At 44.4% G+C, this 144179-nt stretch overlaps 1 protein-coding gene across 1 annotated transcript; it reads right to left on the bottom strand.

Moving 5' to 3' along the window:
* Positions 1 to 43266: 43266 nt before the first annotated feature.
* EFCC1 (EF-hand and coiled-coil domain containing 1) lies at positions 43267 to 143309 on the bottom strand. Its single transcript, XM_040407493.1, is given in 11 exon segments — positions 43267 to 43982; positions 49604 to 49673; positions 51926 to 52084; positions 53421 to 53586; positions 57877 to 58003; positions 59483 to 59610; positions 126618 to 127021; positions 142327 to 142377; positions 142379 to 142425; positions 142428 to 142711; positions 142713 to 143309. Coding segments are annotated over 11 exon segments (1743 nt in total). The 5' UTR covers positions 142889 to 143309; the 3' UTR covers positions 43267 to 43851.
* Positions 143310 to 144179: the final 870 nt, after the last annotated feature.

Genomic DNA, 144179 nt, shown 5'->3' with positions numbered 1-144179 from the left:
AGCGTAAAATCTTTTTTACTGTAAGAACTGTGAATCACAGCAGTAACAGTGGATGGTTTTCAAAAAGGGTTTAGATGAATTCTTTAAATTAAATAATATTAATGCTTATGTAAATGTGTAGAAGTCTGGGTCTCACTCCCTTTTTCTAAAATTCCCATCCCCACCAATCCCTTGGTTCAATTTGATGGACTTATGTCTTTTTTCAACCGTATTAATTATGTGACTAATATCCCTGACTATGTAACAGATATCCCTCTAACATACAATGCATTCTTATAAGAACCTGTCAGAAGTATATTCTTGAAATGTGAGATAATTCAGGTCTATTTCTATTCTTTACAAGTGGATATTGATGCTGTATGACTTTTTGCAGTATTAATGTTAATCATTATGAATAGATCGTTACTGGAGGCTCGTTAGAATACCGTTCACTGCTATCGACTGCAGGTATAACAATGCAAAGTGCAGAATAACATTATAACATTTCTGGTTTCAAAATCTGTGTCATTGTAGCAGCTGAGACGTCTTCAGAATGTCTTGTGGGTGATAGTCTTAGCTTTGCTCAAACATTCTCTATTGAGCGCTCGTAAGGAACCGCTTTGTATTCTCCATGATTTGATGAGATAAGTGCTGCGCATTGTGACTTCCTCTGCTCTCTAGATGTATTTTGCCTTGATTTCTCGATTCTAAGTTTCTCTTCACCGGTGACAGTTTTGATAATAGATTCTGCATATGAATATGTAGATTGTCAGAAAATTTTCACATTTAAGAGGTCCCTCTAAAATCCACATATGTCGGAAGAATAGCTTTTGTTTTTTTTTACATTTTTAGTGCCATTATTTAAGATTGTTTTTAAGTTAAAAAATATAGCAGTCACCGGGAGAATAAATTATCTAGAGATAGGGTCATATTTACTAGATCTGCACAGCAGAAGGATTATTAGTAATAAATTATTGACTTTTTAACTTTTATCTTTCGTCTCACTCGTGTTGGTGTTTTAGACATAACCCCTGCGCTGGCGGTGGAAGTTATGTAGAGCCACCGCTGGTCTAAATCTATGTCAGCTTCCTTGAACATTTTTTATGCTGGCACAGAAAATGATAAATGAGACTGGCCTGGTGACCCGCTCCCCTTCCCCACCAATGCCACGCCCCCCTTTTTTAGACCTGTCATGTCGCAGATTGTGGTTACAAATAACCTTTGAGCCGCAATCTGCGACATATATACGCCAGAAACCTGGAGTATATCTGATAATAAATAACCCCCAATGTGTTTGACTTTAAGACAGGGCTGGGACAAGGCCATTTGGTGCCCAGGGCGAAGATGGCAAACTGCGCCCCCCCCCCCCCCCCCCCCCCCCCCGTTTTTAAGAAAGAATCAATGTTGTTTCAAAACAAGAATATACTTAAAGCAATAGAACAAAGGACTGTGGGACTTTGAAAGTCACAGACACTATAAAGTTCCCCCCCATCATCATGTGCCAGTATAAAGTCCCCCCCATCATCATGTGCCAGTTTTGTAATAAGCCCCCCCAATGTGCCAGTAACACTATTGTAAAAAAAAACAAAAAAAAAACACTTATACTTACCTAAGTGTCAGCGATGCGATGCAGCCTCTTCCTGTGTCCCACGCTGTAATGTAAGGCTCAGGCGGCACGATGACGTCATTGCGCCGGCCTCTGATAGGCTGCCGGCCTAGTGCCTGCAGCCAGGGGCGTACATAAAAATCACTGGGCCCCATAGCAGGAATCTAAATTGGGCCCCCATTCCCCTTTTATAGCCCCTCCCTTTGTTCCATGAACTATTCTTGCTGCTGCGTTTTATAATTTATGCCATCAGGGCCGGAATGGGATTACAAAACAGCCCTGGCACACAAAAGAGGTATAATAGATGCAGATGTATATTATATACAGCAGTGTACAGTTATGTGAGGTACGCGGTATAATAGATGCAGTGTGTACAGGTATATAGTATATTCCCTAGTGTTCTGATATGTGAGGTACAGGGTATAATAGATGCAGTGTGTACAGGTATATAGTATATACAGCAGTGTACTGATATGTGAGGTACGGGGTATAATATATGCAGTGTATACAGTATATACAGTAGTGTAATATGTGAGGTACGAGGTATAATAGATGCAGTGTGTACAGGTATATAGTAAATACAGCAGTGTATTGACACCTCGTACCTCACATATCAGTACACTGCTGTATATACTATATATCTGTACACACTGCATCTATTATACCTCGTACCTCACATATATAGTATATACAGAAGTGTACTGATATCTGTACACACAGCATCTATTATACCTCATACCTCCCATATCAGTGCACTGCGGTATATACTATATATCTGTACACACTGCATCTATTATACCTCGTACCTCACATATATAGTATATACAGAAGTGTACTGATATCTGTACACACAGCATCTATTATACCTCATACCTCACATATCAGTGCACTGCGGTATATACTATATATCTGTACATATTGCGTGTATAATACTGTGTAATATATGCAGTGTGTGTGCATGTATGTGTGTGTATATATATATCTATATATATATACAGAGCAGTGTATTGATGTGACACATAGAAGGTATAATACTGTAGATGCAGTGTTTATAGAAATATGTGGTCAGTTATGCATTATAGTCACTGTGAGGTACATGAGGTAGTGGTAACTGTCTGAAGTAGTATACATGAGTGAGCAATGAGTAAAAACAGGGCATGGAGGGGGGGGGGGTAAATGATGAAAAGTGGAGGACCTCCTCTTACCTCTCCATTCCAGTCTGTATGGATCAATACAGAGCTGCTTGTGAACTTTTAATACTTGCTGTTAGGGGTTGAAGGACCTGTGATGATGTCATCACAGGTCCTGGCAGATGTACCTTTGAAACCTAGGAACTACACCATTTTTGGTGCAGTTCCTTTGCTAGATTCTGCAGGACCTGTGATGTTGAAGATGATGTCATCACAGGTCCTGGCAGATGCACTGTTCTAACCTGGGAACTACACTTTACACTGTGCAGTTCCCTTACAGGACCTGTGATGACATCATCAAAGGTCCTTTAGCTTTAGAAAGGTAAACAGGAGTAATTAGGGGGCGGGGCCTCTCCTCCACTTCGGTGCCTGCCTGCAGCCTATCAGAGGAAAGGGAAGGGACACGCCTCTCCCTCCCCTGCACCTCCGCTGGCACAGACAGTTTACAATGGAGATGAGCGCAATGGAAGCGCTCATCTCCCTGTGCCCGGCGGCGGGTGCTCACTTGGGGGGGGGGGGGTCATTTTAGTTGGGGGGGCACATGGGGGGGCACAGCATGATGTAGGGGGGGCTGTGGCTGGCACTTCACCTGCGCACCCCTCCTGTCCGCAAATGGTAGCGCCCAGGGCACCCGCTCCTTCGGCCCCTGCCTTGTACCGGCCCTGCTTTAAGAAGCTCCAGGAGTTTGCTGGATCGCTACGTGGTCAGGTCTGGGAAAACATCATCACGCCTGTCCCAGCCAATCAAAGTGCAGAAGATGCAGCAGTTGCAGAGAGAGCAGAGCCTCTAAGTTTAATGGCAACGCCCCCATTGCTCCTAGAGGCTCATTTGCATATATTAAAACACAATTTTTCTCAGCAATGCGGGCACATATGAACATGGGACCAACACAGATGTCTTCAGCTGCCAAGCGCACATGTAACAAGTCAGCCAGTTTCATAGGGACAAATCTGCTGACAGATGTCCTTTAACATAAAATTACTTATATGAACATCGTCTGTGGGATTAACTGCTAAAGAATGCAATACATGTACATCACTCTGATCACCACGGGAGCCTGGCTAGAGCTGACAGCTGCAGCATCTGGGATCGGACATAACTGCTGGGCTGTGTTACAATGTAAAGAGGGTAAACAGTATATAATTTCCCCCTTAACCACCTCAGCCCCCATAGCTTAAACACCCTGAAAGACCAGGCCACTTTTTACACTTCTGACCTACACTACTTTCACCGTTTATTGCTCGGTCATGCAACTTACCACCCAAATGAATTTTACCTCCTTTTCTTCTCACTAATAGAGCTTTCATTTGGTGGTATTTCATTGCTGCTGACATTTTTACTTTTTTTGTTATTAATCGAAACTTAACGATTTTTTTGCAAAAAAATGACATTTTTCACTTTCAGTTGTAAAATTTTGCAAAAAAAAACCACATCCATATATAAATTTTTCTCTAAATTTATTGTTCTACATGTCTTTGATAAAAAAAAAATGTTTGGGTAAAAAAAAAATGGTTTGAGTAAAAGTTATAGCGTTTACAAACTATGGTACAAAAATGTAAATTTCCGCTTTTTGAAGCAGCTCTGACTTTCTGAGCACCTGTCATGTTTCCTGAGGTTCTACAATGCCCAGACAGTACAAACACCCCACAAATGACCCCATTTCGGAAAGTAGACACCCTAAGGTATTCGCTGATGGGCATAGTGAGTTCATAGAACTTTTTATTTTTTGTCACAAGTTAGTGGAAAATTATGATTTTTTTTTAAATTTCTTTTTTTCCTACAAAGTCTCATATTCCACTAACTTGTGACAAAAAATAAAAACTTCTATGAACTCACTATGCCCATCAGCGAATACCTTGGGGTGTCTTCTTTCCAAAATGGGGTCACTTGTGGGGTAGTTATACTGCCCTGGCATTCTAGGGGCCCAAATGTGTGGTAAGTAGTTTGAAATCAAAATGTGTAAAAAATGACCGGTGAAATCCGAAAGGTGCTCTTTGGAATGTGGCCCCCTTTGCCCACCTAGGCTGCAAAAAAGTGCCACACATGTGGTATTGCCGTACTCAGGAGAAGTTGGGGAATGTGTTTTGGGGTGTCATTTTACATATACCCATGCTGGGTGAGATAAATATCTTGGTCAAATGCCAACTTTGTATAAAAAATGGGAAAAGTTGTCTTTTGCCAAGATATTTCTCTCACCCAGCATGGGTATATGTAAAATGACACCCCAAAACACATTCCCCAACTTCTCCTGAGTACGAAGATACCACATGTGTGACACTTTTTTGCAGCCTAGGTGGGCAAAGGGGCCCATATTCCAAAGAGCACCTTTCGGATTTCACCGGTCATTTTTTACACATTTTGATTTCAAACTTCTTACCACACATTTGGGCCCCTAGAATGCCAGGGCAGTATAACTACCCCACAAGTGACCCCATTTTGGAAATAAGACACCCCAAGGTATTTCGTGATGGGCATAGTGAGTTCATGGAAGTTTTTATTTTTTTGTCACAAGTTAGTGGAATATGAGACTTTGTAAGGAAAAAAAAAAAAAAAAAAAAAAAAAATCAGCATTTTCCGCTAACTTGTGACAAAAAATATAAAATTCTAGGAACTCGCCATGCCCCTCACGGAATACCTTTGGGTGTCTTCTTTCCAAAATGGGGTCACTTGTGGGGTAGTTATACTGCCCTGGCATTTTCCAGGGGCCCTAATGTGTGGTAAGTAGGTAAATGACCTGTGAAATCCGAAAGGTGCTCTTTGGAATGTGGGCCCCTTTGCCCACCTAGGCTGCAAAAAAGTGTCACACATGTGGTATCTCTGTACTCAGGAGAAGTTGGGCAATGTGTTTTGGGGTGTCATTTTACATATACCCATGCTGGGTGAGATAAATATCTTGGTCAAATGCCAACTTTGTATAAAAAAAATGGGAAAAGTTGTCTTTTGCCAAGATATTTCTCTCACCCAGCATGGGTATATGTAAAATGACACCCCAAAACACATTGCCCAACTTCTCCTGAGTACAGCAATACCACATGTGTGACACTTTTTTGCAGCCTAGGTGGGCAAAGGGGCCCACATTCCAAAGAGCACCTTTCGGATTTCACCGGCCATTTTTTACAGATTTTGATTTCAAACCACTTCTCACGCATTCGGCCCCTAAAATGCCAGGGCAGTATAACTACCCCACAAGTGACCCCATTTTGGAAAGAAGACACCCCACGGTATTTCGTGATGGGCATAGTAAGTTCATGGAAGTTTTTATTTTTTGTCACAAGTTAGTGGAATATGAGACTTTGTAAGGAAAAAAAAAAAAATCATCATTTTCCGCTAACTTGTGACAAAAAATATAAAATTCTAGGAACTCGCCATGCCCCTCACGGAATACCTTGGGGTGTCTTCTTTCCAAAATGGGGTCACTTGTGGGGTAGTTATACTGCCCTGGCATTTTCCAGGGGCCCTAATGTGTGGTAAGTAGGTAAATGACCTGTGAAATCCTAAAGGTGCTCTTTGGAATGTGGGCCCCTTTGCCCACCTAGGCTGCAAAAAAGTGTCACACATGTGGTATCGCCGTATTCAGGAGAAGTTGGGCAATGTGTTTTGGGGTGTCTTTTTACATATACCCATGCTGGGTGAGAGAAATATCTCGGCAAAAGACAACTTTTCCCATTTTTTATACAAAGTTGGCATTTGACCAAGATATTTATCTCACCCAGCATGGGTATATGTAAAATGACACCCCAAAACACATTGCCCAACTTCTCCTGAGTACGGCGATACCACATGTGAGACACTTTTTTGCAGCCTAGATGCGCAAAGGGGCCCACATTCATTTTATGAGGGCATTTTTAGACCTTTGGATCCCAGACTTCTTCTCACGCTTTAGGGCCCCTAGAATGCCAGGGCAGTATAAATACCCCACATGTGACCCCATTTTGGAAAGAAGACACCCCAAGGTATTCAATGAGGGGCATGGCGAGTTCATATAAAAAAAAAAATTTTGCCACAAGTTAGCGGAAATTAATTATTATTTTTTTTTTTTCACAAAGTCTCCCTTTCCGCTAACTTGGGACAATCTTTCATGGACTCAATATGCCCCTCACGGAATACCTTGGGGTGTCTTCTTTCCAAAATGGGGTCACATGTGGGGTATTTATGCTGCCCTGGCATTCTAGGGGCCCTAAAGCGTGAGAAGAAGTCTGGAATATAAATGTCTAAAAAATTTTACGCATTTGGATTCCGTGAGGGGTATGGTGTAAGAAAAATAAATAAATTTCCGCTAACTTGAGCCAAAAAAAAATTCTGAATGGAGCCTTACAGGGGGGTGATCAATGACAGGGGGGTGATCAGAGAGTCTATATGGGGTGATCACCCCCCTGTCATTGATCACCCCCCTATAAGGCTCCATTCAGATGTCCGTATGTGTTTTGCGGATCCGATCCATCTATCAGTGGATCCGTAAAAATCATGCGGACGTCTAAATGGAGCTTTACAGGGGGGTGATCAATGACAGGGGGGTAATCAATGACAGGGGGGTGATCAGGGAGTCTATATGGGGTGATCACCACAGTCATTGATCACGCCCCTGTAAGGCTCCATTCAGACGTCCGTATGCGTTTTGCGGATCCGATCCATCTATCAGTGGATCCGTAAAAATCATGCGGACGTCTGAATGGAGCTTTACAGGGGGGTGGTCAATGACAGGGGGGTAATCAATGACAGGGGGGTGATCAGGGAGTCTATATGGGGTGATCACCACAGTCATTGATCACCCCCCTGTAAGGCTCCATTCAGACGTCCGTATGCGTTTTGCGGATCCGATCCATCTATCAGTGGATCCGTAAAAATCATGCAGACGTCTGAATGGAGCTTTACAGGGGGGTGGTCAATGACAGGGGGGTAATCAATGACAGGGGGGTGATCAGGGAGTCTATATGGGGTGATCACCACAGTCATTGATCACCCCCCTGTAAGGCTCCATTCAGACGTCCGTATGCGTTTTGCGGATCCGATCAATCTATCAGTGGATCCGTAAAAATCAAGCGGACGTCTAAATGGAGCTTTACAGGGGGGTGATCAATGACAGGGGGTAATCAATGACAGGGGGGTGATCAGGGAGTCTATATGGGGTGATCACCACAGTCATTGATCACCCCCCTGTAAGGCTCCATTCAGACGTCCGTATGCGTTTTGCGGATCCGATCAATCTATCAGTGGATCCGTAAAAATCATGCGGACGTCTAAATGGAGCTTTACAGGGGGGTGATCAATGACAGGGGGGTAATCAATGACAGGGGGGTGATCAGGGAGTCTATATGGGGTGATCAGGGGTGATCAGGGGCTAATAAGGGGTTAATAAGTGACGGGGGGGGGGGGGTGTAGTGTAGTGTAGTGGTGTTTGGTGCTACTTTACTGAGCTGCCTGTGTCCTCTGGTGGTCGATCCAAACAAAAGGGACCACCAGAGGACCAGGTAGCAGGTATATTAGACGCTGTTATCAAAACAGCGTCTAATATACCTGTTAGGGGTTAAAAAAATCACATCTCCAGCCTGCCAGCGCACGATCGCCGCTGGCAGGCTGGAGATCCACTCGCTTACCTTCCGATCCTGTGAACGCGCGCGCCTGTGTGCGCGCGTTCACAGGAAATCTCGCGTCTCGCGTGACTCTGCGCAGGGCTGCCGCCTCCGGATCGCGATCCTGCGTTAGGCGGTCCAGAGGCGGTTAAAGAGGACCTGTCCCCTATCTTGACATGACTCCTTTAGCAAGTACTTGCATTCCATCATTCCATTGTGATAACAATTGGAGCATCTATTCTTACGACTTTATGTTGTGCCATTCCTTTATTATTCCTTCTAGAAGGTATAAATGAATTGCTAACAGTTTGCAATGAAAGTCCATCTGGGTGTTACTGCAGTGTACTCAAGTTGTGCGTAGTAGGTGTTTCTGAGTGTAGTAGTGCAATGTACACTAACCTGGTACAGCTGACTCTCTGCAAGGGCAGGTATAGGTAGGAATAGTTCGTGACGCCAGTGCCAAGTAAACGGTGGCACGCCGTTTGCGGATGCAGGAATAATTTGAGGAAACGTGGTGTTAAAACAGAACTTCAACTTTAGTAGTTTGCAGGCAGAGACAATATTGGAAACGCAGTTCCTCAGCATACAGTCGATTTTGCAATTCGGTCGATGCAGGCAATTCAGTACAGCAGGGTAATTACAGAGTGTTGAACACAGGATTCGCAGCACAGGAGCTAGCACTCTAATTCTGTCTGATCCTGGAATATAGCAATTCTTCACCAAGGCCCATTAACCTAAGTCTGGCTTTATATCCTTGATTATGGCTTTCATAAGTACCTCCTCTGTTTCCTCAATACCTCTGGCTCCTCTGATATTTGCCTCAGTCTCTCCTAGCTTCTGAATGGTTCCTCAGGCTAAGGTATTCCTGCTTCTGCATGTAGGGATTCAGGAGGGAATCTTCTCCTGAACAGCAGGCTTCAGGCCTGGACTGGTCTCAGACATTATCTAATCTCCATCTGTAGGTTACAGACACTAGACTCCGTCTTCCTTGCACTTCCTGGTCTAGCCTTATATAAACTAGGGCTCCCTAGCTCCCTCTATGGACTAGAAGTAGGAATGACACCCCTAGCAGGCCTGTAAGTGCAAGTTTCAGTGACAGGAAAATACACACATTACATTACATTTTATAAAACTGACATAAAGCAACTTCCCATAATTAGGAGGGACGACAGCACACCAAGTGACACTTTGGTAGTGACGGGTATTACAGTTCCCGTACACTACATACCCCACTGCTTTAAGCTGAGTACGACCTCGTACTCCCTCATGGGTCGCCCAACTGGAATCTCTACCTGAAATAGAAAATAGAGACATGCAGGCATACATATATGTAATTCATCTGCATTTACATTTACATCAGGTCCAATTGGCAAAAGTGAAGTGTGGTGACAAGGGGCGTCGTTCTCTTCTCTCAGGATAGTGAATGGAACGGGGGCGCTGACCTGGCACAGCGTAACATTAGAACCAGGATAGTCCATGACAATGAATAAGTCCATGATAAAACAGTAGAAAACGGTATAAAAGTTCTTGGAGGCTCAAATAACAAACATGAGTCCGTACCCAGGCTATTTCTTATTAAATCACAGAGGCTCTCATGCGGTGGAGTCCATCTCTGGGCACAATACTTTTAAAAGAATAAGAATCTCAGAGGCTCAGGTACTTTTGAGTCTGTCTCCGGGCACGGTTCCTTGGTAACTGGTTGCACAATAAAATGGACAGCAAAGACAAGTGCTGTAACACCCCTGATCAACCTGAAAAGGGGGTGAAGGGTAAAAGGTGCAACAAAGGAACAGGCACAACTTGGTGTGGGGTAACAAAAGCAGGCAGGAGGTCCTGGAAACAAACGTGGCCTTGCTGACTTTCTGATTTCAGTGGTCAACACCTACCACTGGGCCGTGGACAAACTGGCAGCTGCAACAAAGGGCCAGCAACATAGGACTCCTGTCCTGGAAGGGTTAACATCACCTTCTGAAGAAATAAATCAAGGGCCTAGCAGGCTGATCACAGTGGCATATTGTAGCTACTTGGCTCTGCAGGGAGATATCTTCTGTAGTATTCCTCTACAGGAGGATGGGCCCACATGACTGTATCAGGGGGTAGCTGCAGGGTAAAGGGGCCCCTAATAGGTATTGGCCCCATAGGCCTAGGGGTGAACCCTCTGGTGGGCCGTGCCGGCCCTGGCATAATCACTGCAGGGTGTGACATACTTGGTACCGCCGCAGCAAGCGGTCCGGTGCTCTGGGTGCAGCAATTCACAGCAATCGCGGGTCCGGTCTGGGGCACTGACGGAGCGGTGGCAACAGAAGGCGGTCGGCGGGTGGTGACAGGCACCCTTACCTCATCCTTCCTCGGCGGCGTCTGGATCCTGGCGGTGTAGGTCTTACGCAACTCCCGCAACTTCTCCTCCAGCCGGACGATCTGCTCACCGATACTCTCGGTGTCGGAGTCGCTGTTCTCTGCTGGCTCCGCCGGCGCAGGTACAGTCACCGCTGATGCAGACTCGGCCTCTTCAGGTTCTGGACTTGCCTCTGGTCTCCGTCCCATCCGGATGTTCTGGAAGGTAGCACTCAATCCTCTTTGCTGCTCCAGCTCAGATAGTGTCTTCTCCCGACGTGGCAGCTCGGGGGAAGGGTAGGGGCTCACCCATTTCTCCAACACGGTTGGCTGCCAGAAGACGTTCGGCCCGATGAAGGAGCTCCGCTCCTGAAAGGCGTGATGGGCCGGCTCTGGAGAGCGTTCCGGTTCTCGCTCGCAGCCAGAGTAGTCTTCTCCTTCTTCTGCCTCCCAATCCTCAGGTCCTCGCTTCGGACGGGTCACAGCAGTCGCATAGGGGCCTCGTAGGCTCTCGGCAGGGGTGTACTCCACTTCCTCTCCCTCGCGGAGGCTGTGCTGGTACGAAGGGAGGTAGTCTCTCTTGACAGACCTTCGATTGACATAGAGGTCTCTGCCAGTAAGATAGTCCTGAATAAACCCGTAGCCACGGGATTTGTCAAACGACAGCACCACTCCCTTTCTCCTCTCCAGGCGGGGTTGGGTGTGCGTATGTCTTTCATGTATGGTCTTAGTTAGCTCCTCATACACGATCTTTGTCTGGGTATTTCGCTTGATAGCGGCCTCCCGAATCTCCGCCATCAGGGAAGACCATTGGAACGTTGGCTGAAAAAAGTCCCTCCATGAGCCATAGTAGGGCTCGGGTTCTTTCTCCCTGGTGCGGCAGGCAGGTTGCTCCGGTCCCGGAGCGTAGGCCGGTGGAGCCTCCTCTGGCTCTACACCGGTGTCGGTCATTTTTCCAATCATAGGTGCGGACGCTGCAGCAACACTCTGCTCACAATCCAACATGCTCGATCCTACTGAGGAGAGCGATAGGGTCGCGTCAATTAGAGTAGCCAGCTCCTCCCATTGCACTGGGGAGCCGCCCCCCAGGTATTCCAGTATATGGAGGGCGGTGTCCATGCTGGCAGACATGCAAATGTCCAGATAAGCCGTGGCGCCTGCCCTTGACCTTCTTCCCGCTTTTTCTTCAGAAAGGCGCCAACTTTTCCCGCCTTTTCGGGATGAAGGTGACGCAGCAGTAAATTCAGCAAGCCCAGCGGCCATCTTTAGGTACAAACGCTGTCTATTCACTGACGGCAAGCAAGAATGTTTAAAGTCCACAAAACCACACTCCAATGCGGCGATTTTCTTCCTCTGTGCAGCGCAATACTGTACAGCGCGTTTTAGAAGTTTTTGACACACTTTGGGTATGATTTTTAATCCACAAAGTCCACTTGAATAAAACAGGAAAATGTCACTTTGGTCACAGGGCAACGGTATAAGGCACAAAGTTCACGCTTCTTGCACTAGAAAGCGTGCGTATCCTGTTCGTGACGCCAAAAGAGAGGTGCAGCGTACTCAAGTTGTGCGTAGTAGGTGTTTCTGAGTGTAGTAGTGCAATGTACACTAACCTGGTACAGCTGACTCTCTGCAAGGGCAGGTATAGGTAGGAATAGTTCGTGACGCCAGTGCCAAGTAAACGGTGGCACGCCGTTTGCGGATGCAGGAATAATTTGAGGAAACGTGGTGTTAAAACAGAACTTCAACTTTAGTAGTTTGCAGGCAGAGACAATATTGGAAACGCAGTTCCTCAGCATACAGTCGATTTTGCAATTCGGTCGATGCAGGCAATTCAGTACAGCAGGGTAATTACAGAGTGTTGAACACAGGATTCGCAGCACAGGAGCTAGCACTCTAATTCTGTCTGATCCTGGAATATAGCAATTCTTCACCAAGGCCCATTAACCTAAGTCTGGCTTTATATCCTTGATTATGGCTTTCATAAGTACCTCCTCTGTTTCCTCAATACCTCTGGCTCCTCTGATATTTGCCTCAGTCTCTCCTAGCTTCTGAATGGTTCCTCAGGCTAAGGTATTCCTGCTTCTGCATGTAGGGATTCAGGAGGGAATCTTCTCCTGAACAGCAGGCTTCAGGCCTGGACTGGTCTCAGACATTATCTAATCTCCATCTGTAGGTTACAGACACTAGACTCCGTCTTCCTTGCACTTCCTGGTCTAGCCTTATATAAACTAGGGCTCCCTAGCTCCCTCTATGGACTAGAAGTAGGAATGACACCCCTAGCAGGCCTGTAAGTGCAAGTTTCAGTGACAGGAAAATACACACATTACATTACATTTTATAAAACTGACATAAAGCAACTTCCCATAATTAGGAGGGACGACAGCACACCAAGTGACACTTTGGTAGTGACGGGTATTACAGTTCCCGTACACTACATTACCAGTTGGGGGTTGTGCCCCTGCACAGTCTGACACTATCCAATCAGTGCTGCCAGTGTAAGACTATACAGTACTGTCCAACCCCAACTGGTAAGACTCATTTGGCCCTACATTGCAAACTATCAAGTCATTCATAACTTCTAGCATAATAATAGAATAATAAAGGAATGTCATAACATAGAGCCATAAGAATAGATTACGGTATCTAGAATTGTTATTACATGAAGAATGCAAATAGTTACTAAAACAGACATGTCAGGATAGGTGACAGCTCCTCTTTGAAAGGAATCCTTTACCAACGACCTCCCTATCTCACTGTTTCGATAGACACATAGCCATGGTTCACCTGATTAAAGCGCTGTTTTAGTTTTGTTGATCCGAGGCTCCGTTTCCAAGTTATGATACTTTTTCTTAAAGGGGCTGTCCCACGAAAAATATTCTGCAGTTTTCAAACCAGCACAGGATCTGAATACTTTTGTAATTGTATGTAAATAAAAATGTTGCATAGCCACTGAATTATTCAATAAAAAATATCTGTATAGCGCCACCTGCTGTTTTTTTTCTTATTTTTTTTACCTGCTCACTGAGATGGCCGCACATGCTCAGTTTCATCCTTCAACTGCCTCCTGACATTTGATAGGGAGAGCTGAGACACGCCCCCTTACCTCCAGCAGAGAAGACCATCCCCTTGAGCTTTCAGCTTGATATAAATCTAGCAGAGCAATGAATGTGGAGATCTCTGGATCCATGTGAGGTACAGGGTTGGTTTTAGCTTTGTTAGAAAGAAACTGTCATAGAAACATAGAATGTGTCGGCAGATAAGAACCATTTGGCCCATCTAGTCTGCCCAATATACTGAATACTATAAATAGCCCTTGGCCCTATCTTATATGAAGGATGGCCTTATGCCTATCCCATGCATGCTTAAACTCCTTCACTGTATTTGCAGCTACCACTTCTGCAGGAAGGCTATTCCATGCATCCACTACTCTCTCAGTAAAGTAATACTTCCTGATATTACTTTTAAACCTTTGCCCCTCTAATTTAAAACTATGTCCTCTTGTAGCAGTTTTTCTTCTTTTAAATATTCTCTCCTCTTTTACCTTGTTGATTCCCTTTATGTATTTAAAAGTTTCGATCATATCCCCTCTGTCTCGTCTTTCTTCCAAGCTATACATGTTAGGCTCCATTCACACATCCGCAATTCCATTCCGCATTTTGCGGAACGGAATTGCGGACCCATACATTTTTATGGGGCCGCACGACGTGCGGCCCCGTTCCGGAATTGCGGACCCGCACTTCCGGGTCCGCAATTCCGATCCTGAAAAAATTAGAACATGTCCTATTCTTGTCCGCAATAGCGGACAAGAATAGGCATATTCTCTTAGTGCCGGCAATGTGCGGTCCGCAAAATGCGGAACGCACATTGCCGCTTTCCGTGTTTTGCGGATCCTTCGATCTTTCCTGGTAAGTTTTATCCTGCAATCCATGTACTAGTTTAGTAGCTCTTCTCTGAACTCTCTCGAAAAGTATCAATATCCTTCTGGAGATATGGTCTCCAGTACTGCGCACAATACTCCAAATGAGGTCTCACTAGTGCTCCGTAGAGCGGCATGAGCACCTCCCTCTTTCTACTGGTAATGCCTCTCCCTATACACCCAAGCATTCTGCTAGCATTTCCTGCTGCTCTATGACATTGTCTGCCTACCTTTAAGTCTTCTGAAATAATGACCTCTAAATCCCTTTCCTCAGATACTGAGGTTAGGACTGTATCACTGATTTTATATTCTGCTCTTGGGTTTTTACGCCCCAGGTGAATTATCTTGCACTTAACATTAAATTTTATTTACCAGATTTTTGACCATTCCTCTAGTTTTACTAAATCCTTTTCCATTTGGTGTATCCCTCCAGGAACATCAACCCTGTTACAAATCTTTGTGTCATCAGCAAAAAGACACACCTTACCATCGAGGCCTTCTGCAATTTCGCTGATAAAGATATTAAACAGTATGGGTCCCAGAACAGATCCCTGAGGTACCCCACTTGTAACAAGACCATGGTCTGAATATACTCCATTGACTACAACCCTCTGTTGTCTGTCCCTCAGCCACTAACTAATCCATTCAACAATATGGGAGTCCAAGCCCAAAGACTGCAATTTATTGATAAGCCTTCTATGTGGGACAGTATCAAAAGCCTTACTAAAGTCTAGATAAGCGATGTCTACTGCACCTCCGCCATCTATTATTTTAGTCACCCAATCAAAAAAATCAATAAGATTAGTTTGACATGATCTCCCTGAAGTAAACCCATGCTGTTTTTCATCTTTCAATCCATGGGATTTTAGATGTTCCACAATCCTCTCCTTAAGTATGGTTTCCATTAATTTCCCCACTATTGATGTCAGGCTTACTGGCCTATAGTTGCCCGATTCCTCCCTACTACCTTTCTTGTGAATGGGCACAACATTTGCTAATTTCCAATCTTCAGGGACAACTCCTGTTACCAGTGATTGGTTAAATAAATCTGTTAATGGTTTTGCTAGTTAACCGCTGAGCTCTTTTAATAGCTTTGGGTGTATCCCATCAGGCCCCTGTGACTTATTTGTATTAATTTTAGTCAGCTGACTTAGAACCTCTTCCTCTGTAAAGACACATGCATCAAAAGATTCATTAGTCTTCTTTCCTAACTGAGGTCCTTTTCCTTCATTTTCCTTTGTAAAAACTGAACAGAAGTATTCATTGAGGCAGTCGGCTAGTTCTTTATCTTCTTCCATATACCTTCCTTCTTTTGTCATGTACTATATGATGTCTGATTTTCATTTTTATAATAGTCATGGGATAACCCCTTTGATATGCAAATTAGGTCACCATTGCTCTTTTTGCATCCAAGCTCCACTCCATTCTGTGGCCAACCCCTCTCTCACTGCGTTGCTACTGCCTGGCGAACTGGCCTCGGAAATGAGTAGAGCTAATTTTTTCATTGCCACGTTCCAAAAGTTGTAACTTTTCTATTTTTCCATCGATGTAGGAGGGCCTGCTTTTTGCAAGACAAGTTGTAGTTTTTAATGGCACCATTTTGGGGTACACATCACTAGCTGATTAACCTTTATTAACTTTTTCTGGAGGCGGATGGGAAAAATAGCAATACTGCCACTGAGTTTTTAGGTTATAAATTTTTTAGCTTTCATTTTTTACTGTAACCTTATTCTCTGGGTCAGTAAAATTGAATGATGTCAAATACATATAATTTGTTATGGTTTACTACTTTTGCACAATAAAGAAAACCTACTTTTTTTTTTTTTTTGCATTGCCACATTCATAAGCTTATAAGTTTTCTTTTTCTTTTTATGGAGCTGTGTGAGGGCTTGATTTTTGTGGGACGATGTGTAGTTTTCATTGGTACCATTTTGGGGCTCATAACACTTTTTGATCCCTTTTATTTCGTTTTTCTGTGGCAAATAAGCAAAAACTGCAATTTTTTTTTACAGTGTTCACCTTGCGGAATATATTTCATGATAATTGTGCATTGCTGGTCGTTACAGACACATTGATACCAAATATGTAAAGAGGATTATGATTTTTTCATTTTTTTCATTGAAAAGCATGTTTTTAAAGGTGCAGTTTTTTAAATTTAAGAAAACTTTTATTCAGTACAGTGTATTATACTGTCAGAGCTTATACTGACAGGTAGTCTTGAGCAAATCGAGCTTAGGATCATAGATCCGAAGTTGATTAGTTCAAAAACTTCAGTTTTAATGTTGTTTCCGTACAGCATTAAAATGTATTGACTCCGAAAACGGCTTTGGTACCGGCTGGTACCTTGGTACCAAAGCCAACTTCAGATTCCTATTTTAAAATGTTTTTCAATACGTACTGTGAGACAGTGACAGGTCTCACACAGGGTAGAGGCAAGGAAGGGGTGGATAGTGTGGGCTACACCCATATTCCACCACAGGTGAGACCAGCTGGAAGTAACCAGGCTGGCACAAAGCACCTCCCAGGGTGTCAGCAAGGGGAGAGTGTGTTGCCTGTGGACAGAGGCCTGGAGGCTCTGTCTGTGTGGTCTCAGCTGGGCAAGGCTGAGGGACCACAAGGCTGGGAGATAGCCTGGAGTTGGGTGACAAAGCGACGGCTGGGAGGGTCGCAGGGCCATAGTCAGGCGGACTATTGAGCCCCAATCCCCCACAAGAGACACTGGACTGGAGACAGTGGGCGTACTGTGCTCTGTACAGCCCGGAGGCTGTGGGACATTGGCTGAAAGAGTCGCATGTGATCACAGGGTGTGAACGGTGACTTAGGCGAGTCAGGAATTTTGTGTTTAGTTAGAGCCTGGACGGGCGAGTGTTTATTGTTTTGTTTTTGCTGGTGTGGCACAATAAATGCACTGTTTGGACCTGAAACCTGGTGTCCTGAAGCCGTATCTGTGAGAATGACCCCTGGAGAAGAGCTAACCCCCCACAGTACATAGGAATTCTCTGAAGTCTCGCGCCACTTCGGCCGAGACAAAGTTTGGCTCAATGGAGCCAATACATTTTAATGCTTATGGATCCGATCCGAAGCTCAATTCACTCAAGACTACTGACAGGCACCATCAGGCTGCGCCAGAGAGGCATAGTCTGCGATATACTCCAGGCAGGCCTTTGGTCCATCAGCTTGGAGGAATTTTAGCCCATTTCTCCACATAAAACAGCTTCAACACTGTTATGTTGGTGGTTTCCTCCCATTTACCCCTTCACTTCAGGTCCTACCACAGCATTTCTATTGGATTAAGGCCAGAACTTTAACTTGGCCATTCCAAAAGTTTAACTTTATTCTTCTTGTGTGCTTAGGGTCGTTGTCTTGTTACATCACCCACATTCTCTTGAGATTCAGCTAATGGACAGATGATCTGACAGTTTAGAATGTTCTTAAATAATTCAGAATTTATTGTTTTATCAATGATGGCAAGACATCCTGGCCCAGATGCAGAAAAATGGGCCCAAACTCTGTCCACTACACAGTGTATTTCTGGTGCTAGCTTTCGATGCAGGTTTAGTATGCCAAACCTGGGGGTACTACAACTGTATATAGTTATGTTAATGTTATGTATTTTATCATATGTATTTAGCGATATCTTTCAGGTCTAACCACCCTATTCCTCATCTCTTGGTAGAAGTGGACCGGTCCTGCTTCCTGCCAGGAGGGGGAGCTCCTGCTGAGACAGGGTAAGGAGAGGAAGCACAATCCTGAGCTCCAGCTCCCAAGTAGAATTTTCCAAAGAGAACAATTTACTCCAAGCCTCAAGCAAAGTCGTGAGATGCTAGAGAGCAGAATGAACTGCTACAACCAGCATTAAAGACACTGCTTCAAACTGAGGGACTACAGCAAAAACACCCATCCCTATACTACCACTCGGCCAGTACCACCTAAATGTTAAATTGTCACCATCTGACCTGGCTGAAAATCCTTACTGGTGCAAGAGAAGATTTGCACTTAACATCTGCTGCTACTGAATGTATTTGAAGTTCTATATTGCACTTAGAAAAAAAATTGTTACGTTAAATTCTGGCATTATTCTTCAATACTACATTTCCACTCCCCCGATCCCTAGGTAGCAACGGCCTGAGGAAGCACGTGACACAACAGTTCAACAAGGCCACTACCACTCCCATCCACTGCACCGGCTCCTCTGAGGCTCGCTGCACTGGAACTAATGCAGAACAGCTGATCGGCAGGAGTTCGGGGTGTCACACCCCAGCCGATCAGAAATGAATGGTCTATTCTGAAGGTAGACCATCAATATTAAAATGTTGTACATCCCCTTTAAGAAATCAATGATGAATAGACTTAGAACTCTTCGCATAAGCACATTTAGGGGGGGATTGAGCAGAGGCTTCAGAAGTACAGTGCATGTGTTCTTCACAGTGCACTTTAACACAGAAATTTATTCTGTTGTACGGGCAGCAAGTTGGATTGTTCAATATTCTAAGACAGAAGAGAATAGTAGAGACAATTTAGAAGGTACAGGATTGCATTTAGTTACCTGGAGACCAGAGCTGCCTAGTGTCAGCTATCAAAGTTTTATGTTCAGCCAGCTCCAAAAATGAAGAGAATTTACTGTTTGCAGGTTTAAAGAAACAGAGCGCTCCATCATGCATTGGGGCCACAACTTGTAAAACTAAAACAAGCAAATATTCACCAATCAAATTTAGCTCAAATTTTACTCGTTTATGTTTATTCTTTTTTGGCCCACCCACCCTGAGCACAATTAAAGGGAGTCTTTCCATGTTTAACCCTTTGCATCACAGTGTAGCTCTCCTAGTGTGATTTCCAAATATATCTTTGTCCTGCTCCCTCTTCTCTTGACCCTTTAAAGAAGGTTTTTATAATTATGCTAATGAGGAATGAAAGAATCCAATTGGCTGTACTTATCCCTAAAGGAGCCCAGCCGTGTCCATTAGAGTGGAGGCCCGCTCCTTCTCTCTTCTTCATCCCTATATGGAGCATACTGATGGCCGGCCTAAAGGGTGTGCGACCTGTGTGACCTGTGCGACTGTACATGGTGCACTACCCTGGAATCCTAAACGGGACACCATATGGTCCCCTTTTTACCGGCACCCAGTCATCCAGATAATTCACCCAGTCTGGGTCTACAGCATGATGGTGGGTGGTAATGGTATGTTTTGTGAAACTACCACTCCCAGCATATCTTTACACCTGTTCAGGCCATACTGGTACCTGTAGTTTCACCCTTTACATACTTATATGTGAAGGGCTAACCGGACCATGCAAATTATATTTGTATTGTGTTGTTTTTGAGCTGGTTCTGTATGTATGTACCATATTGGTTATAGTACTGTATTTACAGTGCTGCCCATAATTATTCATACCCCTGGCAAATTTTGACTTAAAGTTACTTTTATTCAACCAGCAAGTAATTTTTTGACGGGAAATGATATAGGTGTCTCTCAAAAGATAATAAGACGATGTACAAGAGGCATTATTGTGGAAAAAAAAACATTTCTCAGCTTTTATTTACATTTGAGCAAAAAGTGTCCAGTCCAAAATTGTTCATACCCTTCTCAATAATCAATAGAAAAGCCTTTATTGGCTATTACAGCAATCAAACGCTTCCTATAATTGCAGACCAGCTTTTTGCAGGACTCCACAGGTATTTTTGCCCATTCATCTTTAGCAATGAGCTCCAAATCTTTCAGGTTGGATGGTCTTCTTGCCATCACCTTGATCTTTAGCTCCCTCCACAGATTCTCAATTGGATTCAAGTCTGGACTCTGGCTGGGCCACTCCAAAACGTTAATGTTGTTGTCTGCTAACAATTTCTTCACCACTTTTGCTGTGTGTTTTGGGTCATTGTCATGCTGAAATGTCCACTGGTGCCCAAGGCCAAGTTTCTCTGCAGACTGCCTGATGTTGTCATTGAGAATCCTCATGTATTGCTCTTTTTTCATGGTGCCGTTTACTGTGATTAGGTTCCCTGGTCCATTGGCTGAAAAACACCCCCAAAGCATTAGATTCCCACCACCATATTTGACAGTGGGGATGGTGTTCTTTGGGTTGAAGGCTTCTCCTTTTTTATGCCAAATGAAGGAAACATCATTGTGACCAAACAATTCAATTTTAGTTTCATCTGACCATAACACAGAAGACTGCCGGTATTCAGGGAAACATGGGAAGGGGCAAGACCTTTATTAACCCCTGGCCCCTTTACCCAACCTTGACCCATAACAAACTACACCGACAACTGTGTCACTTTTATTGCTGGGTGGTGATCGGCCACAGCTTATTTATTAAAGCGGCAAACCTTAATAAACCATAATATCGGAGCAGTATGCCAAATGCTGGACTCCCAGCGGGCAAGTTAAACCGTAATCATCCGAGCGTTATTCCCACCGCTGGACTCCCAGCGGGCAAGTTAAACCGTAATTATCAGAGCAGTATGCCCACAGCTGGACTCCCAGCGGGCAAGTACGCCATCTGCTCCCACAATATCTCCGCTGTACTCAAATGCCGCCAGCTGTGACTTCATAAACTCAACCAGAACTTGCAGCTCTCCAAAGCCAAAATCCTCGGAGCGATATCCAAACTGCTAGACTCCCAGCGGAGGCTCTGAAGAATAGAAAAACAAAACAGAATAACCAAATATCCATAACTGATTATAACCGTGCACCTCGACCCGCCTCTCAATGATAACTGCAAAGGGTGGGAGGGCCAATTTTGCTTCCACTTGCAAGAGGAAGTGACCGGAACAGGGGAGGGGTATATGTAACCTTCAGGATTCCTGCACCGCCCCCATCCTGTCTAAGGAGGATCCCCAGAGAATTAACCCTTAACGGCCCCCTGATCTACCACCTATTTTACCATTAACATGCGGGGCCAGCTCCCTGAATGCCCTGAGGGGAAAAGGGGGAATGGGGGGGGGACCATCAGTCCCTAAGCACCCTCCCTATACAGTCGGGCGCTTGCAAGACCAGAAATCTTCTTCTTTGTCCAAATGAGCTTTTGCAAAGGCCAAGCGAGCTTTTGGGTGCCTTATCTGGAGAAGTGGCATCCTTCTTGGTCTGCATTGTGCAGTGTCCGTTGGGTTGTCTGCCTTGAGACATTGCCACCAGCAGAGCCCAGATTCACCAGGATGGCTTTGGTGGTGATCCTTGGATTCTTTTTCACCTCTCTAACTATCCTCCTGCCCAGCACAGGAGTCACTTCTGGCTTCCGACCACGTCCTCTGAGATTTTCCACAGTGCGGAACATCTTGTATTTTTTGCTCAAATGTAAATAAAAGCTGAGAAATGTTTTTTTCCCACAATAATGCCTCTTGTACATCGTCTTATTATCTTTTGGGAGACACCTATGTCATTTCCCGTCAAAAAATTACTTGTTGGTTGAAAAAAAAGTAACTTTAAGTCAAAATTTGCCAGGGGTATGAATAATTATGGACAGCACTGTATGTAATAGCGTGGTTCTGGTGCTGTATTCATGTGCTGTGTTTGGTTCTGGTGCTGAATTATGTAATCAGCTCAGTTCTGTGCTTTATTTATGTTCTTTGCCTAGTTCTAGTGTTGTATTTATGTACCGTGCTTGGTCCTGGAACTGCATTTATGTGATGAGCTTGGTTCTGGTGCTGTATTTATGTACCATGCTTGGTTCTGGTGCTGTATGTATGTAGCATGCTTGGTTCTGGTGCTGTGTGTATGTAGCATGCTTGGTTCTTGTGCTGTATTTATATAATGAGCTTCTTATGGCACCACTACTACTGTGCATGCATGGCATCCTATCCATTCACTGCTATGGAACTTCTGAAAATTGCTATGGGGGTGATTGCATATGGTTGCTGAGGTTTGTGTGTTGGGGGGGGGGGCACACAAAAAGACATCTTGCACAGGGTGCTATGTAACTAAAGACCAGCTCTGAGCATACTGGGCCAGAAGTCAATGGGCAGCCAGATTGGAATATCAAAAATCATAACACATGCAATTGTGCAGTGTGTTTTTCAACACGCTGTTTGTTAACAATGTCAACCATGCATTTACCCAAAACTATATATGTCAGCGTCACATTGAAATTATTTGCTACTACTGTCATTGCATTAAAAGAGCTTAAAGAGGGGAGGGGATGGGGAGTGGGAGAGAGAGCGAGAGAGAGAAATGTAAAAAAAATATGAAAAGATATAAAAATCTGATTCCTAGGAGACCTCACAGTGCCTTATACAATTGGAGCATATTTGATTCATGTAGATTCGGACACAAAACGAATTTCAAGACATTTGCTCATCTCTATGTTGAATATATTCTTACTCTCCTGGATCCTCTTCGGTCCCGATGTTGGACAGCCTTGCTGTACTGCATCCTGATTCTGTCCAGACCCAGGACATTGAGTGTGCGATTGTATAGCAGCACCATTTGAACTGGAGCAAAAAAATGAGCCATCAAGCTAAGGACATACAGGCACCTACAATATACAATTCTATTTTGTGGGCACAGTATCTACCTGTTGACTATCTGCTCGCTTTATCAGATGAACTGTGCTGAATCATAGGCCCCAGTCAGCAACAGCCCCCTCCCCGCCGCGCCTCGCGCCTGCACTTCATTTTTATTGAGATTGAGGCTGTCATGTGGCAAAACACGTAATTGCAAAACCGTGACAATGTGTGGTCAATTGTCTGGGCGTGATATAAATAAATATATTGTATATATATGTATATATTGTGAGGATTTGCTCTGGTAGGCAGGATAAGTGGACGCAGTACAGAGGCAAAACAAGTTCGTAAATCAAAATGTCAGTGTTTATTCACACAAAAGGAAAAAGAAAAACCACTCATAACAGTCTTGGTGTTAATTCACACAACGAAAAGTCCATAAAACCGACACGTCACCTTGCTAGCCGTTTTATCCCCGGCAGTCCACAGCAGGCTTTAGGGGCCTGTTTCCCAGCATACAGCGGCTCTGAACCTTCCAGCACAGCACCATGCTTCAGATCCCAAGACAGAGACTCAGATTCTGAGCACAGCTGCATATTTAAAGGACTGCCAAAATTCGGACCGCCACTTAAACTCCGGTCCGGTATTTGATCTCACCTGGCTGGAAATCAGTCCAGCCGCCCATGTTGGGAGAAAAATACCTGCCTTCCCAAACAAAACCCCTTGCTATGTCACAATATATACAGTGAGGAACAGAAGTATTTGAACACCCTGTGATTTTGCAAGTTCTCCCACTTAGAAATCATGGAGGGGTCTGAAATTCACATTGTATGACAAAATCTGGAGATCACATTGTATGATTTTTAAAGAATGTATTTGTCTTGCACTGCTGAACATAAGTATTTGAACACCTGAGAAAATCAGTGTTAATATTTGGTACAGAAGCCTTTGTTTGCAATTACAGAGGTCAAAGGTTTCCTGTAGTTCTTGACCAGGTTTGCACACACTGCAACAGGGATTTTGGCCCACTCCTCCACACAGATCTCCTCTAGATCTGTCAGGTTTCGGGGCTGTCGCTGAGCAACAAGGAGTTTCAGCTCCCTCCAAATATGTTCTATTGGATTTAGGTCTGGAGACTGGCTAGGCCACTCCAGAACCTTGATATGCTTCTTACGGAGCCACTCCTTGGTTATCCTGGCTGTGTGCTTCGGGTCTTTGTCATGTTGGAAGACCCAGCCACGACCCATCTTCAATGCTCTGATTCAGGGAAGGAGGTTGTTGCTCAAAATCTCACAATAAATAGCCCCATTCATCCTCTCCTTAATACAGTGCAGTCGTCCTGTCCCCTTCACAGAAAAGCACCCCCAAAGCATGATGTTACCACCCCCATGCCTCACAGTAGGGATGGTGCTCTTGAGATGCAACTCATCCATCTTTTTCCTCCAAACACCACGAGTGAAGTTTAGACCAAAAAGACCAAAAAAAAACTTTGGTCTCATCTGACCACATGACTTTCTCCCATGCCTCCTCTGGATCATCCAGATGGTCATTGGCAAACTTCAGATGGGCCTGGACATGTGATGACTTGAGCAGGGGAACGTTCCGTGCAATGCATGATTTGAAAGCATGACGGCGTAGTGTTCTACCAACAGTGGCCTTTAAAAACTGTGGTCCCAGCTCTCTTCATGTCATTGACCAGCTCCTCCGTTGTAGTTCTGGGGTGATTCCTCACCTTTCTTATCATCAGTGATACCACACGAGGTGAGATCTCGCATGGAGCCCCAGTCGGAGGGAGACTGACAGTCGTCTTTAGCCTCTTCCATTTTCTAACAATTGCTCCAACAGTTGATCTATTTTCACACAGCTGCTTGGCAATTGCTCCGTAGCCCTTTCCAGCCTTGTGGAGGTCCACAATTTTGTCTCTGGTGTCTTTTGACAGCTCTTTGGTCTTGCCCATGGTAGTAGTTGGCGTCTGACTGACTGTGGGGTGTACAGGGGTCTTTAAAGAGCTCAGACAGGTGCTACTAAGTTAGATTAATGAGTGGAGTAGAGGTGGACTTTTTAAAGGCACAGTAACAGGTCTTTGAGAGACAGAATTATTGCTGTTTCTCAGGTGTTCAAATACTTATGTTCAGCAGTGCAAGACAAATAAATTCTTAAAAAATCATACAATGTGATTTCGTAATTATTTTTTTTTTTCATTCTGTCTCTCAAAGTGGGAATGCACCTGTGAATTTCAGACCCCTCCATGATTTCTAAGTGGGAGAACTTGCAAAATCGCAGGGTGTTCAAATACTTCTGTTCCTCAATGTATATATATATATATATATATATATATATATATATATATATAGTAATTAATGTATTGTATGCACCCTTTTATATTTTGCATTGCTTTATACTCAGTGCCTTCATATTAATAAAGCCTTACTAATAGTCCTTGGAGTATTCTCTAAGTAGATGAATAGGGAATTATTTAATTTCATCCATACAGAAAATTAAATGCACAAAGCACAGAACATTTCCAATCATATATGAACAAATTACAGCTCAATGACACCGCTTTTGAATGACTGAGGAGCCGAGCTGAATGTAAATACAAATGTGTTAAACAGCTATTTTTAACTATATTGAAAAATATATTGAATAATCTACATGGCTGTCTGTACGTGACATCTCATGACTGGGGCTTTGCTACCTTTGGAGCTCCCCACAAAACCATGTAGAGAACTAAGTGGCCTTTTAGGTAGACATGCAGTTGGTCTGAAGTGAGGTCCCAAGCCTAAGGGATCCTTCCATATTTCACCAGGGTTCCTGGGAAAGATGTTTGGACTTAAAGGGGCATTCCCTCTTGAACACTGGGAGCATGTCGCTAGGTTAGGTGCAGGTACAACCTCTGTGACCCACATCTATACTAGAGATCGGAGCCAGCAAAGTGCCAAAGGGTGCACCATGCTGTCACGACCGCCCTCCATTCATTTCTATGGGACTGTTGAAAAAGGCAAGCGCGGCCACCGCTCCATTTACTTCTATGGGGCTTACGGAAATAGCTGAGCCACCACTCAGATATTTTAAGCTGTCCCATAGAATTGAATGGAAGGAGGCTGCGCATGTGGTGGTGCACCCTCTAGCACTTTAGGTGCAGTTCCCAGAGGTGGAACCCACACCAATCAGACATTGGGGGGCATATCGCTAAGTTCAAGATGAGAATACCTCTTTAACCAGTAGACTACCCAGGTCACAATCCTCAAAGTAGTCATTGATTAGCAGGGGGACAAGCATCGCAATTCTTTTGTGAAGCATTTTATACTCTGTACCTTTTTTTTATTCCTACTTTGGAAATCAATGAGCTGGTACAAGCAGGAATTACCCCTTTTTTCTGAGGGCTTCATACCAATTTTTTGGCTGTATATTATCGCCCTGTGGGCATTCAGTTCTCTAAATGTGTTGCAAAGTACCTTATCTGTGCTGTGAATTTAAAATCATACATACCCCTTCTCCACACCACTACTGACCCTCCTGTTGTGCAGCTTCTTTAAGGCGTTGGCCCTGCATGGTTTTTGTTGAAATGTTGGTCATTGTTCACCTGTTGTTACGTCATTATTAGTGTTGACCGAAGCAAAGCATTCAAAGAAGAATTCGGAATTTAGGAAAACTTTGATTCAAAACAATCCGAATTTCCTCACGCTTCATGGTAACAAATTAGTTTTTCCTAAAATGGCGGCTGCATGTGTTACAAAGTGAAAGTAAGAAGCCCAGGAATGCGAGATCACCCATAATGCTGTCCAGCCAGCCAATCCAGAGAGCCATCCCCTGTGATGTCACAGCCCTATAAAACCCTCATCCCGCGGAGTCTCCGCCATTGTTCTGTGAGCTGAGCATAGGGAGAGAAGTGGCCAGTGCTCATGCGCTAGGGACAGTGTTGCTGAATACGATTAATAGAAGAAATCAATACCAAGAAGATGGAAGCCTTTATTATTCCAGTGCCTATCGTGCCAACCAATACCATCCAGTCTGCACTCTTTAGGGGGGGTCAGGTCTTAATAATGATGACCATCCTTATATTTTGCTGGATTTACTTCCTACAAAATTCAGCAAGATGCAGAGAGAGGAGGATCTGGATGTTCCTGATGACATATTCTCATTGATATTAGATGATGTGGAAAAGGAGGAAAAGCAGATGGCAGAAGAAGAGCTCCCATATGTAGGGCAGGGGTGGGTATGCCAGCATATTGTGCCCCCACCTAACCATCCAAACCCCATAGAGTCAATTAGCAAGGTATTTTACTTGTTTTTGGTTGAGAGAGGCTTTGCAGCTGTAAAAGGGAAAATTGCTGACAAACCCTACCACACATTGAGACAGTTTGGCCAGCCGTATCTTAATTCTGTACCTGGGAATTACAGAAATATATATACAAAAAAAAACTAAATTGCATGCCTAAGGTTCTTCAGAGAGACTTTAGAAAGACAGAGAGGAGTACCAAAACTCCCATAATTGCTGCTATCCACCTATATATTGCTATTGGGGAAGAATTGCACTGTGAACTGCTGTTGGAATTGTTATATGATACTGTTGGATGTTCTACTATTCCTATTCTGTACTTTAATAAAGAGAGACCTTTTTATTTGTAGCAACTGGCCTGGTCACTGACTCCATCACCATTCGCCGGCTATTGCACCTGCAACCACACTCCTGCCTTGCACCCTGCCAAAACACTTAACACCAAGGGCACTCCCAACTAACACCAGGCAGGAGCCCCAACTTCAGGGTGTGCCAGAGGGAAGAAATGATGTGCCCTCCTGTTACTGCACAGCCCAAGGGAGCATCGGTGTGAGGATTGCCACTGTGTGCACAGCTATCATTACCAGAGCCATTACCACCCATCCTCTACTCGCTTCTCCTGATCTTGTTGCAACTGCAGCCAGAGCTCCCTCTTCTTTACAAGCTGCAGCTACATAGGTGATGGAGGTCTCAGTGAAGGAGGGAAGGGGGCCTATCTCATGTAATTATCAAGCCTGTCTAAACACCCCTGTCTAGTGCAGTGCTGGACGGAGGAGTCAGGCTTTAGTATGCCCCCTGCTGCCGTGGGTGGTGGGCTCTGTATGTAAAAAATACATAGTTATCCTTTGCTTCCTAGGCCCCTGCTGGTGCGGACCCTGTAGCAACCATTACAACTGCTATAGTGGTAGCTACACCTCTGATGTAATGGATGTAAACCCCATTTCCAAATTCCATATATCTATATGGCATTGATAAAAGCCTTTTTTTTTTTTTTATAATATTTTTTATTAGAATATTCGAGGAATGCAAGAATACATAAAGCATTAAAAGGCTTACCGTACATATACTTCTTGAGTATCCTTTATTTTAATTTTTATCTCAATTCAAACCTAACCTTCCCCCCCCCCACACACCTTAACCCAACTCAAACCCCCCCCCCCCCCCCCCCAAAAAAAAAAACCTTGCTCCATGCTGGTTATCTAAAAACAAAAACTAATCTCTTCTCATCAGGGAAGTTTACTTTTATTTAGACTCCTAGTTTTCCAAGTCTACAAATACCATTTGGTTTGTTCGAAATGGGAAAAGAGCTCTCGAATCTCCACGTCAGATAAAGTAAATTTAATGAACTTCCTCCATTTTGTAATGAATTTACTTATTGCCTGTTCTTTACTCTTTTCCACATCTAACCTTTCCAAGTATAAAACCTGTTTCATGGACCCTAGCACTTCTTCCCATGTCGGAACCGTTGCTATCAGCCAATGTCTTAGTATACACTTTTTTACTGCCATGAGCAACACATGTATCCCTCCTTCCGCAACGCCATCTCCAGGGCTGCCATCAGAAATTTTGGGGCCCCTTACACAGCTCAAGACCTGGGACCCCCTCCCTCCGTGGCCCCCTCCTACTCCGCCCCTTTAGAATCCGTCCTGACTCCGCCTCCCAGCCCCAATCCAAACCAGTTCAGATGAGCTCAGGTCAATCCAAGTGAGAGTTCAGTTGAAAGCAGTTCTCTCATGAGCCTTCAAGAAAGAAACAGCCATGTAGCTGAATATCTGGAGGGAGGCATATTCCTAGCCTCTCTACTCTGTCCCTGTCGGCTCCACAGCCCAGGGCTAAGGCCTGCAATCATTCTACCTAGAGGTGAGCAATCCACTACTATAGATCGCTCTTCCAGGGTGACCAATGTCTAAACTGTATGCAGCCGAGTATATAAGGAATTATCGCGTTTATGCAAGACAAAGGATTAGCAAGATAGTCGTTACCTGAGGACTTATTAGGCACCTTTGTAGTAGGTGTAGGAGACAGCATGAAGCATCCACACCTCCAGTTCAATTCCTGAGGACAGTTAGGCCAACTGTCAGAACAACATTGGAATAGAAGTTTCAGGATTCAGAAAAGCACCTTTTTAATCAAAGATTAGGATCAGTCCGGAGCTGTTACCAGTGTAAGACTTTCATTATTACCAGCCTAGTCTGAGCAGTAGTCTTCTTATGTATTACAAGAGCCTGTACTTCATTGAGGATTTGCATTTCCCTTTCCTCATATGCAGGGGAGATTGTGCTTAATGCCGGATTATATCAAGAGACTGTTTAATGTCTATGGATGTATTGTAATCAAGAGTCATCTTCAGTAAAGTGCCATTTGGAGTTTCACCCTGCTTGCCTGAACTGGAAACTGTTTTGTTTTCAACAATGAAAATGGGACTGAAGTGGATGTCTATCATGTACTGGTTTGTTAACTTCAAGGGTTTGTCCATTTTGGATATATTGCTCCACAGGATAGGTGAGAAGTATACTATTTCTTGTAATCCAACATCTGCCACCAACAATCATCTTTGTTGTGCCCGAAGAGCTGCATGTAAAAACACAGTGGATGCAGGTGGAAGGAATAGATCCATCAACTGGATTTTGTCATGATGCAAACAGTTGCTGAAAAACACACGCTGGGTGTCAGACCACCAACAATGTGATGTTCTTTGACTATCATAAGTGGAGTTCTTGCATAGATATAAACCTTCAAAGCCCACAAAAAATGCTGATCCCAAAATAAAAGCTAACAAACTTTGTCCTCCACAAGGATATATACATCTGAATCAGAACTATAAGAATCACAATGTGAATCAATAATTTCCTTTGAAAACATGACAAAGTGAGCTCAAAATACGTTTATCCGTACCAGTCGAACCTAATCAATTGTGTTTATGCATGTGTTTACATCAAAACAACACAAGAAACCAACAAAAGAGATTGAGGTGATTGCACTTTGGCCAAAGTAAACAAAACAAAATAATGACTTGCGTATTTAGGACTAAATACATACTGTAAGGCTACAACCCACGTCAAAGGTCATCATCATCTTGCAAGTTCCTATCAAAAGGGAGACACTAAACTAAATGGCCACACCAGAAAAAAAACAAATCCAGTGACAAAATACAGGCCAAAAATGTATCTGCAAACAGGAATACAGGCCTACTGCCGTCAGAGAGCTCCCTCAGGTGAGATAAAGTAGTCAGCAAATTGGTCGCCGACACCGAGTCCAGATAGCCCAGGTCTTCCTATTGGGATTTCTTCAGTAGGGTCTGTGGAAGCCGCATGTTGGAGATCCTCAACAGGAACTATTGTGGCATCATAGATCCAGATAAAATTATGCAGAACCATACATACTTTGATGACTATTTAGAAGTTATCTGGAGAGTGCTCAGGAACACTCTCCAGTTGGACATGGGAATGGCAACCATGCATTTAACATATCAACAAGCTCTTGACAGCCGAGATTTAAAAATGCACCTACGCTTGTCCAACCTATGGCGTGCAGCAGGGCGCATCACATGACTAGTGAGTCCAAAACTCACCTGCCAATATTACAAAAGTGGCTGGGGGGAGGGGGCTGAAAATCTGGTAAGTTGGCGTGGTTCAAGTCCTCCAGCAGTCTGTCGAAGGTTGTTATCAACGGACGGCAGAAGACTATAAACTTGCGAAAATCTGCAAACAGGGTATGGAAGTACTGTTTGCTGGACCACCGCTGAGAGACTAAACGGTGAACTCCTAGCCTCTTGCACCTCCACATTTCTTCCTCCAGCATCAGATGTCACTTTCCAAAATGCCTACAGAGGAGCCACACAAGTGCCAGATGGTCTCATGTTGGACATGTTTGGCAGAAAATCAAACCATCAACAGCCAAAATGCTTGGATAAGGGAACAATGTAAGTAGATGTAAATTTAGATGGTCATAGATCTTGTGTTAGGCCTGGGCCTTCTGCCATACCTCCTTCTGTCTCACCTGTCATATCCCCAGCATCTCCTGCCTCGCCGCCCGCTGATGTCTCCGCCAGATTTGGCAGGTGCATGCCTGCCAGAAGCGTCCTCCGGCCACGCTGCCTCCGTGCTCCATTCTCTGCTTGCGTACCCTAGGCTTCTTGTCATTTATGCTTCTAGCGGCGCGTGCTTCCTGGCTCCCAGCACGGCCCTGGGCGGGGTTACAAGGTTAAATAGCAGCTTCCTCTTCCAGGAAGTTGCCTGAGCGCTGAGTTACTATTAGTAATAGCAAAGGTGTTCTCTTCTGATCTTCTGTGTTTGACCCAGCCTGTTTGACCATTCTGCTTGCCTGCATCGACTACTGGACCTGTCTGACCCTGAGCCTTTGTGACCCTCTGTACCACGCTACTATCTGATACCAGCTCCTGACCTCTGGCTTGTCTCTGACTACGCTTAAGCTTCTACCCCTGCAATCATCATCATCAGCTGCTGCCTTTACTCCAGTCTTCTCTGCAATATGACTTCTCACCACCGTGTCTGCTATTAGACTCAGTTCACACTAACTTTGGTTCTTACTGCAACTTGAGCTATAGAAGCGTTACCTGTTGTGTGACTCTCTGAGTCAGCTGTCAGCCATATTAGCTATTCCTGTAGGTAGTGGTTCAGTTTCTCTCTTGCTGCATTCTGTCCTGTCTCCTGTGAGAGTGCTCAATAACACCCTAGGGCAGGCATGCTCAACCTGCGGCCCTCCAGCTGTTGTAAAACTACAACTCCCACAATGCCCTGCTGTAGGTTGATAGCTGTAGGCTGTTCGGGCATGCTGGGAGTTGTAGTTTTGCAACAGCTGGAGGGCTGCAGGTTGAGTATGCCTGCCCTAGGGTGTTAGTGGCTGCCATCCCTTGGTTGACACAGAGAATCCATACTCTCTGGTTTGACCAGTGGGTCCCACGCACTGGTTGTAACACGTTGGTAGTGATGGGTGAAGGGAATTGTTCCATTTTAGGCTTGCTGATGGTGTGGTGGATGAAATGTCAGGTGCAGATATTCCTGAAATGTGAAGAAAAGAGTCACTTGTAATAAATATGACATAAAAAACAGGTCATGCTGAAATGAGACTTTGTAGGGTGATATGAGAAAATTAGTAAAATACAAGAGTTTGATAGAAGTGATGTTGATGGAAGCAGCTAATAAAGTTGCTGATGTAAAGAAGAAACAAGTTCTGAAGGAGGATGCAGTACGCCAGTCCTTCAGGGTGAGCGAGTGTGAGGTCACAGGGGTCAATTAACAGACCTAGGGTTACTCTTAGTACTCACAGTTTGTAGTATACCCTGGGCAGGCGTACAGTCAGTGATGAAGAGGCTGGCACGTAGATCCTCTGGGGCACTCTCTGGATATAGGGACCAGGCCGGGTGATAGGTGAGGTGCCCTGGGTGTAGAAGGTTTAGCGTGCCTGTGGCAAGATCCCTTACAGTCCATGACGCCAGTGCCGGTAACGGTGGCACACCGATTGTTAGGAGGAATAGTGGAGGTACACACGGTTGCAGTGAACTAGAATTCTTCTTTACTGAACAGTTCAAACTATGTACAAACTCCAAACAGTTCCATATAAAGAATATATAGTAGCAGGCAGGCTTTACCCAGGTGGCAGGTAGAATCCTAGCAAGATAACTCAGGCCTAATAGCTGGCTTTATCCTTGGGTAGGGAAACCTCCTCTGGTATCAATTCTCTTGCTGACAATAAACTTCTGCCCCTCAGCTTTCCACTTGGCTGTATAGGATTAGCACTGCTCTGTACTCTGCAGGGTGCAGGATAACTTAGGAGGATCTTCTTCTCCTGGACTCAGGTGGAGGACCTGGACTATCTAGCTGCATGTTCTTGGCTAACCCTCAGCTACTCCATGACGAGAGTCAACACTGGCCTCAAACACACCCCCCCCCCCAGCTGGACTGGGCCTGTCTATATATACTAGGGGGTTCCCTAGCTCCCTCTGCAGCGTACTCAAGTTAGGTGTAAAAATGTTCCTGGATGTTGTAGTGCAATTGTGACACTAACCTGAGACAGCTGACTCTCTGCAAGGGCAGGTGATGATGAGAAATGTTCGTGACGCCAGTGCCAATTAAACGGTGGCACGCCGTTTGCTGATAGCAGGAATAACTGAGGAACCACGTGATGTTAAAACAGAACTCAAACTTTAGTAGTCATCATACATGGACATAGATGGAAGCGCAGTTCCTTTGCAGACAGTTGGTTGCATTACATTTGATGCAGGCAATATATATATATATAGCAAGGTGACTTCAGAGTGTTAAACACAGGATTTGTAGTACAGGCGGCTTGCACTCTATTCCTGACTGATCCTGGAACATAGAAAATCTTCTCCAAGGCCCGATGCCCTAACTCTGGCGTATATCCTTGGTTTTATCTCTATCAAGTACCTCCTCCGTTGTCTTGAGTACCTCTTGCTTCTCTGAGCTTGCCTCTGTCTCTCTTTCTCTCTTGCTTCCTCAGGCTCTAGAAACTTCTGAACTCAGGTGTTCCTGCTTCTGCATATGGGAACTCAGGAGGGGAACCTTCTCCTTGAATCTGGAACCCGGTTACAGGGACTGCAATACCCTCTCCTGGTCTGCAGGCTTCAGGCCTGGACTTGACTCTGACATTGTCTAGTCTCCGACTTGGTTCTCACTCTGGTTAGACCAGACTACAGACTCTAACTCCCCTTCCTTTTCCTGACTGGGCCTTATATAGTCTAGGGCTCCCTAGCTCCCTCTAGTGACTAAGAGCTGGAATGACACCCCTAGCAGGCCTGTACATGCACATTTTACAGTAAAAGGGAAGTACATAGCATTACATTACATTTTATAAAGATGACTCATACCAATCTCCCCATAAATAAGAGGGAACGACAACACACCAAGTGACCTTTCTGTAGTGACGGGCATTATAGCCCCCGTACACTACACCTCTACAGCTCCGGAGGAGAAACTACACCCCTAGCAGGCCTGGTACACAGGAAATGACAGGGAAATATGCATTACAATGCAATACAAAATACCATGACCATGCTCCACAGGAGGTGGGGAACAACATGACCCAATTGACCCTTAAGTAGTGCCCACCTTTAGGTAGTGGGACACTACAAGGAGAGATGGTAATTGCTTTAATGGATATAAATTTAGCCGCTCATAGATGTTAGATGGGTGGACTTGTCCGTGTAAGCCTTGCTGTTGTTATTGTAGCTTAAGAATGCACTTCCACCAGTCGATGACATAGGAGAAGTCGCAGAACAGCTTCTGATCCTCTGGTGTTATAGGTTGTTTTTGAGCTTCTAGCATAACATAATTTTTTGGTGGTATCCATGACTGGGGTCTATGAAAGGGAAAAATCAAGTTAATTAATTAGCTAATTAATTTTACCAACCTCTTCCAAAGGGTGCTATTACATGTGTAGCTTCAACCATGAGTTCCACACAATGGTCACCACTAATTGTCGAGCTGTATCTGGACTGGCAAGTCCAGAAGCAGCCCAGAAATGAGTAATAACTACATTGTGGTACCCACTGCTCAAGTAACACATGTAATAGCACCCTTGTGAATCCAAGTTCATTCATTACACAGCTTGCTGATGAAATAAAGGCACTTAACTGAACTTTCCATAAATATGTGAGCGTCTCTCCATTCTGCCCCGTTTCCTCATGTTCACACCAGCAGTGGAGAAAAAACATATCAGACTATATATAATAGTTGCCCATTACTTGAATAGTACTTACACATATTACAGCACTGCATGAAGGATCATGTCACAGCATAATAAACTGTGTACTTACAAATGCCATTGTAAATGGCGGACGTGATGTTCCCGCCTCTAATTCCACCCAGTTAATGGGCTAGAAGAACAGATGTTCTTTTAAATTGCCACAAACAATCTGTCTCTTCTTTGGTGACTTACACAAGAGCTATGAATACATAATATCCATGATATTTTATATACTAATATAAATCATGGCAGAAAAGCAGCGGTTACAAAATCTTATCTTGATTTACCTATAGAAGAATTATTGTAAGAATTATTCTCAGGTATGTGTATGTAACATCCATAGCTTAGAAGCCAACACTCTTAATATACAGTATTTACAGCTCACTCATTTTTTACATATCTATACTTTCCCTTGTCTCCAGCCATAAGTGTCTATATAAAGTATAGTATAGTCCGAGCACTCACATACGGGCATATGGAACGAAAATCATTAATAAAAACATTTAATAAACATCAAAATGCAATACAATAAAGACTGAAAACAAAAATAAAAATAAAAACCCGGATAATGAGACTCCAGTTAGGGATTTACTCTATATAAAGTGCTTGTGCTTGTGCGCGTATTTCCTAAGAGAATAAACGCCCTGGGAACGATGAATAAAGTTGATACAACTTCAAACAGGGTGATACATATGAAACACCATGAATGTGCACAGATAGTTACTGAAAAAAAACTGCCAGTCAAAGGGACCCACACCAATAGTTAAATCCAAACCAAGTTCGGTAAATGTGGTGCGGTACTGATAACCCACACGCCGAGGCGTCCCACGGCTGTGCGAGACCAACACCACTTGTTACCTGTCTCGAGGTCTTCAGATGGAAATACCGTCCTCACATCAAGTAAGTAGTACGTCCTGCTGTGACGGGCCCAAACAAAAGCCACACCAAACGAAGGTAGAGAATGCTGGCTTGTCACGTGATGTGTCGGCAGGAAGTGCTGGCTGGTCACGTGATGTATCACGTGGTCATGGTGATCCTGATATCCTCGAGTATCGAGTATGAAGAAAGTGGATCCAATAAAATAACCATCCAATGGTGTAAAAATAGCACAAAGTTCTGATTCATTCAGGGAATCTTCAAACTGACATGTCAAGATGGGTCTCTTAGACCAAACGCGTTTCGGGGTATACAACTGCCCCCTTCCCTGACCACTGAGGAAGGGGGCAGTTGTATACCCCGAAACGCATTTGGTTCTAATGCCTCATTTCCACTGAGCGGATCGGTTCGGGGCGGTACGGTACGGTTCGCTATTTTGGGTGTTTCCACTATGAAAGCGATCCATACAAGCGAACCGTACCGCACCATTCAGGGTCCTGCTTCAGATGTAGGGCCATAGAAAAATGGAACGGTTCGGTTAGGGCGGAGCTACTTGCGTCACACAATACATTCTCCTGATTGGCGGCCTGAATAACGTCAAACGAAGACCTCCATCTTTGTTGTTTGTAGCGTCGCGTTTGTTGTCGCACTAGTGTGACGTCATACTACGCATTTTTTTCTAAACCGCGTATGGACCCGGCGGCCCGAGTTGCAGTGGAAACGCTCACCTAAATACACCGGACCATTAAAAATCTTCCAAACTGTGCCGACCCGAACCGATCCTCTCAGTGGAAACGAGGCATAAGAGACCCATCCTGACATGTAATACCGTATTACACCAGCATAGCTGGTATTTTGCGCAGACTTTTTTACAGGCCCATTGACTCTCTGTAATGCTTGAGAGTCTCTGCTCAGATTCCAAATATGTCTGTACATAAATGAAGTGAGGGACACCCCTTTGTATTTAACTTTCATTCAGTCTTTATGTTTAAATATTTATCTCTGCCAGGAATCAAACCAACAGCCATCTGTTTTGACGGACTCTAACCACTGAGCTATAGGGCTCAATTCTAGTAAATGGAAAATTTTCTATGGCTAAAAACCTCAGTAGTGTTTTCCCCATGTATTATATATTCAGATGTCCAATGTACTGGAACCTACAGATATATCTCTGTATATACTAGGACATTGTATGGGAGTTTTTTCTGTACATATCTACAGGACACTTCATATTTTTTAGCAATTGCAAAAGAAAATTGTAGCACAAAGTAAATTACAATAATCACAAACCTGTCCATTATAGAAGAAGAACAATTAAAATAAAGGAAACGCCCTCTCTATCAAATGACAGAAATGAACGTCACCTGATGGACTATAAGGCCGCATGCACACAACTATATTTGTTTTGCAGCAGATCCATAGCTGAAAGATACAATCACCTTCTTTTGAACAAGCAAGAGAAAGGAGGTGTCTAATGTTGGTACACCAGAAGAGAAGCCTGTGTGAGGATCCAGGGAGACACCTTCACTGAGTGATTTACAGCTACCAGAAAATCAACTTTGCTAAGAATCAACCTTTGAGGGAAAGAAACATTACATTTCTATAGAGGGTTGAGGACTATAAGGGACAGTGGATGGGCAGAGACAGTAAAGGTAATGCACACTTATGGCTTTGGACTTTACTGCACATGGCTAGAGTTAGTTGCTTCTGGCGCCTGCCACACTGCTAAGGGGTCTTTCACACGGGCGTTGCGGGAAAATGTGCGGGTGCGTTGCGGGAACACCCGCGATTTTTCCGCACGAGTGCAAAACATTGTAATGCGTTTTGCACTCGCGTGAGAAAAATCGCACGTGTTTGGTACCCAAACCCGAACTTCTTCACAGAAGTTCGGGTTTGGGATCGGTGTTCTGTAGATTGAATTATTTTCCCTTATAACATGGTTATAAGGGAAAATAATAGCATTCTGAATACAGAATGCATAGTAAACTAGCGCTGGAGGGGTTAAAAAAATAATTTTTTTTTTTTAACTCACCTTAATCCACTTGCTGGCGCTGCCAGCATCTCGTCTGTCTCCTTCTGTGCTGAACAGGACCTGTGGTGAGCATTCATTCCAGGGCCTTTGATGACGTCACTCCGGTCATCACATGATCCATCACCATGGTAAAAGATCATGTGACGTACCATGTGATGACCGGAGTGACGTCATCAAAGGTCCTGTAACTGTACTTAATGCTCACCACAGGTCCTATTCAACAAAGGAGACAGAAGCAGATGCCGGGCTCCGCGATCAAGTGGATTAAAGGGAGTTAAATTTTTTTTTTTTTAACCCCTCCAGCGCTATTTTACTATGCATTCTGTATTCAGAATGCTATTATTTTCCCTTATAACCATGTTATAAGGGAAAATAATAATGATCGGGTCTCCATCCCGATCGTCTCCTAGCAAGCGTGCGTGAAAATCGCACCGCATCCGCACTTGCTTGCGGATGCTTGCGATTTTAACGCAACTCCATTCACTTCTATGGGGCCTGCGTTGCGTGAAAAACGCACAAAAAGGAGCATGCTGCGTGAAAATCACGTGATGCGTGAAAATCACCGCTCATGTGAACTGCCCCATAGAAATGAATGGGTCAGTATTCAGTGCGGGTGCAATGCGTTCACCTCCCGCATCGCATCCGCGCGGAATACTCGCTCGTGTGAAATGGGCCTAAGACAGACTGGCTATTCAATCCAGGACTGCACCCCACAGTCGAGAACCACAGAAATATACAGCAAGGGTTTAAACGCCTTTGTTAATTTGGGAAGATAGCATGGTATACCTAGAGACAGACTTAGAGGGGACCATCAAATTGCCCATCCTGTATACAAAACCTTTTGGAAATGTGAAATACTTGAGAATTGTGCTTACTACTTGTATTTGCACCGATCATCTATTAACAGAGAGACTTTATTTTACCAAAATCAAGATGGCCTGGTCATTGGTCTCTGTTCATCTAACATTAAGGGCACCCCACCAGGCAAGAGGCCCTAAGCCTAGGGTGTGCCCCGAGGGGAAGAAGTAGAAACGCCACAAGGAGGTTTGCATTGCTGGATCCCAGGTTATAGGACTATGGCAGTAAAGATTTGTGTATTCTGCCGAGACCTCCTGTTTAATGTTTAATCAAATATTGCCTGTTGATTAACTCTGCTATCAGTAAGGGTGTAGTCCACCTGAAACGCGCAAGAAGTGTAGGCCATTTTAATATGAAGAAATAAAGATGGATATTTTATCCTCGATGCTGGGATTTTACATTTAAGAAACTATTGCCTGTTGATTCCCGTTGCTATTAACTTGTAGAAAAACAGGATATTAATAGATCCTGTATTTGATAGCACAGAAAAATGTCAAACCGGACACTTCATGCGGATAGGCCATCAATAGTAAAATCCTCGCATACCCTTTAATTTATTACAACTACTTGAATGGTCCAAAAACAAGATAATTTATTGAATGCAATAGACATTATTAATTCAGCTGAAAAATATGCATATTTTATTTAGTCACACAGTCGGAAGCCTCTGTAAAAATAGATCTGTATAGAATGAAAACAATATAATAAGTGCCAAGCTTCAAGCTCATCAAATATTTTTAAGACATATCTCATAAAAAGAAAGCTAAGAAGCAGTTATTGAAATACCTTCAGGGGTAGAAGAGATTGGAAAAAAAAAACATTCTTTATTAACCTTTTTATATTAAAATATCAAGTTCTATGGAATCTAATCTACATATATTACCTTTATTACCTTTAATCTAATCATCTGCCAGATGTAAATACATTTCCACATGTCATCACTATGCTCAGGTAATCTATTGTACCTTGGGAATTTTGGGGTGTTTGGCTAAAGCTTTACTTAATTGGAATCTCTCTGAAATGGGTCTTGGAGGTTAAAGCAAAAACTGTTGCTTCCTGTTTCATAAGTAGTCATGCAGTCCTGGTATCACAAGTCAGCTCCAGGGTCATCCAGCGCATGTGCAGGGCAAAGATGTAGCCGGGGCCGGCACACCTCGCTTTACTGTGCATGCGTAGATGCTACTGAAGCTGGCTTGTGATGCCAGCTCGACATGACTGCTCCTAAGATTATTCCCTCTTAGCACATCCTCATTTCTAACTCTTTATTTTCATTTATGCTCCAAGGCCCATTTCTATATAAAGGTATTATCATCCGGTATAGCACTAAAGGGGTAGCTAAGGGATGGGATATGTGATGACAGGTTCCTTTTAAAGGAGAAGAACATCACCAACTACGTCAATGTTCACATACATGATTCGTGGCAGGTGTTCACGCAATGTTTTAGATCCACACTATATGTTGAAGTGTCAGGCCACATAACAAGAAATGTTTTCATGAGGACCTAGATGTAGAGAAGCTGCAGGGCACTATTAGAACAGTGATGGCGAACCTTTTAGAGACCCAAACTGCAACCCAAAACCCACTTATTTATCGCAAAGTGCCAATTTAACCTGAATACTGAAAAATACCATCCAAGTTAGGGTCCATTCACACGTCCGTTGTTTCTTTCCTGATCTGTTCCGTTTTTTGCGGAACAGATCTGGACCCATTCATTTTCAATGGGTCCTGAAAAAAATCGGACAGCTCAATGTCTGATTTTTTTTCAGGACCCATTGAAAATGAATGGGTCCAGATCTGTTCCGCAAAAAACGGAACAGATCAGGAAAGAAACAACGGACGTGTGAATAGACCCTTAAGCTGTGGGTGCATGGCTTATTAAAAATGTCCCATTAGTGGACCCCAGTATTAATAATGCCCCAGTAGTGCCCCCCAGTATTAATAAGGCCCCCATCAGTGCCCCCCAGTATTAATAAGGCCTCAATTAGTGGCCCCCAGAATTAATAAGGCCCCCATTAATGGCCCTCAGTATTAATGAGGCCCCCCACTAATGGCACCCAGTAAAATTAATTCCACCATTAGTGCCCATCTGAACGCTGGCTTTGACTGCCTTTAATTTTGGATGCCTTCTGGATAATTTGAGCAGCGCGGTCCTCATTATGATTCCCCATAAGTGCCCCCCTAGTATTATTTTTCCTCCATTAGTGACTCCCAGTATTAATAATGCCCCATTAGAGGCCACAGTATTATTAATGCCCCCTTTTCCCACTGTTCTTGTGCAAAAAAAAAAATAAAACTTGCCTCATCCATCTGAACCCTGCGTGGTGAACACTTGCTGCTCACTGGATGTGCAGGACAAGACCTGCGCTCCAGCAGGTCCTGCTGCTTCCAGTCAATGCTGCGACCAGTCAATCACTCTGAAGCGCAGGTCCTGTCCTGCATCCAGTGAGCAATGAGTGTTCCCCGCGGCGCGATCAAATGGATGAGGTGAGCTTTTGTTTTTTTTAACACAAGCAGAAGCGGGGAGCAAAGGCTTTACTAACGAGTCCTCCAGAATGGACAGGAGGCAACCCTACACATGGCCCACGCAGAGCCGCATGCCCACAGAGATGGCTCTGAGTGCCCACTCTGACTCATGTGCCATAGGTTAGTCACCACTGAATTAGAACAACCTCTTTCACATCATTTCCTCTCGCACAAGAAGATGATACCAGGCTCTTCCGCTGCTGGAACCACAAGATAAATTAAAAGGGTTTTTTGGTAATTTTATATTAATGGACTATCCTCAGCATAGCCTATATTCTTATTGGTGAGGGTCTGAAACCCCACACCCCTGCCGATCAGCTGTCTTGCAGTAGTTCTGGAAGCCTGAGCCATACCTACACAGCTCCCTCCTTTGTGTAGTGGATGGAACTGGTTACTGCAGCGCTTCTCTTGGCGCTGACTTACTGCACCCGAACTACTGCAGAATGTCTTGAACGAAGGTGGTGGTAGCTATCGGACGCCCCAGATCACATATTGATGGCCTAGCCTGAAAATAGGCCACTAATATAAAACTATCAAAAAGCCCTTTAACTGAAATTGTATTATTGCCACACAGGGTGCATAGGTTAAAAAAAGGCCTGTCACCGCTGCTCCGGTCCAAGCTCCCCTGTCCTCCGTTTCTGGTCCCCATTTGACCGGAAGTGTAGCATGCCATCTACAGTATGTGCGTGTCATCGCTGTTGCCTGATTGGCTTCAGTGGCTGCTGCGCTCATGTCACCTCTGAGGCCACTGATTTGGCAGCAGAGGCGACATGTATGTAGATGGTACACATCACACTTCCTGTCCAGTGGGAAGGAGGAGAAGGGAGTTCAGCACTGGAAAAAGACCTCAGGTAATAGGTGTTTTTTTTTTTATCCCCTCTCAGGGAACCCCTTTAAAGGGCATCTGTCAGCAGATTTGTACCTATGACACTGGCTGACCTGTTACATGTGCACTTGGCAGCTGAAGGCATCTGTGCTGGTTCCATGTTCATATGTGCCCACATTACTGAAAAAAATGATGTTTTAATATATGCAAATGAGCCTCTAGGAGCAACGGGGGCGTTACCATTGCACCTAGAGGCTCTGCTCTCTCTGCAACTGCCCCACCCTCTCCACTGTGATTGACAGGACCAGGTCTGAAGAAGTTTTCACTGCCTGGTCCTGTCAATCAAAGTGGAGAGGGTGCGGCAGTTGCAGAGAGAGCAGAGCCTCTAGGTGTAATGGTAACGCCCCCGTTGCTCCTAGAGGCTCATTTGCATATATTTCTCAGTAATGTGGGCACATATGAACATGGGACCAACACAGATGTCTTCAGCGGCCAAGCGCACATGTAACAGGTCAGCCAGTGTCATAGGGACAAAGCTGCTGACAGATGCCCTTTAAGTATTACACTGAAATCAATGTTCTGCATGGATGTGCCAGGTCCTCCAGATTGACAGGTGATTTAAGCTGTTTTCTGTACAGGCCTGGACCGAAGAATTATCTAAAAAAATGAAAATTTACCGATATTTACAATTTCATACAATACGTTTTTATGCATTAATAAGTATATTGAGGAGTAATTCTTAAAGGAGAAACAAATGCATTTGGGAAGTATATTGTGATATATAATGTTATCTTTTCACTGCTTCATTAGCTTTGTCCCTTACAGAGCGATTTGTGAAATTAAAAGATTTTTTTGTCACACACCATCGCCAGTATTAGTTCTGGACAGGGCCGTAGCTATGGGGGAAGCAGGGGAAGTGGCTGCTTTGGGGCCCTGACCCAGAAGGGGCCCATCCAGGAGGAGGAGGACTAAAGGATTTGGTCAGGGCCCCCTCAACAGTATTACACAATGAAATTATATACAGTGACAGTATAGACAGTGTAGAAAACGGATGGAACAGCTGCCGGGCCTGGTAGGAGAGAGCGATCTTTACTAGCCACAGGAATGGGGGCGGCATGAAAGGAAGGGGTTGCGAAAAAATTACTGGAGGAGGGGGGGCCCCATTCAAAAATTTGCTGTGGGGCCCAGTCATTTCTAGCTACGCCACTGGTTCTGGATGAGTACACTGTTGAACCATAAATGGCTATGCTGTCCTCTCTGCAATATCACAGTCAGGGGCCCCTAGTCTGGGGAAATCTGGCATTTCATTGCCATATTTTCATTTTAATTGTTCCCATTTTAACTTGTTCCCATATGGCAGTCATTGGCAGTGCTAACTGATGAATTCCTTTCAGGCACATGGGCCATCTGCAGGTAAAAAATTAATAAAATATTTTTTTTGTCTGTATCAACCAATGAAAATGTTTTATGTGCTCATTGTCTGGGCTCTTCTTGGGTTGCTTTGCCCGGAAACAGTCAAGCAAATGCTCCGGCGCTGTGGGATCCAGATCGTGGAGTACAGCTTGGGGGAGATGGATTAGTGCTGCTTTGTCATCCAATCCAGTTCACTCACAGTCTGTCTCAGGGCATCCAGATAGTTGTCATGCTCCTCTGAGATGCACTGTCATGGATGACCCATAGATGGCGCTGTTGTTCAACAAGATACGACTAGGGAACCCGCCAAGGACTGCCCGCTATCTCCTTCATTGTGCTGGTGATGAAGTAATTCACAGACAGATAATTCATGGTATAAAGTGTCCAAAACACCAAAGATATGTTCCTTTCCTAAAAAAACAAAAGGACAAAAGTTAGATAGCACTGACATTAGTGATTAACGGCTGCTTTTCCATACATTTGTGTCAAGTATTTGCTTATTCCGAGATCAAAATCTATAACCGGTGAAAATAATTCAGCCATTCATGCAATAAAGAAGACGGTGGCAGGAGCACAGCATGCCTCACGTTACCGCTTCTAATTGGCATTGTTTAGAGGCCGTGTTGGACTGGGATGCCTAAGGCCCACCAGTAAAATCTATTCTGGGGCCCACTGCACAGGTGCAGATATGACCTGCAGCAGCAAGACGCTACAAGATGATTGATTGTGGGGGTCCCGTCAAGAAGATGGGTCCCTAGGAAATGAGAATAGTGGCTCCCCTGCCTCCAAACCTAGAAGTCATCTCAGCAACCTGATGCATCTATAATAATAAACTGGGTGGTTTGTTATAAGAACATAGGCTGGTTGAGGTGCTGTAGGCTGCCTATCTGTATGTAGTGCAGACGCTCTACTGTGCCACGTGGCACTTGTGCAGGTGGTGGTGGAATAGGGGCCCATCCTGCTCATGGGCCCACCGGGGGATTCACCTGTACCTCTGTGGACCACTCTGAGCCTGCTTAGAGATGTTATTACGTCTGGGTACCAAGATTGAATATTGTTTTAGACTATGTCCAGTTTTGGAAGGGATGCAAGGTAATCAGGGGTGAGACTTCCATCAATAAAAAATTGCTAACTTGTGTGCCAACTTTCTGAAGGGGAGGGCATTTTACTTTCCAGCTCAGGCAGCTGAAGAAGACTGGCAGCCGCCACTGCGTTTACAGGTTGACCTATCATAATAAGTTACTGTGCCAGAAACATATGTACCATGAAAGGGGCATTCCCATCTCAGACAATGGGGGCATATCTCTAGGATCTCGTAAAAGCAGCCGGCAAAATCCCGGAGGGCACACTGTGCATGAGCAGTCCTGTGTGTGAGATGAGTCAGGGACAGGACTCATCTCAGGTTAAGGCCTCTTTCACACGGCCGTTTTTTTTTTCCGTTTTGCAGGCCGTTTTTTGCGGTCCGTATACGGTCCGTATACGGAACCATTCATTTCAATGGTTCCGCAAAAAAAACGGAATGTGTTCCGTATGCATTCCGTTTCCGTATTTCCGTTTTGTTTAAAGATAGAACATGTCCTATATTTGGCCGCAAATCACGTTCCGTTGCTCCATTAAAGTCTATGGGTCGGCAAAAAAACGGAATGCATACGGAAATGCATCCGTATGTCTTCCGTATCCGTTCCGTTTTTTTGCGGAACCATCTATTGAAAATGTTATGCCCAGCCCAATTTTTTCTATGAAATTACTGTACACTGTATATGCCATACGGAAAAACGGAACGGAAACACAACGGAAACAAAAAACGGAACAACGGATCCGTTTAAAACGGACCGCAAAAGACTGAAAAAGACATACTGTCGTGTGGAAGAGGCCTAATTTGCATATGTATCAAATCGTTTTTTTTTACACAATAAAAGCACACAGAGCTATGGGGACTGGGTATTGTGGATGTGCTAGCGGCCATCTAGCAACCCATGTCCTCAGCTCTATACCCAAAATCCAGGTGACAGGTTCCCTTTAAAGACTATACAGGCATCAGACGGGATTTGTTTGTAGTCTGTAACCATGGAGACATGATTCTGCTTAGGCACTATTTTTATTTTCATTTGAGATGAATTAAAGCAATGAAAAACATGGCTGTAAAGGTTGTTAGGGAATTTATCACGCCCTGTACTCTAATTCTTGCTTCAAACAGTCGCATAATAGGCCTTTGCGACTTTTTGTGATCATTTACATAAATAACTTGCAACATTTTGCATTACTTTACTTAATTTTTTTTTAAAGTAAGTGGGAATGTGGGCATAGTTAGATTCTTGAGCTGATTTATCTACTGCAGCTTTTTTTAAAAATCAGAAAATCACACGTCCTAGAATATATTCTTCCAAGCTGCTGTCATTGCTAGAATCTACACAGAATAACTGCCATGTTAACTAATGGTATTATTATTAAAGGGGTTATCCAACCCCAAAAATGTCCCCCCCCCCAAATACCCGGGCCTCTCGCACAGATTCTACTTACCTCACTCCTCGGCACCCTCGTCACCCCTGATGTCCGCACGGCTGCCGCTGCATCTCCCTGTCCTGATGCTAGTTCCCGTCGCGGCCTGCTATTGGCTGACCCCCATTCCTTCCCGCATGGGGCGGCCGTGCGGACATCGGGAGCGACGCGGGTGCCGGGGAGCAAGGTAAGTACAATCTGTGGGGGGAATCTGTGGGGCATTATTGGGGTTGGATAACCCCTTTAAACATAACAATAGCAGTACTGTAACTACACTGCGTGCAGAATTATTAGGCAAATGAGTATTTTGACCACATCATCCTCTTTATGCATGTTGTCTTACTCCAAGCTGTATAGGCTCGAAAGCCTACTACCAATTAAGCATATTAGGTGATGTGCATCTCTGTAATGAGAAGGGGTGTGGTCTAATGACATCAACACCCTATATTAGGTGTGCATAATTATTAGGCAACTTCCTTTCCTTTGGCAAAATGGGTCAAAAGAAGGACTTGACAGGCTCAGAAAAGTCAAAAATAATGAGATATCTTGCAGAGGGATGCAGCACTCTTAAAATTGCAAAGCTTCTGAAGCGTGATCATCGAACAATCAAGCGTTTCATTCAAAATAGTCAACAGGGTCGCAAGAAGCGTGTGGAAAAACCAAGGCGCAAAATAACTGCCCATGAACTGAGAAAAGTCAAGCGTGCAGCTGCCAAGATGCCACTTGCCACCAGTTTGGCCATATTTCAGAGCTGCAACATCACTGGAGTGCCCAAAAGCACAAGGTGTGCAATACTCAGAGACATGGCCAAGGTAAGAAAGGCTGAAAGACGACCACCACTGAACAAGACACACAAGCTGAAACATCAAGACTGGGCCAAGAAATATCTCAAGACTGATTTTTCTAAGGTTTTATGGACTGATGAAATGAGAGTGAGTCTTGATGGGCCAGATGGATGGGCCCGTGGCTGGATTGGTAAAGGGCAGAGAGCTCCAGTCCGACTCAGACGCCAGCAAGGTGGAGGTGGAGTACTGGTTTGGGCTGGTATCATCAAAGATGAGCTTGTGGGGCCTTTTCGGGTTGAGGATGGAGTCAAGCTCAACTCCCAGTCCTACTGCCAGTTTCTGGAAGACACCTTCTTCAAGCAGTAGTACGGGAAGAAGTCTGCATCCTTCAAGAAAAACATGATTTTCATGCAGGACAATGCTCCATCACACGCGTCCAAGTACTCCACAGTGTGGCTGGCAAGAAAGGGTATAAAAGAAGAAAATCTAATGACATGGCCTCCTTGTTCACCTGATCTGAACCCCATTGAGAACCTGTGGTCCATCATCAAATGTGAGATTTACAAGGAGGGAAAACAGTACACCTCTCTGAACAGTGTCTGGGAGGCTGTGGTTGCTGCTGCACGCAATGTTGATGGTGAACAGATCAAAACACTGACAGAATCCATGGATGGCAGGCTTTTGAGTGCCCTTGCAAAGAAAGGTGGCTATATTGGTCACTGATTTGTTTTTGTTTTGTTTTTGAATGTCAGAAATGTATATTTGTGAATGTTGAGATGTTATATTGGTTTCACTGGTAAAAATAAATAATTGAAATGGGTATATACAGTTGCAAGAAAAAGTATGTGAACCCTTTGGAATGATATGGATTTCTGCACAAATTGGTCATAAAATGTGATCTGATCTTCATCGAAGTCACAACAATAGACAATCACAGTCTGCTTAAACTAATAACACACAAAGAATTAAATGTTACCATGTTTTTATTGAACACACCATGTAAACATTCACAGTGCAGGTGGAAAAAGTATGTGAACCCTTGGATTTAATAACGGGTTGAACGTCCTTTGGCAGCAATAACTTCAACCAAAGTTTCCTGTAGTTGCAGATCAGACGTGCACAATCGTCAGGAGTAATTATTGACCATTCCTCTTCACAGAACTGTTTCAGTTCAGCAATATTCTTGGGATGTCTGGTGTGAATCGCTTTCTTGAGGTCATGCCACAGCATCTCAATCGGGTTGAGGTCAGGACTCTGACTGGGCCACTCCAGAAGGCGTATTTTCTTCTGTTTAAGCCATTCTGTTGTTGATTTACTTCTATGCTTTGGGTTGTTGTCCTGTTGCAACACCCATCTTCTGTTGAGCTTCAGTTGGTGGACAGATGGCCTTAATTTCTCCTGCAAAATGTTGTGATAAACTTGGGAATTAATTTTTCCTTCGATGATAGCAGTCCATCCAGGCCCTGACGCAGCAAAGCAGCCCCAAACCATGATGCCCCCACCACCATACTTCACAGTTGGGATGAGGTTTTGATGTTGGTGTGCTGTGCCTCTTTTTCTCCACACATAGTGTTGTGTGTTTCTTCCAAACAACTCAACTTTGGTTTCATCTGTCCACAGAATATTTTGCCAGTACTGCTGTGGAACATCCAGGTGCTTTTGTGCAAACTGTAAATGTGCGGCAATGTTTTTTTTGGACAGCAGTGACTTCCTCTGTGGTATCCTCCCATGAAATCCATTCTTGTTTAGTGTTTTACATATCGTAGATTCGCTAACAGGGATGTTGGCATATGCCAGAGACTTTTGTAAGTCTTTAGCTGACACTCTAGGATTCTTCTTCACCTCATTGAGCAGTCTGCGCTGTGCTCTTGCTGTCATCTTTACAGGACGGCCACTCCTAGGGAGAGTAGCAGCAGTGTTGAACTTTCTCCATTTATAGACAATTTGTCTTACCGTGGACTGATGAACAGCAAGGCTTTTTGAGATACTTTTATAACCCTTTCCAGCTTTATGCAAGTCAACAATTCTTAATCAGAGGTCTTCTGAGAGCTCTTTTGTGCGAGGCATCATTCACATCAGGCAATGCTTCTTGTGAAAAGCAAACCCAGAACTGGTGTGTGTTTTTTTTATAGGGCAGGGCAGCTGTAACCAACACCTCCAATCTCATCTCATTGATTGGACTCCAGTTGGCTGACACCTCACTCCAATTAGCTCTTGGAGAGCTCATTAGTCTAGGGGTTCACATACTTTTTCCACCTGCACTGTGAATATTTACATGGTGTGTTCAATAAAAACATGGTAACATTTAATTCTTTGTGTGTTATTAGTTTAAGCAGACTGTGATTGTCTATTGTTGTGACTTAGATGAAGATCAGATCACATTTTATGATCAATTTGTGCAGAAATCCATATCATTCCAAAGGGTTCACATACTTTTTCTTGCAACTGTATTTGTTTTTTGTTAAGTTGCCTAATAATTATGCACAGTAATAGTCACCTGCACACACAGATATCCCCCTAAAATAGCTAAAACTAAAAACAAACTAAAAACTACTTCCAAAAATATTCAGCTTTGATATTAATGAGTTTTTTGGGTTCATTGAGAACATGGTTGTTGTTCAATAATAAAATTAATCCTCAAAAATACAACTTGCCTAATAATTCTGCACTCCCTGTATATCAGTCCAACTCAATAGTGTTATTTTCAGTATGGAAAAAACATCTCTAGAAATATATCCATTTTCATACCATTCTGCGGCTCTCTACATCTTTCCAGGGTGTTTAATAGGACTCTTCCCAATTCCTGATGCGGTATTTGCTAAAATAAACGTGTACAAGTGAAATGAGTGACCTGTGACAATCAATCACGGAGAAGCACAGGATACAGGCAGCATGCAGAATGCAAATAGCAGCGTTCTGATTTATGGGGGCATTACACAATGGCATATGCACAATATAACGAGCGCTGCATACATTATACTATACTGCAAGATTCATCGGGAATTGCTTGTCTGGGCTTGTTATTCTATTACAGAACCTTTTGCTGATTTGCTAAACTTCACACACGTATTTAATACAATAAAGCAGAACTAGAAAGCAGGCAATGTAAATCTCTGTTCACATTTATTTTCCATTGGTCGCAAGTAGCGCCCAAACAGATGATCGGCGGGAGTGCCGGACCCCAACCATTCAGATATTGATGACCTATCCAGGGGTGCACCACCAATGAGGCCAGGTGAGGCGATCGCCTCAGGCAGCACCAGGTAGGGGCAAGAGGGGGGAAGCAGAAGGGCAATGAGCGCTTTTATTGTGCTAAAGGGGTTAAGTTAAGAAATTGGCATTGGGGGTGGGGGCGCCGTTTCAGTTTTTGCCTCAGGGAGCAGAAACGCTAGGTGCACCCCTGGAGCTATTCTGAGGATAGGTCAATATAAAACCCCTTTGACTTTGTCTACGTGCTAAATGCCATTTGCTGAAGAGACAACCCCTTTAATGCCGTTACTATTCTACCTTTTGAGCAATAACTTCTATGTATTAGAACAATAAAACAACTCGCGGTAGCTTTGATCTTATCTGATATAAACAGGCAGCTATAGCAATAAAAACATAAAATGTTATCTCATTGACGCTGGTTATAGTGATGACTGATGAAATATTTCTTTCCGATGAAAGGTGGGTAGTGCCTACCCGCCACATAAAACCGCCAGACTGGCAGTAAACTTGTTCTTTGGTTTAATATACACAGTTACAAGCATGAAATGCCCTTTATATATTACCTAAAGGTGTTTTTCAGTGAAGTGAATGGATTACTAAATGCTTGTGAATGCTAACAAGTCTGCTGCATAGATAGGGAGGTATTAAAATGTGCTATTTGTAGTTCCCATTAGGTAACGTCTCATTTCCATGAAACGTCCTGGAGAAAAGATATGCCACTGTATTTACAGCGTGTCCCCGCGGTAAATGGTCTGCCATTGTCTTCGGATCCTTCAGCTTCGCTCCATGTCATTACTTATATTTAAAAGGAAAATATTTATTTCCAACTTAGCGCTTCTAGAGAATCACAGGCATACATATTCATAAAGAATGAGTGAGAAAGTCACAGCGAAGGGAGGTGGAGGATTGCCAGAATATTTGAATTATTCTTGACGACAGACTATGAAAATATATAAAATGATAATGAACGACAACCTGGGGTCAACAGAGTCTGGGAGTTTAAAATGGATGAAGTCCAAATCCTAGTGGAGAAGTGTTTCATATTTTGATATTTCTCGCTCTTCTTCAGAATTTCCATAGCATTCATTCTTCAATCTGTGCTCCTATGTTAAATCTACAAGTTTGTGACGGCTTCTGATTGGTCCTGTAGACCTGCCATTCTCCATTGACAGCTGCTTCGAAGGAAAGCATCTAGGAATTGGGCTTTCTCATTCGGATGTCCTACCAAAGGCTATTCGGAAGTCTTGAAGTCTCCGGAAGTCTTGCCAGACTTGTTAAGTGAGTAAATCAAAGGCAGTAAATATTAGTGTGGACCAAGAATAGACTTGGCGTTTTGACACATCACAACATAAGAAAAACATCTGTTCATTTTTCTTTGTGTGGAGAAGAGAAACTTAAAAAAAAAAAAAAACAGCACAAATAAGGAAAAACAGGATAAATAAAATCGGGGCTACAGCTAAAGCCTATAGGAGGGCTGGTAAAAAAGTATCGGTAAAAATCCCAAAATTGCAGGTATTTTGGTCATTAATTTTGTAATAAAATGTATATATTAAAAAAGCTTCTCGATGTATCCTATAGGTAATGCTTCCCACCTGAGGCAAAGTTGACCCTGCTTTGGTCTCTTTTTTTTATAGCAATGTACCAGATATACTATTTCAAAAAATTTCCATATCTCCAACCTCTACTGTGCATTTATTTGAATGGTTGCCTTCTGTGATTCCTGTGGTGATATCAACTTATCGCTGAAGCTTTCTGAAGCTGGACCCACAGTGATTATCTCATCCCTGGCTTTAATCTGAATATGGGTTGCTGTGATGAGACAAATTGAATTGCTGTGTACTAAAATGACCAATCTCTTACCAGATCCCCTAGCTGTTGAAGAATCTGTAGAACATCAAGAAGTTTTTCCTCTACTAGGGATAGGCGAACCCTCTCTGTCTCCAACATCTGAAGGTCTAACCTTAATAGCTCAATCTCTTCATCTTTTCTTTCAAGTTCATCAATCAATGGATCCTTAGTCTAGCAAAATGGAATGAATAGCTTAGTGTAAGGTTAACACAGCAATAAGAGAGATCAAACACAGTTCGTGATGAACAGTGGAACCTTAATACAGACATGACTAGAAACAGGGAGCTAACACCACGTAAACATGCACAGTGGGCATACTTTTGGGCATACACACAGTAGATCAGATTGTCAACAGATACCAGCAAAACTTGCAGAACCACAAACATTTATCTAACGTCTCTAGAAATATACGAGCAGATAGGCCAATAAAGGCCATTACATGAACCAGCTGAGCAGGCAATTATTGGGAACAAACCATTCATTCCCAATAATTGCCTGCTTTTCAGAGGACGTTAAAGCTACATGCAGCAATCACATCTGCTGTATGAGGATTAGGCTAGTTTCACACTAGCAGCAGGGGACTCCGGCAGGCTGTTCCAGCGGGTGAACAGCCTGTTGGATCTGTCCTGCCGCTAGTTCACCTGTGCCCCCGGACTTCCGCTCCGTCCCCATTGACTATAATGGGGGCGGGGGTGGAGTTCCGGCGGCAGCACGCAGTACTTTTAGTCTGGATGCCTCCCGGCATGCGCTGCCGTTCTGCCGCCGGAACTCCGCCCCTATAGTCAGTGGAGATGGAGCGGCAGTACGGAGGCATACGTGAACTTGCGGCAGGACGGATCCGACAGGCTGTCCCCTGCCACTAGTGTGAAAGAACCCTTAGTAATTGCTATTGCAATCGCTTGGGCCCATACTGATTCCATGTTTCTGGGCAGCAGATCCAGGGCAATCTGCTGCCCAGAATCAATAATTTTGGTGTCCATATCAGCTATGCTTTTCACCCGATGAAAGAGCATTTGCTCATTCATTGGGTGAACCATGGTATCTTTACATGGGCCAGTTGTCCAGATAATTGCCCATGAAGAGGGGTCAGTCTTACATTTTTAAACAATTCTCTGCATGGTGAAGTCTTATACAGCAGCAGGCTGGAGGAATGGAGGCAGCATGGGAGAAACAGAAGGAACTAAATATGTTGATTATACATGTGTCATGCATAGTCAAATTTTAGGTTTCGGCTGGAAGGTTATTCTAAGTCAATGTAAAAATCTAAATTATAGACAAATATTATTGCATGCACAGTGTTATGAAGAGCCTTATGTAAATACCACAGAACAACTGGGTAAATGTTTCTCCTTTTAAAAGTATGACTTTCTTCATAGAACTAAATTGCCTCTTGCTAATGACTACCCATCTATCTTGGTCCCAGCTGGCTCTAGTTAGATGCAGATATTGGTGACATCTTCTGTCATCACCTGTGAATGGATCACCAGTTACCACGACTTTTAATTACCTCTTCCATCAGCAGTTCTAGATCCCTCATTTCCTGCTCTTTTACCGTCAGCTCTTCAGTCAATTTGGAGATCCTTTCCACCAATAATGCAGGTAAATCCCTGGGATCAATAATATCAGTTCCAACAATATCAGTCAGGAGCTTCCATATCCTTCTGTCCTCGCACCTGAGATTGGAAAACCCCACATGAATGTAACACGCTCCACACTTTTATTACTGAATTTAAAGAGATATCAGGTAGAAAGATAAAACCTTGCATAATACAACCATCACACTAACACATTAACAGAAGCTCTGGTGGATATATGGTACATCTTCATATTCCAGGGAGACGACGCGATTTATGTATAGCAGCAGATTCTGATACAGAATAGATAATGAATGGGAATGTAAAGTTTTCTGAAATACAGACAAAGGGGCACATTTATTAAGACCAGCGTTTTAGACGCGGTCTTAATATACCCCTAAGCTGGCTGTGGTTACGCCGAAGTTATGAACAGGCGCCGGCCTCTTCATAACTTAGTCGGATCCTCCGCCAGTTCTAAATGTAAGACATCTTCCGAGCTATCTTACATTTAGACCTCTTTCTAAGCCTGTAACAGACATAGAAAATAGTAAATGAGACGGGCCTCCCGGTCTGTCCCCTTCCCACCCACGCCCACAATTTTAGACCTGGCGTGAGCGGGGTGAAGTATCTTAGCCTAGTAATCGACCCCCAAAATGCTTTCAAATGCTCTAGTAGTGTTATACCACATTTTATGTCAAATAAAAGGTCCTCATCACTTCCTAGAGTAGAGCCACATATTTCCAGCAGCAGATCTGGCTAAAAACCGCCCCCACAAAAACCACGCAAAATGGGATGGTTTTTGTGGTGTCATTGATGCTGGGACATCTCAAGAGGTCGCAAACTGACATGCTGCAGTTTTTTTCCACAGTGTTTGGGTGGAATTTCTGAAATATCATCCACTTTGCTTGTACTGTAACTGCTGCAGATTTTCTGCACAAAATTCAGCTGGAGAGAATGCACAGCATTTACGCCATGTGTGGCCGGACCCTGAGGGTACCAGTATAATTTGGTGTTTTGATTAGGTTTTGTTCATGTTTTTTTATGCCATTTTGAAGCCAAGACCAGGTGAGGATCAGAAAAGGAAGGACAGTGTATTAGAAAGATTCTAGATCCACTTTTTTTAAAATCCACAAAACCTGCTAAGAACCTGAATGTGTACAGGCACTCTTAGGCTGGGTTCACTTCTGCGGAGGAGGTTCTTTTAGGCACCCTTGTTACAGGTTCCAAGCCCCAACACAGTCTATAGGGTATTGGTGTCCAGCATAAGCCAGATCTAACGCTTCGTTTTTGGAAAAGTGCTGCAGAAGTGAACCTAGCCCACGGATGGTATTTCTTTTTTAAATCAGATCATTTTTATTGAACATTTTACAGTGTAAATACACGTTTTATCACAATACATACAAGGATGACATAGAGACATACTGTCCATAGGACTAATAACAAAAAGGGCACCAAACTATGTGTATTAATCCAGTTCCAATCCAACCCCCCCCCCCCCATCCCACCCCACCCTAACCTACAAAATACAAAGGCACATTTTTAAACATTTCTATTCAGACGTCGAAACGACAGCCATGGATCCCACAATTTTTCAAATTTCGCTGGACATCCACGCTTCTGGTACACCATCCGTTCATAACTCAGCATTGTGTCAACCGCACTTAGGAATTCGCCTAGGATTGGCGGCGCTGTCTGTATCCAATGTAGGGCGATTAACTTCCTAGCGACATATAACATTCTCCCTATAGCTATTTTATGCACCTGCCCGGTGGCCAATTCAGAGACATATCCTAACACACACACTTTCGGGTCAGAGGGTATTTGTACTTTGTAAACTTCCTGTGTTGTCTGACGTACCAACTCCCAGTATCTCCCTAACCTCTCGCACGTCCACATCATATGCAACAGATCTGCAGACACCACAGAGCATCTTGGACACTCATCCGTAGGTCTGAACCCTATACGGAACAAAAAAAACGGTGTTTTGTAGACCCTATGGACAATAAACAGCTGCGAGAGTTTACGTCCTTCACTCAAGGAAGAGAGAGGTATCGCCTCCAGTATGTCAGACCATTGGTCATCAGTTAATTCGCCAACATCTTTCTCCCATTTACTTTTAGCTGTAAGCGGATGTGACATTAGAAACTTATCAAGCAGCAGCTTGTATATACAGGAAATCATACCTCTCCTCGCCCCCCTGGACAGAATCTGGTGCAATGCAGCATCTCTCCCAGCCACCATAGTCGTACCTTTAAATGTGGAGTTGTATGCATGTCTCACCTGAAGGTACTTATAAAAGTGAGTTCTAGGCAGATCATACTTCTCTTGAAATCTGGCAAATGACATGAACTTCTTTTCCTCCAAAAGATGGCCCAACCTCAGAATACCCTTCCTTTTCCATGCCCCAAACTCAGATAGGGAGAGGAATTCTGGCAGCACAGGATTGTCCCACAGTGGAGTGTATTCCGTATTGCCGAAAACCCCCCTCAGGAGCTTGACCTTATTCCATACGGACTGCATCAAGTGTCCCAAATCGCCCATCGGACCACTCTTTCCAGCCCGTCTAGTCTCAAGGATCAGCATTAGGTCATTAGAGGACAAGCAATGTTTAAACAACTGACACGACATCTCACTCGACTCCAGTTCCATCCACCCCTTAAAATGTTGGCATTGTGCAGCCAGGAAGTACACCCAGGGGTTTGGCACTGCAAGGCCCCCTTCTGTTTTAGGATATTGCAACGTTTCAAGCCTAATTCTCGGTTGCCCCTTCCGCTATATGAGCTCCCTGAAAGTAGCATTGATAGGAACAAATTTGGATTTTGACAGCCAGACCGGGGAGTTATGCAGAACATAGAGTAGCTGGGGCATCAACACCATTTTAATGAGATTAGCTCTTCCCGCCACCGACAGATATAATTTACACCATGCCTTAGTCTTATTACGAAATTTAATAACCAAAGGGTCAAAGTTAAGGCGCCCAAAGTCTCGGATTCTCTGAGATATATGGATACCCAAATACTTAAAGGTCGCTACACATGGAATACTTCTGTCTCGCACTGTCTGTGATTGACGGATGGTATTTCTAATGAAACCAGTACAGTGGGGAACATAGTAGACAGACAATGATACAGTTCAGGAGAGGCTTCTGGAGACATATAGTCCCCTAAACAATCAGACCACTCATTTTCCTATCAGAATTTCTAATCATCAATTTTAAACTTCTGTCGACGAAATGCCAGAATCATCATTAGGGCTCATGCACACGAACATATTTTTATTCCGTTTCTGTGCTGTTTTTGTGCAGCCCATTCACTTCAATGGGGCTGCATGAAAAACTGAATTTACTCCATGTGCATTCCATTTCCATATATCGCATTACGGACAAGGGTAGGACAGTTTTATTATGGGCCAGACGTTTCATTCCGCAAAATGCGAAACTCACACGACCAGTATCCGTGTTTTGCAGATCTGCAAGTTGCGGGCCGCAAAACAGCCAACGGTCTTGTGCATGAGGCCTTACAGATATCCTTTAAGCCAGTGTGAGAACATAGTAAACAGACCCTATTCATCTATTTTCCACATTTAGTAGGTCAGACCTTCAGGACTGGAAGGGTATGGCCACACTTGCAGGTTCTTTGATGCAGTTTTTCAAGGCCAAAATCAGAAGTGGATCATAAAAATAGAAAACAAATTAAGGCTATATACTACTTCTGTTATTTGAATCAATGAATCAAAAGAGCCGCACACATTGTCGCACCCAAAGACTTTTTGGTTACTTACACAATGACATATAAGCAAATGACATTAATATGGGCAACACGGTGGCTCAGCAGCTAGTATTGTTGCCCTGCAACCGCTGGGACCTGCACCTATATCGAGAATGGAGCGGGCAATGTGGTGGCAAGAGGACCCATAGAAGTGAATGGGAGCGCACTGCACTTGCATGGCCACCGCTCCCATTAATTTCTATGGTGCCGACTAGCACTAGCTTGGCTATTTTCGGCGGCCCCATAGAAATGAATGGAGGGCAGTCGCGCGGTGTGCCCCCCTGGGACTTTGCAGGCTGCCTTTACGAGGTAGGTGCAGGTCCTAGCGGTGGGACCCACACTTATCAGACAATGGGGGCATATACTAGCGATATACCCCCATTGCCTGAGATGGGAATAACCCCATAAGTTCAAATCCAACAAAGTTTGGGTTTCTACACTCAAAAAAATATACGGGCAGGCTTTTGTCTTATTTGGGTTGGTCCTAGAAGCTTATCAACTATTTACGTCATAGGAGATAAGTTTGTAATCAATGATGGTCCAACTGGTGGAACCCCATGAAGAATATAACACAAAGATAGTAGCGTGTGTCATCTGATATTTAGCACTGTAGTTGACATACCCGCTTGTGCAGCATGAGATGCTGGATAAAAGCCCTTGCATTGCATCTGTTGGGTTCCCGGCCCACTTGTCCTCCTCTTCATCAGATGCTGCTTGTCCTTCCACAGAGCGAAATATCTGATCTTCTGCTACAATAACACATAGTTAAATGTTGAAGTCACCGTGCATGATTCAGTACTGGGGTAAATGTCATGTTGTTACTATATATTTCAGTATGGGAGATTATGTAATATTCACTATTATCACCTCAAACATAAAAAAACGGCCAATGAGAAACATTCATTGCATGTATTAGTCGAAAGTGAAATAGGCTGCAATGTAGTTAATGGCAAGTAATAAAGTAACCCATGAGCTAAATCTGTAACCAAATTAAATATGGGCTTAGGGTGGTGAGACTGTGTTGCCATCCATTCCATAAAAGTTCTAGGTGCCTAGTAACTGGCATGTGATTGGGAGCCTCAGGTCAGGGGCGGATTGGCCATAGACCCTGCAGGGAAATTTCCTGACTAGGAGGGACACCCAAGCCCTCATGGTTGCCAGCCGGGTTCATAACGAGCTGATTCTCTCTTTTGCACCTGACCAACAGCCACAGGTGCCCTCCAGTTGAATACTGTGGCACAGGTGGCAGTATTTTGTGCTGCACTGTGGTATTTGGTTCTGCTGGGGCGGTATAATCCTCTGAGCTAGGTTATTGCTGGCCCTGCCTACTTATGTTGCCCTGTCTCCTGTCAATATGGACCCACCCGCAACATAAGGCCACTTTTATTTATTTTTTCAGGGCCACTTTTAGCTTTTTTTCCAGGGCCACTTTTAGTTCCCAGTCCGCCCCTGCCTCAGGTGATCATAGGTTCTGGCTTAAAAATAGGGAAAATGGCATGATCTCTGTCTGAGGAAAGTACTGCCATCTCCCTCGACTGCAGATTATGTAGATGCATCCACTGCCAACAGCTGATCGGCGGGGTACCCCACTGATCCAACACTGGTAACCGATCCTAAGGACAGGTCATCAGTACTTGAAGGGGTTATCTCACAAATTAAATTTCACCTTATCTGTGGGTGGGTAGGGACTAACATGAGACAAACGAGCACCTGCATCTCCCAGGATTCACTGCAATTAGCTCTTGTTAACCCCTTCCTCCCCTGCAAATAGTCGCTTGCATATAGTCCCGGTGATACATATGGTATGTAATGTCGACACAGTTTCCTCCTCCACTGTCTAGGAAGAGATATAGCTGTATATTTCGATGAATTTAGAAGTGGTGATGAATGAATGAAAGATGTCCGGACCGCTCCACCGGCTTCACTATGAGATCACTATGCTGGCACTGAGGAGAAGGAAGCATGGAAGCCACTGAGCATGTCCGTCCACCTCTGAATGCAGGAAAAGGTGGACCAAAAAAATAAACAGCAGGGGGCGCTACCAGAGAGGAAAATTTAATATAGATAAAGAACTAAACAATATTTGTATTGCATGTATATTGCAATAATACTTCATTTGAAATCCCCTGTTCGTTGCGTAGTAAAAATTTTAGTTGGATAACCCTATTAAGTCCTAGAAAACTATTTGTTTAAGTTACATACAATGTATAATATGAAGTGCCACATACCACTGTGATCAGCATGTATATCTTCAGTGGGCGATCTGTGTTTTGTCTTGACAAGTAAATGATGAGGCTTCAGGGTCGGGAGTTTTTCCTCCGATTTTGTTGTATTAATCATGGTTGCTTCTGACCTGGAATAAAATATAAGACACCAATGACAATACGATATGGCATGTAGATAAGGTACCTACTCTATTATCTGTGCTGTATCCCTCCTTCTACCATTGTATGGTGATTCATGCACTTGTTGATAAAGGTATTCTCATATGGGTGGCCTGGACTGTAGCATAGTGGCCCAGTAGCAATAAAAACCTCTATAACTCCTAGAATTGCTACTTCATTGGCAATGGTGAAAAATAGCTTAAAGTAATGAATGCAATAGATCAATGGGGTGGATCAGGCCCCATCACTGTGACTTATCACAGTAGCGCTATTACAGTAGTGCTAAGGCCCAGGAAAAGTAGGTTTGCCTTCTGTTTCAATCTGATTTTTCTGTATGGAAATTGACTATATAGGCCATCTATGAGGCTGCCTGAAAAAAGCCGAGCGAGGCTATCGGGAGATGATGTGGCATGACGCTTTCCTAATCCTACTGCCACTTCTTTTTAGCGATCCCCGAGAGACAGCATGGGTCGACCATTTAAAAAACATGGGCTACAATCTGTATTTTTAGCAACCAATCATTAGTCCAAATTTACTAATCCCATAGAATGTTTAAACTTAAAGGGGTTGTGTCACTTCAGCAGATAGCATTTATCATGTAGAGGAAGTTAATACAAGACACTTACTCATGTATTGTGAGTGTCCATATTGCTTCCTTTGCTGGCTGGATTCATTTTCCATCACATTACACACCGCTCGTTTTGATGGTTATGACCATCCTGCAATCCATCGCTGGTGGTCGTGCTTGCACAGTATAGGAAAAAGCGATGGCCTCTTTGGTAGCTGGGAACGTGGTGGCGCACATAGGCTGGTGCTTTTTCCTACAGTGTGCAAGCACGTCCACCAGTGATGAATTGCAGGATGGTCGTAACCATGGAAACGAGCAGTGTGTAATGTGATAGAAAAATGAATCCAGCCAGCAAAGGAGGCAATATGGACAATAACAATACATTAGTAAGTGGCTTGTATTAACCTTCTCTACATGATAAATGCTCTTTGCTGAAGTGACACAACCCCTTTAAGTTGGCCACATTAGGCTTTTGCCGGCCGAACCCGCCGTTCTCAGCTCTAATGTGTGTGGGGAGCTCCCGAATCTCCCCCAACATATGATGTCGCCCAATCCTTTTCTTGTCCTGGGAGATAAGCCGCCATCAGAGGCGTCTGGCAGAGGCTTTCTTTTCTCTCCCCATAGAACAAACAGTCATGATCAGCCAAGCCAAATAGGGCGTATGTGTATGGGGAAGACGGGAAGGAGATGGGAGAGATAGCTTTCGGTCAAATGATTGTTCGACGGACAGCTTTTGAATGTGTATGGACAACCTTAGACAGGCTGGATGATAAATCTGGTGCAGGACTGGATACTTTTGTCAGTTTTTTGCCTTTTGGTGCTAAACGGTGCATGTTAGGCCACAACCTCTTTACCCTCAAAGCTTCGCCCTTCTTGCTAAGTCATGCCCCTTTTCGAGCAAGATTGAAAAAATCTTAGAGACCCTAGTTGAGCTAAAGGTTCACCATTTTTAGACAGATTCTAGGCACAGACACATTAGTAAACTTAAGCCATTATTTTAGCCATCATTCTAAGCCATCATTGGCAACACTCCCCATAGCAGCCGACAGAAAGTCTCCATCTCTCAATGACATAAAAAGACAATACTGATTTTGCATCGCTACGACGGTCTCGTGCACATATAATGGGAGGAACATCTCAGAGAGAAAATGCCTTTTATCTAACAGCTGCTATCGGTTTGTAAAGGATCGACCAGAAACTGACATAAATCCGCGCATCTGGAGAGGCCTTCCGGGATCAATGAGAGAAATGCGGAAAGTTCTGCAGAAAACAGATGACTAATTTCATTTATCAATTTCATTAACTGGACATCTGTTCAACAATTTTATGGCAAGTAACAAAGGTGTGAGGACCGCCAAATGTGATCATCAAAAAAGTGACAGAAACCTCAGTAATTACAGGTGACCTATCACCTAGACACAGTGGGGGCAGTTCTGTACCCTAAAGCAAGATCCAGTAGGGTGAGAACCATGGGGGAGATTTATCAAAAGTAGCATAAATAAAAAGATGGAAACCAATCAGAACCCATTCATTTTTCAGAACTGGTGGAATTTGAATGGCAACTAAGCCAGTTTTCCTTTACACCAGTTTTGATAAATCTCCCGCTATGAGCGGCACAAAGGACTAACCTCAATCTCTTAGGAGCTGTGTGCCGGCCAAAGGAATTATGTAATCATTGTATGTTCTAGACTGGGATTCGGATGACTTAGGAGGCAGAGTTGTCAGATCATGGCAGACAGTGAAGGAACTGCCTAACAACCGGAGAACAAATCCCGTCTGGTAGGGATGGGGGATTGCAGGACGGGGATAGGTTTCTATGGAGATCTTAAAACAGAACCCATTCATCCCGCTTCCCTTGTGTTCAGAAAAATGGTGGTTGAATCTGTAGTTGAAATCAATGGGTGCGAAAATTCAGCGTGATAATAGAGCTGTAATTGGATTTAATGCAGAAACAATAGCTTTGGTTATTCCATTTCAGAATACCAATAAATAATGTGATCGAGTGTAACTCATCGTTGGCCCCACATTATGCTCCTCTTCTGAGTTCCACATTTTGAATATACATGGGGGGTTATTTATCAAGCAGCATTTTAGACGCCGGTCTTAATAACCCTTATAGCTGGCGGTAGATCCCCCGAAAGTTATGAAGAGATGCCAGCGCCACTAAAAATGCAAGTCAGCTTCCTTGCTGTCCTACATTTAGAAAATGTTCTATGCCAAAAACAGATGTAGAAAATGATGAATGAGACGGGCCTGCCGTCCCCTTCCCGCCCACGCCACGCACACTTTTTTAGACTTGGCGTGAGCAGGAAATGTCGCAGAAGGTTATTTGCACCACATTCTGCACCAGAAATACTCCTTATATAGGCGCAGGGGTGCAACTATAGGGGAAGCAGGGGAAGCGGCTGCTTTGGGGCCCAAACTCACAAGGGGCCCACCCAGGATGAGAACTAAAAGATGTTATTGCCCCTCAACAGTATTACACAATAAAATTATATACAGTGACAGTTTATACAGCGAAGGAAATGGATGGAGCAGCTGCCGGGGCTGGTCTTAGAGAGCGATCTTTACCAGCCACAGGAATGGGGGCTGACATGAAAGGAAAGGGTTGCGAAGAAATTACTGGGGAAAGGGGGCCCCATTCAAAAAATTGCTGTGGGGCCCAGTCATTTCTAGCTACGCCACTGGTTCTGGATGAGTACACTGTTGAACCACTGTATATGCCACTGTATAGGTAAAATTTCTGGATAGTAAATGACCCCCATGGTGTTTCACTGTTGTCTCTGGCACATGCCAAACGAGCAGACACTGCCACGATTCGGTCAGTAGTCTATGTAGGAAAATCTCAGCATAAATATAAGGGGCACAGAGATTGCAGGTGCCACCCGAACCTTGGCCCCAGAAATTACTGATGTGTTTTTTTTAACCACTTTATTTATGTTGCACGGTGAATAGTCCAGCTCCACACCTCCGTGTATCACTATGTATGCTTGCAGAATGTGTGTGGGCTCATTAAAGCACAGCCACGGGGAAGTCGTATAGAATACATTATGACGTTGACATTTCTGACCTCACAACCCTATTTGTATTAGCCCTGAAAAGGATTTTAGGCAACAGTAGGTTTTCAATGGTTGCGTTTCCCATCCTCCATACCCTCTACCTCACTAGGTTTCTTTGACAGAACAATTCGGGTTTTTTTTTCTACTCTACACAAGTCATAAAATCTCTTCAGCTCTAAATCTGAAAAAAATAAATCCAGTCTTTGATAACGTATATGTTACAAGCAATGTACAAAATGCAGGCATTGTATAAAATGACTAGGCATTCTATAGAATGGCTTAAGTATTTAGGCAAAGTATAAAATGTCTTTGTTATTTCAGTCTTTTACATACTTGACCTAGGCATTGTATATAATTTGATCCCCGGAAGAAGCCTGTGTGGCGAAACGGCGTTGGGAGGAGGTGACTGCAGAGTCGGCGTGCTACAGATGGTACTGGTTTGCATTGTTTTCCTATCCTGCCCATGTCTAAGTTCTGTCAGTAACCCATATGTGGCCCTTGTGCCCTGGGCACTAGTAATGCTTTCCGTGGGCATATTGTGATAGTGGTTTTACTGCTGGATTATATTCTGTGGGGGACGTACTGTGCGGCTCCCTCTTTGCCCTCTCTTGGGGTTTCACCTTCTGCTATTTTACTTACATGTTTTTATGAATACTACATGAATTAAATAAAGGATATATTTTTTTTTTCAATCTTTGTGGAAGAAATTTTTATTTGGTGGGTTTGTTGTATGGATTTTATTTCTTCCTGCCTATATACTCATTGGTGCGCTGGTTCATAGTTTGGCGCGCTCAAAATGAGTGACAATGCAGGTTGCCCAAAGCACCCACCAGAAAAGAGAAGAAAGGGCATGGAGGCAGAGGTAGGGGTAAAATGGTGTTCAATCTTGCGCTATTCATCTTTACAAGAAGCTGAGAACTCAGAAGGACACCGAAAACGGTATCAGAATTTTAAGAGCCAGGGCTTAGTGACAACGCGCTCCGTGAAAATGATGTCTCACATTATCCCAGTAGCTACATTTGCAATATCCAATAAAACCTCTAAATGTTTAGGATAATTATGTGTAACCTGAAGCCTTTGGTACACTGCATGGTAGAAACGTCATTTCACTGACCAAATTAGTAACTCCATTACTGCGTGCAATAGGTTGCTGTGATAAAGCCAGATGAAATTATATTTGCCTTTGATGGAATATTAGATCAGAAATGAAAAAGAAATCTACTGCAGAGAACAAGAAAAGATCTCATTCTGGATATCCTGCTACTGCGTGTAAACAGCCATACTGTTCTGGTGTCATTGAAGTAGAGGGCTCAGTATGAACCGCATTACAGCTCACAGTAAGCTCCTGAATCATAACTTATCCTTCCATAAATCAACCTGAATTACACATTTCACTGCAAAGCAGAAACAATTACTGCAAATGCAATTCTGTAATTTCCTTTATGGAAATAACTTTTTTAAAAATTGGGAACTAATATATGTTAGAAATTTTAAAGGGGGCGACTGGCAAAAATTATTTCCCAGTGTTCCAGTTTGTCTACGAAGGTTCTTATTTATCCAGGTCATGGTATATCAGTGTAACACCCAGGAATGGTGTTACCACTCTGGCACCCTGCTACCATCTCTAATGGGCTAACACTATCTCATCTTGTGTATTTTTGTCCAGGTCCTCCACAATGTGCATCTATAATCTCTTTATGCAACTGTTATGTTCATGTAATTTACCTGGTTCACCAGCAGGTGGCAGCAAACATGGCAGAGCTATATGTAGGTAGAATGGACCGTCCCATTCCATTCTCCCCCCTTTGCGCAGAGGTGGGCTAGTCCTACTTACTGCAAGAAGGGTGGGGACCAGTTAGAGTTAGTCTAGTTGACCCCCAGCTAGGGGAAGGGTATGCAGAGGCATGTCTCTGCTGGACGTGCCCATGTCAGCCAGAGCACCTTAAGCTCTGCTGGCCATGGAGGCCAAAGCTTGAAGCCTCAAGAGCCAGTAGGAAAGTTCCCTGGAATAACCTAGAGCCAGAATACAGAGAGAAAGTGCAGCATCAAGAAGAAAGCAAAGATACTATTTAAGTTTGTCAGTACAGCAGAGTGAGACAAGGATAGAGCAGAGTTGAGTTTGCAAGTTCTTTTTAATTCATCAATTATTCCCCCTTTTCATTGCTTCGGAGCCAAAGCCTGGGGTCCAGCAGTATCCAGGTAGGAGCACCGTGATACATAAAGAGACATTTAGGTGCACTACACCACTCGGCAGGCTCAGACTGGCCCACCAGGGAGGTGGGGGATTCCTAGGTAGGCCCCCAGTCTTCTGTGCCTGGATATAAGATGAAGGAGTAATTATTTCTCTTGTTTCTCAGGAGAGATAATTATTGTAGCCACTAGGTGGCAGTTTCGCACAGTGATGCAGTCTCCTACAGGTGTAAATTGTACAGAAGGCCCGCAGTATCTTCTAAGCTTCCCGGGCTGCTGGCAGTGAAAGAGGAGAGAACATGTCTGGCCATCATCCTTCCCTCCCTGCTGTCAGAAAACTGTGGTTGCTGGAGAGAAAGGCATCGTCCCACTCGTGTACGTGGGCACTGCAAAATCTTGTTATATTGTATGTTACACCATGTAATATAGCACCTTTGTATAAAGATCCCTATTAACAGGCTGTTAGGTACACTTCACACATTCCATCACTAGATGGGGATAGCACCACAGTATATATACCACAGTTCAGGCCTAGCTAGCCAGGTTAGAGTGTGGGAGATGTAGTAGAAGGAGTAGTGAGGAGCAGGGGGAAGGAAAGGACCCCCTCCTCTCAGCTCTCTGGAGCTCCATGGCCCAGAGTAGCCCAGACCTATCTCAGTTATCAAAGCCAAGGAATAGGCAAAAGGTGGGACCTTGCTTCTACAGTACACCCTTCCGGGGTGCCCAGTGAAAGATTATTTTCTATATAAAGACAAAGGAGGACAATAGCCAATATTCTGGGCTTTCAGGCACCTTTGTATACAGATGAAGGACGTATAGCTTCTGGCAGTACAAAAAGGCCATCTGTAGCAACACTGAAGTAGAAGATTAGGATCTTAAAACCACCATCACTGAGACCAGGATTAGATTCAGGACTAAATACCTTTGAGTACACAACCTCCTACCGTAGCCTGAGATATAACGACATATACAGCCTGTTACCTGGACTTACAACATCCAACCTCTATATTTATAAGAGACTGTTTATATCTGGATGTAAATTGCTGTCAAGACCCTGTTTACAGTAAAGTTCTGAGCTGGATTCGAACCCTGTCTCCCTACTACAACCACTCTCATAATTTTGAACCACCAAGGTGCTGGCGTCACAACATTACCTAATTCAGGGGCCCAGCCGCACAAGCACCCAGAAAAGCCAATCACCATCAAGGGCACCTCGATCACCACCTGGCCGGTGTCCCCTGTAATAGAGTGTGCCCCGGAGAATTTTGGTGCTGTTCTCCCCTTCACTGCACTGCTGGCCCAGGGAGGCATCTGCTAACCGTGAGTACACAAACTATTGCACCCATCAGCCCACCGTGAGCCTCACGTGTTCTCCCCTGCGGTCCGGCACGCTGCAGAAGGACTCCTCTTTGGTGCTGGGCTGATTTCTCAGGTGTGTGAAAGTAGTGAGCTGTAGGAGACTGTAAGGGGGAAATAGGGGATTTGTTTATAGTAGACACAGATCTGTGTATGTGTGCTGCTCTCTGCAGAGTTCAGAGTGGCATTGGGGGGACTCTGCCCTAGGTCCCCCCCAATGCCTCTGCTTTAGGTGCACCCCCATTAGTGCCACAGCTCCAGATGCCCCCAATGCCCCCACTCTAAATGCACCCCTAACATTGCCTCTTCTCCAGTTGCCCCCTAATACCTCTGCTCCAGGATCACCACTATTACCCTGCCTCAGGCGACCCTAATGCCTCTGCTTTAGGCTTTAGGTGCACCCCCATAAATCCTAAATGCCCGAATCTCCAGATGCCCCCACTCTAAATGCACCACTAATATTGACTCTTCTCCAGTTACCCCTGCTCCAGGATCCCCACTATTACCCTGCCTCAGGTGACCCTAATGCCTCTGTTTCAGTTATGACCCTCCGTTTGTGCCCTTTGCTCACGTTGCTCCTCTGGCACCTTTTCTTGGGCTTTGGTAAAGGGTATGACCTGCAAAGGGGGTTGGACTTTACATGGCGGTAGTGATGATATTCCGTATTTACAGGCATCACTGCTGCCATGTAAAGAGATACTGGTGGTGGAGTGGTGGAGGATTTAAAGGGGTTTTCAAGTTATCCTCTCCACACCATAGGGCATAACTATATGATTAGTGGGGTCAGATTCTGCGACCCCCACTGATCACAGGAACTGGTCTTGTTCCCCATTTTTGATGGTATGGTAGGCCACACATATGCCCTGCTTCTCTATTTATTTTCTTTGGGACCAGTGGAAATAGCCAGCGCTGTACTCTGCCATCTCCAGTGACCCCATAGAGAATGGATGGAAAGGCAGGGCATATGCTCGACCTGCCACTCAATCAAGAAGGAGGATCAGTGGGGGCTCCAGCATTCAGACCCCCACAGATCACTTAGTTATCCCCGATCCTGACGATAGAGGATAACTAGAAAAGTGGACACAGGCCCTTTAACTGGCGAGCATTTCTATTTTAGTTTGACACATATTTTGGGCCAGACTTAAAATGTTTATTTTATTTTTATTTTTACACCCAAAGAAAACCTTTAAGGATAGGGAATGTGAAAAGGTCCAACAGCTATGACATGACAGGTGATAAGTGTCTGATTGATGGGGGTCTGACTGCTGGGACCCCCATGATCAAGGGAACATGGTCATAAGACCCTTCTGTACATAGATTGGCGGTAATGTAATTGAATGTCTCAAGACCCCTTTTTTCATGATCAGTGGGTGTTCCAGCAATCAGACCCCAGCAATCTGATATTTATCACCTATCCTGTAGATAGGCAATAGGTCATTATGGTAGGACAACCCTTTTAATTATAATGTAGATTAAGTACAATATGAGGAGGTTAAAATTTGGTAAATTTCATGCCAAACATATATGCTTAAAGGGGTTAAAGTGTTTGTCTCACTTCATGTAAATGGCATTTATCATGCAGTTAATACAAGGCACTTACTAATGTATTGTGATTGTCCATATTGCCTCCTTTCCATCACATTATACACAGGACGTATCTGTGGTTATTATCATCGTGTAATCCAGCAGTGGTGGCCGTGCTTACACACTATAGGGAAAGGCTGGAAGTGCGCATAGGCCAACACCTTTACCTATAGTGTGCAAGCACGGCCACCGCTGCTGGATTGCAGAGTGGTCAAAACCATGGATCCGCGCTGTGTATAATGTGATGGAAAGGAGGCAATATGGACAATCACAATACATTAGTAAGTGCCTTGTATTAACTTTCTCTTCATGATAAATTCCAATTGCTGAAGTGAGACAACCCCTTTATCCCCTTTAAGTGTGCTACACGTAATAGGGCTAGGCATAAATGTCTTGGTGTGTGCGTTGCGTGTTTCCTATGTGTGATTGGTGTGTGCTATATATGTTCTATGTATCAGTGGTGTATGTACAGCATGTGACATATGTATCAGTAGCATGTGAGCCATGTATAAATGTCTTGTGTCCCACATGTGTCCAATGAGTGATTGGTGTGCGCTGCATGTGTCTTGTTTCTGACTGTCTTAAAGGGATTCTGTCACCACATTTTACCCCCTACAGTAAAACATAGCTACTTGTAGGTGTCCCTGAGCTGTATTAAATGATGCCCTTATTAACTAATAGTCTTGATTTATTTCTTTATCAAATCGATTTTAGTGATATGCTAATGACTCACATAAGGTGCCCAAGGGGATGTCCTTTCCTAACTTGGTGCCCAGCCGCACCCCTCGGTCCGGTGCCCAGCACCGCCTTCCTGAGTCCAGCGCCGCCTCTAATATAATATATTCAGGTCCACGCTGAACTGGAAGTGGTGACGTCCAGAATATTTACACATGACTGTTGTTGGCCAATCAGAGGCCTCAGCGTCAATGTGTGTAATAATGGCACATAACTGTGAATCATGGTGAAAGGGAATCGGGTCACATTGTGACCAGGGAGTTGCATGAATGTGAAATCCAATCCTGCTTGGACAGGGAGACAGTGGACTAGGTAAGTCTCTACTGCACATGTCCCGGTCCTTGGTTCAGGGCATACATAATAGAGCCAGAAGGACAGCAGCGTGCATACACAATATTTATAAGCCAACCCCTTTAAATGACAAAAAATACAGTATTCATCCTGACAATTCATGCAGTCTTGTGAAGGCACCCATACACTGATTTATATTCTTTAAAGGAGTTTTCCTGGGGGTGGAGTTTTTTTAGAACAGCTCAAATCAAGATAAAAAAAAAAGTAAAAGAAGGGATACTCCCACCAATGTCCTCACCAGTCCTGAAGCTTACTGGGTCTCCGCTGACTCTACGTCCTGGTCCCAGCTCAACACATCCCAAATACCGGGAGATTTCTGCTCAGCCAATCATTGGCTGCACTGGTGACCTGCCTAAGCCACTGATTGGCTGAGCTGCATCTCCAGGAAAATCCCCGAAGTAGAGACTGAAAGAACGGGAGTGCCGGAGGATCGGGGAGTATCCCCCATTTTGTATACTTGTATCCCACTTTGGGCACTTTTTACAGACTCTTCTCCCACTAGACATCCCCTATATATGCATACTACATAAAGAACTGAACTGTGATACCTTGAATTTTCAGTTTCAGATATCATAGCAACTGAAAGCGCACCAGCACACAGTGGGTTAATCTGCATTTGGGTACAGAAGATTAATTCTGTGGCAGATGCTCCATTGTTCAATTCATGATGTGTGGTTAACAGGGTAATTAATGGACCGACCAGCGTAAAACTGTCGAGATGAGTACAGAATTCTAGTACTGTCAAAAACTTGATTATTGAGTTCATTGCTCCTCATTTACTAATGACCGTTTTTTTAAAATTAATAGTCTATAAAATTTATTGTGACTGCATTCATTTGTTTACACTTAGGCTTAAAAGTGTATTTTACATTTCATATATTTAATTTATCGGATGAATTTTATGTGGAAGGGTTCATCATATTAAATACAATTCAGCCGGAACAAGCTTTATGACCATGATAAATACAGGCACATATGAGGGGGCTAGAAGTGTCTGATAATGGAGTAGCGGTGGGACCACAGACAGGTGAGGGGGGGGGTCATGTTCAGGGGCACCGCACCGGTTAGGACCCCAGGGTGGTTGGCTTCAAGGCCGGACAACCCCTTTAAGGCTATCATTGAGCAATTCAAGAAGCCAGGATTATCATATCAATATATTTGACTATAGGAGATAGTTCTTTATTCCAAGAAGAATAAAGGGGTATTCCGGTGGATAAAAGTTATCCCCTATCACAGGATAACAGGATAGAGTACAACTATTAGATCGGTGAGGGTCCTACCACTGGGACCCACACCAATCACAAGAATGGGGGCCCCGTACCCTCTGCAGGACCCCTGCTGCTCCCCTGAAATGACCGGAGTGGCCGGTTGCACATGTGCGTGGTCACTCCATTCATTTGTATGGGAGTTCCAAATATAGCACTCACCTATCTCTGAAACTCCCATATAATGAATCGAGTGGCTTCTTGAATTGCTCAATGATAGCCTTAAAGGGGTTGTCCGGCCTTGAAGCCAACAACCCTGGGGTCCTAACCGGTGCGGTGCCCCTGAACATGACCCCCCCCCTCACCTATCTGTGGTCCCACCGCAACTCCATTATCAGACACTTCTAGCCCCCACAGGACCAGGAAGCGGCATGGTCCCATGACTGCTGGGGCCAATCACAGGCCTTAGTGGTCACAGCAGCTTGAGGCCTGTAATTGGTTGCATCAGTCACGGGACAAAGCTACTTCCTAGTCCTTCAGAAGCCAGAAGCACCTGGGAATGGAGCAGTGATGGGACCGTTGACAAGTGAGTGGTTTTTTTTTATATTTAGGGGCATAGGTTAGGACTCCAGGGGTTGTCAGCTTCAAGACCAGACAACCCCATAAAGATAAGAAACACTGATAAGTGACGGGAATAACATTGATTATCCTGTTACAATGGAACCTGTCCAACCTATGGGACCCATAAGAATGGCACCCCGTTGAATACTGCAGTCATGCACAGCTCTTTCCATTCACCAGTATAGAACTTCTGAAAGTCACCAAGCAAGTGAACTCAGCACATGCACAGCCTGCTTTCCATTCCCTGCCACATGTGACAAGGTCTCACAGGTGGGACCAACATCTATTGGAAATTTATGGCATATCCTATGGTCCAGATTGAAATATCCCTTTAATAGGGGGGAATTACTTAAATTAGGCAGCAAGTGAACAGTGAACTTAAAGGGGTTGGCCTATCTCACACATTGGTGGCATATTCCTAGTATATACCACCTATCTCTAGAATGGAGCTGACAAAGTGAAGGAGAGCACACACCGCGAATGCTCGGCCTCCCTCCATTCATTTCAGGCTCGGCTATTTCTGTCAACCCTATAGAAGTGAATGAAGCTGTGGCCGCGCTTGCACAGTGTGCTTCCCATTCATTTCTATGGGACTTCTGAAAATAGCCAAATGCACTGATCAGCTATTTTCAGCACTTCCAGAGAAATGAATGGAGGGCAGCCATGCACACGAGAGCCGCTCTCCTTCACTTTGCAGGCTCCGTTCTAAAGATAGGTACAGGTCCTAGAGATGGGACACCTATCACACACTGGTGGCATACTGTATCCTAGAAATATGCCACCAATGTGTGAGATGGGCCAACCCCTTTAATGCTTTGAAAGCAACAAAAATGGGCAAGCGTCTAGGCGACTTTCCACACTCTAGTCCAGTGCAGTGGACGCTGAAATTAAGCCAGACGTACATTCATAATTTTATTCACAACACTTTTCAAGACGATTCCGCACAACTGAACCCCAGCAACTATTTAGTGTACTGAAGCATTAACCTTGGAAATATCAGTAACGCTGCTTTCTGAGAAACCGGGCATGAAGCTCCAGCCGTGATTCCGCATCAGGAAAACTCATTTTACATGTAACTATAATAAATATAATCAAGTTTTGCATTGGCAAGAAAGATTCAATGTCAAAATATGTTTAAACTAGTATAATGTACATATTAGAAATTATGATTTGGAAAGGACATAAAATAATGAAGCAACGTTACAGTGGTTATAGAGAGTCATGGTCGTGGAATAAGCTTGTGTGCATGAATTCTAGGTATCAGACGTAATCCCCAAGGTCATATTATAGATCCAGGGCACAGCTCTGTCCTACAGATATGAAATACAGTCATGAGACTGGGTACACTGCACGTTCTGTGCATGACTTTAGGGCCCATAGCAACCAATCAGATTCCACCTTTTATTTTTCAGCGCTCCTTTAGAAAATGAAAGGTGGAATCTGATTGGCTGCTATGGGCAACTAAGCCAGTTCTACTTTACACCAGTTTGATAAATCTGCCCCAAAATCCTTTAGAAAACTAGCTCATGCCAATGTGATCTACTGAAGACCAGTCAAAGATCTACCAGTAGATCTCAATATATTAGTTTGCTACCTAGGAGAAAAATTAAGGGGGGCATTTACCAACTGATATACGCCAGTTTTCTGGCGTATATGCATATATGTCACAGATTGCGGCGCAAAAGTTATTAGCGCCGCTATCTGCGACTTCTTCCCCGCTCACACCAGGTCTAAAAAAAGGGGGCGTGGTGTTGGTGTGGAAGGGGGCGGGCCACCAAGCCAGTCTCATTTATCATTTTCTACATCTGTTTTAGGGTACTTTCACACTAGCGTCGGGGCTCCGCTTGTGAGCTCCGTTTGAAGGGTCTCACAAGCGGCCCCGAACGCATCTGTACTGCCCTAATGCATTCTGAGTGGATGCGGATCCGCTCAGAATGCATCAGTCTGGCAGCGTTCAGCCTCCGCTCCGCTCAGCAAGCGGACACCTGAACGCAGCTTGCAGCGTTCGGGTGTCCGCCTGGCCGTGCGGAGGCAAACGGATCCGTCCAGACTTACAATGTAAGTCAATGGGGACGGATCCGTTTGAAGTTGACACAATATGGCTCAATCTTCAAACTGATCCGTTCCCCATTGACTTTCAATGTAAAGTCTGGACGGATCCGTCTGAACTACTTTCACACTTAGAATTTTTTTTATAGATGCTAGATGAAACTTCCTTTGTTAAAGTGTTTTTTTCTGGTAACACAACCCATTCATCAAACATTTTTTATTTTTTTACTCTTTTATTGATACAAGATAAATAACATCAACAGCCTACAATCATGTTGCATGTCATAATACAAACGGGTACAACAAATTTAAATTGTATATAGATTTCAGTCATCCCTTGCACTACTGTAAAATTCCCTATCCCATCCCTAGACCCCTGAGCTGCTGACAACGCCTGTCGCAGTCTCGAGGCTGAGTATAACGTGTTTAGAGAGTTGCACCACGGGCCTCAGACCTTTTCAAATTTTTAAAGGCTTGTTACGGTGTTACAGTCTGCCTCCAGTTCTCCACATCGTGGGCACGCTGTAGATGATGCTCTACCCATTCTCTGGAGCCTAGTTGGCGTTAAATATGTTTGATGAATAATGTACAGTTGTATTATTTTATTATTGACTGCTGGCGATACCAGTAAATGTGATTCCAATAAACCTTTTATGGATTCTTATGTGAGTGTGGGAATCATTTTTCTCCATTTATCTATTACCTTTAGAGGGCTGTTCTTGACCTTTGCTTGTACTAAATGGGAATAAATTGCTGTCACTGTTCCTCTGAGACCCTGGGTTTTTAACAACCCCTATTAGTAGATATTTCGAGATTGTGGTGTTGGTGCTCGGGAATGCGGCCTATATGGTCGACCTAAGTTGTAAATATGAAAAGAAGTGAGTGCGAGGAATATTATACTCCTGAGACAGTGTTTTAAACATCATTAATACTCCCTGATCGTATATGTCACCAAGAGTTTAAACCTCCGCCGCCTGCCATCTTTCAGCCCCCATGAGTACTTGTACCTGTGGCAGCGATGGATTGGCCCACAGAGGTATATCTTAGACAACCCCCGAAAACTGGGTCAGTAAATTCGCTTCTTTCCAGATTGTTTCCGCCAGCCTATGCAGCGGCAGCAGCGGTTTCTGGAATCTAGGAGGCATTTCCAAGACCGACCCTATTAAGTGACAATTTAGGAAACGCTTTAGAAAGTACTCTGAAGTGGGTAAGTACTCCGCAGTATACCAGGTTCTAATAAGCCTCCACTGACCTGCTAAATAGTACATATAGTAATCTGGTAAAGCCATACCTCCTTCTGTTTTCGGCCGTTTTAATGTGTCTAGACTTAGTTTAGCACGTGATCTTTCCCATATAAAAACTCTAGTCAAAGAGTCTATTTCCCTAAATATCGATTTAGGTATATGAACCACTGAGTGTTGAAGGGCGTATAATACCTTGGGAAATATAATCATTTTAATTAGGTTAATACGTCCTGCCACCAAGATGGGTAATGTTTTCCAGTTTTAGAGCTTGTTTCGTATATGATCTTTTAAGGGGTAAATATTGAGAGACAAAGCTTGTGAATATCTTTTAGTAATGTGTATACCCTTGTAGGGGATCAGCTCTCATTCGGGGGTCATTCTCACAGATATCTTCAGGACACCAAGTTTAAGATCCAAACACGGTGCTTTATTGCGGCACATCCTCATAAACATAAAGAATAATACAAAATAATAAACACTCGCCCGTCCAGGCTCTAACTAAACATACTGTCATATTCCTGACTCACCTAAGTCCCTGTTCACACCCTGTGAACATATGCAGCTTTCTCAGCAAATGTCCCACAGCCTCCTGGCTGTACAGAGCACAGTACGCCCACTGTCTCCAGTCCAGTGTCTCAGCACACATGGGGAATAGTGTTCTCTCAGCCCTCCTGGCTTGGACCACACAGAGCCTCCAGGCCTCTGTCCACAGGCAACACACTCCCCCGTTGCTGACACCCTGGGAGGTGCCTTATGCCAACCTGAGTACCTCCAGCTGGTCTCAACTGTGGTGGAATAGGGGTGTGGACCGCACTATCCACCCCCTCCTTACCTCTAACCTGTGTGAGACCTGTCACTGTCTCACACCCTAAGGCCTCATGCACACGACCGTTGTTTTATTCTGTGTCTGTTGTTCCGTTTTTCGTGATTTTCTGCGGACCCATTGACTTTCAATGGGTCCGTTGAAAACTCGGCTAATGCACCGTTTGCCATCCGCGTCCGTGATCCGTGGTTCCAGTCCGTCAAAAAAATCTAACCTGTCCTATTTTTTTCACGGAAAACGGTTTGCGGACCCATTCAAGTCAATGGGACCGTGAAAAAATGCGGAGGCACACAAGATTGTCATCCGCGTCCGTTTTTTCCCCATCATTTGCATGGCAAACTTGACTTAGATTTCTTTTTACTTTCCTTCATGTCTGGTGATCATCCAAAAATAAAGGAAGACACACGGAAACAAAAACTAAAACGGATCACGGAACAACGGAACCCCATTTTGCGGAACGGAACACAACAACGGTCGTGTGCATGAGGCCTAAATATTTGAATGGATCTACTACTTTTAATCTTTTCACATGGGGAGGGCCTGACCAACTTGCTTTACCCAAAGGCATGTAGACCGATTTCTCCCAATTGATTCGATGGCCCGAATACTCCCCGAATTCATTTATCAAAGTCACTGCATTTTTAAGGGAAGTGTCAGGTGACTATAAATATTAAATCATGTCATCGGCATAGAGTCCTATACGGACTTCTCTTTCTCCCATGGACACCCCGGATATAGTGCCGCTGCTCCTTATCCTAATCGCCAGGGACTCAATTGAAAGTGAAAACAGGAGTGGTGACAGGGGGCAACCCTGTCTCGTACTGTACCTCTATGGAGAGGAAAATTTTCAGATAACTCTCCATTGATCAATAGCCTGCTGACTGGGTTGCTGTACAGGATAGTAATCCATTTGAGAAATTGTAGGCCAAACCCAAACCCTTTCAGGCAGTTAATCAGATAGGCCCATTCTATAGAATTGAATGCCTTGGCAGCATCTAATGAAGCCAAGGCCCAATCCTCATTTAGGGAGAACCCCACCTGCGTAACTACCTGGACCCACCTGATGTTCTCAGTGGTGGATTTTCCAGGCATGAATCCCGTCTGATCCAGATGTACCAATGATAGGATAACCTTATTTAAACGAGTAGCCAGAATTCTGGTCAATATTTTGTAGTCTACATTTAATAATGCTATGGGTCTATATGAACCACACTCTAAAGGGTCCTTATCAGGTTTAAGTAAGAGTACAATAGTGGCTTCCATAAAAGTCTCGGGCAAGAGTCCCCTTTCAAAAGAGAATTGGAGGGTGGATAACAATTGAGGGGCTAGTACCTCCACATATTTAGCATACACTTCTTTGGGGAGTCCATCTGGGCCACAAGATTTCCCATTATTAAGGTCTGATATTGCTTGCGTTATTTCCTCTAAGCTAATTGGTTGATGTTTCATGAAGAATAGTTTTCTATCGGCTTTGTCCCTAAGTGTCGCTAAATATTGTCTGCCCGCTTGAAGCCAAGCTGTCCTGTTGGGGTCTGTCAGGTGATTAATATATTGCTGTTCTAGTGTAGTACATAAGGACTCCAGCTCCACCTCTGAACGTTTGGTATCCTTTTTTTATAAAAGAAATGCTGGAGTGCAAGGACCCTCTAAGAAATGCCTTTAAGGTGTCCCACACCAGTGTTAAATTACACTCGTTTGTGTGTAATTCCAGAAACTCTCATAGCTGGTAAGGGATTCCATCTGCTGAACCCAAGAGGTTTAGCCAGAATGGATGTATATTCATCCGATACATTATTGAAGGTGTGCCTCGCATCAGAGTGCCCAGTATCAGTGAATAATCCGAAATCCCCCTGGGTAGGTATGTTATCGCGCAAAGGTTTAACATCACTATCTCATTACCTAACATATAGTCTATACGAGTTAGGAAGTTATTTCCGCTACTTTAGCAGGAGTATACATTATCTATGGGATATTTAGCTCTCCAGAGGTCCAACCATCTAAATTCAATCAGAAACCTGCTGAGTTGTGAGGGATTCCCTGCGGTTATTGGATCCGCATTGTCCAGAAAGCGGTCAAGAGAGGGATCTAACGTCATGTTGGGATCTCCCATGCAGATGACCCTAGCTTGTGTATAGGTGGCTGCAAATGTAGCAGCCATGTGTAGAACCTGCATGGAACCTGGGGGTGGGTTATAAATTCCTATTAATGTATATTGTACATTGTCAATTAGAGGTTGAACAAAGACATATCTGCCTTCTAAATCAATGACTAGGTCTTTCACCTCCCAGTGCAGTTGTTTGTGTACTAACAGGGACACTCCTCGTGAAGAAGAAGTGTGGTATGAGGTCCATTGAACCCGAGGTTTCCTTAATACTTGAGATGTGTTAGCAATAAGATGCGTCTTATGAAGGCATAACATTTGTGGGCTAGAATGCCTGATGAAAGCAAGCACCATAGATCTATTTTGTGGTGTCCCCAGTCCCCTAACATTCCACTATAGTATTTTTAGCTCAGCCATGGATTCAGAAGCAGGTATATGTGATCAGAGGTGAGGTCTAGCGCAGTGGATGTATTAGCATGCAACATTGCTACATGAATAACTGCAAACAATTAACAGAACATAATTATTGCAGAACCAAAGAAGCTAAACTTGAAACAATCTAAGTTCTCCAACGTTATTTTTCTAAATGTTAGGACTGTAATAAATTCTTATTTCATACTATAGGCCAGTAAGTCCGGGATGCCCCTGCCTATGATGTTAGTTGCCAGAGGCCTGCGGGCTGCAGCCACAGAGATGGAGTACCCATTGTACTTAGCCGTATATATAACTAAGCCCTGTGTCATTAGCGAAAGTAAGGCAAGATGTGAAGGAGGAGTTATAGAAGAATTACAACTAACATATGACTCATGAAAGTAAACCAGTCCGCTGATGTCGTTTGGTGACCGGTCCCTAGATGTACCAGGTACATCAGGGTCCTGGAGATCTTCGCCGCAGGGCCAGCAATTCAGAGACCTCTCCAGGGGAAGTAAAACAGACCACTCTGTCGCCGTCCACCTCTTTGAGCTTGGCAGGATAGCCTATAGAGTATGGGATGTTAGCTTCTCTCAAACGTCTCTTGACATCCACGAAAGTAGCACGTTGTTTCTGTAGTTCCATGGAGAAAGATGGAGACTCTGGCATTTTCATACCTGATTTCCTGTTGCCTTCTAGCTAGAGCCAGTATCCTGTCTCTGTCCTTGCAGTTGAGGAACCTTGCAAGCAGGGGCGGATTAAGTGCATGATAGGCCCGGGGCTGTCTACCCAACTTGGGCCCCCCCCCCCCCTCCATTTTAGTTAATTTTATTTTTTTTGTATGAAGAGGCTGCGGTGCTTCATGGGCGCCACAGTCTCTTCTTAGGCCATATGACATCTTCAGACTAAAAAAGAATACCCCAAATTGGGTCCTAAACTGAAAAATTTGGTCACCAAATTTAAAATACATATAATTGTAATAAAAAAGACATGGAGGAGAATACAGCACCACATACCTCTTACATCCAGTGACATCTCCTGTCATGTAGACCTTCTCTTTCCTCTTCTCCTCCGTCTGACCCAGACCACCATGACTAATTCTTTCAGCCACATCTCGTCTCTACAGTTTGTAACACAGACACGTTAGATTTCTCAATTTTTCCATCAACCTCCCCATCCTGGTGTCCCCACAGCAGCATCCTGCCACCCCCAATACTGTGCCCGTTGTGCTCCCCAATGCCCCAGGAACTATACTGCTGAAAAAATAGTGACCCTAATAGACATAATTGGGGTAATTTATCAAACTGGTGTAAAGTAGAACTGGATTTCCAAAAGAGCTGTCAAATATGAAAGGTGGAATCTGATTGGCTGCTATGGGCAACTAAGCCAGTTCTGCGTTACACCAGTTTGATAAATTACCCCAAATGTTCCTATAGTGTTCACAGCAGCTATAATGTCCCCTAGAGTGCCCCGAGTAATAATAACACCCTCTATTGTGCTCCAGGCAATAATCCCTGTATAGTGTCCCCAGAAATAATAGAATTTCCCCTACAGTGCCTTCCCAATAGCAACACCCCCATATAGTAATTTCCACCACACTGCCCCCACATAGTAATTTGCCCCCACACAGTAATTTCCCCCACACTGCCCCCACATAGCAATTTCCCCACACTGTTCCCCCACACAATAGTTTTCACCACACTGCCCCCACATAGCAATTTTCCCACATAGCAATTTCCCCACACTGTCCCCACATACCGTAGTAATTTCCCCACACAGAAATTACCCCACACTGTCCCCACATGGCAATTTCCCCCACACAATAGTTTCCCCCACACTGCCCCCACATAGTAATTTGCCCCCACATAGCAATTTCCCCACACTGTCCTCACATAGAAATAACCCCACACTGTCCCCACATAGCAATTACCCCCACACAATAGTTTCCCCCACACTGCCCCCATATAGATATTTGCCCCCACATAGTAGTCCCTCCCATAATAATTTGCCCCCACACTGCCCCACATAGCAATTTGCCCCCACACTGCCCCCACATAGCAATTTTCCCCCACCCTGCCCCCACATAGCAATTTGCCCCCACACTGCCCCCTCATAGCAATTTGCCCCCACACTGCCCCCACATAGCAATTTGCCCCCACATAGTAGTCCCTCTCATAATAATTTGCCCCCACACAGCAATTTGCCCCCACATAGTGTAGTCCCTCTCATAATAATTTGCCCCCACATAGCAATTTGCCCCCACATAGTGTAGTCCCTCTCATAATAATTTGCCCCCACATAGCAATTTGCCCCCACATAGTGTAGTCCCTCTCTTAATAATTTGCCCCCACACAGCATTTTGCCCCCACATAGTGTAGTCCCTCTCATAATAATTCGCCCCCACACAGCAATTTGCCCCCACATAGTGTAGTCCCTCTCATAATAATTTGCCCCAACATAGTGTAGTCCCTCTCATAATAATTTGCCCCCACACAGCAATTTGCCCCCACATAGTGTAGTCCCTCTCATAATAATTTGCCCCCACATAGTGTAGTCCCTCTCATAATAATTTGCCCCCACACAGCAATTTGCCTCCACATAGTGTAGTCCCACTCATAATAATTTGCCCCCACATAGTGTACTCCCTCTCATAATAATTTTCCCCCACACAGCAATTTGCCCCCACATAGTGTAGTCCCTCTCATAATAATTTGCCCCCACATAGTGTAGTCCCTCTCATAATAATTTGCCCCCACCACTGCCCCCATTTGCTCCCCACCCCCCAAATGTAGGCACATGAAATAAAAAAATAAAAAATGAACAAAAAATGAACAAAAAATGAAAAGATAAATACTCACCTATGTCCAGGGCCAGGCGCTTGCTCGCAGAGGCGGGATGAGTCAGGCGCGTCACAGTGCTGCGTCCCGGCACAGGCGCGCGATGATGACGTCATCACGCACGCCTGCGCCGGGATTTCACTACCGCATAGGCCTCAGGCCTACAAGGCCTGAAGCCTATGGCGGTGATCGGCGAGGGGACAGGGAGCTATGCGCTCCCGTGCCCCGCCGCAGTATGTGGGCGTTCGGGTCAGCGTTGGGCCCCCCAGCGGCGCTGGGCCCGGGGCTGCCGACCCGAACGTCCCTATTGTAATCCGCCACTGCTTGCAAGCATGGGGCGAGGTGGTGTCCCCGGTGGAGGAGGTTTTGCTGGTACTCTATGAGCTATATTTCTTCTACCGCATACGCTAAACTCTATTTCTTCTACCGCATACGCTGAAGAAAAATTTGCATCTGGAAAAAGTTCCTTCGTCCAATTTTCTACAAATTCATCTGGCACCCGGCCTTCAGCTCTTTCAGGCAATCCGATGATTCTGATGTTTTTTCTGCGGAGCCTATTTTCTAAGTCGTCTGCTTTCTGTTTCCATTGCTCTGCTTTGGTATTTAGATCAGAAATGGCTTTTGGAACAGTAGTGGTGGAATCCTCTATGCAAGATATGCGTTCTTCAGTGTGTTAAACCCTTTCTCGCAGGTTATGCAGGTCTTGGCATAATAGTCCCAGATCAATCTTCACTTCGTACAGTTTTCCTGTGAGGGAAGTCTTGCATGCAGTGATGGCTTCCAGAACCTGAGCGGTTACTTGTTTAAGAGTGGGTTCTTCATGATCTTCCTCCTTGGAAGTTGCTTGGGTCGGTAGGTCCGACGCTGTACTTGCTCTAGTGTGCATATTCTGTTGTGGTAATGGCGATCGCGCTCCATCTTCCGGATGTCTGGCAAATTCGCACACATTTGTCAGCAGCGCTCTGTGCTTTTTGTGGCCCCATTGTTGTATCAACATGGTAGACAGTTCTGCAATATTCGGGGCAGATTTCAAGGCACTGAAGGTGTAGAATACTATATATGTATAGTAAGGTTGGTAGCAGATTCAGAAATTATAGTGTCTAAAGATGTCTGGCACTTTTGTGCGTGCCACAGTGAGCCAGCTATACTGTCGGGCAGTCTAATCCTGCCTTTGTGGGCTTCTATACAAGGAGCAATATCTGAACTGTGGGGTAATCAGGAGGGATGCTGTGTGCACTGCTGAAGGAGCTCTCTCTCCTCAGTGCAGCCAAGATGGCTGTATGGCGGGAAACTTCAGCGAGCAGTTTCTGAGGTTGGACCCTCTTCCCTCCGCTACAGGTATCGTGTCTGCCGCCTCCCGCTCCTATCCCCTTATGCCTCACTAGGTCTAATGTAGTAGAGCACGCCACGGGTCTTCCTCCTGGACCTTACAACCGGCTCTCCGTTCTAGTCCTCGGAGTGGCTCCCAGCGTGGCTCTCGGCGTGTCTCCTTTGGTCCACACTGTACAGGGGACTATGCACTGCAGGGCTCAGGCAGGAGTTTATTCAAGTACAAATGGCAACGGATTAGCCAGGATTTATCCTATTCTGCGCTGTCCGCCGCGGAGCTCTCCTTACATGCGTCTGGCCATCTTGGCTGCTGGCCACGCCCCCATCAAACATTTTTTATGTCATACATACACTCACCTAAAGAATTATTAGGAACACCATACTAATACGGTGTTGGACCCCCTTTTGCCTTCAGAACTGCCTTAATTCTACGTGGCATTGATTCAACAAGGTGCTGATAGCATTCTTTAGAAATGTTGGCCCATATTGATAGGATAGCATCTTGCAGTTGATGGAGATTTGAAGGATGCACATCCAGGGCACGAAGCTCCCGTTCCACCACATCCCAAAGATGCTCTATTGGGTTGAGATCTGGTGACTGTGGGGCCATTTTAGTACAGTGAACTCATTGTCATGTTCAAGAAACCAATTTGAAATGATTTGAGCTTTGTGACATGGTGCATTATCCTGCTGGAAGTAGCCATCAGAGGATGGATACATGTTCTCATTCTGTTTACGCCAAATTCGGACTCTATCATTTGAATGTCTCAACAGAAATCGAGACTCATTAGACCAGGCAACATTTTTCCAGTCTTCAACAGTCCAATTTTGGTGAGCTCGTGCAAATTGTAGCCTCTTTTTCCTATTTGTAGTGGAGATGAGTGGTACCCGGTGGGGTCTTCTGCTGTTGTAGCCCATCCGCCTCAAAGTTGTGCGTGTTGTGGCTTCACAAATGCTTTGCTGCATACCTCGGTTGTAACGAGTGGTTATTTCAGTAAACGTTGCTCTTCTATCAGCTTGAATCAGTCGGCCCATTCTCCTCTGACCTCTAGCATCCACAAGGCATTTTTCCCCACAGGACTGCCACATACTGGATGTTTTTCCCTTTTCACACCATTCTTTGTAAACCCTAGAAATGGTTGTGCGTGAAAATCCCAGTAACTGAGCAGATTGTGAAATACTCAGACCGGCCCGTCTGGCACCAACAACCATGCCACGCTCAAAATTGCTTAAATCACTTTTCTTTCCCATTCTGACATTCAGTTTGGAGTTCAGGAGATTGTCTTGACCAGGACCACACCCCTAAATGCATTGAAGCAACTGCCATGTGATTGGTTGACTAGATAATTGCATTAATGAGAAATAGAACAGGTGTTCCTAATAATTCTTTAGGTGAGTGTAGATTATGCCTTATTCTATAAATTACTCTCGGTTTACAAGAACAGCCATAATCTTCCATCACACTAAACCCCCCTCCCCAACCGCACTGCCTCCCACCACCACCGCCACCCCGCCAGGTGTTTTTGTTCCTAGTTAGGAAATTTAAGAAGTTTATTATCTGGATGAATCTGACATTTCACCTTTATTATGCATTTATTAATTATGTTCTCAATGCCAAATTTCAGATTCTGCTGGTAATATGACCCCATGATAAATTAATTTGCCTGGAGTTTTTAATGTCAACCAATTAACCAATTAAAGATATAGAGAGTAGTGATTAATTGAACACATTAATCACTGTGAGCTGAAAGGCATTCATTTCACTGAAGCTGCAAAACACAGATCCTATATTCCCGCAGAGTCATTTTAAAGTACATCTCATTATGTAAACTTTTAAGGTACGGCCACACGTGATGCATACTCTGCAGAATTTCCGTAGTATTTGCAGTTAATTAATGCTAGGAGTGTCAGGTATTTATGCACCTGGTCAGCGGCTGCAGGAGCCTTCCCAAATTCAGCTGTATCACCATCCTCAGGACGGCTGCAGGGGCAGCAGTATTTTGTGCTGCACTGGGGTATTGGTTCTGCTGGGGCAGTATTTTGTGTTGCACTAAGGTGTTGCTGGCCCTGCCTACTTCTGTGGTCATTATAGACCTGCTTACGACATGGGGCCACTTTTCAATTTTTTTCCAGAGCCATGTTAAGTTCGCAGTCCACTCCTGCCACCCTCTAATGCTCTTCACCTTTCCAAATGCTTTTACTTACCATTTTTGCACAGCTTCTGTGTTCAGACGTCCAATCACGTGACCTCGCTGAACACATTCTTAACTTCTCTTGATGTTCTAACAGAGAAGCAGCCACTTCTGGGTATCTTCTAGAACGACACTTCAACGTCAGTGTAAGGGAGGTTGTCTGCAACATCCAGAGAGAGTGCACCTGTGTGAGATCTTCTCGGCGCTGTAAAGTTTGCTCATTAACTTGTGCATGTGCCATCCACGAGGCAAGAGATCCAAGAGGGGAACTGGAGTACCAAGATGGTTTGATTAGTATGTCAGTGTTTTTTGGGGCAGGCATTTTTGGGGCAGTCAGAAGAGAGTGTCGTCTGCCAGGATCTCAACTTCTCAGCTCTTGGTAAGTGACGCAGCATCAAGACAACAATATAAACAAATGGGGCTCGTGGCAGGAGAATCTAGGAACGATCATAATGATATGTAAGCAATGTAGCTGCATTTTGGTGTTGTTTAAACAGCTAAGTCCATGTTTTACTGCATATGGCTTTGCGACAGGAATATCCCTTTACTGCAGCTCACCGATTCTATGTATAATCTGGCCGTCTACCTCACTAGCGCCTCTACATTGTACTGATCATGCAGTACACTTCTGTGCCTATTTGATGCATTCCATGGTAAATGTTTGCTTTGGCAGCAGCTGCCTGGCACTGGCCGCTACAGATTTGTCTTTCTCCATGTCATTTCACCTAGTATATAATAGTGAATTTTTTTCTTTCTCATCCTAAGTGCATAACCTTACAGTTATCTATGTTAAATCTTATTTGCCACTTTTCTATCCAAGCCTCCGACTTCTCCAAACCCGTCTGCTGCATAACACAATGATAAGTGATGTAACGATATGCCAAGCACAGCGGTGGCATTGCTGAGTATACAGCCATTCAACGCAGTAAGTATTTTCTTCACCTAGCAAATTGTATTATTTCCAATCAAATAAGAATAAGGGCCGAGTCAAAAAAATATCACTTACGGCTAAGTTAAGTTCGATTTACATTCTTAGACTTTTTAAGCTTTAAAGCGGAAAATGCCCATTTTCGTAATAGGATTAGCATCAGGCCCAATTGTGGTAGTCAAAGCCTCTCGGGGAAATATGTTTTCTCACTTACAGCTGTAATGACGGTTTATTCTCTGGCTATAATATTTGTGTTTTTTGTGTTTATGCTAAGACTCTCAAGCATGAAATTAGCTGTGTGCTTGCCTGCTCTCCTTTACTCGGGCTGCAAATCAGCTTTCTCCTAATTATAATATTTAAGATCTAATTAGTTGTTCTTTTTCTTTTGTGCAGAGTAATGAGCAAGCCAAGTCACTGAGATGCTATTTGGAAAATGCTGCATTTTGTTAATTAAATGTATATCCTGTAGGACTACAGAAATAGTGGTTATCACCGGAGAGAAAACAAAGTCTTGTAATATATTCTCCTAACAGAGATGACACAATGGAGCAGATTAAGGGCTCATGCTGACACCCGTTGCCCCGCCGTGGCCATATTGCGGCCCGCATACTTGAATCCGCAAATCCGGAGATGTGGTGCGGAACGGAACAGAACCACCGAACGGAAGCACTACGGAGTGCTTTCGTGGGGTTCCGTTCCGTGCTTCCATTCTGCAAAAAAGTAGTGCATGCAAATGAATGGGTCCGTGATCCGCATGCGGCTGCCCTATGGTCGTGCCCGTGCATTGCGGACCGCAATTTGCAGTCCGCAGCACGGGCACTGATCGCTTACTCTCGTGGGCATGAGCCCTAAGGCTACTTTCACATCTGCGTTTTTGCTGGATCCGGCAGGGGATCAGCAAAAACACACCCGTTCAATAATACAGCTATCTGCATCCGTTCAGAACTGATCCGGTTGTATCATCTCCAAAATGAACAAGACGAGTCAGTCAATGGGCACCGAATCCGTTTTTTTTTATGTCCGAAAAAAAAGATCCGGCACAATTGACTTAGGGGCTCATGCACACAAACGTATTTTCTTTCTGTGTCCGTTCCATTTTTTTGCGGACCGTATGCGGAACCATTTACTTCAATGGGTCCGCAAAAACAAAAACAAAGTTACCCCGTGTGCATTCCGTTTCCATATGTCCGTATTTACGTTCCGGATAAAAATAGAACATGTCCTATTATTGTTCGCATTACGGACAAGGATAGTACTGTTGTATGAAGGGCCAGCTGTTCCGTTCCACAAAATACGGAATGCAGATGGATGTCATCCGTATTTTTAGCGGATCCGGTTTTTGCAAAAATACATACGGTTGTGGGCATGAGCCCTTAGGCCTCATGCTCACGGCTGTGCCGTTTTTTGCGGTCCGCAAACTGCGGATTCGCAAAAAACGGAAGCCGCCCGTGTTGCCTTCCGCAATTTGCAGAACGGAACGGGCGTCGGCAATATAAATGCCTATTCTTGTCCGCAAAGCGCGGACAAGAATAGGACACGTTATATTTTTTTAACGGGGCCGCGGAACGGAGCCACGGATGCGGACAGCACACGGAGTGCTGTCCGCATCTTTTGCAGCCCCATTGAAGTGAATGGGTCCGGATACGAACCCAAACAACGGTCGTGTGCATGAGGCCTTACGCTGTTTTTCATGATCAGTATTCCATGACACACACAAAAATGCTGCTTGCAGAGGTTTTGTGTCCGGCATGGGAACGCAACAGAATGCATTCTGGTGCACTCCATTCCGGTCTGTTCAGTTTTGTACCTATTGACAATGAATGAAGCCTTTCCTCCAGTTTTGAGATGCTCTGACGGATCTCAAAACCGGACAGCACAACATAAATGTGAAAGTAGCCTTACTACTAATCCTGAAGATGGCGTAAACTTAGACGGGCTGTCTAGAGCTGCACCAGATGTATCACAGGGGCTCAGGCTGGATGATAAATCTGCGGTCGGCACAGAGACTCTCATCAGTGGCGTAGCTAGAAATGACTGGGCCCCACAGATTTTTTTTTTAATGGGCCCCCCTCCCCCAGTAATTTTTTCGCAACCCCTTCCTTTCATGCCGCCCCCATTCCTGTGGCTAGTAAAGATCGCTCGCTCAGACCAGGCCCGGCAGCTGTTCCATCCATTTTATACATTTTCTATACTGTCACTGTATATAATTTCATTGTGTAATACTGTTGAGGGGGCCCTGACCAAATCTTTTAGTCCTCCTCCTCCTGGATGGGCCCCTTCTGGGTCAGGGCCCCAAAGCAGCTGCTTCCCCTGCTTCCCCTATAGTTACGCCCCTGACTCTCGTCTATCTCTATAAGAACTAATTGTGGCCGCGGCCACGGTCAGTAAGGTGACAGGAAGGGGCCCTAACAGTGGCTGGTGTGTGCCTGGAGCCACAGGACGTGGGCCTGCCTAAAAGAGGGCCAACCCTAGGAGGAGTAGAAAGAAAAGGGTGGGAAAAGGGGGGGGGAGTACGAGTAGCCGGGCGCGGTGAGGTGAACTGGTCGAGGGGGTTTAAGAAGGGGGACCTGGCCCCTCCCACAATTACAGGCTGCACGCAGCCTTAACTATTTGTGGCCGCGGCCACGGTCAGTAAGGTGACAGGAAGGGGCCCTAACAGTGGCTGGTGTGTGCCTGGAGCCACGGGACGTGGGCCTGCCTAAAAGAGGGCCAAAAGACACCGGGTAGGGGAAGTGCTGTTGTTTAATGCATGTTACAACATGTTTACAAAACCAAGGAACGGAATACCTGGCGGGTTTCAGTCAGCGGATCCGGAATGTACCGGGAGAAACAGGCAGATCTCCACCTACCCATGTGACGAATGACGTGCGGAGGCGTCCCGTGCTTGGAAGCTGCTGACGCAGCTCCGATGCGGAAGGAATGTCCCGATATAGTTTTGGGGTCCACCCCCAACCCTGCGACCAGGGATCTGATGTGTGAGACGAACTATGGCGTGGATAGGGGTTTCCCTTGGAACGGAAGCAAAGGAGACTCTGGATCTGGAGATGGCGTGGAATCTAGGAGACGTCGAAGTACCACCACCGGACACCAGGCGTTTTTGGACTCAAAGAAGCGGATCTGTATGGGTGGACCGGTTTGGGACGTCTTGGTGGAAGGAAGGCTTAACACCAGATGATCCTGGCACCAGGATAGCTGCTTCTTTTTCAGAAAGATCGTCTTTTGGGAAGAAACTGAGAATTCTCCTGGACGTAGGAAGCCGTAGAAGCTTAGATACATTGCGGCCTTGATGACCAGACTAACGGAAGGGCCAAAAGGGTTGCCATCTAGGGTTGCTGATAGCTGCCTGAATAGTTCGCCGGAGACCGGCCGACGGGAAGGATTTGAGTCCTTACTGCTTTTCTCAATGCCCCTGAGTGTGGCCTTGACGGCTTGGGATGTGAAAGCCGAGCGAACCTCTGGATTCTGTAGGACTAAGAAATGTTGAGCCCCGGCTAGGTACAAACGGATGGTGTTGGGTGCCAGCTTGAGGTTGACATGGCAATGGGCCATGAAAGCCATGATGTAGGAAACGAAGGCTGTATCCTGTTGAGGATGGTCCCTGGAAAACTTCAGAAAGAGGTTCCAACCTGTGCCGTAATTGCGGGCCGTGTTGACAGAGAGGGATCGGTGCATGAGGTCCTTGGCGGTTGCCAGCAGAGACCTCAATCCAACATCAGGTTGCTGAAGCTGGGAATCCGGGCCCCGGTCTGGTCTGCTTCTGGACATACCTGAAAGAATGTTTGAAAATTGAATCTGGATAAGGCATCGGCCGCCGTGTTGCTGACACCTGGAATATGGGAACATGAGAAATGGAAGTTATTGACCATGGCCAGCCAGACCAGTTTGCGCAAAAGGGACATGACCTTGGCAGACTTGGCTCGGCCTTTGGAGATGATGTCCACCAGGTCCTGACTGTCAGAAATGAACATGACACTGGAATTAGCCCAAAGGTGACCCCAGACAGACGCGGCTGCCACGATGGGATAACATTCCAGAAACGGAGACGAACTGAGGGACTGAGGGTCAGAACTGACCTGAGGTGGCCATGGACCAGCTAACCACTGGGACCCGAAGATGGCAGCGAACCCCCGGGACGCCGCGGCATCAGAAAACACCCTGGCGGATGACTGGGTCCAAGAGGGGACGAACAGGCTGACCCGTTCCAGGCTGAAAGAAAGCTGTCCCACATGCGCAAGTCTGCCATGGCAGCCCTGTCCAAGTGGACAATGCTGCTGGGTTCGGAGGCTGCAGGGAGGAGCGAGAGCAGGCGGGAAATGAAGGCCCTGCCCTGGGGCATCACCCTCAAGGCAAAATTCAGCCGACCCAGGATGGACTGGAGCTCGACCTTGGTCACCTGGGAAGAGGTGATGGCCCCTGCAACGACTTCCCGGATTTGGGACAGCTTTGCCTCTGGAAGCCTGGCCTCCATCCTGTCGGAGTCCAGGACAATACCCAGAAAGGTGATGGAAGTGGCCGGCCCCGAGGTCTTCCCCTGCGATATTGGGATACGGAGGGCGGCAAAGAGCTCCAGCAGGGAGTGCAGCCCGGATGGCTGACATAGCGGAGGTTCTATGAGGAGAAAGTCGTCCAGGTAGTGGATGACCGCTGGGGCGCTGCCGTGATGGATCAGGATCCAGTGTAGAGCCTGCGCCAGTTGGTCGAATAACCACGGGCTGCTTTTAGAGCCGAACGTCAACCGGTTGGCAAAATAGAACCTGCCCTCCCACTGAATACCATAGAACTGCCATAGGTGTGGGGCGATAGGCAGCAGTTTGAAGGCGTCCGCTATGTCAGTTTTAGACAACCAGGCGCCTTTCCCAGCGCTAAGGATGAGAGCAATGGCTTCGTCGATGGACGCATATGTCATGGCAAATTCTGCGGAAGGAATTAGTGAATTGATGCTGGGGATGACGGAATCATGGGGGGCTGAGAGATCGTAGATTAAACGTTTTTTATTTGAATCTTTCTTGGACACTACTCCTATGGGGCTGATCCGCCAGCGAGAAAAAGGAATTTGGTTGAAAGGGCCCAGGAGGAACCCTTTCTCAACCTCCGAGTTCAGGAGTTCCTGAACAGCGGCAGGATCTGACCTGGCTGACAGCAGATTGTCGCACTCCCAGTTGGAATGGGGGAGTGCCACCAACCCTGTGTCGAAGCCGAAGCAGAGGCCAGTGATCAGGAAGTCCACGAATCCCGGAACCGGATGTTCCCGTAACAGGAGGGCCAGGAGGTCAATGTCTATACCAGCTAAAGGCCAAAACGAACTCAGGCACCGAGAGCTTGCGGTTGAGACGGGCATCCTTGGCCCGAAGGACCACCGAAATCTCCCTGCAGTCGAAGGTCTTATTGTCGGCGGCATCATGGGACGCAATCAGGATGGAAGCGAGATTCACGTCCTTGCCTGCCAAGATGTCCTTCCTGATGTTGTCCGGCACGAAGTGTGCAGGAGCCACCACGGGAGCAGCCGGGGTCGTACCTGGAGCCGGTAGCTGATACAGAGGGGGATCGGTGAGAGGGACCACCGCCTGGGATGACGCTGGTGTTCTAGACTCCAAGTCCACCCCCCTGGTCCTGATGTCGGCAACGGATGAGATGAGCGAATCCATGGAGGCCTGTAACTGCACCAAGGACTGCTGGATGAATGGGGGTGGATCTTCCCTTTTAGGAGGACCAGGTTCGGTCATCAACAGCCTGTATAACTCAGCCTTTCTGGCTGACGCTGGGTGCCTGATGCCCCTTCTGCTTAACTCCGCAACGAGCCTTGGAACGGTCCATCTTCGGAGGGATTCTGGGCCGCCTTGGCCAGAGACCGAAGTACCCGGGAGGGACAATGCGTCGTCGACATCCGACACCTGAGACATGGCTCCGAGGATGGTAGAGACCTTACGCAAGACCTGGAATTACAGACAAAAATATGGCAGCTGGAGTGGCCATGAGGACTGTGTACCGTGACTACTAAGGCCGTGAGCGAACGTATTCGAGGACGTACCTGAGAGCGTGGATTCAATACCCTTGCCTTACCGTCTGAGGATCGACGGGAACGACCCAGCTGGCCCTGAGGACTGGAAAAGTTAGGAGCGACGTGAGAGAATTGCGGAGCGGGACCTGAAAACCAATGATGATGCGAACGGACACACCGCTGTGCCGGCTAACAAAGGAAACAGAGAGACGTGGATGAAATGAAACCAAGAACAGAGGGGTATCTGGAGAGCCAGGAGGCGGAGTCATAGACTGCGGCGAGAAGGAGGCCTGGACGTTCCAGTTAGAGTGGCGAGGAGCGACCTGAACGTTTCAGGTTGGGGAAGTGAGCAGGGTTGCCTGGGTGCCGTAGGTTACGTAGGACCGGGAAGACACCTGACGTACCGGCTAACGACAGTGATGGTGGCTGCCCGCAGAGGGCTAAAGAAACCAGGAACGAGACCCTGATGTTACAGGCAACAGAGGACAGGGGAGACACCTGAACGCTTCAGGGTACCTGGACAGAAAAGACACCTGAACGTCTCAGGCTAAGATGGACAGAGGAGACACCTGAACGCTTCAGGGTACCTGGACAGAGAAGACACCTGAACGTCTCAGGCTGAGATGGACAGAGAAGATACCTGAACGCTTCAGGGTACCTGGACAGAGAAGACACCTGAACGCCTCAGGCTAAGATGGACAGAGAAGACACCTGAACGCTTCAGGGCACCTGAACAGAGACGACACCTGAACGTCTCAGGCTGAGATGGACAGAGAAGACACCTGACCGCTTCAGGGTACCTGGACAGAGAAGACACCTGAACGTCTCAGGCTAAGATGGACAGAGAAGACACCTGAACGCTTCAGGGTACATGGACAGAGAGGACACCTGAACGCTTCAGGCTAAGACGTACAGAGAAGACACCTGGATGCCTCAGGTTAAGCAGGATAGAAACATCCCCTGAATGCCTCCGGGGAGGCAACACGGGATGCTGGCAAGAGGCACTGCGGGGTGCCGCCCAGAATTACCTACCTGAAAACCATCAAGCTTGAGAATTCCCGCGAGTGGCCGGCAGGGACCTTCTGCAGAGCCTGTTGGAAAAATATATATATATTTTTTTTTTTGTATTAGTTTCGTAAGAACGTGAGACCCCCGCCCAATACCTAAACCTGACGTCAGGAAGTCGAGACACGACACGGCGGGGACCACGAACGCTACTGGCACCTGGAAAAAGGAACACAAATGTGAGAATTTTGACTGAGTGAGGGGCATGCTGGGTCCTGGAAAAGTAGAGCCGGAAGCCAGATGTGAGCGCCGGAGGATGGGAGCAGCAAGGGCCGGAACCCCCGCGGCCAGGCTGGAAGGCCGCAGGACTGCGGGATGGTGCGTGGCTGGCAGGAGTGTGAGAGGGCCTGGAGGGCCACGGGTCCGAACCTGGGTGGGCGCGGAGGCGGGGGAGCCTGCGCCACGGACCGACCTGACAGGTACGGGTGGCAAGGTGGTGGGACACGGGAGCCAGATTCAAGGGAACTGGATGGAGCTGGGTGGGACAAGATGGAATGAGGACCGGCATCCCCCGGATGTTTGGGGACCTGGTATCTAGGGGCACAGGCAGCTCTGCGGACAGTGATGCCAGAACACTGCAGGGGTCATGCATATTCAAGCAAGGATTGTGTGAAGAGCTGGGCCCGGGAGGTGGGGCCACCTGTGACCCCGTTTCACCCAACACGGAGCAAACGTAGCAGGGACATGGCTCCAGCCTCCAGCAGCAACTGACCGGGAGCCCAGCTGTGAGGGGAGCGGGGGAGGCGTGGGCGGCCGTGACGTGTGGCTCTGCTGAGGGTGGGAGACGGAGATGGTGAGCGGTGCTCCTCCTCAGCCCCCCCCCCCCCCCCCCCGGCAGACAGCGCGCAGTGCGGCAGGCGGCAGCTGGGATCGGGAGCCGGCTGCGCATGCGGATGGACGCGTCTGACTGGAGGAGAGGCCCGGTCGGCGGTGGAGGGAGCTCGCGGGTGCAGGGAATCAGGAGGCGGCGAGGGGGAGCGGGCCAGCGGGCGGACGGATCGGAGAGACGAGGTGCGCGGCGGGAGGCGTGAGGCGAGCTTACCTGGGGGGCATGCTTACCGGAAGTGACGGGAGTCACCGGAAGTACGAGTAGCCGGGCGCGGTGAGGTGAACTGGTCGAGGGGGTTTAAGAAGGGGGACCTGGCCCCTCCCACAATTACAGGCTGCACGCAGCCTTAACTATTTGTTTTCTTAGTTTTGCAGCAAAATGTTGCATATTATGTTTTTTGGGTTCCGTATACGGAACCATTCAAGTCAATGGTTCCGCAAAAAAAAAACAACACATACGGAAATGCATCCGTATGTCTTCCGTATCCGTTCCGTTTTTGCGGAACTATCTATTGAAAATTTTATGTCCAGCCCAATTTTTTCTATGTAATTACTGTATACTGTGTATGCCATACGGAAAAAAGGAACAGAAAAATAAAACGGAAACACAACGGAATCAAAAAATGGGACAACGGATCTGTGTCAAAAACGGACCGCAGAACACTGAAAAAGCCATACGGTTGTGTGAAAGAGGCCTTAAACTGTTTTCCAAAGGCTTCCATAACCTTGAGGAAGTGTGTGGTGTCTTGGCCTTCTGGCTGACAGACCTGCCTTCTAGATCAACCCACAAGCTCATCAGAGAGTCTGTCCACGCACCAGCCCTCCCAGCTGGAGGGAAAACTGAAGCCAGAAGGTCAGTTCTTGTCAGCCAGTCAGCAATTGCCCAGGGCCCCCATCTTCTAGTGCTGCTGTTCAGCTGAACATCCCTGGAAGCAGACTGGCGGACAGCTGAAAAACTGCACTTTAGGCCTCATGCACACAACAGTGTTTTTTCACTGTCAGTGATTTGGCTTCAGTGGTCCGTGTCCGATTTAGCTTCAGTTGTGTTTCCTTGTGTCTTCCTTTTTTTTTGTCTGAAAGGGAGAAAAAAAGGAAGGTTAAAGAAAAGTGTAATTTGATTGCACCAAGGTCTTGTAGAAAAAAACAGACACGGACACGGATGACATACCAGTTGTGCATCCATTTTTTTTTGACGGACCCATTGACTTGAATGGGTCCGTCCTCCGTTTTCCACTAACAAGTGTAGGACAGGTTATTTTTTTTTGGACGGAGTGGAATCACGGATCACGGACGCGGAGAAAAAACAGAGGACTACCAGTTTTTTTTCACAGCTCCATAGAAATGAATGGGACCTCCGCTAAACTGTGAAAAATTACGGAACGGACGCGGATGCACACAACGGTCGTGTGCATGAGGCCTTACAATGCACTGTAAGGCCCCCTTCCTGTACACAGAACACAAGTCATTAGCACAGTGCTGCTCTCCAAACTGACAGCTCCGGACACCAGCAACACTCTTCTACTGGAGCTATAGGACCTGCAATGATGTCACCTGCAGGAGGCGGAGCTCAGCAGAGAAGAGGGGGATGAAGGACCTGCGATGACCTAACCATCATGTAACCATAACTGGATGCAGAGCTAAGCACTGCAGTAAAGTAATGAAGACGGAGACCAGTGATGCATAGGAAGAAGTGAAGGAATCAATGTAAGTGCCAGGGAAATGCTGGGAGTTTTAGTTCTCTCCTCTTATACCTCCTGTTATGTAATATCAGAGTACATTACAAGATGAGGTATGAGGAGAGGACTAAAACTCCCAGCATGTCCAGCTTGTTATGTAATATCAGAGTACATTACAAGAGGAGGTAAAACGGGAGATGACTACAACTCTCAGCATGTCCAGGCCATTATTATGTAATATCAGGGTACATTACAACACCCTGGATATGCTGGGAGTTGCAATCCTCTCCTCTTATACTTCCTTTTATAATGTACTCTGATATTACATAATAACGGTTTGAACATGCTGGGAGTTGTAGTCGCATCCTTTTATACGTCCCCCTGTAATGTGCTCTGATATTAAATAATAATGGCTTAGACATGCTGGTAGTTATAGTGCTCTCCTGTTATACCTCCTGAATTAAGGCCAGGACGATGGATAGGCGAGGGTAGTCATCTGCCTAGGGCGCCACTTCGCTACCCATAAAGGGGGGCGCACTCAAGGCCGCATTTGTGGCCATCCAACTTCACAAGACTCAGGTCGCTAAGCCTCAAGCCTGTGAGGCATTAGAACAGCGCTAGAAGCCACAATGACATCAATGGGACCTCCTGCGCTGGGTCTCGCATGATGACATCATCACATAAGAGCAGCAGTGGTGATGTAATTGGGACCGCATGCATCAGGACACAGCAAAACAAGCCACAGATAACACTGTGGTCTGCATTGCAGACAGCAGCGGGGAAAATGGGAGTGCAGTGTTTTTTGTTTTATACTAAATGTCAGCACTGCTGGGGGCACCAAGGAAGGAGGGGGGAGATCATTATATATACCTTGCACTACTGGGGAGGAATGGAGGAGCATTATATACTGGCACTACGGGGTACATTATATATACAGTACAGACCAAAAGTTTGGACACACCTTCTCATTCAAAGAGTTTTCTTTATTTTCATGACTATGAAAATTGTAGATTCACACTGAAGGCATCAAAACTATGAATTAACACATGTGGAAAACTATGAATTAACACAATCGAGATGGTTTGAGGTGAGCTGGACTGCAGAGTGAAGGCAAAAGGGCCAACAAGTGCTAAGCATCTCTGGGAACTCCTTCAAGACTGTTGGAAGACCATTTCAGGGGACTACCTCTTGAAGCTCATCAAGAGAATGCCAAGAGTGTGCAAAGCAGTAATCAAAGCAAAAGGTGGCTACTTTGAAGAACCTAGAATATGACATATTTTCAGTTGTTTCACACTTGTTTGTTATATATATAATTCCACATGTGTTAATTCATAGTTTTGATGCCTTCATAGTCATGAAAATAAAGAAAACTCTTTGAATGAGAAGGTGTGTCCAAACTTTTGGTCTGTACTGTATATTGGCACTATGGGGGAAGCATTATATATTGGAACTAGTGGGAAGCACTACAGGGGGACATTAGAGCCACTGGGAGCATTATGATTATATTATTACTACTAGGGTACTGTAGGGGCACCCGGCACCAATGCCGATCAGCTGTTTGAGGAGATGGCGTGCTCTGCCTTCTCTTTTCTCTCTTCCTGCTCACTGCTGTATGTCTATGGGACAGCAGCAGTGGACAGCACGCGTCGTCTCCTCAAACAGCTGATTGGCGGGGGGTGTCAGGTGTTGGACGTCGGACTTTTAGCACATTATTACAAGATTTGGGGCCCCATTTACAAGATTTCTGCCCAGGCCACATTTTGTCTAAAACCGGCCCTGCAGCCAGTGACTCTATCTGTCAGTCTAAAACAAAAAGATGAAACGTGACTGGTCACGTTTCATCTTTATTTTAATGTCTACCATTTGCAGCGGGAAAGAGTCTGACTGCTGGCGACCGTGACGTGGGACATTGGTGCTGTCCTTGAAATATATTTTTCTATCTGTCAGTCTGTCACAGTGTATGTGTTTTTTTTTATTATTATTTTGCTCCGTCTTTGTTCTTGTGGGTGTTTAGAATCTGCTATAGTATAACTACGTATACTGTTATAGTGCAAATCTTGCAAGGAGGTAAAATTGTTTTTTGTCCCTGTGGCCCACATTTTTGATAATTACAGGTAATTACTAGTAAACCTAATTACAGTGTGGTGGTTAATTCTGCTCTGGTGCATTTGTGCCTGTCTAATTTTTAATAAGAGTTCCTCATTTGAATCTATGGGCTGTCATATGTGCAAAAAATAGTTTAAATATTATTTTCATATTTAATCATTCCAATGATGATCTATTGCTTCATAACTTACAACCCTGCATGCATACTGTACAGATTAGGTAAACCAATCTTTAGATCACATTATTTAAATTTCTCATGATTGATGTAAAAAAAAATCTGACATCATAAAAGCTAGAACCAGCCCTGTACTTCACATGGTTCCAGAGATTTACTCATTTATTGCTTTAATTGTTCTGCTAGATTTAGTTGAAGCTGACAGCTTAGGGGGGCATGTCCTTTCTCAGAGGGAGTGGCCAGTGTGCTGCAACGGGTGGCAGTTGAAGGATGGAACTGAGCATGTGCTTCCATCTCAGTGAGCAGGATAGAGAAATTAGAAAAGAGCAAACAGCTGGTGGCGCTGTACAAATTTAATTTTTATATTTTTAATTACATGGAATTATAAAAGTATTCAGACCCAGGTGCCGCGTTGAAAACTAAAATAATTTTTGTGGCACAACCCCTTTAAATCACTAATAACTGACCATACAAAACTGGAGATGTCAAAAGTTGTCCAACATGCCAATTTAGGTGGGATTAGCCAATTTTCTAACGTGAGTGGAGGTCTCTGCACGCACCCCCCAATAGCAGATTTCAAGGGGAAATAAGGATTAGGCATGTCTTGGATCCTGTGTTCCTGGGAATGAGATGCCTGACAGCAGCTTATTCTCCTCTCCCCATTAATCATCGTCATTTACTATTGCATACAAAGTTGTCAAAAGCTGGCAAAAAATTTAAAATGGGGTAGAATTGGGAAAAACTTAATTCCGCCATAGTTTTATTGGTTTTGTTTTTACAGCTTTTGCCATGTGGTAAATCTGACCTATTCCCTTCATTCTTCTTACAATTACTGCGATACCACGTTTTTATAACTTTTCTTGCTTTTTAATACTGAAAAAAAAAACTTTGAAAGAAAAAATATTTGTTTCTTTGCTTTGCATATTGTGACCACCATAACTTTTTAAAAAGTAAAGTTTACAGAGCTGTGTGAGGGTTCAATTTTTGTGGGGTAACCAGTGTTTTTTAATGATACCATTTTGGAGTGTGTATAGATTATGGATCACTTTTTAAAAAATTTTTGGAGGGGGGGTGAAGCAACAAAAAAATGGGGAATCAGCCATTTTGATTTTTACTAGATTCACTATACAGGATAAATATATTAATATTTTAATAGTGCAGATGTTTTGGGATGTGGCAATGCAGGTGATCTTTATTTTTTATTGTTATTTCTATGCCTATTATGGGGAAAGGAGGGGTGATTTGAAGTTTAATATTTTTTTATATCTTTAAAAACTTTTAACACTTGTTTTTTTACCTTTTTTTAAGTCACCTTAGGGGACTTGAATATGCGATCTTCAGATCTCTTCTCCCTTACACTGCAATGGAGTCCTGCCACCTGGGGGCCTCCTTAGGAACTGCAGCTATAATAGCTTTAATTCTATAGGGAGACCCAAGCTATTATATAGAATGAGCAGCTTCCCCAATCACCACGCAGGGAAGTCATTTGGCCCTGGGAGCACAGTGTTCACAGGAAGAGCTGCCTCAGATGACATGGTCACAATTGATCACGGCATCTGAGGGGTAAATGTCTGCGATTGGCGTTGTCGCTGATCGCAGACATTAGCTCCGAGTGTCTGTTTAAAACAGCAGAAACCCAGCAGCTATAGTGCCTGCTTGCGAACGGGGCACCATTTTTAAACCTCAGACTTCCACCATACATGTTAAAAAAAAACTTGCACACTTGGCTGTAACTGGCATTAATGGACAGGTGTATCGAAATCTTTTAAAGGGTCACTGAGCTTTCACAAATTTTTCGATAAATTACAGCGACATCTGAATGGTTTTAATCAGTATAGGTCTGAGTGCTGAGACCCCCACCGTTTACTAAAATGAGGAGAGAGAAATGCTTACATACAGCACTCTCTCTACTCACTGCAGGAAACAGGCTCCTTCTCAGTTCTGTCTCCTGCAACGAGGAGAGAGAGTGTGCTATGTGAGCGCTTCTCTCTCCTCGTTCTAGCGATCAGTGAAGGTCTCAGCACTGAGACCACCACTGATCAAAACTTTTTATAAGTCGCTGATATCGCTGTTTGCTCCTTTGTCTCGTTCTCACAACCGAAAACAACCGCCAGAAGTACAATCGGGAAATCCTTAGTGTAGTGTGCGTCGATGTGTGCGCAATTCCTCCAAAATAACGTCACAGAGACATTCTCAAGTAGGATCCAATAATGTGCCTGCTTCCAACAGCTAGGCGAGGTTTATTTATACCAGAAGATGGAAGGCGGTCTTACAATCATGACCAATGGGGAGACAGGCTATGGTATGAAATGATTGGCTGGAAGGCGGTCTTACAATCATGACCAATGGGGAGACAGGTTATGGTATGAAATGATTGGCTGGAAGGCGGTCTTACAATCATGACCAATGGGGAGACAGGTTATGGTATGAAGTGATTGGCTGGAAGGCAGTCTTACAATCATGACCAATGGGGAGACAGGTTATGGTATGAAGTGATTGGCTGGAAGGCGGTCTTACAATCATGACCAATGGGGAGACAGGTTATGGTATGAAGTGATTGGCTGGAAGGCAGTCTTACAATCATGACCAATGGGGAGACAGGTTATGGTATGAAGTGATTGGCTGGAAGGCGGTCTTACAATCATGACCAATGGGGAGACAGGCTATGGTATGAAATGATTGGCTGGAAGGCAGTCTTACAATCATGACCAATGGGGAGACAGGTTATGGTATAAAGTGATTGGCTGGAAGGCGGTCTTACAATCATGACCAATGGGGAGACAGGTTATGGTATGAAGTGATTGGCTGGAAGGCAGTCTTACAATCATGACCAATGGGGAGACAGGTTATGGTATGAAGTGATTGGCTGGAAGGCGGTCTTACAATCATGACCAATGGGGAGACAGGTTATGGTATGAAGTGATTGGCTGGAAGGCAGTCTTACAATCATGACCAATGGGGAGACAGGTTATGGTATGAAGTGATTGGCTGGAAGGCGGTCTTACAATCATGACCAATGGGGAGACAGGCTATGGTATGAAATGATTGGCTGGAAGGCAGTCTTACAATCATGACCAATGGGGAGACAGGTTATGGTATAAAGTGATTGGCTGGCGAAGATGTGAATGATTGCGCAAACTTATGTTTGCGCGTCCGCACACTTATTCGCGCCCTTTCCGTTGCCGCGCTTATCCTCGTGGATGAACAAACCTTTGTTCGACAGTCCCCATCCCACCTGCCTCAGCCGGTGCCATGACACTGGTATCCTGCAGTAATACCAGGCCGGGCACAAATCAGCTACAGGTCGGGAAGACAAGACCATCGTGCAAAAGTTTCTGCGTGATACGAACGCGAATGCGAACAAATCTGCGCATCTCCATTGGATAGATGGCGACCATACAGCAAACAATAATTTTTTCACAACATCGCTATGACATCACAAAAGATTTGTGAAAGCTCAGATACATTTTTAAGGGGTTTTATGTAAATAAAGCTCATCACAAGAAAGGGCTCTGGTTACTCCTCCAGCTGGCTCAATTAAACATAATCAGGTTTTCATTAACTGACAGCAAGCAGAGCTCATGAAAAGGCACCTGTAGATGTCATTAGGCAAAGGCCTCTACAAATTTGAGTACAGCCTAGATGAATAGATAGTGGCCCAGATTCAAGAAGCACTTGCGCGGGAACAAGTGTGATTTGCGCCGCGCAAGTACTGATTTGCTCCTATGCAAATTTGCGGCTGATTCTGTAAACCAGTTAAGCCTGAAATGCGGCCATTTTGCCGCGCACGCAGCCTAGCTGTTCCTGCGCAATTTTGCGCGGGGTGTAAGTTGCGCCTTCATGGAATTCCCTCAGCGAATATGCAAATTAGGTACTGCCGATGATTCAGAAACATGCGCGTGTGATGCGCATCTTGCGCTGGAAGCGTGCAAGCTTTTTTCCCTGGGCAAACTTGCTCCTGTTAAAAGCAGGGGCAAGTTAGCAAAAGATGGCCAAATGTCATCTGAAGGAGCGCGCAACTTCAGCAGCACCTAGACAGACGATCTGAACAAGCAGAGCACCCACATTTTCGGGACCTCACATCTGTGCACCAACATGCCAGGGGCAGCTATGGTTCTTGATATTCTATTGACTGAGCCGACTCGTAGGAGGGCACGGGAGAGGATTTACAGAGGGCGCTACAACCTTTTTCAGATGACTGAGGCCTCATGCACACGACCGTTGTGTACATCCGCGGCCGTTGTTCCGTTTTCTGTTTTTTTTCGCGGACCCATTGACTTTCAATGGGTCCGTGGAAAAATCGGAAAATGCACCGTTTGGCTTCCGCGTCCGTGATCCGTTTTTCCAGTCCGTGAAAAAAATATGACCTGTCCTATTTTTTTCACGGACAACGGTTCACGGACCCATTCAAGTCAATGGGTCCGTGAAAAATCACGGATGCACACAAGATAGTCATCCGTGTCCGTGATCCGTGTCCGTGATCCGTGTCCGTTTTTCCTATCATTTTCAATGGAAACTTGACTTAGTTTTTTTTTTCACTTTTCATGTCCGTGGATCCTCCAAAAATCAAGGAAGACCCACGGAAGAAAAAACGGTCACGGATCACGGAACAACGGAAATCCGTTTTGCGGACCGCAAAAAAAAAACGGTCGTGTGCATGAGGCCTGATACTGAGGTGTATCGCATGTTTCGCTTTAGCCCTGAAGTCATCCTTGAGTTGGTAACAATCCTGCAGGATGACATCAGCAGCCCGACCCAAATCCAAATCCCAAATCCTGAGCATATAGAAAAATAATAAAAAAAATCATATTGTGTTGAGCAAAAAAATGTAGACATAAAATTATTTTTTAGTTTTTTTCTTTGGGCCAAGGGTGCCCCGGCTCTGGCTCCTCAATCTCCGTGGTGCGGAGGAGGCATGGGGTGGGGATGGAGGGGTGGGGGGAGGAGGGGGGGGAGGAAAAAGCAGGATGAAATTCAGCAAAGAACCTGCGCAAGTCTGCTCCTATTTATTTGCTCAGTGCAAGCTGCTGAGCAGGATTTGCCCTGAAATTATGCTAGCAAACCTCTGCTGAGCCGGAAATTCCTCATTTACATAGGGGCACACCCACTTTGACTTGCACGGCCTTGCGCCCTCAGCTTTGCCTTAAACAGGAGCAAATTAAATGAACAAACGATTCCTGAATCAGGTGGCAATTTGGCAAAATTGCTCCAGCGCAGAGAAATTCAGCTGAGCGGCTGAGGTGTAAGTAATGGGCAAATCTACCTGAATCTGGGCCAGTGACTATGACGATAACTGCACACGGTACCACATTTCTCTTATCTAGATAGAAATGTGCTGGTCACATCGTGCAATATTTTATGCTAGAATCTCTATAAAACATCATTCTTGAATTACAGTATTACAGATGAGCCTTCATTATTACTTGTGACTCGTGAGTAAATCTATCAAGGCTGTTTAGCAAATGATGCAAGTAAAGGACTGCTATTGAGTAGTGTGCGGCAGAATGATGTACAGCTTAATACTGATGTCAGCAAAGTTCTTTTGGCCCTGTGAATGGCGCAGATGCTGGAAGTGCTGTGTGTGCACAAATAATGCACCACTTATTTCTTCCTTCATCGGCTTCGGTGACACAGTTAAACAGCCGGCTCTATCACTGAGCAATAATTAAGTGCCCCTGCAATCCCTAATTGAGACCCATAACTCGTCTACCTCTGCTCTGGCTGCATCACATTACAATGCATTGCCATGCAGGCTACATTACCGGTTATTCTGTAGGACAAATAGATATCTATTCTCTACAAGTATGTAGAAAAACTTTTTCAACAGGGACTTTGGGGATGGGGTCAAACGTAAAGGGGTCATCCCATCAATAATGTATCGTATAGTACGTGACAATCTCTTTTCTAACAAAGCTAGAACCAGCCCTGTACCTCACATGGATCCAGAGATCTCCACATTCAATTGTTCTTCAAGATTTACATCAGGCTTTCAGCTTAGGCCACTTTAACACTCGCGTTTGGTGCGGATCCGTCATGGATCTACACAAACGCATCCATTCAGATAATACAACCGCATGCATGTTTGTATTATCTTTAACATAGCCAAGGCGGATCCGTCTTGAACACCATTGAAAGTCAATGGGGGACGGATCCGTTTTCTATTGTGCCAGGGAAAACAGATTCGTCCCCATTGACTTACAATGTGTGTCAGAACGGATCGGTTTGGCTCAGTTTTGTCAGATGGACACCAAAACACTGAAAGCAGTGTTTGGTTGTCCGCCTCCAAAGCGGAATGGAGGCAGAATGGAGACGGAACTGATGCATTCTGAGCGGATCCTTATCCATTCAGAATGCATTAGGGCAAAACTGATCCGTTTTGGACCGCTTGTTAGAGCCCTGAACGGATCTCGCAAACGGGAACCAAAACGCCAGTGTGAAAGTAGCCTTAGGGGTGTATCCTTTCTGCTGCAGCTGGTGGCAGTTGAAGGATGGAACTGAGCATGTGCTTCCATCTCAGTGAGAAGGACAGAGGAATTAGAAAAAGAGCAAACAGCAGGTGGCGCTATACAGATAGATTTCATTGAATAACCTAGTAGCTGTAATACATTTTTAATTACATGCAATTACAAAAGTATTCAGATCCAGGTGCTGGTTTGAAAGTTGTAGAATATTTTTTGTAGGACAACCCCTTTAACCCCTTAAGGACGCATGACGTACCGGTACGGCATGTTTCCCGAGTCCTTAAGGACCCATGACGTACCGGTACGTCATGTGTTGTTCCGATCACTGCCGTGCGGCTGGCAGTGATCGGAACCCGGTGCCTGCTCAAATCATTGAGCAGGCACCTCGGCTAAATGCGCGGGGGGGTCCCGTGACCCCCCCATGTCCGCGATCGCAACAAACCGCAGGTCAATTCAGACCTGCGGTTTGTTGCGCTTTCTGCAGTTTCTGATCGCTGCGGTCCCTGACCGCGGCGATCAGAAACTTTAGTGTTGCAAAAATATATATTTATCACCCCCCCTGCACCTCTGAATGATTTTAGCCCGGTGGGAGGTGCAGGGGGGGGTTGCGGGCGGTGGGGGCGTTGCGGGAGGCGGGCGGTGCGGCAGGCGGGATCGCGATCCCCCGCCCGCCTCCCATTGAATAATCGTTGGTGTTCAGTGGGTATACCAGGGTGCCAGCACATTGCTGGCACCCTGGTATAAACGGCTGACATCGCATCACCGATGCGTACGGACCGCTGTATGGAAAAGGTTAACAGCTCAGGGAGCTCCCTCCCTCTCCGATCGGGGGGCTGCAGTGCCTTTGCAGCCCCCCGATGGAGAGGGAGAGAGCCCCCAGACAGCCCCCCGAAGCCCCGTGCTCACCCTTCCCCGTCTGCGAAGTTCTGAGCAGACGGGGAAGGTTCCCATGGCAACAGGACGCCTGCTCAGGCGTCCTGCTGTCCATGGTGCTGAACAGATCTGTGCTAAAAGCATAGATCTGTTCAGTGTAAGCAAAATACAGTGCAGTACCCTATATAGAGTACAGTACTGTATTATACAGACATCAGACCCACTGGATCTTCAAGAACCAAGTGGGTCTGGGTAAAAAAAAAAAAAAAGGAAAAAAAAGGAAAAATCAAAAAACACATTTATCACTGAATAAAAATGAAAAAAATAAAATTCCCTACACATGTTGGGTATCGCCGCGTCCGTAACGACCTGATCTATAAAACGGTCATGTTACTTTACCCGAACGGTGAACGCCATAAAAATAAAAAATAAAAAACTATGATGAAATTGAAATTTTGCCCACCTTACTTCCCAAAAAAAGGTAATAAAAGTGATCAAAAAAGTCGCATGTACGCCAAAATTGTAACAATCAAACCGTCATCTCATCCCGCAAAAAATGAGACCCTACTTAAGATAATCGCCCAAAAACTGAAAAAACTATGGCTCTTAGACTATGGAAACACTAAAACATGATTTTTTGGGATTCAAAAATGAAATCATTGTGTATAACTTACATAAATTAAAAAAAAGTATACATATTAGGTATCGCCGCGTCCGTATCGACCGCCTCTATAAAAATATCACATGACCTAACCCCTCAGATGACCACCGTAAAAAAATAAAAATGAAAACGGTGTAAAAAAAGCAATTATCACGGTCGGCGTGACTATCACATACGTGACGCAGAGGGAGGGAACAAGGAAGGCCCTGCCCAAGTGAGAGGGAAGGTGGTGACCCCTGACTCACCTAGCGGCTGGCACCTGGCTGCCCTGACGTCCCTAGACGGGTTCCTCACCCGTACGCCGATCACGTGCCTAAAGCCCTGGCTTTCCCTAAGCTGAGCCCTAGATAGTGAACAGGGCGGTGGGAACACTAGTCCGCACCACTAGCTCTAAAGGAAAACACCAAGGGAAGGACAGACAATACAAACTCAACATATAATCCCAGGTGGGCGACAACAGGAGACAACAAGAAGCCCAACAGGGATCCGGAGGGTAGCACTCTGGAACGACAACCAGGATTCACAACTCCAGTGGGTCAGTATAGATGTCCAGGCAGGAAGCTCTATAACTGGCAACTAGAGAAGTGTGAGGGGAGAATATAAGGAGGTTGGGAGTGGCAGACAAGAAACAGCTGAGGAGGAGAAGCTACGGATCCCTGATTGAGACAAAAAGGATAGCAAGGCAAACACAGAAAACAATCACTAAGAAACAACGTGATCTTTAGATATAGAGCGCGCAGCCACCCGCTGCGACCTCCTGACCCCGGGTATAATGGAGTCAGACGTGGCTCTTGATACCCTCGTGACAGCAATTTTTTGTCATCTTACGTCACAAAAAGTGTAATAGCAAGCGATCAAAAAGTCATATGCACCCCAAAATAGTGCAAATCAAACCATCATCTCATCCCGCAAAAAATGAGACGCTACTTAAGATAATCGCCCAAAAACTGAAAAAACTATGGCTCTTAGACTATGGAGACACTAAAACTTTTTTTTTGTTTTAAAAATGAAATCATTGGGTAAAACTTACATAAATTAAAAAAATTGTATACATATTAGGTATCGCCGCGTCCGGGAAAACCTGCTCTATGAAATTACCACATGATCTACCCTGTCAGATGAATTTTGTAAATAACAAAAAAAAAAAAATGCCAAAAAAGCTATTTCTTGTTACCTTGCCGCACAAAAAGTGTAATATAGAGCAACCAAAAATCATATGTACCCTAAACTAGTACCAACAAAACTGCCACCCTATTCCGTAGTTTCTAAAATGGGGTCACTTTTCTGGAGTTTCTACTCTAGGGGTGCATCAGGGGGGCTTCAAATGGGACATGGTGTCAAAAAACCAGTCCAGCAAAACCTGCCTTCCAAAAAACCGTATGGCATTCCTTTCCTTCTGCGCCCTGCCGTGTGCCCGTACAGCGGTTTACAACCACATATGGGGTGTTTCTGTAAACTACAGAATCAGGGCCATAAATAATGAGTTTTGTTTGGCTGTTAACCCTTGCTTTGTAACTGGAAAAAAAATATTAAAATGGAAAATCTGCCAAAAAAGTGAAATTTGGAAATTGGATCTCTATTTTCCATTAAATCTTGTGCAACACCTAAAGGGTTAACAAAGTTTGTAAAATCAGTTTTGAATACCTTGAGGGGTGTAGTTTCTTATATGGGGTCACTTTTATGGAGTTTCTACTCTAGGGGTGCATCAGGGGGGCTTCAAATGGGACATGGTGTCAAAAAACCAGTCCAGCAAAATCTGTCTTCCAAAAACCAAACGGCGCACCTTTCACTCTACGCCCCGCTGTGTGGCCGTACAGTAGTTTACAGCCACATATGGGGTGTTTCTGTAAACGGCAGAGTCAGGGCAATAAAGATACAGTCTTGTTTGGCTGTTAACCCTTGCTTTGTTAGTGGAAAAAATTGGTTAAAATGGAAAATTAGGCAAAAAAATGAAATTCTCAAATTTCATCCCCATTTGCCAATAACTCTTGTGCAACACCTAAAGGGTTAACGAAGTTTGTAAAATCAGTTTTGAATACCTTGAGGGGTGTAGTTTCTTAGATGGGGTCATTTTTGGGTGGTTTCTATTATGTAAGCCTCGCAAAGTGACTTCAGACCTGAACTGGTCCCTAAAAATTGAGTTTTTGTAAATTTCTGAAAAATTTCAAGATTTGCTTCTAAACTTCTAAGCCTTATAACATCCCCAAAAAATAAAATATCATTCCCAAAACAATTCAAACTTGAAGTAGACATATGGGGAATGTAAAGTCATCACAATTTTTGGGGGTATTACTATGTATTACAGAAGTAGAGAAACTGAAACTTTGAAATTTGCAAATTTTTCAATTTTTTGGGTAAATTAGGTATTATTTTGTGCAAAAAAAATAATTTTTTTGACTTCATTTTACCAGTGTCATGAAGTACAATATGTGACGAAAAAACAGTCTCAGAACGGCCTGGATAAGTCAAAGCGTTTTAAAGTTATCAGCACTTAAAGTGACACTGGTCAGATTTGCAAAAAATGGCCAAGTCCTTAAGGTGAAATAGGGCTGAGTCCTTAAGGGGTTAAGGAACATATGACCAGGTGATCGGCTGCGGTTTTGCAATAACCTACTGACTTCCTTCCTACAGTCATACAGTGTACAAATGCCCAGGCCATCAATGCCCCCTTCAGTAGTGACAGCCAATGTGCCCACACCCATAAGGGTAGGGGACCCCTACTATTGATGGTAATAAATCAGACACATTCTGAAGAACCTCAGCACTTTGGAGTTGTCTTGACTTTGCCTAATATAAAATAATACAAAAAAGGGATTCTTGGGTCACAGCATGTGTCACCTTTTCAAAGTAAAGACCATAATTGTTCGATGAAGCTGTGGGATCATGCTCATGTAGAGAAGGTGGCGTGTGTGTCTTTTATTCTCTATTATCAAGCTGGAAGGAAGTGGCAGAGATGCATGGAGTGGATGTAGAAGTCTATCTGAGAGTCAGAAATAAGCAACCATATGCTCTGCAGACTGTAAGAACGCTCCCTACACCCATCAATGACACCCACTCAATTCAACTTCTCCACCTCTTCCCAGCTTGATTATAAAGAACAAGAGGCATGGGATAATTTAGATGTTAGCTACATGCTCAGCAGGGTAATTAGATTTCTATAAAACATCTATTGTCCAAATGTTGTTTAGTGAAGTTTAAAAAAAAGTCACTGAATTAAATATATACCCTATTAAAACATAACATTTATTAGTTCTCTTAAAATGTATATATGTATATCCCCCCAGACTATCCATTGGCCACATATCAATTATGCCATTGTGCTCCCTAAACTGGTCCCCTGATGAACTGAGGTATAATTAGGAGAAACGCGTCCTGACCTTCGTAACCACAGAGATCTGAGCTTGCATGGGACATCTGTTTTATTTGATTGGCATCATCTACATTTGGGAATATTGGACAGGAAGGGAATCCGTGGTAGGGTACAGCCACCGATAAGTGGGGCCGCCGCTTTCGGGGCGATTACTCCGCTTTTAGGCAGGGACAGAATAGAAATTGAGGGACAGTCTCCCTGGTTCCTAAAAGTGGTCTTTGTGATGATTATTTTGCCTCACATTTTTGCAACCCATCCGGAATCCCCACAACCGATACCAGCCAAGGCAACATTGATTTGAGCAGCCTGAAGTCACGGATCCGATGATTGAAAATCCATCTGCTACAAGGACCATCAGGGCCGTGAGAAACCACATTGGCATTATTATAACGTTTGAGACTATAATGGCTGCTGCATTCAATTACTCCAGAATTTTTGTTTATGTCCCATGTACTTATCACAATGTCTCTATATTTATTTTCTATTTGTGGGGATATACATATATACATTTTAAGAGAACTAAAAAATGTTATGTTTTAATAGGGTATATATTTAATTCAGTGACTTTTTTCATTTACTGTACCTACCCTGATTTATATTGTTATATACCAATTGTTCTTCAAGATTTACATCAAGCTGGGAACTTGAAAATGCCCTGTAAAAAGAAAAAACTAACAGTAAAAGTGGCCCCATGTTGTAGGCAGTGCAGATTGACAGAAGGTGGGGCCACCCGAGTAGATAGGCCAGCATAAGTAGGCAGGGACAGCAGAAGTAGGTGCAGCATAAACTATCACCCCTCAAGAACCAAATATCAGTGCAGAACACACTATTGTCTCATCAACTATATCAGTGTCCTGAGGATGGTGATACAGTTGAATTCAGGATGGCACCCGCAGCCATGAGGAGGAGTCGGGTGAAGTTTAGTAAAAAAAAACATGGCAGAATGATATATCTAATACTGTATTTTAAATAAAAGGGATTATCCAACTTTTTTTCAGACCTCAGAGAGTGGTTGAACCCTGTGGTGCACATACTTACCTGGTCCCCGCCGCTTTGTTTCTTGCTCTATCACTTCACCTTCAGCTCTGCAGCTCCCATATCTCTCATGATGGGGGGGGGGGGGCATGTGACAACTCCAGCCAATCACTGGCTGCAATGTTAACCTGTCAACCGTGCGGCATGTGACCCAGCGATGTTCCGCATGGATGACAGGACACCAATGTCTTCAGGATGTTGATCCCAAGAGACATGGAAGCTGCAGAGCCAGCAATAGAGTGATGGGGCCAAAACGTAGAGGCGGGAACCAGGTAAGTATGATCATCACCGAGGGTCAAACGGCATGATATTTATTACTAACAGACATGAAACTCAACTGGTCAAAGCCCTACCTAAATACATCTACAAGATCCACCTAGTAGACTTAATCAGTCACAGGAAACATTAAGCAACTGTAAATACCCATTAAAAAAATATATATAACTTAAAGGAACACTAAACCAAGAAATAAATGATAAAAGTGAACAAATAAACCTGCCCTGACAATTTGTCAGTCTGTGGGATTTTCTTCATGTTCCTAAAACAGCAGAAATTGTTATTTTTGTATCCTGTTTTCTGCAGTTCACTTGTCAGCTTTGCTGTGTACACTGGGACAGAGTCAGCAGAGGGTTAGAAATGTAATGACAGCTCTACTGTACTGATGAGGAATTAAGGGTATTTTACAAGGCAGATTATGCCAAAAAAGTACATTCCTTGAACACTGACCAATCAAGTGCTCATGTGTCAGCTGATCATATCTTTTATGCCAGCATAACAATTAGGCTAGGAGCACATTGGCCGGTGTAAACAGAGGATTGCATTGTACATTTGTGGGAGTGGCTTCCCCTATTTGTACCATCCACTCCCTGCCTAGGACCACCCACATGACTCTTCAGCCTAGAAAGAACCAAGTGTTAAATTAATAAATTACAATTTATACTGAATATTTTCCGATAAAACTATATATAAATCTGCTTATCTCCTCCTAATGGGTTCTTTATAAAGGGGTTATCCAACAATGAGTGATTGGCTGCAGCAGTCATGTGACACCCATCAATAGGATGAAGATTCCCAAAGACGCAGGACCTGCAGAGGTGGCTATGGAGCGATGTGGCCAGAATCCAGCGTTGGGGACCAGGTTAGTATGAACCTCACCGTGGGTCCAGCTTATCTGAAGAGGTCTTTTAAAAAAGTGTTAAGTGTTGGAACTGTATTTAGTCTCCATGGAAAGTTTTTAAAAGTGAAATATCAGTAGCTACAACCTTAAAAAAGCTATTATCTACATACTTAAATCTAATCAATAAAAGTAAAATTCAGACTATGTCACAATAACTATAATATTCTGATATATGAAAAAGCTAGATGAAAATGAATTGAAGAAAATACTATAGATTTTCTTATAATGGCCGGTCTCCTCTGCTTCTATCTTTATTCAGTGTCAGGCAGGGACGGATTGGGAACTTAAAAATGCCCTGGAATTTTTTTTTTTTTAAGTAAAAGTGTCACGGCGGAGAGTGGGCGAAACCCCCCGCCGTGCGATGTTAAAGGGAAAGGGAAGCCGCTAGGTCAGGACAACAGAATCAGGGAGCTGGTCACCTCCTAAAGCGTCCCTAACTCTGACCCTGACTCCTAACCGTATGAGCCAACCCAGATGGTAGGAGGGCTCATACTCTGGAACCTCGGGTCCCTACTAGCCCTCAGGATATCCCTGGACTAGGATCAGGGTAAGATGACCTGTTCCTCCTAGACATGGACGAACAGGAGTCTAAACTGACCAAGCTGCAAGGAAAGGGAAACATACAACAAATGGATATGGCAGGTGAGTGAAACCACTTCCACACCTACCTGCCACAGACACACAGACTGGAACCCATGCTCAAATGCTGAAGTCCACACCAAACACAAAGGGAGACAGCACACAAACATTAAACACACAGGAACCAGATCCATAGCTGCAATAAGGTAAAACACCACACAAACATGAGCTTAACATCAGTACATGTTTTATGACCACAAGGGTGGCCCTCACTGGACAGATGGTATAAGACCAGGACGATGACTCCAGCATAAGGCATGGCTGGAGTACCCCTCAGCTACAGGGATCCAGCAGAGGCTAAATAGCCCAAGTAGCCACACCCACACACACAAACTAGGAAAGGAGTTAACCCTTCCAACACCAGACAAGGTAAGTGTCACTTAAAGGGGAAATGTACACATAACATGAATCCCGTGCTCACCAAACATAGACAGTGAACACATACATACAAATGTTGCTAGAAGCAACCACATGCCTTGACAGCGAGCCGCCTAGCAACCAACTCAGTCTGCTACACTGCCAAACATAATTATGTTGCCAGCGGCAACCACACGTGAGACAAACATACAAACTGTCCTAACCTGCGGTAGACAACAAGCAGACCGCTGACAACTGCATGCGACACAAAGAGTCACGACCATAGGCCGTGACAAAAAGTGGCCCCATGTTGTAGGCAGTGCAGATTGACAGAAGGTGGGGCAACCCAAGTAGATAGGGCCAGCATAAGTAGGTGCAGCACAAACTATCATCCCCTCAAGAACTAAATATCAGGGCAGAACACACTATTGTCTACATCAGTGTCCTGAGGATGGTGATACAGTTGAATTCAGGAGGGCACCCGCGTCCATGAGAGGTCGGGTGGCCCTCTGGATGTCGGCCCACCGGGAAATTTCCCTGTAGGGTCGATGGCCAGTCCGTCCCTGGTGTCAGGCAAATGGCTATAGACCTTTTGGTTTCTACTTTGATGGCTTTTGATAAGTTGCTTTTCTTATGTATAGGCTTCATGTTTTGATGTTTAGATTTGAGACAACCTGGTCTATGTAGGACCTTAGACCAGGGGTGTGCTGGGAGCAAATCCAGATGTTAGCAGTTACCGGCTGCACAGACAGACCACATCCTGTGTTTGTTATAGATCCGACTTTTACCATAATATAAGTGGGGCTGCAAAGTTTAATCACCCACACCGTAAATCCAGATATAAAGAGGTTTTTCGCCTGCTTGCAGTCAGTCTGGCCCCTCTGCACAGCTTGTAAATTACGTCTGAAAGCTGCTTATGCTGAAATGGAGGCAATTTAGGGCAATATTTAAAATAACAACTCCAGAGAGATATATTCATTTTTAATATCCAAAATTAAGAGAACGGCCTGGGTTTGCTGAGTGCACCTTAACAGCACACTACATATATTTTGCAATAAAAAGTTACTTTAACTAATGAATGTATTATTAGAAAACATTTGCCATAAACACATTTTCTAATTCCCACTTATATGCTTGGTGCATCCTATATTAAAGAGGAATTATACATTTCCCGTGAAAAATTATCTCCTTCACAAACAACTTTAATGAAGATTAATGATAAACCATTTGCTTGAGCCAGATAAAATGTGCGCTGCCTATAACCCAAGTTTTCACATATATATTTTAATTAAAGGGACAGAAAACCTAGTGCATTGCGTGAAAATCGCAGCATGTTCTATATTCTGCGATTTTCACACAACTCTGGCCCCATAGAAGTGAATGGGGCTGCGTGAAAACCGCATCTCATCCGCAAGCAAGTGCGGATGCGATGCGTTTTTCTCTGATGGTTGCTAAGAGATGTTGTTTGTAAACATTCAGTTTTTTTATCACGCACGTGAAAAACGCATTAAATCGCATTGCAACCAAGCGATAAAAACGGAACAATTGAACGTGATAGCAGACAAAACTGAATTAACTTGCTTGCAAAATCGCACATTTTTTCACTGAATGCATCCGCAACGCATCCAGACCTAATCCACTCACGCTCATCTGCAAAGGGCCTAAAGTAAACAGGTAATCCACAAGATATGTCCAACTACTGTGCAAGATAAAGTATCTATAACAACCACGACAATGTATGTATACCACAATAGAAGGTATACTCATCAGTAGAGATGAGCAAGGTTTTGAAAAATTCAATTAGGCTGCTTCGGCAAATTTTGACAAGAAATTTGATTCGTTACCAATTTCTTTGTCACAAATCGCTTTCCATTATATGGAGTGCGCACAATAACTGGGAACAGCAATCACGCTGCCCCCTTGATTTAACCCCTCAGATGGCGCGTTCAACACTGATCTGTGAGTCAAATTCAGCTGCTCAGGGGTTAAAAAAAAATTATACTCACCTCATCCACTTGCTTGCAGAGAGGCCGTCTGCTCCCGTCTCGATTTGAATAAAATCCAACAAAGGACCTGCGGCAAGTGACGTCAGCAGGAGTCATCACTGATAACGTCACCGCACGTGCCCAGCGTGATCACGTGGTGACATCATCATGCTCGCCGCAGGTCCTTTGGCGGGTTTTCTTCAATCAAGATGGGAGCAGACGGCCTCTCCGCGAGAAAGTGGATGAGGCGAGTATAATTTTGTTTACTTTCAGCTGCCATTTTAGGAAAAATTAATTTTTTATCACGAAGTGTGAGGAAATTCGGCGTCATGGCAAATCAAATTTTTCCTGAAATTCGGATTAAAGTCCACTTTGGTTAGTTCGATTCACTCAACACTACTCATCAGAAAATATTTTTATTTATTCTACATAACAAATAAGGCCATCTTGGCCATAAAATCAATCTAAAATAACAGTAAAAACCAACAAGAGGATGGTGGTTGGTAAAACAATATGTATCACTAATACAATGCCATGCCTGAGAATGCCTGAGAGGAAGGCATTACCATTCAGAAGGGAATAACCACAGTAATTTCCGGCTAGGGGTGGGTATATTAAAAATAAACTAAAATGACAGTAACACTTTGGTGTTACTGTCATTTTAGTTTATTTTTAATATAGTGCAGGGACAGGGACGTTCAACATTTTTGTAATATACTTTATTAGGGAAATATGTTTATTTGTACTAGAAAACAGGGTGTAAAGAGTCTTCTTAGCAAAGCTCTGAGTGTTGCTAAGGAAATTCTGTCTTCAGTCTTCAGTTCTACTGAGCACTTAAGACTCCTGTGTGTAACAAGTCAGAAAGGCATGGTGATGGGCATTTATAGTTAGGGAAGATGCACATAGACAGGGACTGAAGTAGTGACACGTGGCAGGCTGGAAGCCTCTGTATGTTACAACAGGCATCAATAGCAACCAGTAGAATACTGAAGACTGAAGACAGACTCTCCTTAGCAACACTAAGAGATTTGCTAGGGACACTCTTTACACCCTGTTTTCTAGTACAAATAGTTATCTTTCCATAACGAAGATGTTGAACGTCCCAGTCTCTACACAATATTAAAAATAAACTGCAACAACAGTTACACTTTAAGGAAATGGCCAAAAGCTGTGCTCCACTGTTTCCATGGTTCCTATAGCAGTCAATGTGTATTACAAACCAGAGAGAGATATCATAGTCAACCACAATTTTTCTAACCAGCACCTCAAATCTCGATGCACATTTCATCATCAAGCTTCCTCTAGGTAATTTGGAACCTGTCAACTCTTTTTTCCACAAATGAGAGATGGCATGGCTTGGGTTATTTCCATAGACATGAGATTTTTGGCTTGGAAAGATTCTTTGAAAAAAATCTCATGTCTATGGTTGGCCTGAAACATTGGGATGTGTGAATACATGAACTATTTATCACTCAGTGCTGCTTTCATCATATTTATTCTATTATTTATTTTATGTATTATTTACCTTCATCGTTGGTTCTACATATTGGGACTTTGGATTGGCACCACTGTGCTGGTGTTTTGGTCAGCTTGGAGAAGGCATGATTCAAGCTTCATAATCTGTCATTTAAATATGGGGGCCAGCTCAGGAGCTCAGCTGACAACATATTCAGCGAGTAACTGCTGTGTTATACAGCAGACACCTGAGGGCAGTATCCATGACTGAGAACAACTGGTCATTTAACCCTCAGATGCCGTAGTCAACTGTGATCATCTGAAAGGCCATTTAGAAGGAGGCGGCTCCCTATAATGGCTGAACTACCCCTTCCCCCCTGCAACAAGAAGAAGGGGAAAGCTTTGTAGTTTCCAGTGCCAGATCGGCTTCTATTCACTTTCCTAAATTATTAAAATATAAAAGTATTTATCCTGTTCGGTGTATGCTGTAATGGGAAAAAAAATCAAACTGCCTAAATTGAAGTTTTCTGGATGTTTCACCTACCAAAAAATTTAAGAAAACTTATACAAAAAGTCATACACACTAAATGGTAGCAATAAAAACTACAAAAAAGAAGCACTTTCACAGTTCCTTAGATGGAAATATATATTTTTTTTATGCGTGCCTGAATATGGAGATGCAAAGACAAAACCATTTTTAAAGTTTTTTTATTTTTTTAAGTTTTAAAACATAACAAATACCATATAGATTTGTCATCACTGTGATCATTCTGACCCACAGAATAAATGTGTGATTTAGGCCTCATGCACACGACCGTTTTTGTGGTCCGCATCCGAGCCGCATTTTTTGCGGCTCGGGTGCGGACCCATTCACTTCAATGGGGCCACAAAAGATGCGGACAGCACTCTGTGTGCTGTCCGCATCCGTTCCGTGGCCCCGCAAAAAAAAAATAGCATGTCCTATTCTTGTCCGTTTTGCGGACAAGAATAGGCATTTCTACAATGGGCCATCCGTTCCGCAAATTGTGGAAGGCACACGGGCGGCTTCCGTTTTTTGCAGATACGTGGTTTGCGGGCTGCAAAAAACTGAATGGTCGTGTGCATGAGGCCTCACCCAGTAAATGCAGTAAAAAAACTAAACGTAAAGCAGTGGCAGAATTGCATTCTTTACCAATTCCACTCTGTGTATTAAACAGTGCCATTAGAAAGTACCACTTGATCCACAAAAAAACAAGCCTCAAACTGTTATGTGAATATAAAAAAAATTATGGCTTTTGGGAAGCAGGGAGTAAAAACCAAAAATGGAAAATAGCTATAGCAAAAAGGGGTTAAAGGGGTTGTGGCACAATTAAATGTTATTTTAATATCATTAAGCATGATATGACTTACCGTACTTACTTTTGTAACTTACTTTCTGTTAGGGCTCATTTCCATGACTGTATTCGTTTCTGTGAACCGCAAATTGCAGATCCGCAAAACACGGATACCGCCCATGTGCCTTCCGCATTTTGCAGAACAGAACATCCTTCTCCATGATAGAAATGCCTATTCTTTCCGCAAATACAGACAAGAATAGGACATATTCTATCTTTTTTGTGGGGTCACGGAACATAAGTGCGGATGCGGACAGCAGCTTTTGCGGCTTCATTGAAATAATTGGGTCTGCATTGGATCTGCAAAATTGCCGAACGGATGTGGACAGAAAAAGAACGCCGTGTGAATGGACTCTTACAAAAATGCTCCAGTTGTGAGATACTCTCTTTACTTCATTGCGCCCTTGGTGTTTAATCTGTATAGTAATAAACACGGCCACCTACTAAGGTGGACACGCATGCTCAGTTCTATCCTTCAACTGCCACAAGCCGTATCTACTGTTAGAAGCTGTGAGAGATATAGGGAGAGGCCTGCAGCAGAAAGAACATGTTCACTGAGCTGTGATAGGAAGAGAGCTGCAGTAGAAAGGACACATCCCCTGAGAAAGGGCACATCCCCTGAGAAAGGGCACATCCCCTGAGAAAGGGCACATCCCCTGAGAAAGGGCACATCCCCTGAGCTGTTAGCCTGCATAGAATCTAGCAGCGCAATATGGAGCAATGAATGGGGGGATTTCTGGATTCATGTGAGTTACAGGGCCGGTTCTGGCATTTTTAAACAGATTGTCATGTACTATATGACATATGATTTTTATTTTTTACATCAGTCATGACTAGGGATGAGAGAATTTCATATTTTGAAATTCGAGTTCGGGTTGTGGTATAATACCACGGACCATAATGCAGTTCCATGACAGAATGCATAACGAGGCGTTCCGTTATTCATTCCGTCATAATAGAAGTCTATGGCCTGCATAACGGATCCGTCCGGTTTACGTTATGCATTCCGTCGTGGAATTGCGTTATGGTCCGTGGTAACGGAATCCATAACGCAATTCAGATTATACCACAACCCGAACTCGAATTTCAAAATATGAAATTCGCTTATCCCTAGTCATGACATAACCCCATAAATTTTTTTCTCTAGTAGATCTCCTTTAAAATCCAATGTCCCATCTGACAAATGATATAAAAATATGACCTAGATTCTGACATAAAGTGTTAGAATGACTCAATATCCTAATGTTGCGTTCTCTACTTTCTTATTGTATTTACAAAGTGAAAACCAATTAAACGTAACTCTTGTTGCTGTCAGTGCTCATTATTCCACCTCATTGTCTTGCAGTGTCAAAGGGTGAGACAAACAGCTCCCCGTTCTCTGGCCCTTCTCCCACTCTAGAGAATTAGGCCAAAGCTTGAGGGACTCTGCCATTTTCCAGACTCTTTAAGTTATTGTTACAAAGAGAAAAGCCTCTTCTCCTTGGCAGAACCTCTGTGAGACATTTGCGCTGCGTGATAATAAAAAAGCAGGAACAGACAGCTGAGCATTTTCATCTGTCTCCAGCTGGTGATTGCCCTCCAACAATGCTCCGCGCCCCTTTTGTTTCATAGATTCTGTGTATTTTTCCACCTTTTTTGGCAGGCGGCTTGATTTAAACCCTTCCTTTCACAGGTCAGGTAAAGGCCACGATTGATAGCTCGATGAATGATGTTTATCTGAAGCGGCAACAATTCTCCTTTCATTGGATAAAATTTTCATATTTGTTTTTTAGGTATTTTTAACTTGAGTGATTTTGATGCCCATGCCTCATTAGTATGAGTAAATATGAGGGCAGAATACCAAAGACTGTCAGTGCAGCTAAGTAGTACTGTACAGTAGATTTACTTTACATCTTTACTTTAAAATATATCTAATATATATAACATTATATTACTGGCTTTGTGAGAGCCACCCAATAATGACTAAATCATTAGATAAGCTATTTAAATACCAAGGACCAAGTCATCTGATGTAAAACCGATGGTGAAGATGCCATTGCCATATCATCCTCTAATCTATCAGCAAGTGTATTACTGCTGTCATGAGAAAGTCATCAAACATCCCAAACACAGTATGCCACTGACAGCTCTGATATTCAGAGCCAAGAAGAAGAATGAGAGACTCCTTCTTCTAAAGGTGTCGGTAAAAGAAAACCTAATAAAAGACCAAACAGCACCTAGGACACCAACCTGTGCCCCTCTAAACCAGCTAGTAAGGCCTCAGTGTATCAGTTGGAGGACAAAAAAAAACATTAGGGTGGATAAATGCTATCCACTGTCCAGATGAATATCTGTGGTGCTCCAACAGGATCATCAAGAACTTCTAAAGTACCTTCTCCCCAGGAAGATGGCAACAAAACAACGATTGCTACTGGAAAATCCAAGCATGTGAGGTTCAGTAAAGTGGTGTATGTTTGACCAATACCTCCTAATCACTATAATAGAAAGGCTCATAGATCTAAAGAACATCAAGAAAGAATATTCATCTATGAACTTGAACCCATACAGGAATGGTGACAAAGAAACATCATCAGAAAGAACAAAGCATCCTGTCACGTATCCTGCACTCCATCAGATGCATCTTAGAAGACCTGTGTTGCTTCTGGTGCTACACAAGCGATGAAGAAAACTGATGTAACAAAGAGGAACATTGCAGCTTTTATGGAGGAGATCTACACCATCACAAGTCTACTCCATGGTCAGACACGCCATTCACTAGAGTTTTACAGTGGCTAGCACTGTTGCCTTGCCACACTGAAGTTCTGGGTTAACATCTGAGACATCTGTATGGAGTTTGTATGTTCTCCCCGTGTTTGTGTGGTTTTCCCTGAGTAATCCACTTTCCTCACACACTCCAAAACATACTGATAGGGAAATAAAAAAATAAAAGCACATGTCAATGAGCAGTTTGTTAGTGGAGTAATATGCAATTAATTTGGTCCCCTATTCATAATATAACCACCAGTCCTTACCACCTTCTTTTGAACCCTCTCCAGCTTTACTATTTTCTGAGTGCTGAATTAGTAACTGTACCCCAGTGTGAGGTGTCATAAGGGCTTTATCGCTGTTATTATGTATTTGGTTTTGCAGCTGCTGCTTGGCATTGAGCGATACAGCTTAGCTTGCTGGTTACAAATATGCCCGGATACTTCTCTTGTTTCTGTATACCCATATGGATAAAATATAATAATAAAAAGGGACTTCAGCTCACCCACCGTCCTCCTTCTCCGTGCACGGATCCTGGACCTGGATCAGTCAAAACAGTAGAAAAAAATCCAGCAGCAGGCTTAGGATAAAATCCAATTTCTTTATTTTTTTTCATTATAAAATTCATAGGCTGACCAGACAGGCAAGGTCTACGCGTTTCGAACTGTACATTTTAATCATGATCACCACAGTCATGATTAAGACAGTCGAAATGCGTAGACCTTGATTGTCTGGTCAGCCTATGAATTTTATAATGAAGAAATAAAGAAATTGGATTTTATCCTGAGCCTGCTGGTATATTTTTTTCTACTGTTTTGACCCATATGGATAACATACAATATACTGTATATGGAGCCATACTATTACTGCATTATCTTATATAGTACTTATGTTAGGAGGAAGTGGAGGGTAGATAAAATTATCTTGCATATGCTGATCCACAGAACCTCTTTAAAAGATAACAGTCTGCATTTAGAAGATATTTTCTATGGTAATTGTATCTTAAGTAAAAGTATTACAGAAGTCCTGCCAGTATGAAAGGTGAGCCACAGTTCAGTTCTTAATTCTGGCTTGAACAGAACATAGCAGAGAGTTTGTGATCTCTCAATGTTACATCATCTAGTTTATGGAAAAATGTTGTTATTCCTCCAAGAAATGTTATGAATAAATGACAACTGGATGCTTTGGTGTCTGTGCCTCCGCACCGCAAAAGATAGGAGATGGGTCCGTGCTGCAATACGGGATTCACACGTATGGTGCCTGTGCATTGCGGACCAAAATTTGTGGTCCGGAGCACGGGCACGGGCAGCTTATGTACGTGTGAATGAGGCCATACAGTGAGACTGGTGTCCCACAGTGTAGGCAAAAGCTCCAAGTCAATGCGGTTTACAAATTAAATAAATGTTAATTGGTTGCCCTTTGTTGAAGAATTCAAGTTTTTTCACAGATTACAGATGATCGCCGCGGGTCTCAGATTGGAAACTATTTACATGCTCCTATTGTTCATGCGCCCATCATTCAGTTTTTTTCAGGATTAAAATTAGTGCGTTTATATAAAAAATAATCTTTGAAAATGTACCTTCAATTGGTAGCTGCTGGAGTTATTGGAGAGTTGACCTGGATGAGGCAAGACATGGAGTCATCCCCCGCTATCCTGCACATCTTCCTCTCATAAACCTCCCCCTCTCTCTCACAACTTTCCACTTGGCTTCCTTACGTCAGCGCCTCGCCGCGCTAAATCTTACATGTCAGGATCACAGCAGCGTAAGGAGGTCTTCTGCACCTGTGTGGGATTTTGCACGGCAAGGCGCTGACATAACAGAGCGAAGGGGAGGTCTGTTAGAGGGAGGGGGAGGTTTATGAGGAGTAAGGTTGGCGGGATGCAGGGCTGCCAACCGTCCAGAAATTTGACATTCCGTAAAAAAGGCAACTTTTTTCCTGTGTCTATGAGAAAAAATAGATGTGTCCGTAATTTTCCTGAGGCTGATGGTACATGACTAGATTGTTTTGGTTTCTTCTGGCTACCTGCCTCAGCTACTGTTCTGATGCTGCCACCCCCTGATGCCACACATCTGATGCCAAGTGGCTCCTTATTTCACCCACCATCTTCAGCTGGTACTGGTATTGCCACCCACCTCCCATTCTGCCACTCTGTGGTCTCCTGATGCTGCTGCTACCTCCACACTATGTCACCTTGCCACTCTGTAGTCTCCTGATGCTGCTGCCACCTCCACACTATGTCTCCTTGCCACTCTGTGCTCTCCTGATGCTGCTGCCACCTCCACACTATGTCACCTTGCCAGTCTGTGGTCTCCTGATGCTGCTGCCACCTTCACACTCTGTCATTGTGCCACCCTGTGGCCTCCTCCTGATGCTGCTGCCACCTCCACACTCTGTCATTGTGCCACCCTGTGGCCTCCTCCTGATGCTGCTGCCACCTCCATACTCTGTCATTGTGCAAATCCGTCACCTCCTGATGCTGTTGCCACCTCCACACTGTCACTGTGCCACCCTGTGGCCTTCTCCTGATGCTGCTGCCACCACCTCCACACTCTGTCATTGTGCCACTCTGTGGCCTCCTGATGCTGCTGCCACCTCCACACTGTCATTGTGCCACCATGTGGCCACCTCCTGATGCTGCTGCTGCCACCTCCATACTCTGTCATTGTGCCACCCTGTGGCCTCTTCTTAAAGCTGCTGCTGCCGCCACCTCCACACTCTATCATTGTGCCACTCTGTGCCCTCCTGAAGCTGCTGCTGCTACCTCCACTCTCTGTCATTGTGCCATTCTGTGGCCTCCTCCTGATGCTGCTGCTGCCACCTCCACACTGTCATTGTGCCACTTTGTGGCCTCCTCCTGATGCTGCTGCAACCTCCAGACTCTGTCATTGGGCCACTCTGTGGTTTCCTCATGCTGCTTCCACCTCACCACTATGACATAGGGCCACTCTGTGGACTTCTCATGCTGTTCCCACCTTCCCCACTTCATGACTGGGCCACTATTTTGCCTTCGGCCTGGCTGACATCACCATTTATTTGATCCTTCTTCTGATCTGTCAGAAGGAAGGAAAAATTAGACGCACAACGGATCCTGTCTATGTAATAGCTGTAAGGCCTGCATGACATGGTCCCCTATTTTGCATCAGAATTGGCTTATGTTTGGTAGCCAAAAGCAGGAGTGGGTACAAAACACAGAAGACATGCAAATATTCCATCACGTGTTATCTCTGTTTGGATCCACTTCCTGTTTTTTTTGGCATTAGCAATACTGATGGATTACTGACCAAATGCTGACCGAGTGAAGGCGGATGCTCCACAGACAGGATCCGTTTTTTTGGGGTTATTGTTCTGATGGATCAGAGGAAGGGCAATATAATCAGTGACATCAACACAAACTTTCTGCTGACACCCTCTCCACTCTGTCGGGGGGCTCTACTTGTATAAGCGTTTAATAGAACAGGTTCTGTAGACATCTATGTGGAATCAGCTGCCGACGGTGTAAAAGGAGTGCGCTTCTTCTTGACGCTAACATCAACCTGTAAGGCTGAGTTCACACTTGAGTTATTTGGTCAGTTTTGGCCCTGTAACTGCCAAATAAGTGAAGTGTGCACCAATTCTACGAGCGAAGCCTGTCATCTGCATGTCATACTGACTCACAGTATTGTTTCACTACAACAGCAGACTCCTTATGGCGTGTTTACTTGCAAGGCACAGTGTTCTACACCACTATAAAGGCTCTCTGCAACCAGGAAAAAGCAGTTTTTTAACGCAATTTGACCTGAATAAATTCGGATCGAAACAAAAAAAATTCAAAGTACGGCGAACCGACCGAATCTCAAATTTTCCAATTTGTCCATAAAAATGTTGGCTGTCTGTGATTTTGGGATATGTTGAGAAAAAATTTGGGTTGGCAACCATGGCCGGATGGTGGGGGTTGACTAACACCCCAATGGAGCTCACAGTTGATTTTTAGATATGATTTTTTATTAAACGCACTAATTTTTTATCCTGAATAAAACCTGGTTTCTGATTATAGGAGTGTGAACAGTAGGAACATGTAAATAGCTTCTGTAGGTCATTTTTGATGACAAGGTTCCCTTTAAGTTTTGGTTTCACACATGCATGGGTTTGAGCCAAAGAAAGAAGTCAATCCAGCTAGAAGAAGTAGAGGCTCTTCCTATATATTTCTCATTCCTTTTGACTACTATTCTGCAGTTTCAGTTAAATGCTCGGTTGACTACTACTGCATCTCACTATTATTATGCAGCAAGCCCCAGAGGGAGTTGGTGCAGAGGATGGGGGTGTTAGTGGCCCTGATGAAGCTTTGGGTGGTTAGCCCTGTTCCTGCCAACCATTTGACATCCGTTTCTTTAACTTTCCTATAATCAAAATATTAAAATTGCAAATACCCCCGCTCTGAAGAAATTCTTCACTGGGGGAAATGTATCTTTCACTTTGTATACAGTGAGTCAACTATTTGACACAAATCATTGTGTCCATAAAAACTGAGCAAAAACTTCACGTTTTGCATTGTGCTGGTCAAAAAAAAAGTAGCTTGGTGTACTAATACCACAAAAAAACTTATATTACTGGCACTCAGTCTGTAGGGTATTGTCCCAAGCAGGTTTTTATTTTGTTCTTGCCAACATGAGCCGAGTGTTATTATACCAGCGATGGATGCGGCTGCGATCTAAAGAACAAAGCCATCACCATTCATTCTGACTGAGCTAGGACAAATTGAGAGAAATGCGATGTTAATTAGACAAATGAGCAGATGTGACCTGGAAGTCGGGCATTAAGTAAAAGCGTAGAGTCAAAGTTGTATCAACATATGGTCTGTGTACGGCGTATGGATCTGGTCTGGCAATCACATTCATTGCAAGTTAATATGGCAAAGAATAGAAATGGAGGCGTCTATAAATATTGATGTGTCTGCGGCTGGAGGCTTTATTTTTATTATTTTACTCACTTACAGTATATAGTGCTGAGATATTCCACAGCGCTTTACAGACATTATCACTCGTTGTCCCCAGTGGGACTCACAATCTAAGTTCCCTATCAGTATGTCTTTGGGGTGTGGAAGGAAACCTAAGTACCTGGAGGAAACCCACACAAAAACAGAGAGAACATACAAACTCCATGCAGATGTTGTTCTTGGTTGGATTATGAACCTAGGACACCAGCGCTGTGAGGCACCATGTGATTTAGAGGCACACGGTGACTCCTGCTCAGTTTCATGCACATGGTAATGTCTCGGTACAATATCTAAGTTGTCTACTGGAGACGGCGATCAATTGATCAATCACAAAATTGAATAGCAGAGCTGCTGGGGCCTAGCAGACCTACTGTCACTACATGGAGGCGTCTCGTGGGCAGGATCCAGCAGCTTTGAAAAGCGAAGATTACTATGTCTAGTGAAATATCTGACGTATGCAATTATGTTGGCATACAGTAGCTCAGGCTCGGACTGGCCCACAGGGTTACAGGTGAATCCCCGGTGGGCCCCTAGTCTTCACCCCCGCACAAGTGCACATAACAGAGTAGGCTTACTGCACTACATTATATATCAGTGTACAGCACCTCAATCAGACTATGTTCATATAAAACACTTAATAGATTATTAAAGAAACTCCCCAGTTTATTATTATAGACACGATAGGAGATGAGATGACTTCTAGGTATAGAGGAAAGCTAGCCAGTATTCTCTTTTCCCAAGGACCTACCTTCTCAAAAGTTGCTATCATCTGGTAGCATTTTGCTGCTGTGTGAGCAGGTAATATTTGAATGTACGGTCGGCCCCCAAAATAAATTTTACTGGTGGGTCCTAGGCACCCCAGTCGGATACTGCAGTAGCTTATGTTTGACCATACGTTCAGTGCCACCAAATGTAATCCTGAATGAAGTGTGAATTTAGCCTAAAACCAAACACAAAAATCACACCTTCATAACTACTGACGAATGCTACGTGAAGCTTTAATTTGATAAATACCAAACTGTAACTGATCTTTTAAAGGAGTTGTCCAGAATTAAATTTTTTTTTTTTTTTTACTCACTTATATAGCGCTGACGTATTCCTCAGCGCTTTACAGCCATTATCATCACCACTGACCCGATGGGGCTCACAATGTAAGTTCCCTATCAGTACCGCACCACACCATACAGGAGGAATCGCACGCAAACACGGGGACAGCATACAAACTCCATGCAGATGTTGTCCTTTGTTGGATTCGAACTAGGACATTGATGGCCTTTCCTCAGTATAGGTCATCAATATGTGATTGGTGGGGGTTCAACACCAAGGACCCCCATCAATCAGCTCCAGTGAGTGCTGCAGCTTCCTCACAGCTTACCAGACACAACGCTGTACATTATATAGCGCTGGTGCTTGATACTGCAGCTCAGCCCCAACAATCAGGGGGCGGACCCCCACCAATCAGATATTGATGACCTATCCAGAGAATCTGCCATAAATATGAAAATCTTAGACAACCCCTTTAAGCAAAAGTGTCATTCTACGTGACGGTTAATGAAAAGCCTGCCCAGTATATATATATATATATATATATATATAGAAAGGAATAGGTGTCTCTGCTTTCAGTGCTCTGATAGGAACATCACAGATATGGAAGTATTTTGCATGAAACGTGCTTGGATTTAATCCCACTTAAACCAGACAATTTTAGGTGTAATGCCTCTCCTTGTGTACAGCTATAATTTACAGATTAGTTTTACAGTCGTGGCACCCGTGGCAGAATCTGCTGCAGATAAAAGAGTTATTGATTTCTTTCTTTTGCTTGAGAACGTGTTAACTCCCAGAGGCATGAAGAGCCAGAAATCATTAATAATGGTTCTTAATTGAGGTGTTGTAAAGCCTCCTGGTTTTTGCCAGTGGCAGTTTGTATTTCGTTGATGCCTATAAAATTACCAGCTTGAGTTAGTGTTCAGTAATATCAGGAAACACACAATTTGCAACACTGCTGTGATGTGGGATGCTGGTGTCTGATGCTGGCGGGATCTTTACTTAATGCGCATTTCCCTCTAAAATCACGGAATTCTGTATTTTTTATCTGCCTTCAATAGGTCTTCCTGGTTTTTAGCTCAATATCATCACATAATTAGGGACCAATACCAAATCCACATCTCAGGAGCCTATAGGCACAGATTGCCTGGAGCCTTAAGGGAATTATCCCAAGATTAAGGTAAAAAATGAAAATCAGTCATCATACAGTACATGGCAAGTTCTTTTTTTATCAAAACTAGAACCAGCTCTGTACCTCACATAAATCCCTATAGAACAAACAAAGATCAATCCAAGCAATCAGTACTGTATGTTGCGGCATATCATAATGAAATTCAATAACTTACCATAGTAGGAAAAAACCTTTAAATACTCAATAATTATAGACATTTTCTCACTTACTTATAATACTGTAGTTGATTTTCCAGCTGTTCTATATGCCTCTGGAGCATAGGAACTTTACGTGATTTTTCTTCCAAGTCCTTCACTTTGCTATAACATGCCAGGACTGCTTGACGTGCTTCTTCCACCCTTCGTGTCATCACTACCTGTTCCTTCAACAATTGCTGGTTAGATTCCTCCAAGTACACTAGAACTTTCTCAGTTTTGTTCAGTTTCTCTTGCAGGTCTTTATTTAGTCTGGTCACTTCCTCTATTTGTCCATTGCTGGAGTTCTGAATCACGTTGATTTCTCTCTGGACACATTTGGTTGTCACAGTGTAACTCTGAGATAAAACCCTTCTGTTGGCATTAGTGGCAGTCATCTCCATTGGTTGTGATGCACGACTTCTATACAGGCCAACCTACAGGAACGTGATGCAAAAACAGCTTTGAGATATACTGTATGTTAAAATATTATGTTATGTCAAACTCATCTTGAGTAACATCATGGCTTCTAAGATCTGAACCCAGCATCATCCCATCAGCTGATCAGCTGTTCAGGTGTAACTCTGTCACCAGAAGGTAACACTGGAACTACACATCATTGTCAACCTTGTTGTGGAGGTAGCTCGATACTACAGCTCTGCTCCCATTGAAGTCAATAGAGCAGTACTGCAGTGATGAGCTCTGTCTACTACAAGGTTGACGGTAACCTGAAGTTCTGGCACTGACGTCCACTGACGGAACTACACTCAACCAGCTTATCAGCGGGGTATTGGGGTGTTGGACCCCACTGATCAGCTAGCGAGGGCTTATCCTGAAGATAGGCCATCACTTAGTAACAGCTAGAAAACGCCTTTAAATCAAGTGACACCGTTTTTACCACTTTAGCCACTAATTTTTGAGCTTCATGTGTCCATGATCACAAAATACATGAGTGTGTAAGGCTACTTTCACATCTACTTTTTCAATTCCGCTATTGAGATCCATCATAGGATGTCAATAGCGGAAGAAAACGATTCAGTTTTGTCCCCATTCATTGTCAATGAAGACAAAACTGAACTGAACAGAACGGAATGCAACAAAATGCATTCCGTTCCTTTTGGTTGCGTCCCCATCGCGGACAGAAAAGCGTGGACAATGTAAGTCAATGGGGACGGATCAGTTTTCTCTGACACAATAGAAAACGGATCCGTTCCCCATTGACTTTCAATGGTGTTCATGACGGATCCATCATGGCTATAGAAGACATAATACAACTGGATCCATTCATGACGGATGCATGCGGTTGTATTATTGTAACGGAATCATTTTTGCAGATGTGAAAGTAGCCTCTAAGGTAGTAAAATCTTCTTCCTGCTCTGTTAAGTGGACTCTACAAGCCAACTATTGCTAGCGATTAAAGTTTTCTTTCGGGGCAATGGAAGGGACAGGAGCACGTCAAAAATGTGCCACCTAATTTGTCAACCTTTCCTTATAATATGAATCACTTGACTTAGAACTGTTCTTTATTTCTGCTTGCGTTTTTTTTTAGATTTAATCACTGGAAATGTGCATGACAAAAATTAACCCTGAGCATGAGTGTCAAGAAGATGAAACTCTGACAAAGCATGAAGTACAGCAGACTGCAGATGTCACTACAAATGTCTCACAATGTTATAGAGAGGATAAAAAATGTAGGGGGGGGGGGGGCAACCACCTAAATGGTGCCAAACTAGATCTGATCCATGGAGGAAGTAAAATATTGTTGAGATGAATGAATAAATAAATAAATAAAGTAAAAACTGTGGAAGGGTGAATGAATGAAATAAATGAGTAGATAACGCACAAGGCCTAAAAGAGCCATGCTAAGATAAAATAGAAGATCCTTCTATGAAGGTAAATTCCATAAAATCAAAAGAATTCACTTAAAATCAAAGCAGTTAACTTACTTCACTGAGGAGAAGGTCCAAGGGATAAAGTTCAAGACACCCAAGGACACAACCTTCCCCGCCAGGATCGTTTGTAGTGTAGTAGGAATAACACGGCAGTATCCAGTACTTCAAAGTAAGTATACAGGTAATACACATAATACCAATGTGTATTACCTCTATACTTACTTTTAACTGCTCCTGATGAAGGGGTGATTTATTGTCAACCCCCCGAAACGCGTTGAGCTCACCTGTGATTTTAAGAAATAAAAAGGAAAGCACTTGAAGTACTGGATACTGCCGTGTTATTCCTACTACACTACAAACGATCCTGGCGGGGGAGGTTGTGTCCTTGGGCTTTATCCCTTGGACCTCAGTGAAGTAAGTTAACTGCTTTGATTTTAAGTGAATTATTTTGATTTTATGGAATTTACCTATTATGACCCAGGAACATGGCCAGCCAAATTTTTGGATACACAAAAAGTGCTGAATCTGATGTCAGTAACAGTTTAAGAGAAGGCAGAAAACTCTCAATAGACAGTTAAAAAAAACAAAAAAAACATGCCAAATGGTAAAAAAGTAAGACAGCACTGGCTAGAATATAGCAAATCAAAAAAGCCTTATACTGCATACCTTGTAGAATGTTTTCACATGTGCATTCTGAACAAAAAGACGCTCATTTTTGGCAAAAGATAGATACAATAAAGTGAGAGAATTCCTGAACATGAAAATTCTTTGAGCTACAAAATGTGTTTTTGTTCATGGAAAACCCTTGAGGCCTCGTTGAGTAATGTTGGGTTGGGTAAGGGTGGCATTGACCAAAAACTTCAAGACCAGATAGTTCAGGAAGAGAACCACTAGAGGGAAGTTCTTTATGTAATTATTGATGTGATAATGCATTTGGCCAGACAGGGTAGTGGTTTAAGAGGTTCACAGGAAAATTTTGATTTTGCAGATCCAAAAAGTGGAAAATTTCTGAATATGATTGAACTTGTTGCTCACTATCACGTCCCTTTGTGTGAACATGTGCACCGCCATAGAAAGGGAAAAGTGAGGCTATTTTTCACCTAAGATTCAAAATGATTTTTAGACATCATTGCTGCAAAGAAAGGGTAACAGTCCTTAATGATGTCCATAGAAGGAAAGTATTTTTTTATGATGTTTGACTGTACACCAGATATAAGCCATTTGGAAGGAATGTCTAAAGTCATAGATACATTAAAAATTGGCCCTGAAATTGTTGAAAGATTTTTAGATTTGTTTTGTGAGTGAGTGAGAAGACAGGCCTTGCCCTTACTGAAATAATCCTACAGAAAATAGAAAAGCTTGGCCTAGATATTAAAATTTACAGGGGGCAATCATATGACAATGGAGCCAATGTGGCTAAAAAGTATAAAGGGGTTCAAGAACGTTTACTTCAAGAAAATAAGCTAGCATTTGTTGTACCCTGTGCAGCTCATTCCCTACACCTAGTTACTGTGTCACGAGAGGCACACACCTTTTTTGGAACACTACATTGTCTGTACTTGTTTGTTGCCTCAACTTTCCGATGGGAAGTTTTACAGAAATATGTAAAGCTTGGGCTACACTGCGACATTTGTTACACGACTTCTTGTCTCAGAACAGTCGTGCAACATTTTTTTTGTAATAATAGTCAATGGTGTCACAGATGCTGCGACTGTGACACCACAGTTACAAAAAGTCCTTCCAAGTTTGATTTTTGTGTGACTGTCATGTCGCAGTCGCAGCGTGCCGCGTGTCACAGTGACACCATTGACTATCATTGCCGTGTAGCCCTAGCCTAACAGTTACCCTCAAGTCACTAAGCAAATCCAGGTCTTCAGCAAAGTTTGAAGCTGTAAAACCCATTTACAAAGTACTAAGTCAGATTGATTGTGTCAACAAACTTCTTCAACATGAAAGTATCACAATTGATATGTCTGCAAAGCATATTCATGGTCTCTTGAACCTGTTAGAGTCAACAAGGAAACTAAGACAGGTGAGGCAGCTGATGCCATAAATGAAACAAAAACAATTGCAGAAAGGTGTGGCCTGGATCCACACTTCAGAGACATAAGAAAGCGAAAAATCAATAGGATGTTCGATGAAGAATCTGAAGATGAGAGTGTGCTATTGTCACAAGAAGACAAATTTAGGAAATAAGTGACAAAATTCTTTCTGAAATGAAAATGCGGTCCAAAGCTATAGATAAGGTTAATGCTATTTTTGGTTTTCTTACTGGGCCTCAATTTGACTCATTAACAACACAAGAGCTCAAGGAAAAGGCCAAAGAACTAGCCCGAGTATATGAAAATGATCTTTATAAAGATTAACTAATTGGAGAGTGGTGTCACAGTGCAGTGTGGGGGAACTCCACACCGAACAGCAATGGGAAGTGGGAATAGAGACTAGGCCAGGACAGCGGGGAATGGGAGCAGGGAACCTCCTACTGCATCTGTAAACCTCGCCCTGACTCCTAACCGTATGAGCGAACCCAGATGGTAGGAGGGCTCATACACAGGAACCTTGGGCCCTACTAACCCTAAAGATCCCTGGAAATTAAGGTCAGGAACTAGAGACGACCTGTTCCTTCACAACACGGACGAACAGGAGTCTCCACAGGCCTAGCAGCAAAGATAGGGGAAGACAGTGAACAGCAACTGGATTGGCAGGTCAGAACAACAACACACCGGAACCGGAACAACAAGCACTTACCTGCCGCAGCAACAGGGTGGAACACCAACACCAATAACTACCTGGAACCCCATGCGGATAGGATGCATGGTGGCACCAGGCAGAGCCGCTCACTGACTTGTAGTTCCCCCTCCGGGGAACCCAGGAACCCTCTCACTGAAGGCACAGACAGAGACGGGAAATGTCTAGCAACATAGAAACATAGAAACATAGAATGTGTCGGCAGATAAGAACCATTTGGCCCATCTAGTCTGCCCAATATATCTGAATCCTATGAATAGTCCCTGGCCCTATCTTATATGAAGGATAGCCTTATGCCTATCCCATGCATGCTTAAACCCCTTCACTGTATTTGCAGCTACCACTTCTGCAGGAAGGCTATTCCATGCATCCACTACTCTCTCAGTAAAGTAATACTTCCTTATATTACTTTTAAACCTTTGCCCCTCTAATTTAAAACTGTGTCCTCTTGTGGTAGTTTTTCTTCTTTTAAATATGCTCTCCTCTTTTACCGAGTTGATTCCCTTTATGTATTTAAAAGTTTCTATCATATCCCCTCTGTCTCTTCTTTCTTCCAAGCTATACATATTAAGGTCCTTTAACTTTCCTGGTAAGTTTTATCCTGCAATCCATGTACTAGTTTAGTAGCTCTTCTCTGAACTCTCTCTAGAGTATCTATATCCTTCTGGAGATATGGCCTCCAGTACTGCGCACAATACTCCAAGTGAGGTCTCACCAGTGTTCTGTACAGCGGCATAAGCACTTCACTCTTTCTACTGCTTATACCTCTCCCTATACATCCAAGCATTATGCTGGCATTTCGTGCTGCCCTATTACATTGTCTTCCCACCTTTAAGTCTTCTGAAATAATTACTCCTAAATCCCTTTCCTCAGATACTGAGGTCAGGACTGTGTCAAATATTCTATATTCTGCCCTTGGGTTTTTACGCCCCAGGTGCATTATCTTGCACTTATCCACATTAAATTTCAGTTGCCAGAGTTCTGACCATTCTTCTAGTTTTCCTAAATCCTTTTCCATTTGGCGTTTCCCTCCAGGAACATCAACCCTGTTACATATCTTTGTGTCATCAGCAAAAAGACAAACCTTACCATCGAGGCCTTTTGCAATATCACTTATGAAGATATTAAACAAAATTGGTCCCAGTACAGATCCCTGTGGAACCCCACTGGTAACATGACCTTGTTTTGAATGTTCTCCATTGACTACAACCCTCTGTTGTCTGTCACTCAGCCACTGCCTAATCCACTCAACAATATGGGAGTCCATGCTCAATGACTGCAGTTTATTGATAAGTCTTCTATGTGGGACAGTGTCAAAAGCCTTACTAAAATCTAGATATGCGATGTCTACTGCACCTCCACCGTCTATTATTTTAGTCACCCAGTCAAAAAAATCTATAAGATTTGTTTGACATGATCTCCCTGAAGTAAACCCATGTTGTTTTTCATCTTGCAATCCATGGGATTTTAGATGTTCCACAATCCTATCCTTTAATAGGGTTTCCATTAATTTGCCTACTATTGATGTCAGACTCACTGGTCTATAGTTGCTCGATTCCTCCCTACTACCTTTCTTGTGAATGGGCACGACATTTGCCAATTTCCAATCTTCCGGGACGACTCCTGTTACTAATGATTGGTTAAATAAATCTGTTAACGGTTTTGCCAGCTCACCACTAAGCTCTTTTAATAATTGGACTACAAACACCAAACAGACCATACATGGAACACCAAACTAGACATAACAACACACCCTGAACATAAACCACACCAAACAAAGCAACAGGTGAGGTTAGGTAAAGGACATATAAACAAGGGTAGGAGAGACATTGATGTCTAACTAGGTGCCCCTCACACTGGACAGATGGAAAATCCAGACAGGAGCAAGGCTCCATCACCAACCAAGGCAGGAATACCACTGACCACAATCTCACACCCAGATCCACACCTTAAACCCATAATCACCAGACTGGGGAGAGGCCAGGAAACAGGAGCAGTGCACACACACATGCGGAAACAACACGTTGCCCAAGGCAAATGCATGCACGGCAGACATGTCACGGCAAACTACACCAGGACCGAGACACAGCCGTGACAACTGGAGAGCTTTAAATATCAAGCTCTGGATTTCAACACAAGTATGAGGATTGCCATACCTGCAAGTCTGCTGAGCTTCATTTACAAGAATGGACTACCCTAGTCCCTGAATATGGACATGTGGTCACTGTCCATCACCCTGCCTACCTGACTTGTTACACACAGGTGTCTCCCGCGCTTGGTAAAACACTGAAGACAGACTCTCTTTAGTTACAGCTATGACAGAGAACTCTCTAAACCGAAACAACATTTACACAAGGTTTAATCAGTTCTATTGCTGGGGAAGAGGGCACGACAAATAACATTAAAAGGGTATTCTCATCTAAGACAATGGGGGCATATCGTTAGGATATATCCCCATTGTCTGATAGGTGACCCCGGTCCGGCCACCACCAAGCGCTCTTCCCATAGAAGTGAATGGGAGTGCAACGTGCATGCACGGCCACCGTTTCCCATTCAATTCTAAAGGCCCGACGAAAATACTGTAGCTGAGCCAGCGCTCAGCTATTTTCAGTGGCTTCATAGAAATGAATAGAGGGCGGCTGCACATGCGCAGTGCACCCTCCACCACTTCCGGGGCTCCATTTAGGAGATAGCTGTGGGTCCCAGCAGTGGGACCCGCACCTATTAGACAATGGGGGCATATTTTCTCTTTAAACCCCTTTAAAGAGAAAATGTAACGTCTCCTGACATGTCAGATTTAGTAACTACTTGCATTCCCCATGTAATAACAATTCTGGAGCATCTATGCTTATGACTCTGTATTGTGCCATTCCTTTATTATTCCTGCTAGAAGTTTAGCAATACATTGCCAGCAGTCTGCAGTAAAGGTAGTGCTGTGCAGTACTGAGTCTTTGCCCAGGGTGCAGGAATGTCTAGCTACACCTCCGCCTTATTGCAGTGACCCATGAGTACTTTGAACTAGTGCATAGAGGGATAAAGAAAAACAAGGAGGGGCATTTATTAGGGCCCCTGCGACTGAACTGTGGTGCCAAAAAGTGACAAATGTTTGCAGAAGCCCCGATTTGTGAAAAAATGCCCATCTCTTTGCCATTCTGCATCACACCTACAAAGTTTAGAAGATGGTGTGGCCTGACACATTTACCATAACTTACGCCATTTTTCTGCTGCAACTAATGCCAGAAATGTCAGCTCCTAGCTGGTGTAGATGTCAGATTGTGGTGCACGGACCTACCAAAATTATTAGGAGGTGTGCGCCTTTTTGATAATTTTGGCCCATCTTACGCCATCGCAAACTACATCAAGACTAGTCTTCCCCTATGACTCATATTCTATGGCTCAGTGAGTCCCATGGCATTTGGACGTCTAAGACCTAATGGTGGGAGAACCCTTTCATAGAGAGCAGTTTCCAGAGATATCCGCATACACATGACTATGTAAACCAACACTGTTTCTGCATTGTGAGTTTAAAGGGGTTCTCTGGGGATTTGACAAAATTCTAGCCTTCAGAAAACATGTGGAAGGAAGATCGTTTCACCACTACTCACCATTACGTTGTGCCGCCAATTCCGCCATCTGGGCTGTGCTCATGTGACCTCCTGACTCTGGCCACGGACTCTTCCTCTGACATGCCGATAGGATTGCTCCTGTGTCTTCCTGTTCAGCTCCATAATGTACATGCATCTGAGCAGAAAGATACAGGAGCAGATGCCCTGAAGACATCAGTGGAAGAGCCCACAGCCAGAGTCAGGCTGTCATGTGATTACAAATGGTAGGTAGTCGTGAAACCACAGGTTGTCTGAAAGCTAGAATTTAGTCAAAGCCTTGGAGAACCCCTTGAAATCCATTGGATCTACTTGCAGGGGCCACATTTAAAGGTGCTTCAGGGTCACGTCCCATTGTAAACATAATATTTGCCAATTATATAAAATGTTAGATATACTGTTTGGCTGCACGTTATCCCGTGTTCTGTATTCCACATGTGAGGCTAGATTTGCACATGTTTAACTTTGTCTTTGAATTTTATGCTTTTCCCTCCATATGGTAAAAACTATCACAATGTCAGAACTGTGAGTAATGGTCTTTTTCTGTTAGGGGTCGGTATTCTGGGGCATAATCTCTACCACATGGAATACAATTTCCCTACATTTTATGCAGCTGACCCTAAATCTGGCAAATACAGCTTTATGAAGCAAAAATCAATCAATGCCATGTGTCTATTCATTCCAGATGTCAGAAGACGGCGGTCTGACTATAAGAAGCACTAGCAGGGCACAAGGTCAAGCCGGAGTGGAATCAACACAGTCTGAAAGGAAATAACTTTATTTTACAATCTCACCAGGTAAAATATAAATTCTATTTCATTTACAGCCATATAATGTAGTGTGCAGAATTTGGCCAATGCAGGACATTAGGCCAGGCTAGGACCAAACTTTAAGGCCTCTTTCACACGGGCGTGTGCGCCCCGTGGTCGTGCTGTGGCCCACAAAATGCAGGCCGCAATGCACGAGCACAGTCCATGGGGCAGCCGCAACGGATCGAAGATCCCATTCACTTTAATGGGTCCGCGAACCGGCCGTTCCGCAAAAAGATAGGACATGTTCTATCTTTTTTGTGGAACGGAAGTACGGGACGAAACCCCACGGAAGCACTCCGTAGTTCCGTTCCGTGCTTCCATTCTGCACCATTCCGCATCTCAGGATTTGCGGATCCATTGAAGTGAATGGGTCCGCATCCGTGATGCTGAATGCCCACAAAACAGCACCCGTGTATTGCGGATCCGCAAATGCGGTCTGCAATACGGCAATGGGGCGCACATGCCCGTGTGAAAGAGGCCTAAGCCATGCAAAATTTGTAGAGGTGCCCCTCAGGGCAGGGCATTATTTATAGGGCTGGTGTCCTCTTATAGGACAAATTATCTTTTTGGCCTCCTCGGGCACCAGTATCTTGCCAGGACAAGGATCAACCATGTAGTACAGTTGCTGTCAGTGCAACAATATCTTTATTAGATCTTGTTTTTTTGCTCAAGTTTTAGAGATCACATCACCTTTCAGCCTGCATGCAGGACTTTTGTCTCCACTTCTAAAATCTTCCTCTGAGCGGAAACCTAACGGACCCCATAGGCTCAGTTATCTGCCGAATCCGTCCTTTCCGTTCTCCTGCTCCTATAACAGAGCAGGAGAACGTAAAGGCTGAACGCTGATGTGAACTCAGCCTAACAAGGTTCTGGAGATGTAAAGGAATTTTCTTCGACCAAAGTTTTTGTTTTTGCAACAGAAAGTAACAGAAAAAATATTTGCAAAATTGTAGAAATTCTGCTCAGCTCTTCACTGCCAAAAGGTTGCAGTTAAACAGTATTGGTCAGCATCTTTTTTTTCTTAACAGTTTTTTGTCTGCACATTTAAAATTAAAAATGGCAATCTCATGAAGACAGTCCCTACCCATATCCTATTAGGGGGTTTGAATATCCTAGAGGGTGGTCCCCCACTTTCTGATTACCTCCAGAACAGACGGTCGCTCTATTAAGGCCCTATTATATTGCCCAATTTTTTAGCCAATTATTGGAGACAAGCATTCATACGAAAGCTTGTTCCCAAAATTGGCTCTTAATGCTCATTCATCGGGCGATGGACATCTTTCATAAGGATAAAAGATGCCCGATTATCGGCAGCACATCCCTACATGGGCTGCCAGCAAACAATAACTATTATGCCGATAAACTAAGGGGGAATTTATCATTTTACGGCGGTGATGATATCCCTTATGTTGCCGGATGACATGCCTTATTTATAATGAGGAGCAGGCCTCGTCATAAATGAGTCACATCCTCCAGCAGGCCATGCCGGAGGAAGACTGAAAGATTTCATACTTCCTTTTATGCCAGAAAACTAGCGTAAAAAAAATAAATTACCGGGAGATTGGGCCCGTCTGTCCGAAACCTCACCCAGCTCTCTTTCCTGGAAGGTGACGAGGATGGCATAGAATGCCACTTTGCTTACACTTGCATCACTTCTGATCCCCGCACGGCCGCCACTGCATCTCCTGCTATTGATGCTCCCCCGTCGCTGATCTTTTGATCCACGTGACGAGGAGATGCAGCGGTGGCCGTGTGGGGTACAGAAGGCGATGCGGTGCCAGGAAGGTGGGGTAGTAATAACCTGTATAGAGGCCCGGCCATGGGGGGGGAGTCACTATAGGGGTTGGATAACCCCTTTAGGTGTTTTCTGGTTTACAATAAATATGGCAATTAGTTGTATTGTATTTGTATTGTATTATTCCCGTCATTCAAGTTGAATGGGTCTGGATCCGTCCCGGAGCTTGCACACGAACATTCACCATGCATTGTGGACTGCAAATTGCTGGCGGTGTCCCAATGCCACGGAATGGAACATATACATTGTGTGAACAAGCCCTAAAGCTTTAGCCTGCTTTCAGTGTATTTATTGGAAGCCATTTGGGCATCAGAGAAGTATAGAGTGGGCTCAGCATGCATTTGGTACCTGCATCCCTGGATGTAATGGAGGCCGTTATGGCAGCAAAAATGGGTAGAAAGCGAGAGTGGACCCAGCATGCATGTGGAACCTGCACTCCCTAAGTTTATGGGCGGCCATTTTGCACATAACAGGAGTATTTAGTGTTAGGTGCCGTCTACAGTGATCGCCTTGACGTTTGGGCAGGCGGGCCCAAATAATTTTGTACAAAAATGTATTTGCCAAGAATCTCAAATTTTCATAATAAGTGTAGCATTAGCACCAGAATGTTTTCTATAATTATGGCATTATTGTACTTTATTTGGGTTTGCAGAGTGCTGTTGCATTGTGTTTTTTTTCTTGTGTTTCTAAGCCATTGCGGCGTGCACCTGCACATTGGGATGTGCTGATGACCCCCGTTTTTGCAATTATTTGTATTGTGTAGCATACTGTCAGTTGTAATATACATTACTTAGCTGTGTGGTCGAGGTCTCAAGTTTAGGACTCTGGTCACATGAACCTGTCCACTAAACAAAATGGAGCTTCTGCCAATGTCACATGCATTTCTTCAGTCTTCCAGTCCAGAGTTCATCACTACCATGTTGGTCAGTAGGCAGTGGGTGAAATCCTTTCTCCAGTTATGGCTACAGACCCTGTGTAAACAGCATAAGTGCCATGACTGGGGCAAGGCCCAGTTGCTCCTGGGGGGCCCAGAGGCAGCTGCCTCTTGAGGCCCCGCTGGCCACTGGTGACGTGGAGGCAGCGGCAGGACACAGGGAGATTGAGGAAGCACTCATCTCCAGTAGTCATCTGTATCACGTCCTCAGGACAGCAATACAGATAAAAGTGCTGCGGCGGGGCAGGGGAGGGAGAGACGTCTGTTGTTACTGCACATGATTGGGGGGCATCTATGGGGGAACTTGTTACTGTCACATGATTGGGGGGCATCTATCGGGTACTTGTTACTACTGGCACATGATTGGTGGGCATCTATGGTGGTACTTGTTACTGGCATATGATTTGGGGGGCATCTATGGGGCACTTGTTACTGGCACATGATTGGGGCGTCTATGGGGGCACTTGTTACTGGCACATGATTGGGGGGCATCTATGGGGGCACTTGTTACTGGCACATTATTGGGGGGCTGATATGTGGGCACATCTTACTGGCACATAATTGGGGGCACTGTGGGGGCATCTATGGGGGCACTTCTTACTTGCACATTATTGGTGGCACTTTTTACTGGCACATTATTGGGTGGCTCTATGGGGGGCACTTCTTACTGGTACATATTAAGGCACTATGGGGGTATCTACTGAGGCCACAAAGAAGGGGTATTTTATATGGGGGAAGGGGGAGAGGAACACTATGGGGGCTTCTACTGAGGCCACAAAGAAGGGGTATTTTATATGGGGGGCTCTGTATAGGGGTATTTTATACTGGGGCACATTATGGTGGGTACTATGGGGAAGGGGACAGAGGAGTACCATGGGCTCATGTATGGGGGACACTAAGAAGGGGTATTTTATACTTGAAAATTTTGGGGGACACTGATGGCATCTACTAGGGCACTATATAGGGGGCATTTTATACTGGTACATTATGGGGGGCCGTAGGAAGAAGGTGGGAGAGGAGCACTATGGGGCATTTACTGGGGGCACTATATATTTTATACTGGCACATTATGGGGGCACGATAGGGACATTAGCTCAACAGGGGGCATTAAATGGGGGTATTTTTTTGTACTGGCACATTATAAGGAGAATTATTACTACTGGGGGGCATTATGATGGTCTTTATTACTACTGGGGGTCTATGGGGAACATGATTACTAGTATGGGCACTATGGGAGCATTATTACTTCTGGGTGAACAGTGGGACATGTTGGGGGCACTGTAGGAGCACTATTACTACTATCTGTGCTCTAGCAGAGAATTATTACTATTGGTGGGACTTTTGGGAGCACTATTACTGTTGGGGCACTTTGGCACAGTATCAGCTTACCACAATTATTTTTGGAGGATGTTATGTTTACACTATTAGTGTCAGGGGCACTATTTGCTGGGTACAGTTATTTTAAGGTATTGTGTGCCAATAATTATTGAAGGGCACTATCTGCATAGTACTACTATTATCAGGGCATTTATCTGTTTCTGCAGTATAATATTGGGAAACACAGCGGCACAGTATTGTGGGTGGTAGGATGATTTGTCCAGAAGATGAGAGGATGATGGAAAAGTAGTAAACTAAGATGAGAAATGGCTGAAAAATGGTGGTCTGGTCTAAAGGTCTGAAAGGAGAAGATGAGGAAAAGAGAACATATACATCAAAGAGACGTCACTGAATGCAAGAGGTATGTGGCGCTGTATACCCTGTATGTAGGGGTGATGGAGGAGTTAGTAGTACAGTACTATCTGCACATTGTAAAAAAAAAAGTATCTGCAAAATTACTATTATATTTGTGTCAGAAGTTGTCTTTTAAAGTTTTTGGTATAATGATACAGCCATTTATTTGATACTTTTGTGCTGATTCCCCCCCCCCCCCTCTATATTAAGGGGACACTATAGTCACCAGAACCACAACAGCTAAACGTAGTAGTTCTGGTGTCTATAGCATGTCTCTGCAAGCTTTTTAATGTAAACACTGCCTTTCAGAAAAAAAAGGCAGTATTTACATTACTTACCAAGGAACACCTCTAGTGGCCACTCATCATTATTAAGTTTACTACTCTACGAGTGTGTGGATTTTTTTGTGTGTGTGTGTTGTGGTGGAGGGCGTAATTGCATGCTAGGGTTTGGGAAGGCGGGATCCAGGGGGCCCAAGTAAATTCTTGCCCAGGGTCCAATCAATATTAAAGACGCCCTGTGACTGGGGGTAAGGGTTTCTGGGCATCGCCTACTAACCACCAATGGTGGGTGACGCTCTATGGACTGAAGAAAGTAGAAGAAAAGAAGTAGATGTTTTTAGTGGAAAAGGTCATGTGACTGGAGTTCCAAATTGGAGATACAGAGCACCAAAAAGGTATATTACAAAATGACAGTTCATTATACAACAAAATGAATTACTTTATTTATTGTAGACCAGAAAACCCCTTTAAGTGCTCCATAGAGTTGATAAAGGTGGATTCACAAGTGCAATAAATTCTCCATCTTCACATTTAAGCAGATGTTAATTTTTCAACACTTGCAAGACGTTTAGAACAATGTACGTACTGTACAATCTTTATTATTAACATGTCTGTTCTTCTAGTTTCTCTAGGCACAAGGTAGTAATATGACTCTTGTGCAGGGGGCCATATATTTAGAGCCAAGGACTGAACTGGATCTCGTCCAGGTTAGATCAGGAAAGCTTTTCCTAAGCTAGATTTGGCAAAGGTTTTCCAAATCTGGATTGGATACAAACCTGTCCTTACCAAGCTTTGCAAAAAGTCACAGCACTATCATGTGTGTAGAGGCTGACACTATTATCCTTTGAAAGGACACGCCCTCCAGTAAAATATAATTGTCTAGAGAAATATCAGTTCAAAATATGAGTACTACACAGTGGCGTAGCTAGAAATGACTGGCCCCACAGCAAATTTTTTAATGGGGGCCCCCCCTCCCCCAGTAATTATTTCGCAACCCCTTTCATTTCATGCCGCCCCCATTCCTGTGGCTAGTAAAGATCGCTCTCTCAGACCAGGCCCGGCAGCTGCTCCATCCGTTTTCTACACTGTCTATACTGTCACTGTATATAATTTCATTGTGTAATACTGTTGAGGGGGCCTTCTGGGTCAGGACCTATAGCTACGCCCCTGGTACTACAATAATACTGTGTCCAAACATGCCTCATAGATGAGTGCCATTCAAGGTCAGACTGGCTCGCCTAAAAATGTTATAGCACAGTACGTCCCGAAAAGATCATTGGGGTGAAACAAAAGAGAATCCACGTAAATATCAGGTTTTTGGTGCTCGTTTACACTTACCCTCTTAGTACTGATTATATGTTTGTGTGCAGAGTTTTATTATGCCACTCGTTCTGTATTCCTGGAGGGTGGGCACTCTGCTTCTCAGCAACCATTTAATCAAAAATAGACAAAATGCTGTAGACACCACACATCAGACAATCTCAGTCACCAGGCAATAATAATTTGTATCGAAAGCCAAAGAAAAAAGAAGATAGTAGTGTGTTGCAAATGTTCGAATAGTGCCACCCATCACCACCGACACCACTTGCAAAGTGTAAAGTACTAGTGTAAGTATTCAGATACGGGCACATGTGATGCCTAGTGTTAATGTTACTTTGGTACAGACAATGGCACACAAACAGCGGCCTATAACCGAGCAGCACATGCTTTATGAGACGTGTTATCTAAACTAAATGCGTTAAGCAAACACCTTCAATTGCTTTTTAATGGCTTTTGTTTCATGATAATGCGAAGAGTTAAGAAATTAAAGTTAAGAGTTTGTGTGTTACCCCTGCTACATCTGTACATCAAAGGGTCACATAAGATGTGGAATCTCATTGGCTGCTATGCCCCACCCTCTTATTTAAGCTTGCCCACTTGAAGCAGACCAAGATCCTTGGCACTTACTTGCAATGCCAGGCAGCGGGCATCACTGCTCTGCAGCGCCCCCTTCATGTCCCTCCAACAGTTGTCGCAGATTCTGGTTCTCACCCTCCAGTCTCCGAGTTCATCTTCAACCACAGACTGTGCACGATTTCTTGGAGCTTCCCTTTTTGACACTTGTGGGCTTCTCAGCCGGATCTCATCCTGGATCTGTTCGTTCTCATGCCCCACGGGCAGCCTGGTAGCACCTGCTCTGGAGCTGAAATACCCGCACAGCCTGGCATGAAACTGTCTAAAGCTGAGCCGCTCCGGGAGATCCTCCAGCAGCTCCTCACATTCTTCTATGCCAGGCTCCAGCCCCAGTACCCTGCACAGAGTTCGGAACTCCTCCTGGGGATGGTGCCCTGTGCTGCCAGTCCAGGTGATGGAAGACCTCCTGCAGGTACTGATCCAAACCGGTGGCCAGAACAATGATCTCATTATCCAGCCCGTGGTCCAGCCCGTAGTGATAGGCAAGAGCACTTACCAGCCACTGGGTCCTGCGAACTGGCCGCAGTGGGCTGCACTGGTCATCCAGGGGATCCATGCTTAGTTTACAGGCTCCTAGGCATCCTCTGTGGGTAGCTGATTGACCAATATCTCCTGAGCAGCTGGTTCTTCTGAGAAACTTTTCAAAAACTTTTGCAAACTTTATGGAAGAAAAAATAACTTTTCTGCACCTTGGTCTTTGTGCAACAGTTGTAACCAGTCTTGGAAGGTCCCTTGTGAATGCTACATCTGTTGTGGCTTGTATGATGACATCTGGCTCCTTGTGTGCTGTGCACAGAGCACGGCTCCTGGGGAAGAACTGTGCTGTGTGAGTGCAGGCGATGTCCAGTCCTTCCAGGCTGCACAGTACAAGCTGCCTCCTGCTATCCAGTGTTGTCCCTGGTACCTCCCTTGGAGGAGGGGGAGAGGAGGAGGGTTCACACAAGACATCTCTGGTCAGTTCTTCTGTCCGCTCTTATTGTCTGGCACATCCTTATTGTTTCATGTCTATTATAATATAGAAATAAAGACTCCTCAGATTTGTCTTTTTATGTGTTGAGTCCAGATTCATTCAGGCTGTTTAGAGACTGGAATGCTTCTGGGCATAAATCTTATTCACGTATATAGCACTTACATATTCCGCAGTGTACACAGAGATTATCGTCACTCACATCAGTCCCTGTTTCTCAGTGAAGCTCGCAATCTAAATTCCAAATTAACCCATGTGCATGGTTTTTTAGGACGTGGAAGGAAATCAAACCACCCAAGGGAAACCCACACAAACAAGGTGAAAACATAAAAACTCCGTGCAGCTGTTGTCCTTGGTCAGATTCAAACCCAGACACAAGAGCTGCAAGGCACCAGTGCTGACCACTGAGCCACCATGCAAACTCTTGTATATAACACATATATAAGAGAGTGGCAGATGGGCTTTGGGGTTCCCTCAGGCACCAGTCTTGGATGCAACTGCATTCTCTGCACCCAATGAAGTTGGATCCCTGAGAGTGATAGTAACCCAGTTGAAAATGACGACTATTGCATCAAAAGATTGCAGATAAACTTCATGTGAATGGCTTTTGCTGCAATGAGTGGTCATCTATTTCATCTGTATTGAAAAGTGGATGTCTGATAGTACACGTGAACAAAGGGAAAATCACATTCACTATATGGGCAAAAGTGCTGGGACTACACCTGCTAATCACGGAAGTCAGGTGTTTCATTCAGTCCCATTGCCACAGGTGTATAAAATCCAGCCTTAGCCATGCAGTCTGCCTTACAAACATTTTCAAAAGATTGGCTCGCTGAATTCCACCATTGTAACTGGTCCGTTTGTGAAATGTCTTCTGTCT

Source organism: Bufo bufo, chromosome 9, assembly GCF_905171765.1.
Source record: "Bufo bufo chromosome 9, aBufBuf1.1, whole genome shotgun sequence".
Lineage (NCBI taxonomy): Eukaryota > Metazoa > Chordata > Amphibia > Anura > Bufonidae > Bufo > Bufo bufo.
Note: the sequence above shows the minus strand (reverse complement) of the source record. Positions and strands in the feature narration are given on the sequence as shown.